General features: G+C 43.2%; 1 protein-coding gene and 1 pseudogene across 1 annotated transcript; one reads left to right on the plus strand and one right to left on the minus strand.

Moving 5' to 3' along the window:
- The first annotated feature begins 2629 nt into the window (after window positions 1-2629).
- COL6A1 (collagen type VI alpha 1 chain) lies at window positions 2630-64243 on the plus strand. The gene is made up of 35 exons (XM_056536524.1): window positions 2630-2899; window positions 9944-10073; window positions 13059-13259; window positions 13358-13517; window positions 14118-14240; window positions 25102-25122; window positions 25230-25250; window positions 25352-25396; window positions 25479-25532; window positions 29393-29437; window positions 29536-29562; window positions 29982-30008; window positions 31943-31987; window positions 32490-32543; window positions 34638-34700; window positions 34920-34982; window positions 36511-36564; window positions 36645-36680; window positions 39606-39668; window positions 41525-41587; window positions 51191-51253; window positions 53973-54035; window positions 55431-55481; window positions 55970-56005; window positions 56113-56175; window positions 56734-56799; window positions 56964-56999; window positions 57349-57385; window positions 59357-59365; window positions 59712-59845; window positions 60504-60613; window positions 60852-61035; window positions 61113-61287; window positions 61381-61410; window positions 61557-64243. The coding sequence occupies exons 1-35, from the start codon at window positions 2722-2724 to the stop codon at window positions 62165-62167; spliced, it is 3141 nt and encodes a 1046-aa protein (XP_056392499.1). The 5' UTR covers window positions 2630-2721; the 3' UTR covers window positions 62168-64243.
- A 58660-nt stretch (window positions 64244-122903) lies between these two features.
- On the minus strand, window positions 122904-124085 carry LOC130285198 (cAMP-responsive element-binding protein-like 2; annotated as a pseudogene).
- Window positions 124086-144179: the final 20094 nt, after the last annotated feature.

The following is a 144179-nucleotide window of genomic DNA, read 5'->3' on the forward strand; positions in this document are numbered from 1 at the left end:
AATATAAAGCAGTTCTTTAATGCAAGTCATATAGCTAGTCTTATGTCTGCTATTTTAAATTGACAACAGATGAAATATTCTCTCCCAATAGGACCAGAATCTCAATATTCCTTACTAGAAGCATACACGTGAATAGTGTACTAATATCTATATTAAAAAGCTTTCCCACAAGTCTTTGTTGTGACCAAAAAAAAAAGACAGCAAACCCAGATTTTTAAATGCAATTTATGAATACAAAGCCAGAAATGGGTTTGAAGAGAGAAAAATTCACAGTCTTTCCTTTATACATGTCCTCCATTCATGATCTGCATTGGCACTTAAATTAAAAACCTGAACACAGCCTTAAAGGGGTATTCTGCGGCTAGACTTGTTATCCCTAGCCAAAGAATAGGGGATAAGGCTTCTTTCACACTAGCAAATTACTCCGTTTAGCAAGTTCTGTCACTAGTTCTGTCCTAAAATCAGCTGTCACCGGCAGTGACCAAATCCTATACGTCCGTTAGAAAATCCCATTATAGTCTATGGGATTTTTCTAATATCCGTATTAATCCATTATAGTCCGTTATTGATAATGGACGTTATTTTGTGACGGAAAATAGTACGGAAGAAAATAGTTCATGAACTATTTTCTTCCGTACTATCTTCCATCACAAAATAACGTCCGTTATCAATAACGGACTATAATGGATTAAAACAGATATTAGAAAAATCCCATAGACTATAATGGGATTTTCTAACGGACGTATAGGATTTGGTTACTGCCGGTGATAGCTGATTTTAGGATGGAACTAGTGACAGAACTTGCTAAACGGAGTAATTTGCTAGTGTGAAACAAGCAAAACATGTCTGATGCATCAGATGACTGGGGTGTCGCGCCGGAGATCCCCAGCAGCCGGACCCCCGCAATCAGACATGTTATTCCCTATCCCATATGGAAAACATGTCTAACCACAGAGTACACCTTTAAGCCTGCAAAGTTGTCTTCTATAGAACCTGTGTCATATTATAATATATATATATTATAAATATATATAATAGACTGGCGCACCTGCCGGACAGTAAACCAGTATTATTAACTCTGCCTCCATCCATTACTATAGGATATTAATATTTTATATTTACATCTGTTTAAACAATTTTTTTTTTTTTTTTTTTTAAAGAAACAAAAATAGCTAGTGGGGATAAAGTGGTGGTCTTCACAAAGAATTGGTCACTGTTTTTGGTTACGTTTAATGATTATTTATCTTCTAAATTGAAAGTTTCTCCTCTTTATGAACTAATGTGTATAAATGTTTAGCTAGACCTACACCCTGTAGCACATGAGAATATACATAATTTCTGTGTGAAGTATGACGCGGCACACTACGATTTTTTAAGGTATGGTTTAGTATACAGCCTAAAAAACAGCTTAATGCCTTAGTACATCCACTACCTCTAATAATAATTTGATTATTAATTATAATGTATCTGTATTCATGACTTATATTAACGTGTCATGTGAATATGCCTTTAATTATTACAGTGCAATTCCTAAATCCAACAGTAATAATATGATCCCTTGCCTTCACCCTTCTTTCCCCTAATTTTTCTAAAAAAGCTTTGAACCCCTCATTGCATCAGCAGCCACCCCCCCCCCTCTGCTCTTTTCCCTAATCCTTCAGAAAATACTCTGCACTCCTCATAGCATCAGCAGCCAACCCCTCATGCTCTTCTCCCCAATTCTTCAAAAAAAAAAAAAAAAATGCTCTTCACCTCTCATAGCATCGGCAGCCCCCCCTGCTCTTCTCCCTAATTCTTCAGAAAATGCTCTGCACCCCTCATAGTATCAGCAGCCACCCCCCTTGCGATTCTCCTTAATTCTTAAAAAATAAAAATGCTCTGCGCCCCTCATAGCATCAGCAGCCACCCCCCTTGCTCTTCTCCTTAATTCTTAAAAAAAAAAGAAGCTCTGCACCCCTCATAGCATCAGCAGCCACCCCCCTGCTCTTCTCCCTAATTCTTCAGAAAATGCTCTGCACCCCTCATAGCATCAGCAGCCCTCCCTACTCTTCTCTCCCTAATTCTTCAGAAAATGCTCTTCACCCCTCATAGCATCAGCAGCCCCCCTGCTCTTCTCCCTAATCCTTTAAAAAAAATGCTCTGCCCCTCTCATAGCATCAGCAGCCACCCCCCTACTCTTCTCTCCTTAATTCTTCAGAAAATGCTCTTCACCCCTCATAGCATCAGCAGCCCCCCTGCTCTTCTAATCCTTAAAAAAATATGCTCTGCACCCCTCATAGCATCAGCAGCCACCCCCCTGCTCTTCTCCCTCATTCTTCAGAAAATGCTCTGCACCCCTCATAGCATTAGCAGCCCCCCCTTGCTCTTCTCCCTAATCCTTCAAAAAATGCTCTGCACCCCTCATAGCATCAGCAGCTCCCCCCCTCTTATATCTAATTTTTCAGAAAAAATGCTCTGCACCCCTCATACAATCAGCAGCCCCTCTCTGCACTGTACAATTCCCCTGTCAGTGTCACAAGGACAACTTGCCAAACTGACCCTCCTTTTCACAAGCACCATCCTCTCCCAAAGTTTCTCCCCTCCCTGTGAATGTGAGCACTGCCCCTCTCTGGGTAGAGTTGTGTGTGAGCTCTGCATTCCCAGCAGCGCAGCACTCAGCAGCATTGTCAGGCTCTAAGCTGAACTTCCAACTCCCATCCTGCCTGGGATATAGGGGGTACCATGAAGATGCTGAGGGGAGACCTCCCTCTGACCCTGCTGCACCTCTACCTTCTACTAGGAGGTGGCACAGCACAGCAGGGTCAGGGCCAGGGCCCCATTAAGGACCCTTCCCTGCCTGGCACTGGACCTGGTACCGAGATCGTCTTCCCCCCTCCAGACAGAAAATCTTCCTATCAAGGTAACGTTACATGATGCTTGGCTTTCAAACTTAACATCCTTGCCCCAGACACATTCAGTCATTTAAGGGTTAAGTGTTTGCGGCACCATATCCTTCCTATAGCCGCCATATGGTGGGGATCTCAGGTTTTTGGGGAATACAAAGCACAGGCTAGTTCGGAAGAGTCTGACATATATATATATATATATATATATATATATATATATACACGTATATATATATATATATATGTATAATGCATTTCTCTCTGCTTCAACAATCAAGTTGACGATGCCTCTACTACTTGAGTTATAACTTTATTCATTTTATTTTAAGACAAATAAGTAAACGTTTTTACGTGAATCTACCCTACAAGAATCTAAATTATTTGCTGACAACATTACTTTATTTCAGTGTTCTCCAATCTAAGGACCTCCAGCTGTTGCAAAACTACAACTCCCAGCATGCCCGGACAGCCGTTGGCTGTCCGGGCATGCTGGGAGTTGTAGTTTTGCAACAGCTGGAGGTCCACAGTTTGGAGACCACTACCGTATATAATCATGTGATGCATTGCTGTTACCTATAGATCATCTATAGGTAACATACCCCACCCACATCTGTAAAGCTGGATTTTGGAGATGGAAGATAATATGGGAGGAGCCACAACAATAGAGGTTTCGGCAGAAGAGTGGGAGGAGTCACCAAAAAAAGACACAATGGCCAAATATTAGCCAAGTTTCTATTGATATAAATATAAACCGTATAGATTTGGGTATTGAAAAATAAACAGAAACATGATATAACAGTCCACAGGAATAGTTGCCGTTTTTGCAACTTTTACATTCAAGGAGGTGGATGTAGAAATTAAAGGGGTACTCCAGTGGAAAACTTTTTTTTTTTTTTTTTTTTTTTTTTTTAAATCAACTGGTGCCGGAAAGTTAAACAGATTTGTAAATTACTTCTATTAAAAAAATCTTAATCCTTCCAGGACTTAATAGCTGCTGAATACTACAGAGGAAATGATTTTCTTTTTGGAACACAGTGCTCTTTGCTGACATCACAAGCACATTGCTCTCTGCTGACATCTCTGTCCATTTTTAGGAACTGTCCAGAGCAGCATATGTTTGCTATGGGGATTTTCTCCTTCTCTGGACAGTTCTTAAAATGGACAGAGATGTCAGCAGAGAGCACTGTGTTCCAAATAGAAAAAAAAATTCTTCTGTAAGGATTAAGATTTTTTAATAGAAGTAATTTACAAATCTGTTTAACTTTCTGGCACCAGTTGGCTTATTTAAAAAAAAAATAAAAAAAAAGTTTTCCACCGGAGTACCCCTTTAACTTGTGTTCTCTTAGACTCCATTTACATTATTTTTAGCAAGTCCAAAACCCAGAAAACTGTGCAAATCTTTCCACTATTCACTGTGTGCATTTTACGTGATTTTATGTAGTTTTACTGTATGTGTTGTAGGCAATCCTAGAGGCAATCCTAAATCAGATTTGGGATAAGTCCGATGTGCTAAATCATGGCATAAAAACAGCAGTATGTGTCAATGGCTTTGGCTTATGCCATATCTGCAGATTTGAACTTTTTTCACCTTTTTTGAAAAGTGTCGAGAAGAGTGGGTAGGGTTACTAGGCGGAGTCAGGCCACTCACTGCTTGACAGATTAATCATTGTGAGGGGCATAAAATAGTGCAAAACGAAGCAAAAATCAGCATGTGTTCAGAGAACATGTGTAATCTTTTTGGACTTTTGAACTTTTTAGACACTTATCCCCAATCCACAGATAGGGGATGTGTCTGACTGCAGGGGATCCAACTGCTCGGACTGCCCGCAATCTCCTGTATGGGGCTCCGGCTACTCACGCATCCTTGGCGCACTCAGACCCCCACATTCCTGGACGAACACAAGTGATGGCCCACTCAGCCAATCAACAGCTAAGGCGGAACATCGCTGTGGCTGGTGATCGGCTGAGTGGGCCGTCACCTGCGTTTGTTCAGGAAGGTGGTGCTCCTCTGCTCTGAGGACATGTAAGTAGCCAGGGTCCTGTACAGGTGAGCCCCCTGCGTTCAGACACTTATTTCCTATACATGGATTGGGGATAAGTGTCTGAAAAGTTTAGTTCCCTGGACTAACCCTTAAAGGGGTACTCCGCCCCTAGACATCTTATCCCCTATCCAAAGGATAGGGGATAAGATGTCAGATCGCCAGGGTCCCACTGCTGGGGACCCCGGGGATCGCTGCTGCAGCACCCCGCTATCATTACTGCGCAGAGCGAGTTCGCTCTGCACGTAATGACGGGCAATACAGGGGCCGGAGCATCGTTACGTCATGGCTCTGCCCCTCGTGACGTCATGGCCCACCCCCCTCAATACAAGTCTATGGGAAGACCATTAAGGGGACAGGCCGTGATTTCATGAGGGGCGGAGCCATGACATCACGCTGCTCCGGCCCCTGTATCGCCCTGTCATTACGCACAGAACGAACTCGCTCTGTGCAGTAATGATGGTGGGGTGCCGCAGCCGCGATCCCCGGGGTCCCCAGCAGCGGGACTGCGGCAATCTAACATCTTATCCCCTATCCTTTGCATAGGGGATAAGATGCCAGGGGCATTTACTTCATATCTACTGGCTCCAGAAAGTTGAACAGATTTGTAAATGACTTCTATTAACAAATTCTTAATCCTACCAATACTTATCAGCTGCTGAAGTTGAGTTGATCTTTTCAGTATCACCACATTGCTCTCTGCTGACACATCTGTCTGTCTCATGAACTGTCCAGAGCAGGAGAAGTTAGCTATGGGGATTTGCTGCTACTCTGGACAGTTCCTGAGACAGACAGAGGTGTCAGCAGAGAGCACTGTGGTCAGACAGAAAAGAACAATTCAACTTCAGCTGTAAAGTACTGGTAGAATTACAATATTTTTTAATTGAAATAATTTACAAATCTATTCAACTTTCTGGAGCCAGTTGATATGAAGAAAAAAGTTTTTTCGTGGAATACACCTTTAAATTCAATATGAAATCTAACAAGTCTCCTCCAATATGTTTCAAACAGAATATATTGCAACAAATAAATATTATTATTTAATAACTTAATATTATTTAATAGTTTTTATCTAGATATCTAGAAGTCATCTGGTGGAAACACCAGCAGGAAACTCAAAACTTAACCTGGTTGACATACACTACTTTATTTTTTACATTTGGAAGTACAATGAAGCAATTACATTGGTCTATACTCATATTGGTCACTAACAGAATGTATTGATATTGTAAAGGGGTACTCCTTTTTTGCAAATCAACTGGTGCCAGAGTGTTAAACAGATTTGTAAGTTTTAAAAGCCTAGAACATCTTAATCCTTCCTCTACTTATCAACTGCTGTATGCTCCACAGGAAGTTGAGTTGTTCTTTTCTGTCTGACCACAGTGCTCTCTGCTGACACCTCTGTCCATGTCAGGAACTGTCCAGAGCAGGATAGGTTTGCTATTGAGATTTGCTTCTACTCTGTATAGTTCCTGACATGGACAGAGGTGTCAGCAGAGAGCACTGTGGTTGGACGGAAAAGAACAACTCAACTTCCTCTATACAGCAGCTGATAAGTACTGGAAGGATTAAGATTTTTTAATAGAAGTAATTTACAAATCTGTTTACCTTTCTGGAGCCAGTTGATATGATTTTTTTCCCACCAGAGTACCCCTTTGATGCTTTGCTGCATTTTAATTTTTTTGCATATGTTCTTTTTTTCTGTTAAATGCATACATTTCTCATTGTTTAATCATGTCCAATGTGACATAACTAAAGCTACAACTTACATAGATATCTCCAGCTACCACACAGAGGCCCTGTTACCTTTATACATGTCTTTTTTAAATAAATCTTATTATGATTGTTTCTGTTTGATCTGTTCCATAAAGTAAGCTTATGGGAGTTTTCTGGGCTTAAACGATTGATGGCCTATGCACAGGATAGGCCATCCATGGCTGTCTGTTGTGTGAATGGGAGCTGAGCTGAGTAGCCTGGTGCCCCCACTAAACAATATTTGGTTCATGGCCCCATTTCTTGTGTAGTGCAGGCCCCGCAAATTTCCTGTACAGTTTATCGGCGGGGGGGATGGGCGTGTCATCAACCCACCGATGGCCTATCCACTGGCTCCTGGGCCCTAATGCAAAATCTGTAACAGGGCCAACCAGCTACCATCTGCCATTTAAAATACTGTGGTATCCTTACATGACCTTTGAGCCCCTAGACACCAGGGCCCATGTAGGACTGCTACCTCTGTGCTCACTATAGCTATGCCACCTTAAACTACAGCAATACATAGTGAGATAATACTAACCATGCCTTAACTTACACTGCCAGCCATTTCTACATCTAGACAGCCAACCATTTCTATTCGTGTTAAACATTCAGAGAGGCGGCGAATCCCTGAAGTGACACACCTCCTCCCCACCCTGCCATTCGTGGAAGTGGCGGAACCACTGAAGTAATGGCTTCAAAACACCAGTCCCTTTCTTCTCCCTTTAAAATAGTCATGCCTATAAGTGTGCCTGGCCACACTTTAACAATACCCCAAATAATAGAGACAGCCATAGGACCCCGGTAGCAGTGAGTTACAGTGGAACTATCCCTTTTTCACATTCTACTCTGTACGTGTATGTGATCTACCAGATTAATGTGTTGCCAACCCAAGACTGGCATTAAAACAACACATTCTCTGATGTGTTTTGACCCTGTGATGTCTTTGAGTAAAGCAAATATATTATTTCCTAGACCTTGCTGAACTAGTTAGTATGATAGTGACCCCACACCCTGTGATCCAGTGATGTAATGCCTGATCTCTCACTGAGTAGCAGTATGTTGGGAACTTCACGTTGGTCCATTATGTCGTTTTCTTATCTGGTGTCTTACCTATTTGATGCTCTACTTTTCAATTTAGACCTTGTTGTGGCATCCTGATGATCTAGTAGTGTGGTCTCCAACACATACATTTTAGACTTAATCTTCTGTCCATTCCTGGTGAGCCATTGGTCATTAATGGGGAATTAGAGCTTCCCTCTGATATATACAATATACATGCATAAGTATTGTGCCTCTAGAAGCTCAGCCAGAGTAAATGACCTGACAAGGGGGGCTATAAATTGAGCATCGCTGGTGCACTAAGGTGCATTTTTTGAGGATTGCATTGTGATCCAATGGACATCACTGAGGAACCAGTGATTATGTGAACATACTTAATTACCCAATGGCCATTCCCAATTATCTAATATTTTTGTAGATAAACATGGTAATTTGCTTTTAATTCCTGGCAGTCTAATGGTTGTCTATACATTTCTAGGGACAGAATAGCCTTTTCTTACAACACAGTGGTTTAAAGAGTACCTGTCACCAAATAAAACTTTTAATATAGTTTTCCTTGTGTAATTAGCAGACACTTTCCCATTCACTTGCTTTTAAAATTATCAACATGAATATGTTTAAAATGTGATAGAAAAAATGGCCACTAGGTGGCTCTGTTCTGTCTCCTGCCACAATTGATACAGTGAGTTTGGTCTCCTCCTGGACTGGCAGGAGTCCAAATTCAGGAAGTGCTTCTCTGCACTGAGCTTGATTGACAGCTGCACAGAAAGTGAAAGCTCCACAGATTCTCAAAGAACGCTGCACAGACTGAAACCTGCAGGAGAGCCCTAACTGATAGCAACACAGACTGAAACATGCACAGAGCCTGAGGTCTTCTATTCATCACAATGCTGCAACAATGTGAGGGCAGAAGTTGTCCTCCTGCAGGCTTCAGTGATGTCATGCCTGCTGGGGAACGCCCATTTTCTCCTGCTGGGGAATGCCCACTTTCTGTGAGCAGGAAGAAAGGTAAGATACAGAGCTTTTTAAAGCAGTTGGAGAGGTGTTAGGAGCAGTTGGGGAACATAGCCTTAGTTAGTTTAAAACTGTTTATTTGGTGACAGGTACTTTTTAACGTGCCATTTTTAGCATCCCTTAAAAAATTTATTTTTATCCTTTGTAAACTAATAAAATGTATACATTAACTGTAAACACTAACACAGTGTGAACTTAGCCTTAGTTGCTTTAATTCCTTACACAATAGCCCAGTGCCCACCAACAAAGCACATAGTGATGCAGTTTCTTCTTTCATGGAGTTTGTATGTTTTTCACTTGTTGTGTGCTTTCTTTCAGTAAAACAGACTCAACTACATTCTCTGTACAGCTCTGGGGACCATGCTTTTACTATATAATAAGATCGTACATAAATACATAGGGTTAAAGGAGAAGTATCGCTCATGACAACCTATCCCCTATATAAAGGAGAGGGGATAAGTGTCTGATCGCAGAGGGTCCGATTGCTGGGACCTCCCATGATCTCCTGCACGAGACCACAGCTCTCCCCGGGAATGGTGGAATGTCAACCCTCCCACACACCCATGTATCCACCACTCCATGTATCCACCCCTCCATGTATCTCTACGGGAAAGCTGGAGATACAGCGACAGGCCACTTTCCCAGGGAGAGCCAGGATCCTGTGCAGGAGATCACAGGGGGTCCCAGTGGTTGGACCCCCCCCCCCCATCTCCCCCTGCAATCTATAACTTATCCCCTATCCTTTACACTAACACCTTTACACATATCAAAAATAACAAAAATATTATTTTGGCCAACAGCTATCTTTCCTGATCCCTCCTGCTCATTTGGTGCAGCTGAGCATTTATGTTTTTACAATGGAGAGATGTGCAGTAAGTTGCTTCCAGGCTGCTTTTGCAGCAGGTTATATTCCATAAGTAATTGGCATTTGAAATCCAATATGGCGGATCCTTTTTTACCCTTGACCCTATTTGTTGGGAGAGAGTTGGGAGGACCCCTTACACATTAGACATTCAGCCAGTGCGGTAGGAAATTGGCAGCTTTAGCCAATTTTTGTCTAATGTGTATATGTGAGAGATTATGGTATGGTAGAGTCATTTCCTGTCTGACTATATTTCTGATATTACATCTAGTAAATGAAACTATACAATTTGGTTGTAATGCTTGTATATCGTTTCACTTATCTTTCAGATTGTCCTGTGGATATTTTCTTCGTGCTGGACACATCAGAAAGTGTTGCTCTTCGAGTGAAACCATTCAAGACTCTTGTGACTCAAGTCAAAGATTTTACAAAAAAGTTTATAGATAAACTCACGACAAGGTAACATCTATGGGTTTGTGTAATTCTTTATGCCATACACTAAAAAAGATGTTCATATTGATAAAGAAAGCAACAAATTATCAATGCAGAGACAATGGCCCTCATTTACTATTGCAAACCCGACATGTTTTGTCGGATTGTGCTCCAGATTCTGTCGCATTGCGCCAGAAATTCTGTCTGTGCCAGATTGTGTGCCAGAATTTGTGCCAGAATTGAAAAACACCCGACTTACTCTCCATTTTGCTAAGAAAACCCGAAAAGGGGCATGGCCGATGGGAAAAGGGGGCGTAGGCTCAGAAAAGGGGCGTGTTCCCGACATTTTCACAAAAACCCCAAATATTTACTAAGGTTTCCATATGAAATGTGGTGGATTTGAGCTGAGGAAAACCCTACAGATCAGAGCATGTGTAAAAAAAGCAAAGTATAGGGAAAGTGGAAAATGTAGGGAAACCTTAGTGCCGTGGAATGCCGTGGAAAATAAATTGTAGGGAATTTAAACCCACAAAGAAACCTACACAACACTCTTAGTAAATAAGGGCCAATGTTTAGCCAAAAAATTTATTTTGCAGCATTTTCATTGGATTTTTTAGGGATTATGTCACTTCATAGAGTTTTAAAGGGGTACTCCGCCCTTAGACATCTTATCCCCTATCCAAAGGATAGGGGATAAGATGTCAGATCGCCCGAGTCACGCTGCTGGGGACCCCGGGGATCGCTGCTGCAGCACCCTGCTATCATTACTGTGCAGAGCGAGATCGCTCTGCACGTAATGACGGGCAATATAGGGGCCGGAGCATCGTTACGTCATGGCTCCACCCCTCGTGACGTCACGGCCCGCCCCCGTCAATACAAGTCTATGGGAAGGGGGCGTGGCGGTCGTTACGCCCCCTGCCATAGACTTGCATTAAGGGGACAGGCCGTGATGTCATGAGGGGTGGAGCCATGACGTCACGCTGCCCTGTATCGCCCGTCATTACGCACAGAGCGAACTCGCTCTGTGCAGTAATGATGGCGGGGTGCCGCAGCGGCGATCCCCGGGGTCCCCAGCAGCGGGACCGCGGCTATGTAACATCTTATCCCCTATCCTTTGGATAGGGGATAAGATGCCAGGGGCGGAGAACCCCTTTAAGGGGAACTTTATTATTCCTCTAACACCTAGTCTTGCCCTTTTTAACTGTTATACTCTACCCTTGCCACTTTGAAAAAAAATGGATGGTGCTTCATGTGAAAAATTCATATTAGTTACTGTCATGAACTATAGCAGAAGTCTACACTAGCTCGCAAAATAAGACTAAATAATTATTTTCATACTTAGATCAATATTCATTTTCCTTTTTTTTCTATAATGGAAAAAAAATACTCACTGGTTTCGTTCTCCTCAGTTCTTGATAATTCACCAGATTGGAATTTATCTCTTGGTGAGGTGGTGGGCGAGAGAAAAGTTTTTTTGATTCTCAATGAATCTGGTTGTTGAAGAAATAGTCTCAAAAGTATAACCTTGACAGTATAGGAATTTTGGCTACCCAGTCATGACAGTTTGTGACAATTTAGCTTTTTCTTTGTTTTAGTTAATTAAAATTAGGGTGGGTTCACACAATATAACATTTTTGGCATGTATCTAAGTTTAAAGGGTTATCCAGGAAAAAACTTTATATATATATATATATATATATATATATATATCAACTGGCTCCAGAAAGTTAAACAGATTTGTAAATTACTTCTATTAAAAAATCTTAATCCTTTCAGTACTTATGAGCTTCTGAAGTTAAGGTTATTCTTTTCTGTCTAAGACCTCTCTGATGACACGTGTCTCGGGAAACGCCCAGTTTAGAAGCAAATTCCCATAGCAAACATCTTCTAAACTGGGCATTTCCCGAGGCACGTGTCATCAGAGAGGTCTTAGACAGAAAAGAACAACCTTAACTTCAGAAGCTCATAAGTACTGAAAGGATTAAGATTTTTAAATAGAAGTAATTTACAAATCTGTTTAACTTTCTGGAGCCAGTTGATATATATATAAAAAAGTTTTTTCCTGGAATACCCCTTTAAGCTCTGATTTTCTGTGATAATTGGCAAATATAAGTAAATACATCCCAAATTTTATGCATCAAGCCTAAGTTTTCAATAGTTGAATGTTATTTAAACTTCACATTTTCTCTGATAATGTTTTACTGTAAAAACCTGTTTGAAGATACAGGTTAGGTTTTCATATAGTATTTGGTCAGTATTTTTAGCCAAAGCCAGAAATGGGTCCGAAACACACCAAAAAGTGCAATTCACTAAAGTGTTTCTCTGTAGGTTTCTCTCCTCTTTTTAGCACATTACAGAACCCTCATAAATATATAAAAGCCCCCCCCCCCCCAATAGAAATTTACTGTATCCACCTTTTTCTATTACATTTTTTTTTAAATACATTTGGCATCGCTGTCAAAACTATTCAAATATAATACTTATGATCCTGCATGGTGATCGGCGTAAACTTTAAAAAAATATATATATATGCCAAAATTGCAGATTTTTGGTCACTTGATATGTTGCAAAAAAAAAAAAAGGATAAAAAGTGATCAGAAAGTCCCATCAAAACAAAGACGATACAAAAATGATAAAAACTACAGATCACAGAGCAAATAAAATAGACCTGATACAGCCCCATATATGAAAAAAATACCATTTAATGCAGGTTTCCTCACAGATTACAGCTGGTTACTGGAGGTTCAAAAGAAGGACTTCTTGTTATTTACTTCTATAAAGGGATTGTCTAAAGTATAAAACCCATTTATTGTCCGGACGAAATACCCAGAGAGAGAGAAAGAGATGGAAATGCTAGTCACTTAGCTCTCCAGATTATTCTCTATTTAAGTCAGAATACCCTAGAAGGATGTTTAAAAATTGGCCTTCTAGTGAATATATAACTCGTAACTTTCTAGAGTCCCATTAGAAGCATTAAGTTGTGTTGACATTTGGCTTACACTGTCATTTTAGGTATTACCGATGTGACCGCGACCTGGTATGGAATGCAGGAGCTCTACACTACAGTGATGAAGTCATCCTTATAAGCCCTCTGCTCAATCTAGACAAAGACCGAGATACCTTGAAAAGTAGAGTTGACAAAGTTGAGTACATTGGCAAAGGTACTCACACAGACTGTGCCATCAAAAGAGGCATTGAAGAGATCTTGATCGGGTATGTAGGATTGCACATTTTATAGCTAATAGTTTATATCTACTGGATCTATCTATCTACCTATCTATCTTCTTTCCTAACTTGTCCCCACCTTACAGAGGATCCCACCAGAGGGAAAACAAATATCTCGTTGTGGTGACAGATGGTCATCCTTTGGAAGGCTACAAGGAGCCATGTGGGGGTTTGGAAGATGCTGCCAATGAAGCCAGACACCTTGGAATTAAAGTCTTCTCAGTTGCTATCTCACCAAACCACCTGGTAAGAAGGAGTCTCTAAGTTGCAATCTAGATTTCAGGGCTGTTCACATCTCTACCACAGCAATACTCTGGGAGACATGTTGAAATTGTCCTAAATATATGCTGTGGTATACCCACAGACTTCCATTATGCCAACATAGTGAAAAGTATATTACTATGCATTTCCTTTTCTCCCGTGTACGATTGTTCTGAACACACCACCTTTCTGTACTACAAAATAATGATTATAGAACATATATGTTTTTCCCCCATAAAAGTGCATTGGTGTAATATGGGGTGTAATAATAACTTAAAATGTATTTTAAATTTATAAAAAAATGTCTTGCTGGTTTCACAGTTTATCCATAATTTTACATATTAACAAAAAAATATATACATTTAAAACACATTCAAACATAATACAAATGTATACTACAAAAAAAAGGTATATGATAAAAAGTGGCCTTGTTTTGGTACATACATTTGTGATATACCACAAACGTATATGTGTATGAAACAGATGGGAACCCTTATACAAAAAGTGAATGCGTTCAGATATCCATGATGTGCAACTTCCTTACAGAGAATCGGTGGCTAATATTTTCTCTTTTCTGATATGCAGGAGCCACGTCTGAGTGTCATTGCCTCTGATCCAAGCTACAGGAAGAACTTCACAGCCACTAGTGCTGCTGGCTTGTCTGAAGTGGATCTAGAAAACACAATTGATACCATTATTGACACCATTGTAAGTAATTGCACAAGAGGCATCTCAAGCTGCATTTTTGTTGTTGTTGCATGCTACTTTTGTGACAAAGGCTAAGGATCTTCTTATACCAACTTCATGATTTCAGTACTGTCGAGCCATGACAGCAATGTAACATACATGTCCAAATGGATATGGACATTGACCAATGAACCTTTTGACTTTATCAGGGTTTGCCAATGTATTGGTATTTTTGAAGGCAAGATAGCTCAGCAGTTGTTGTCTGACAGAAAGATAGACAGAGCCCATTAAAGAGGTTGCCCCAAAATGGATATTAATTATTTACAGGTTAGGTGATAAATATCAGATCATTAGGGCCCCTGATCCTTCTTCTGTAAGTGGTGTACAAACATTCAGGATGAATAGACTTGGAATCCCCGATCTAGTAAACAATGGTGGTCCTAGGAATGGACTCCGTAGCACTAATAGACTTTTTCCCAATCCTTTTGATAGGTGGTAAATGTCTATTGAAGGACAACTCTTAATTGTCCTACATTGGTCTAAATTGGTTAGTACTGTCATATGATTGGTCTGTCATTCATTTCATTAGGGATTACTTTTAGTGTAATACTTTAAACAGGAGAAGTTAAAAAAATTGCTGATACATGATTAAATTCATATACTACATTCCAAAGTAGTATTTTTTTTTCACTCTATAGAGGTGTTTGTGGTTCTATGGGGCAAGTAAAATATACACTGCTCAAAAAAAAATAAAGGGAACACTTAACCAACACAATGTAACTCCAAGTCAATCCCACTTCTGTGAAATCACACTGTCCACTCAGGAAGCAACACTGGTTGACAATCAATTTCACATGCTGTTGTGCAAATGGAACAGACAACAGGTGTAAATTATAGGCAATTAGCAAGACACCCCCAATAAAGGAGTGGTTCTGCAGGTGGTGACCACAGACCACTTCTCAGTTCCTATGCTTCCTGGCTGATGTTTTGGTCACTTTTGAATGCTGGCGGTGCTTTCACTCTAATGATAGCATGAGACGGTGTCTACAACCCACACAAGGGGCTCAGATAGTGCAGCTCATCCAGGATGACACATCAATGCGAGCTGTGGCAAGAAGGTTTGCTGTGTCTGACAGCATAGTGTCCAGATCATGGAGGAGCTATCAGGAGACAGGCCAGCACATCAGGAGACATGGAGGAGGCCGTAGGAGGGCAACAACCCAGCAGCAGGACTGCTACCTCTGCCTTTGTGCAAGGAGGAGCAGGAGTAGCACTGCCAGAGCCCTGCAAAATGACCTCCAGCAGGCCACAAATGTGCATGTGTCCACTCAAATAGTCAGAAACAGACTCCATTAGGGTGGTTTGAGGACCCGATGTCCCCAGGGGTGTGTTGTGCTTACAGCCCAACACCGTGCAGGACGTTTGGCATTTGCCAGAGAACACCAAGATTGGCAAATTCGCCACTGGCGCCCTGTGCTCTTCACAGATGAAAGCAGGTTCACACTGAGCACATGTGACAGACATGAAAGAGTCTGGAGATGCCAAGGAGAACATTCTGCTGCCTGCAACATCCTCCAGCATGACCGGTTTGGCGGTGAGTCAGTAATGGTGTGGGGTGGCATTTCTTTGGGGGGCCGCACAGCCCTCCATGTGCTGGCCAGAGGTAGCCTGACTGCGATTAGGTACCGAGATCATATCCTCAGACCCATAGGCGTGCGCAGCCTATTGCATTAGGGTGTGCACCCTAAAGCACAAACTCACGCCGCACGTGTATATGTCCGCCATTACCGGCGGGTCCCTGGCTGCGATCAACAGCCGGGACCTGCCGCACATGATCCAGGCATCGCTTCGATGCCCGTGGTTATGCTTAGGACATAAATGTACGTCCTGGTGCGTCAAGTACCACGTCATCAGGACGTACATTTACGTCCTTCATCGTTAAGGGGTTAAATGGAACTTAATAAAAGGTATATTTTATCATATGGAAGGTCCCTATTCAAATCAGTGCCTATAAGGTATATAGGTTGGTTTTTAGCTAGCTAGGTCAGTTGGTAGCTAGGTGGATTGGTAGTTGATAGCTAGGTAGATAGCATGTAGGCAAAGTCAGATCACAAGTGTTACTTCACACTTTGTATGTTTAGTTCACAAATAGAGCAACTGATAGAGTCACTTCATACAATCATAGATGCATAGTCTCTAGTATTATTCAAAGTGCATATATAATTAGATGTTACTGTTTCACATTTTGTGTAAACTGCGCATTCATAATCATAAGGTGCATAACTTTGCCTTGATGTCAGGACCCTTGTATAGTTGCACAAAGTCCTGTGTATTACTCCGGGTCCCTATATTAGCACCAGGTAATGTATTCACTGTTCACTTCCCAACACTGCGCTATTGCATTAGTGCCCGTCACTGGTGGCCCGTGAAACGATATTAGAAGAATACACGCTATAACGTGATCCCTGATTAATTGAAGCATGTAGGATCACCTATGGCAATGTGAACGGAGCCCAAATACTTGAAACCAGCTACCACTACCTAGGAAACAGCGAAGTGCAATGGCATAGTGTTATACAATCTGCAGCCAATGCATAACAAAGGAAGCTGTGTACATATGTGGATTAGGATATGGAGTGACGGGCACTAGTGCAATAGCGCAGTGTTGGGACATCTGCAATAAAGTGAACAGTGAATACATAACCTGGTGCTAATATAGGGACCCCATGTAATACACAGGACTTCGTGCAATTATACAAGAAGGGTCCTGACATCAAGGCAAAGTTATGCATCTTATGTTTATGAATTTACACAAAAAAAAAACAGTAACACCAAATTATATATGCACTTTGAATAACACTAGAGCAGTGGTCTTCAACCTACGGACCTCCAGATGTTGCAAAACTACAACTCCCAGCATGCCCTGACAAGCCCGGGCTTGCTAGGAGTTGTAGTTTTGCAACATCTGGAGGTCCGCAGGTTGGAGACCACTGCACTAGAGGCTCTGCATCTATGATTGTATGAAGTGCACTCCATCAGTTGCTCTATTTGTGAACTAAACATACAAAGGACATTAACTCACATATAATTGGACTGCAAAATAAAGAGCAGTAATAAAAATTCATAGAAGTAACTGCATAATAGCGCGTCTATGTGAAAAGGGTCCAGTAGAGCAGTGTTTCCCAACCAGAGTGCCTCCAGGTGTTGCAAAACTACAACTCCCAGCATGCCTGGACAGCCAAAGGCTGTCCAGGCATGCTGGGAGTTGTAGTTTTGCAACATCTGGAGGCACCCTCGTTGGGAAAAACTGCAGTAGAGTAAGTGTGAAGTAACACTGTGTATTGTGACTAAAAGCTCTCCCCCCCCCCCCCCCCCCCCCCCCCCACCGGGTCACCACCCCACACGATTCCCCATCCCAAAGTACCAAAGAAAATAACAAAAAAAAACTCACCTAGTCCCACGCAGCGATCTCCTGAAGAGCCGGGCTGCGTTCTCTCTTCTCCACAGTGCAGGCGCTGATGATTGACATCATCGGCGCCTGCGTCTGGGAAGGGGTCATGGCCTTCTCTGAACTGTGTGCGCACGCAGTTCAGAAGCTCCGGCAGTGAGTGACCAGCTATAAATGCCTCCCTGGGTTAAATAGACCCAGGGAGCATATAATACAGCAAAGTCTGCGGGCAGAACAGGGGAGGATTACCCCATGATCTGTTCCCCTGCATGATTTTCTGGGGGGATGTGTCCCCCCGATTCCTGCGCTCCCTGGATATCCCGAATGTGACAGGAGCCTGGGCTTGATTAGGGTGTGCCCAGGCACACCCGGCACACCCCGTGCGCACGCCTATGCTCAGACCCCTTGTGAGACCATATGCTGGTGCGCTTGGCCCTGGGTTCCTCCTGATGCAAGACAATGCTAGACCTCATGTGGCTGGAGTGTGTCAGCAATTCCTGCAAGAGGAAGGCATTGATGCTATGGACTGGCCTGCCTGTTCCCCAGACCGGAATCTGATTGAGCAAATCTGGGACATCATGTTTCGCTTCATCCACCAACACCACGTTGCACAGACTGCCCAGGAGTTGGCAGATGCTTCAGTCCAGGTCTGGGAGGACATCCCTCAGGAGACCATCTGCCACCTCATCAGGAGCATCCCCAGGCGTTGTAGGGAATTCATACGGGCACGTGGAGGCCACACACACTACTTGTTTTAAGGACATTACATAAAGTTGGATCAGCCTGTAGTGTGGTTTTCCACTGTGATTTTGAGTGTGACTCCATATCCAGACCTCCATGGGTTGATAAATTTGATTTCCATTGATAATTTTTGTGTGATTTTGTTGTCAGCACATTCAACTATGTAAAGACGAAAGTATTTTATATGATTAGTTCATTCATTCAGATCTAGGATGTGTTATCTTAGTGTTCCCTTTATTTTTTGAACAGAGTAGTTTGTTTCTTATGATGGAAAACAAAGAGTTTCTGTTTAGCTTCTCTTTAGCTAGTGGTGAATATGGGCCAGGACAAATTAGAGTAATCAGGTCTATGGATACAGTGTATACACTTTATCGTGGTATTTGGTAATATGTATAGAAACTTTTCTGGCAATATTAAGAATTCATTCAGACTATGATGCCATATCACTAGAATGAGCAAATATTTGAAAAATTCGATTAGGCTGATTCGCAGAATTTTCTAAAAAAAAATGTTGTTCGGTACGAATTTTTTTGCAGCGAATCTGAATTAAAACGGCAATTTCTGGCCTACGGAGAGCCTCAATAGGGGTGTAGAACACTTTGCCTTGCTTTAACATGCATAGGGTATAGGGTTAGTGAAATTATACTGTTATTCAGTATGACATGCGGATTAGAGGCATCGCTGTTAGAATCACTGTCGCAGAGCGGCACAATGACAGAGCCTGGAGGTGGCATCAGTATGAGGAGACCATAAAGTGGCTGAATGAGACAGCGTGGAGGTTGCGACAGCATGAGGAGACCATATGGTGGCAGAATGACCCAGCCTGGAATTGGCAACAGCCTGACGAGACCATAGGGCCTCACAATTGAAAAGATTGAAGATATTTTTTAACATTTAAATTGAAATAGATGAACCTAAAAAGTTTTATTTAATGTGCAAGCAGCATAAGGAGACCACATGGCGGTACAGTGAAACAGTCTGGAAGTGGCGGAAGCATGAGGAGACCATATAGTGGCTGAATGACACAGCCTGTAGTTGGCAGCAGCATCAGGAGACCACATAGTGGCTGAATGACACAGCCTGGAGTTTGCGGCAGCAAGAGCAGACCATATAGTGGCTGAATGACATCCTGGAGTTGGCGGCAGCATGAGGAGACCATATAGTGGCTGATTGACACAGCCTCGAGGTGGCAGAAGCATGAGGAGACCATATAGTTGCAGAATGAGACAGCCTTGAGGTGCAGCAGCATGAGAAGAACATATGGTGGCCGAATGAGACAGCCTGGAGTTGGCATCAGCATGAGGAGAATATTTGGTGGCAGTATGAGACAGCCTGGAGGTGGCACCAGCAGCATCAGGAGTCCTTAAAGTGACCTGGTGACATAGTGGGGCGGTGGGTGGCAATATCAGTACCCGGTGACGAAGGTGGGTGAAAAAAGGAGAACTTAGCATCAGATGTGTGGCATCAGGGGGGTGGCAGAATCAGAATAGTAGCTGGGGCAGGTAAGCAGAAGAAAACGGTCTCTTTTGTAAGTGTTCCCAGGGTTTTTAGGTGGAAATAGGGAGAGGTTCCTGTGTGGGGCCGCCCTTTTTAAGACGAGTAACACTTTCCTCGAAGAGGTAGAAGGGAACAACGTATTGTCCATTGTAGCAGGTGGGGGTAAAATATTCCCCTGTAAGGCCCTACTCTCGCCCTATTAATTCCCTTTTTGGTAAGTGTTACTCGCCCTTAAAAGGGAAGCCCCACACAGGAAACTCTCCCTATTTCCACCTAAAAACCCTGTGATATGGCAGTGTTTGTAGGTGTAAATAGGGAGAGGTTCCTGTGTGGGGCTGCCCTTTTTAGGGCAAGTAACACTTACCAAGAAGGGAATTAATAATGCGAGAGTAGGGCCTTACAGGGGCAGTTTTTACCCCCACCAGTTACAATGGACCATACGTTGTTCCGTTTCACCTGTCAGAGGTCTTTGCATGACATCAATACTTGGTGGTGTAGGTGGCAGATGGTGTTTTTTGCACACCTTTCCTTTTGTTTGATTTCAAAAACATTTTGGGTACATATATTTTATCCTAAGAAAAGTTAAGTTTTAGCTAATGCATAACCTCAATACTTACTTGTGGTCTGATGCCGAGTAATGTCTGTAACTGGGGAGCAGCACCTTAAATATATTTGTGAAGTGTTGGTGGGGTACCATTGGTGTCAATCTACTCTGATGCATCAGGCATTGGTGGGTGGAAATCCTGGCTGATCCATGCCAGATTCATCTTCATTTTCAAAAGGTCAGTCTCTCCACATTTTTGGTGAATAGACGAGTTCTCCTTGGGGTTACTATGGTCTCCGCCGCACTAAACACCCGCTGATGGCACACTACTGGCCAGGCAGGATAGCTTTTCCAGGGCAAACTCTGCTAGTTGCTGCCACAAATCAAGTTTGGCTGCCCAGAAGTCCAGTGGATCTTCAAGATGTGTTGGCATGGTCATGTCAAGGTATGCCACCACCTGCTGGTTCAGGTCCTGCTCCGGGTCTACCTGCTGCTGATGAGTTGCTTCACTATGCATGTGAAGAAAGCTACTCATCAGCGACTGTAGACTCAGGCTGCTGCTGATGGAGCTGGTACTGCTCCTGCCACCCCACCCCTCCCCAGCAGCCATGGCAGTGGAAGGTAAGCACATAGGGCCCCCCCGAGTCAGACCTGCAAGAGGATGGCGCAGATAGGCATCAGCCAACTGACAATGTGGAATGTCTCTGTAGTAAGTCAGTTTGTCCTCCCGCTCAATGGATGTAAAAAAGGCCCCTATTTTGTGCCGGAAGCAATGATCCAATAAGGTGGAGAGCCTAAAGTTATCCCGCTGCCGAATGGTGACAATTAGACGGTCACTATGCAAGCAAGTGAGCATGTATCATGCCATTTGTGCAAGTGACTCGGAGGGACTACCACGATGTGTCTGGGTCCTCTGTCTCGCCTTCCTCATAACCCTCTACCTCCCCTAGCTGCTCCTGCTCCTACACTCCTGTCAGATGACTAAAAACCACCCATCTCGTGAAACCTAAACTGTGCTTCACTGTGCCCCTCCTCCTCCTCCAGTTCAGCCCCCACAGGGCTCATGTGGCAGTGAGATGTAGGCACCACGTCTCCAGTGCTCTTACCAGCCATCATTTCCAACACGTGTTGTAGTAAGTGAAGCAGTGGAATGACATCATTCATCCCGTAATCCTGGTGACTGACTAATAATGTGGCTTCCTCAAAGGGCCTGAGCAAATGGCAGGTGTCACGTATGAGCTGCCACTGGTTGACATTGAAGTTACATAGAGTAGTCCCCCCCATCCACTTGGATCATCAAGAAATCGGTGATGGCTTTTCTCTGTTCGTATAGTTGGTCCAACATATGGATGGTGGAATTCCAACGTGTGGAAACTGCGCAAATCATACTATGTTGGGGGATACTATTCGTACACTGCAGCTCAAGGAGGGTGTGTTTTGCGGAGTACAAGTGGCTGAAGTGCATGCAAAGTTTCCTTCCCATTGTTAAAATGTCTTGCAGATGGGGAGAACACTTCAGGAATTGCTTGACAACCAAATTGAACAGGTGTGCCATGCAGGGCACATGTCTCAGGCTTCCTTGTCGCAGTGCAAACAAAATGTTCTTCCCATTGTCGGTCATTATGGTTCCCATTTCCAGTTTTTGTGGAGTAAGCCATGATTCGATTTCTTGATCAATTACTTTTAGCAGTTTCTCCTCTGTGTGACTCCGTTCGCTAAGGCAAACCATGTGAAGAACAGCATGACACTGCCGTGCCCTGCACACATGGTATGCTGGAGGGGCACTGAGACTTGTCCGTGCAGTGGAGGCTGAGGACACGGTGAAGGAGGAGGAGGCGGAGTCGCACACTGTCACAGGACCAATGGCCTGAAAGCGTGGAGGCGGAAGCAGCCTGACCTGTCCAAGTTGCTGTTGTGGCTGTGTATGAACCACATTTACCCAGTCGGCCATAAAGGACATGTATTGTTCCTGACCGTAGTTACAGCTCCACACGTCGGCGCTGCGGTGCACTTTGGTACACACCGACAGGCTCAAGGACAGGCCCACCTTCTGTTCCGCAAAATTGTGCAGGGCTGGTACTGCTTGGGACTCTCCACCTTTGCTCGGCACAAGCCATCAGTTCTCTGAAAGGTGCAGAGTCCACCACTTGAAAAGGGAGGGACTGCAGCACCAGCAACTTGAACAGGAGCACAATCAGCTTCTGCACCGTTGGATGAGTGGGCGCATACTGTTGTCTCTTGAACATGGCTTCGCCGATGGATTGCTAGTGGAATGACTGACTCAAAGTAGGAGGAAAAAGAGGATCTGGAGCGACAGAAGATTGGTATGACACACAGCTCCCTTCGGCTGAGGTGGTGGAGCCTTGGCTGGCTGAAACAGGGAGCAGCATGCCACTGGGTGATGGAGCAGGCAGGACCACCACATCGGAGCCACGGTTCTCACAGGCAGCTTTATGGTGACGCTGCATATGTTGACGCAGGGCCATGGTGCCAACATTCGGACCCTGAACATGCTTCACCTTCTGCCGACACATCTTGATTACAGCTTGATGAAAAACTGCCACACCAACGAGTAGCTGATTTTCCACACTGATTGACTATTACTGCCGCCAACTCCAGGAACCCCTGTTCCACTACACCCTGGGAAGGTAGGCTGCCGCAAAGCAGGATGTCTACCCCAGGCACATTTGGCTCCAGACTTTCCACTTCTGCCACCATGCTGACTGCTAACCATGCTACCACCTTGCTGGGTCATCTGCTGCCTCATGGGCAACCTGCAACTCTGTCCTCCTGATGATGATGATGAAGCCCCTTCTGCACCAAGCTCCCAAGTGCGATCAGCTTCAGCATCATCGAGTTGTTTCTGCACGTCACTTATGTCCTCCTCAAGTTCCTCAACAGTGTCTGCTTCAGGAGCCTGAACACTCGTAACACCACCTCCCACCCCACTCTCCTTATCACTACTTGCCTGCCTAGCGGACGAAGCAGTGGATGTCTCCTCCACTTCTTGGCGGGGCAGTAGCTGCTGACTGTCCTCTAGATTGTTCTCACTAAATAGTGGAGCTGAGCCCACAGCATAAGATACTTTTGTGGGGGAGGGAACAGCATAGGACAGAGGCAAACGGAGGACAGTGACTCCTCCCGAGCCATGCCAACTGAGGGTTGTGTCTGAGAAACACACCGACTGTTGACTGGGGGTGTCAGATGTCACTTTTCATCAAGTGGATAACCATGTTAACCAATCAATGACAGCAGATGGGTTGCTGCTCGAGACACGACCATTAGCTGATACCAGGAGCTCTGGCCTCTCGCTGCGACTCCTGCTGCCGCTCACCCCTAGTCTGCCACGACCTCTGCCTCATGAATTTAGGCCTCTGCCACTTATTGTAAATGTCCTCTGCGTGACATACTTAGTGCGTATATGAGGGGAGTACAATATGCTCCACTATGCTTATAACAGTATTTGTCTACATCACAGCAGGTGTGTACTTTTGGCTGGCCTTTCACAGTATCTAGGCCCTTAAGACTTTAACAGAAACAAAATGGTACACCACTTAGATGAACGTATGTGGTATGCCCTTATGTGTTGAGGACAATGCGCTCCAGTACGCTTAAAACAGTATTTGTCTACAACACCAGCAGGTGTGTACTTTTGCCTGGCCTTTTACAGTATCTAGGCCCTTAAAACTTTAACAGGAACAAAATGGTGCACCACTTAGATGTACATATGTTGTATGCCCTTATGTGTTGAGGACAATGCGCTCCAGTACGCTTAAAACAGTATTTGTCTACAACACCAGCAGGTGTGTACTTTTGCCTGGCCTTTCACGTTCTCTAGGCCCTTAAGACTTTAACAGGAACAAAAGGGTATTCCACTTAGATGTACTCACAGATTACACTTAATAGAGGACAATATGCTTTTAGTGCTCTGCTCACCCTAACTGGCTAGCTACTATTAGCTTTTCAGTTTTTGTACACACCAGTGCTGCAGCACACAGTTGCTGTGTACTACACCCCAAATTGCACTCTCTCTCTCAATGTCACTCCTTTCCCTATCAGTGCTTCTAAGCTGGATTTGGGCTTTAGGTGAATCGCTGCTGTAAAAAAGCTTTTCTGTGCATCACTTCTCTCCGTCCCTCTCTGCAATAGAATGCTGATGTAACTGGGAGGTGAATCGCTGCTGTAAAAATGCTTTTCTGTGCAACACACACTGCTGTCTGTCCCTCTATCACTGTAATAGAATGCTGATGTGACTGGCCGCAAGATGGCTACCGATTATATAGAGCTGCGACATCAGGGGTGGCTGGCTGCTGATATGCTGCATGTGATTCAGGGTCATCCTGCCGACCCTTGTTCCCGCCTTGCCAGGATTCCTTGCCCCATGTCCTCTTATGTGGATCCGCCATTTTAGATGCCCAGCTCCTGAAGCCTGGACCGCACTAAATGTTGTTTAATGAAGTGATTTGCGTGAATCGCTGAAATATTCGCATTAATTATGAATCAAATATTTTCTTAAATTCATAACCAATTCGGATTTGTCAGATACGATTTGCTCATTCCTACATATAACTATAGAATGTTATGAACAGAACGTTGTTTCAGTGGTTTCAGGTTTGTAACTATTCTAATTTTTGTTTGTTTGTTTGTTTCAGAAAGCTAATGGTGAACAAGGGGTGAGTATTCCTGATATCTTTAATGTTGTCCATACAAAATCAATACTATACAATGCTGTATTATTATTTTACTAATAACTCTCCCTTTCTCTTTTTTTTAATTGCAGTGCTGCTCCTATGAGTGTCAGGTAAGAATTGTCTCTTATATGAGATTTGGATGCATGAAATGCATATAACCTAAAGACATAATTCTAAATGCCTTGACTAATTTGTCCTTGTTTTTCCTTAGCCTGCTCGTGGAGAGATAGGTTCCCCTGGTCCCCCTGGTTATGAGGTCAGTGGTATTACAAGGTGAGTACAATATTTAAAACATAGTAACATTTTTCTAACTTTTAACGGTTTTCGTGTTACCGTAGGGAGAAACCGGTAGAACTGGACTTCCAGGAGATCGTGGACCTCCAGGAGACTCTGTAAGTAAATCTTGTCCTAAATAATTTCTTTACATCAGAGGGAGAGAGAAAAAGGCCTCTTTCTCCACTTCTTTGGCTAACGACACCCCCTCCCCCCTCACAAACACGCCTCATCATTCATTCTAAAAACTGTTAAAAATAATGTCTTGAGAAATGAGAGTGTCAGTTACTGTGAGATCAGGTGACATGCTGCCCATAGAACTCTATGGAGAGGGGATGAGGAGTGGCTAGAGAGATACTGAAGCACAGAGGGACATTGTGAAAGCTTGTTTAAGTCTTATATCTCTAACCACTAACCATTGCTTCAATCACTGTGTACAGTGCTCAGTACTGCTTAAAGGAAAACTGTCAGATATTTGCTCTCGCACTATCCACAGAAACTGATGGATAGTGCGGCATGACGCTGATTCCAACGAGCCCTACCATGCCCGGATCCGCCCGGTCTTTCACCCGCAATTGTATTTTTATTCTATGTGGAAATAACTGGCACGGGCGGGGCTTCTGCGCTTAACTGGCACTGACGTCAGCACCGCTTATGAATATTCATCCCCCTTCCCTCCGGAAGAGAGGGAGAACTGGAGGGAGAGGGGATGAATATTCATAAGCGGCACTGATGTCAGTGCCAGTTAGCTGCAGAAGCTTCGACCGTACCAGTTATAACAAGATTTCCACATAGATTAAAACTACAATTGCGGGCGCACGGCCGGGCGGATCCGGGCAAGGTAGGGCTCATTGGAATCAGCGTCTCCTGCACTATCCATCAGTATAAATAGTGCATGAGCAAATATTTGACAGTTTTCCTTTAATAAAGTCCTTCATGTGGAATCTGCTACTACAGGTGTACTTTACAAACAAAGGGGAACATCATAATCTCATCTGTGTTTTTGCTGTGTATGGAAGACATTATAACAGCTAGTCTACATCACTAGCTCTTGAACAGCTAAAAAAAACTAAAGATGTAACCTGAGAGGTGTAAACTAGTAAATAAGATGCACCTATTAATTATTGAACACCTCAGATAAAATCAGTTAAATATGGCTTTATTTTATCTAAAAAAAATAAGTAGACTTATTCATCCCAAACTTTTATATATATATATATATATATATATATATATATATATATATATATATATATATATATTTATTAATTTTTTTGTTACTATAGTGTGCTTTTATACTCAACTCTTGACTTAGGAAAACTACAAGTTATGGTTCTCACAGTTCTCTGCACTTATATATGTTTGTTAAACTTTACTTCAGGTTATGGTGCACAGTGAAAAAAAAAAGTAGAGGAATTCAGTATTAGGCTATGTTCCCACAGAGAAATGTCTGCACATAAAATTTCTTGGTGGACATTCCACTGATGGAGCGAGTGGGCATCTCTGGCATGTTCTAGGACCGATCGGAAATGCACTGTCTCATAGACGGAATGCATTCCCGAGCGGAATCTGCAGAAACATTGAACAGGTTCAACGTTTTTATGGATGCCAGAATTAGGATTCAGATGTTGCTGCTGTGGAAATTCTGCAAAATGCCAATGAAATACATGGGACTCTGTTGCAGCAGCATGTTGCCCATGCAGAATATTTGTGCAGAATTCCGTACGGACATTCTGCCGTGTGAACATAGCCTTATTTTGTCTTTTACATTTGACAACATTTGCTTACGTGTTAATACTATTGCACTAGAGTAAAGGCTGCAAACACATTAACTTTCTAAACAGTCTTCATTAATACTTTCTACCTTTCTAAAATTTTGTAGAGTTCACCCAAGCTGAATCTACTAAGGGCCTGAAAGCACAACAGCTTCTGGCTGTGTGGGCCCTCTCTATTCTGCTCTCTCTTTTTTTTTGATTGGAAATATTAGCAGGAAGAGGAGGCATTGTACTGGCAGATCAGAGAGTAGAGAGGATGAGAAGCACCAAATTTCCATCAGTGTTCAGTGAGACAGGAACGCACAGACATTTAGAGTGGCAGCACAGTTTTCAGCATACATGTCTGTCAGCACAAGGGAAATACGTTCACTCATAAGCTATAGAAGGGGAAATTAGTACAGGAATAAGGCGACACTTGTATGTGGGTGATAGTACAGGGAAGATGCAAACTTGTGAAAAAAGTGTGAAACTAGGAGCAGGTTGCAAACTCTATATCAGGAATGGAGATTGCAGACTGAAAGTTAGTGTAACATTTTATAACTTATGCTAACCACTAACCTACTTTATAGGGATTTACACTGTCAATGTATAGTAAGCTTAGCCTCTCACTTTGACATTACGAGAACTCATAATCTGTTTAGGGTGTGTTGTTTCTGATATTAAAACTATATGCAAAGGTACACTTCAACACTTCATAGAAAATAGTACACACTTAGTTAAAGCCAAAAACAAATGCCCAGATTTTTTCATGAAACCAAGAATGTGATTTTTTTTCCCCATGACAACCAATCACAGTTCAGCTTTCTTAATGAGTAAAATGGTAAAATGAAAGCTGGGATTTGATTGGTTTCTGTGGGCAAAGGGAAGATTGCTAAATCTGGGTCAATGGGGAGATTGATCAGCAATCTGATTGGTTGCTATTGGAAACTGCACCACACTCTACAGAGGTTTTGATAAATCCCCACCAATGTTTCACCTGTAGCAAGAACCTGGTAGTATACAAATAATTGCTGAACACAACTCTGCTGCTTTTCTATATATTAGTCTTGTTTAGCCATTATGCTTCTTACTTAAAAACATGATTTAACAGAATAACTAAATAATGGCATCCAAGTAATATCCAACAATTTCCTCATTGGCTAGATCAGCCACAATTTTTTAGGTACTGATGCCTTCCTCCAAGCATGTATTATGCTGGCATTAGTGCATTTACACATCTTCAGACAGCCTAAAAGTTAAAGAATGGAAAATGTAGAACTAAATGCAATGAGGCATGGCTTCTCCTAGGAAACTTGCTTAATATTTTGAAAGTCAACAGTCTTGGGTTTGTCATGGTTCCTATGAATGAATCAGCATTTCCCCAAAAAAATTTCAAATTTTTTTTCCCTTATGAATATGATCATTTCATTTCTTCCATGGTTGGATTTACCTTTTAGATTAGTATAAGGCATGTCTAGTAGAAAGACACACCCATCCATTAAATATTTAACTAGACCTAAATGGCTGACTGTCTGTTTCACGTGACTTATACATATATACATATACTTATACACATACATATTTCACTTATACTCATACTTGCTTGCACTGTATACTCAGTGTGACGGGACACTGCTCTTAAGAATCACTACGACATTATATCATGCCTCCTATTTATTCCTAGAACTTTTTATCTTGGCAGTCGGCCAGTGGTTTACGAGAAAGCGCTTTTCACTTCTTGTAAACTTTCTATCTTGTAAAATGTTCATCAGATTTCCTTTCTGTTTCTGGTTTGTGTAAATTGCCTCTGTTAACAATTGGAAACATTAAATTGTCCAACCATGAATTAAGATTAATCTCAAATTTCAGTATTAAGTTATACTTCAGCTCATTGGCCTTAGATGATCACATGACCTCAGAGACACAGGAGCATTTGCCCACACATGGTTATTTAATCGGCCTTATGGGACCATTGAAACGGGTTACTGCACATTTTTACAGCAGGATTGTTTTAGAGAACAGTTAAGTATAATTATCACTGGAATTCTATTTTTACACAATATACGCTTTAATTATTAGATATATGAGGCATACATGACATATTTAAGATCCACTTATGAAAATTGACTTACCAGTTGCTCAGTTTTCAATATAAGATACATTTTCTGGCACTCTGTCTTGCAGTTTTCCATGTGTTCATTTCTAATAATGTCTAACTTTTGCAGGGTCGTCCCGGTGACATTGGACCTGTAGGATACCAGGGAATGAAGGTAGGTTGATGAGATTTACATGTCACATATCATCACTGACCTGCTTGATGTTCACACTGTCCTTGATCTTTAATTGTTTTCTCTTTTTTCTATATTAGGGTGACCAAGGAGGAAAAGGAGAAAAGGTAATGATAAATAAAATGATGGGAGACCTGAAAAGAGACAGTAACATAGGTGCCCTATAGCAAAGATAAAGTTAAGCCTCTATCAGAATATGCTTGACATCTCCACCTGCTTTTTCATGATAAAGCATATTTTCCACTTCCATTTTTTGATAACACTGTGAAGATAATGTCCCTGTGCAGGTTCTCATCCCCTATTACTCTTGGGATAAGGCCAACCTAAAATGGGTCCCTTCTCTACAGGGACACCAAATCAGCCCCATGGACTGCCTCTATGGTATTTGTGTCCATGTATTGGTGAGAACCATGGGCAGTTGTAAAATTAGAATTGGGGAGGCCACCTTAGTGACTTAATAATTGACTGGCTATACTCTTTTACCATGTAATCTGTTTTGCTACAACACTCTGCTTTTCTATTACAGGGTGGCAGAGGAGCAAAGGGGGCAAAGGTGAGTATTTGACATTTTTTACTGTCAGCTCATAAGTAGAAGCCACAATACTCTGCTGGATCTGTCATACTCTGGACAATAGAGTCACTCTGTGGACACCAGTGACTTACCATGGTCCATCTGGCCCACAAAGAGGCTTTTGACAGATGCTGACAGAACTATGAATAAAGTCCAAAACTGTCTAATTTAAAAACTTCATATTAATTTACAGTATGATCAGGAACATATTTTTCATTATCTTCCATATGTGCTTCCTATAATTGGCTTGGTGCTTTCTCATTCCTTCTACACCATAATTATTGTGATATCTGTAAACAGTAATTAGATCAGTCTTTTACTCTCGCTGCTTACTTGGAGAGATGAAGTTACTTCATTTATGAAAACTGGAAGAGACTGGAGGCCCGGCACTTGCTAGACTAGGATATGCAGGCATATGTCAGGGGTCGGACAAGGCGATCCTGAGTATAAATTAGTAGCAGCGGTGCAAAGTCCAAACAGAGCATAACCAGTAACGAAAAGAAAAGGACATGGGACTGCACTCACCATCCAAGGATTCTTTATTTTTTGGCGAAGTCACAGGCGAGCATCAGGCGGAGGCAGGGGCTCGGAGCCCCTGCCTCCCCCTGATGCTCGCCTGTGACTTTGCTACTCAATAAAGAATCCTTAGATGGTGATTACAGTCCCGTGTCCTTTTCTTTTCGTTATTGTTACTCCATTTATGGTGACACATATTACCTCCTCATGAAAACCATAGTATAGCATATGATTTTTTTTCCAGCCCAAAGACACTGCCCAGTAATCTCCAATATTGTAGGTCTGGGAACTTTAGCCAATACCTCTATATATTCATCAACAATTTTAGAACTGCATTTATAGTCTTCAGAACAGCTGCCTATTGTAGTTTCCAGCTATGATGCAATAACTTAAGTATAGTCTGCATATTACATTTATAACAAAAAAGCCTTTGTACCAATACACCTTTAACAGCTGCTGGCCAAACATTTATTTGACTAAAAGTATTCTCTTCTGATCCCGTCATGCACATAAATGTTCGACGTGGCTAAAAGTTGTGTTGTAAAAGGGGAGAGGGGAGATAAGCCGCTTCCAGACACTCTTGTGGTGGCTTATCTTCCTGAGAACAATAGCTGGGCAGTTTAGATCCAGCATGCCTGACCCTTCTCTCCCTCAACATTATCTTTTAGGAAAGTGTTAGAAGGCCTCCATACACATTAGCGAGTTGGCCGGTCTCAATGTATTCCGCAAAGAAAAACTTTTCTCCTGTATGGGTGCTATGGACAATACCTTTTTTTAGAAGAATTTTTAAATCATCAATTGGCTTAATGCTGGATCCCCAGTGGTGAGCAATCTGAAAGGGATAGCAATTGCCTACAGTGCCACAGGGGAAATTAAGACTGACATAGTGTCCATTAATATCAATAGGTTTCCATTTAATGCTTGGACAGACTCCAGAGCCGGACACTCACTGAAGCTGTTCTCCATTCTTGCCATTTGGTGGAAGCCTAAAATGAGAGTTTATTCGATTTTTACTCAGAAGTCCCTATCCCTAACAGGGTATTTCAAAATAGGTTTTCTAAGTCAGAAATTCCCTATAAAGGGGAACGCCAGGGCTCCAGCATACACATTAATGGGGGAGGTGTGATGTGATGTCACAAGGGGGTGTGGTCATGACCTCGCAACCTCTGCCAAAGGAACCTGGCTTTTGTTTAGAATGCCAGGTGCTGCAAGAGATTGCGGGGGGCCCCAGAAACGGGACCTCCGCGATAAGACATCGTATCCCCTATTCTTTGCGTAGGGGATAAGAAGTCTAGCAGCGGAGTACCCCTTTAAGAACCTTACTCATTCCACCTGTATTTCCTGTACTTTTACATGTGCTCAAATGTATTTGTGCTTATTTCTTATTTTTTTATTTACAGGGTGAAAAGGGCAAAAAAGGAATTGATGGAATTGATGGACAAAAGGTAAGATGTAATTATTTATATGACATACAAGGACTTACAAGTAAAAGCTCTATTTCTGTCCCCATCAATAATTTACTTGGTGTAGAATGTTTACAGTGGTTTTACATTGGTAACAACTACAAGGTAGATTAATATTAGCTGGAATAGTAATAGTTGGAAAACAACTATTTATTTCTTTTTGACAGATCTTTCCTGGGTAAACTGGAGCACATTGGGGGAGATTTATCAAAAACTGTGCAGAGGAAGAGTGGTGCAGTTGCCCATAGCAACCAGATTGCTTCTTTCATTTCTAAAGAGACCTGAGAAAAATGAAAGAAGCAATCTGATTGGTTGCTATGGGCAACAGCACCACTCTGCCTCTATACAGGTTTTGATAAATCTCCCCCATTATCTTTCTGTAGTAAATTATCTTTTGCACTTTATGTTAGCAAATCTTTTTGTTCGAAATCTTCTCCAAATTATTTGTTTTGGAACATATTTGACATATCTTTATTTCTAATAGGGAGATGATGGAGAGCATGGATTCCCTGGTTGCAAAGGATCACCTGGTTTTGAGGTAAATACAAAAAATGTGCAACTGTTTAATCTCCCTCTTGCTAAAGCTTATTACTCTTAGTATGTATGGTGTGAGAACCCATATTTTTCCCATTTTTAAGTTATCAGTATGCACTCCTCTAGTTATTATCCTGTTGAGTCCTTGATAGAATTGCATAAGTATATAGCCAGCAGCCAATCTAAAGAGTCAGAACTTCTTCTTAAGAGAATTTATGTAGCTGTTTGGTTATTGTCAGGCAGTAGGAGAATACTCATCAATGAATAAACACACACACACACACACACACACACACATATATATATATATATATAAATATATATATATATATGTATATATATATATATATATATATATATATATTGCGCAAAAAAAGAAAGGGAACACTTAAACTGTCAGCGTAGTGTCCAGAGCATGGAGGTGCTACCAGGAAAAAGGCCAATACATCAGGAGACGCGGAGGAGGCCGTAGGAGGGCAATAACCCAGCAGCAGGACCGCTACCTCCGCCTTTGTGCGAGGATGAGCAGGAGGAGCACTGCCAGAGCCCTGCAAAATGACCTTCAGCAGGCCACAAATGTGCATGTGTCCACTCAAACAGTCAGAAACAGACTCCATGAGGGTGGTATGAGGGCCCGACATCCACAGGTGGGGGTTGTGCTTACAGCCCAACACCGTGCAGGATGTTTGGCATTTGTCAGAGAACACCAAGATTGGCAAATTCGCCACTGGTGCTCTGTGCTCTTCACAGATGAAAGCAGGTTCACACTGAGCACATGTGACAGACATGACAAAGTCTGGAGACGCCGTGGAGAACGTTCTGCTGCCTGCAACATCCTCCAGCATGACCAGTTTGGCGGTGGGCCGCACAGCCCTCCATGTGCTTGCAAGAGGTAGCCTGACTGCCATTAGGTACTGAGATTATATCTTTAGACCCCTTGTGAGACCATATGCTGGTGCGGTTGGCCCTGGGTTCCTTCAAATGCAAGACAATGCTAGACCTCATGTGGCTGGAGTGTGTCAGCAGTGTGTTGCCACGTTGCACCACACACTGTCCAGGAGTTGGCGGATGCTTTAGTCCAGGTCTGGGAGGACATCCCTCAGGAGACCATCCGCCACCTCATCAGGAGCATGCCCAGGAATTGTAGGGAGGTCATACAGGCTTGTGGAGGCCACACACACTACTGAGCCTCATTTTGACTTGTTTTAAGGACATTACATCAAAGTTGGATCAACCTGTAGTGTGGTTTCCCACTTTGATTTTGAGTGTGACTCCATATCCAGACCTCCATGGGTTGATAAATTTGATTTCTATTGATCATTTTTGTGTGATTTTGTTGTCAGCACAATCAACTATGTAAAGATGAATGTATTTCATACGATTAGTTCATTCATTCAGATCTAGGATGTGTTATCTTAGTGTTTCTTTTTTTTTTTGAGCAGTGTATATATATATATATATATATATATATATATATATATACTTCATAGACTATCAAGACCTACAATACCCATCAGGTTTATTTGTTATGCCAAACACTCTATTAGACATCATTTTTCCATTTGATAAAGTAAGCACTAACACTGTGGATACTAAGCATTCCTTGGCCATACACATTAGATCATTGAAAATTAATTGATACTTAGAAATGTAGGCCAAACCTACTGATTTTATAGGGATTGACTAACCAGATAATGTGTAATGAATCAGGTAGCTGTATGCTCCCTTTTTTTTCTTAGAGAAATAAGCTGCTGTCAGAGTAGTTTTTCAAGGGCTTTCTTCCCTCTCTTATTGAGGACATGTGCATGAGTACAGCATGCATGAGTTTTGGGGATAGTGAGTGGCAGCTGTTGGGTAAACATACGTTTTATGTATAATGCAAAAATGAGATAGAGTGGCGCTCACAGATGTCTGCAGGGAATCTTTCATTGAAGGGAAGATACAGTGGGGTAGCAGCAAGCTGGAGCATTCCACAAGAGAGAGCAACACAGTGTTTCACCGGCGGCTTCTTCCGGCTCTATCTATCTAAGTTTTATGTATATGGCCAGTTAAAGGAACTTAAGTTTGTAAAATGAATATCTGTGTGTTCTCATCATAGGGAGAATCTGGACCTCCTGGGCCCAAAGGAGACCCTGGCTCATACGGAGCAAAAGGAGGAAAGGTAAGTCTATTTATTGTTCTGGTAAAGGGTGATTTATTTATTAATTAATGTTTTTTTAAGCAATGAGAGGGCAAAAAGAACACAACACATCATGCGTAATAACCCAACACAATACTTGCAATGATCACATCACTAATCAGTCAAATAAAATGTCACATATACTATTCACATAATGCTTAAGGTATCTTTCTTGTTTATCTCTTTAATTTATCTCTCTAGGGTGAACCTGGACGGCCTGGCACTGCAGGAAAACCGGGTAATGCTGGTATTATAGGGGACAAGGTAAGATTTCGAATGATCTTGGACTGTAATATTAAATTAAGGTTAAACATATAGATAGATGTGCAATGACTTATTTGCTGCTAGTATAGTGGACAGCAAGATGTGTCGACATTGGAGTTTATTTATGATAAAAAATGCATTAGAAAAGTAAGTTAAATGGTTTGAAGGAAATCTGTCATCAGAGTCATACTCACTAACCTGTTGGTACAGGTAGTGCAGGTGATACTGATTATAACAAAACTTACTTACGCCCAATCCGTGGTCCCGTTCATCTGTTATCTTCTTTTACCAGGGGGCCGGCTTGGTGCATGGCACGACCACACTGACGTCACTGCTGCTGCTTCTCTGCTAGGTCCCACTATGAGCAGGCCTGGGGGAGCGTGCTCCTTTAGCTCTGCTTGTGCACCAAGCCAGCCGCTGGATTACAGAAGATAATGGTGGAACGAGACCATGGATCGGGGGTACTTAAGTATCATTATAATTAGTGTCAGCCGCACTACCTGCCTGTACCAACAGGTTATTACGGCTGACACTAATTATAATGATGATACACTGATGATAGTTTCCCTTTCCAAAAACGATACCTAGTTTTTGTTAAAAACGTTTGACTCTCATGTTGACTTGACATGATATGTGTCTAGTTTAACCGAATTTCTAATGCCATATGAACCATTTTTCGTCCACTAATAAAGTCTCCATTGTCCTCTTGAAAGATGAAACATTTGAAAACATCTCACAAGCTTTCAGTCAATATAAATATGATGTCATCTGCAATTCATATGATGTCATGATGCCTATGCACCCATGGTGATTGAAGTACAGTTATTTTTTTTAATGCAAAAGACATAAAACTATTTACATTATTTCCTCAAACCTACCATATAGCACAGTAAATCATTTTCACCTGACATGATAAAAAATAAATGAACCTTTCATAAATTTTTGATTATAACCCAATGGGATAGTCATTTAAGATTTTGTGACTATTTATAGTACGTAAGTTTATACATTGTAGACAATTTTAGAACTATTAATTGAAGGTTGTTTCATTGACGGACACATCCAATCTATCCTAAACCCAAATATTTACAGTCTCCTGTGGTAAATCCATAGTACTGACTACTCTTAAGCTAAAGTTTTTGATATGCTGTTCATTTTTTATATTAAAACTTTGCTAGTGTAAAACATGCAATCCTATTAACAAAGTGAAAACTCAAAGTTAACTTTTTAATTTTATTTTCAAAATGTATTGTGTACATTACTTAGGCTAACAGGTCAGAGTACATCTGACACCGCTGGAGCACGACAGATTCCATTGATTTGAATGGGGTCCCTTGGGTGTTGACTATTTTAGAGAAGTTAAGTGGAAAAAAACAGACTAGACATTAGTTTTTTTTTAGTCTGCTCAACTCCCATTCTTTCAATGGACTGACCAACAGAGCTCCCTTTAGTGGAACATGCCGATAGTGAGCCCTTATTACCTACTTCTTTGGAATGTACTTGTTTATTCTGATCATTTATCTTACAGGGAGATCCTGGAGCAAATGGCGCACCTGGTGAAAAAGGTGAATCTGGTGATGAGGTAAGTAACCAAAATAATGTGATCATACATAAAGAAATCCCTACTAGATCTATAGTTTAACTTTTACTTGGTCTCTACAGGGTGATGCTGGACCTGATGGGCCTCCAGGTGAACGGGTGAGATACCATAAATCTACTGAGTAATATTAAGTAGATCAGAGACAGTATTTTTTTGGGTATATTGTAGTGCTAGATGCTGTAGTTACCTATCACATATTTAGTATTTTACTGATGCTTGGTTATGGTCTGGAACTCTACACTATAACCATGGCCAAGACCGAGTTTCTTCCACTTGATAAACATTTTTAAGTTTTTTATTAAATGACAGCAGCAGTGATCAAGAAAGTACAGAATATTTTATAACATTAGGCTTCATTCACACTATGGAATTTTGAAATTTTAAATTGAAAATATTTTGGTGCAGCAGCCTTCCATTTTGTTCAATGGGATTCTGCTGCAATGTGCACACTTTTCTGCCATGAAAATTCACATTCACAAATTTAACCATTCGGTGGACATATATGCGGACGGCATTGCTGTCAATAGTGACGGTGCATGTTTCGTAGTGTAAACGTAACCTACATTATACTGAGAAACATTTATTTGCTGCAATAAAATACCCCTTTAACACAATCTTTCAAAAACTGGAAAGAAATAACAAAAATATTGGGCTTAGTTACAATACCAAAGAAAAACCCTAACATTGGACACCAAAAAAAATGTAGTAGAATACGATCCTCAAGATCTGGATCCTCAAGGCAAGATTCTATGTAATCTGAAGTCGTCCTATATTCAGCATGCCAAAGAAGTGTGACCAAACTCCTTACCCGTACACAACGAGTTACCCCTATGCCGTTTCACACAGAGTGTGCTTCTTCAGGGGCTTGTTGTATACGTGTAAGGAGTTTGGTCACATTTCTTTGGCATGTTGCATATGGGACCACTTCAGATTATATAGGATCTTGCCTTGAGGATCCAGAGATAAGTACATACCGGGGATAACCTGGTCTTACCCTGAGGATCCTGTCTTAGATATTCCCACATGTGGCATTCTATGTGCATTTTGTATGCTCAGGGTGTCTCCTTTCCTGGATTTTCCACTTGAATATGTATTTCCATTTGTATATGTGCTGCTTATATTTGCACTTTATGCCCTTATACAGTTGGTTTACAATGTGATGGATACCTATGTGCAATTTAATATGAACTAGCCTTATACTGTTCCTTTTATTGTGTTGTGGAAACTCTTAGCAGTGAGTTTTTAGTCTGATTGGTGTTGCTCCTTTTAAATTTATCTTCATTATGTATTGTTACCCCTATGCCGTTTCACACGTGTCACTTATTCTACTACATGTGTTTCGGTGTCCATTGTTTGGGTTTTCAAAAAATGCAAAGAGACACAACTTCTGCCACACAAATTTTTGTTAAATAGGCTGCTGTTTTAACAACCTATGTCTAGTAATATGTAGTAATGCCTATTAATACTTTGTAGTAAATGGCAGACACCATAGACATTAGGCCATGCCCACCAGCTTTAGGAGAGCTGAAAATTATAAATGAAACCTTCAGAGCATAAATCTACTGAAAAATGCCATATACAAGTTATATAATGAACAGAAATAGTGCACAACAAGGCAGCTCATGCTTAATAGTCACCTGAAAGGACATAAAAGTTATAATGCTACAGTATAAAGCATCCAGTCCTTTTCATATCATTCAGGGTGTCAACTCATACCAGAATTAAAGGACATCTGCAGCGGTACAAACACTTATCCCCTATCCTCAAGATAGGGGATAAGTGTTTGATCGCGGGGGTCCGAACGCTGGGGCCCCCGGCGATCTCCTGTACGGGGCCGTGGCTCTCCCGTGCAGGGGGTGTGCCAGCCGCAGCATGACGTTGCGGCCGGCACGCCTCCTCCATACATCTCTATGGGAGAGGCGGGGAGGCAGCATTCGTGCCTCCCCGCATCCCCCATAGAACTGTATGGGGACGGGGAGGAGACGGGGCGTCACCGTCGACCTCTAGGTCGACGCTACGTCACCATGGGCGCTAATGCCGGCGCCCTGTTAGGGAGATCGAGGGGGGTCCCAGCGGTCGGACCCCCGCGATCAAACACTTATCCCCTATTCTGTGGATAGGGGATAAGTGTAATTCCGCTGCAGTTGTCCTTTAACATTAAACTGCGGGTGGATAAGGGGAAAATGTGTTTCTCTAAGGCATGGTTCACACTACAGAATTTCCATCCGTAAATTTTGGTGCAGCAGAATCCCATTGATGGCAATGGGATTCCACTGCACAGTGTACACTGCAACATTTTTGAGGCGGATATATTCTTAAAGAATTCAGGTCATTGTCAATGTATAGTGAAATTATTCTCCACAGGAAAGCATACAAAATATTAATTCCAGCCTGCAGGATGAGCTCTTCCTGTACATGCTACAAAATCAGAAACTGTTGGGGTGTCCTTTCCTCTCCCTATGCCTTGTTTTATGTAAAGTACTTTGCCAACAACCTGCTATTTAACTGGGAAGGTATAATAGAGCTAATAAACTGTACGTGGAATATCTCCATGCATAAATTCCAGAGACTGCGGGACCGCACAGGAAAGCGCTGTCTCATAGATGGCTGTGCAATCCGTACAGAGTCCACAGAAGGAATGAACAGGTTCATTATTTCTGTGGACACAGAATCCGGAATTTCCATGCCGGAAGCATCTGGCATGGAAATTCTGCTGTGTCCAAAGGGCAGCTGAATCCCGTTGAATTCAGCAGGACTCTGCTGCAGCGGAATTTCCTTGCAGAATTCCAAGCAGAATTCCGCACGGAAATTCCGATGTGTGAACATAGCCTTACCGTTGGCGCACATGTTCGGTATCACAGAGCTGGACATGCTGCAGGCTGCACAAAATAATGGGCCTCTTAGGTATTCCTGAGTCATTTATAGTAAACTTTTTATTAGATTCTCTTGTATGATAACAGTTGTTTGTGCGTATATAAACTATACATGAAATGATTCACACTGTTTTCTTCTTTTCTTTATAGGGGGGTCAAGGAGAACGTGGTCCTCCTGGGTTATCTGGTGCACGAGGAGCCAGAGGAGATAAGGTAGATATTTAGGAAAATGTTTTAAGCAACATGCAAAAGAATTTTGTTATACATTGTGCTGAAACTATAGATTATATGGCATGTGCCAAATGTATTGTATGTTTTAGACACCAATACCTACTGGCAGCTTTAAAAATGTTAAAAAAAAAGGAACATGGCTAAGAGAAGCATACATTTTTTTTAGGAAAGTGGTGAATATGTATCTCAGCAATAACTAAATGCGGACAGTTAAAGGGGTACTCCGGTGCTTACACATCTTATCCCCTATCCAAAGGATAGGGGATGCGATGCCTGATCGCGGGGGTCCCGTAGCTGGGGACGCCCGTGATCATGCACGCGGCACCCCGTTTGTAATCAGTCACATGCCGCCGGCCCTGCGGTCGACCGCAATCAGACCCGGAGCGAACACGCTCTGGGGACTGATTACAAACGGGGTGCCGCATGCATGATAACGGGGGTCCCCAGCTGTGGGACCCCCGCGATCAGGCATCTTATCCCCTATCCTTCGGATAGGGGATAAGATGTGTAAGCACCGGAGAACCCCTTTAAAGAAGTAGTGCGGCGAAAAATAACTTATCCCCTATAAGTTATAGCTCACGGGGGGGGGGGGGGGGGGGGTTTGCTCCTGAACGGGGCCCTGGCAGTCGGCCATTCAGACCCTGCAGAAAGCCGCAGCCGACACACCCCCTCCATGTGTATCTCTGTGGTATACATGGGGGGGCGTGTCTGCCAGCGCTCCATGCAGGGGTCGGCTTGCCCTCTTCCAGCATACTGCCGGGGCCCTGTTCAGGAGATCGCGGGGCATCCCAGCGCTCGGACCCACCGCAATCTATAACTTATCCTCTATCCTTTGGATAGGGTAAGTTATTTTTCACTACAGAACTCCTTTAAGTTAATAGTCAGTAGAAGAGAAGTTATAGGGGAAATTTATCAAAACTTGGGCAAAGAAAAAGTTGCCCACTTGCTCATAGCAACCAATCAGATCACGTGTGTTATTTTGCAGATGCCCATTTATAAAAATAAAAGAAGCAATCTGGCTGCTATGGGCAATTGTTCAACTGTTTCTCTCCACAGGTTTTGATAAATATTTTTTCCTATGTGTTTATATTGTGTTTTAATTTATTTTGCATTTTTAAAACTTCCCTGGGCGTCGCCATATTGAAGACGCACATTCCCTTCTTGCAGTTTCTGTACAGACTGTGCAGCAGAGTGTACAATGAATTAATGGGGGTTAAATGGGTTATCCAGCAATAGATAACCCAAAAACAGCTTCACGTCTATCCCTAGGTTGTATGTGGTATTACAACTTGGCTCCATTTACTTTATTGAAACAGAGCTGCAGAACCACACCCAAACTGGAGACAGACAGAGAGTGGTTCTTGAAAGAAATTAGCTCTGTTTTTCTATTCCTGGATAACTTCTTTAATGGTCAGAAAGTCTCAATAGACTACTACAGTTTCCAGGCAGAGATAGAGTAAAGCACCTACCTCAAAGACCATGGAGTGTCTGGGGAAATTACATAAATATGTATTGATCTATCTATCTATCTATCCATATATTCATATATGTTGTTACTGCCCTGCCTACCCAGGCCTTCGACAGCCTTTTATCATTCAATCCCACACGCTAATTATATGTGATAACACTGTTAAATATGTCCCAGTCTATACAGCAAAGCTGAAAACTGCTCCTGGCCTAAAAATATGTACTGCTTATTTAAGGTTTTTAGCAATAATTAATGCATTTCACATGAGTTTGAAGCTACAGTTTTACTATTTTATTATACATCTGTTATATTTAATTGTATTTTTAGTTGTATATTTAATCACTTACTGTTTTTTCACCTCTGTTTCTAGGGAGATCCAGGCCAAGCAGGAGACCAAGGTCGAGATGGACCTGTTGGTCCACCCGGTGATCCAGTAAGAATCGATGATTTCTAGTGTTATGATTTTTCTTAAATCTGAATCTGTTGTAGAGCCTACTTTACAGTATTTCCAAACTGTACAGTGGGATGCTCATATGTATTTGTTCTCAGGAATAGCTTTAAACTGCACCTGTAATAAAAAAAAAAAAACTTTGGACATGTTACAGAGATATGTCAAAAGTTTTGATCTGTTGGGGTCTCAGTGCTGACAACAATCATAACAACAAGTGAGAAGCATGCAATGAAAACATTTGACATGTCGCTGTGACATGTATGTATGTATGTGAATTTCTTTTTTTTAAATGATAGGTTCACTTAAAGGGGGACTCCGCCCATAGACATCTTATCCCCTATCCAAAGGATGGCGATAAGATGTCTGATTGCGGCGGTCCCGCCGTTGGGAACCCCCGCGCTCTCGGCTGAGGCACCCAAGACATCCGGTGGATGACTGGTGTTTCGAGGAAGAGGCTTGTGACATCACGGCCATGCCCCCACAGTGCAAGTCAATGGGAGGAAGTGTGACATCCATCACGCCTCTTCCCATAGACTTGCATTGAGTTGGCGCGGCCGTGACGTCACGAGCCTTCGGCGATGCACCCAACACTCTAAACAAACGCCGGACCCCCGCAATCAGACATCTTATGCCCTGTCCTATGGATAAGGGATAAGATATCTAGGGGCGGAGTGCCCCTTTAAAACATGAAGCAGTTTATTTCTAATTAGTACATGGATTACCTACTGGAAAAAACCCAGTCTGGGTAAGAAATAGGATTACTTGCATCCACAATTGCTTACCATTGTTGAACAAATATTCGCTCAGTCCCTGATTTCCACTTCTTCATCCCTCATCTAATCAACACACAAAATAACGACTCAGTCCATTTCATTCCATTTCCTGTGTGTATGGGAGCATTAAAGGGCTACTCCACTGCTCAGTGTTTGGAGCCGGTGCCAGGAGCTTGTGACGTCATAGCCCCACCCCCTCATGACATCACGTCCCACCCCCTCAATGCAAGTCTTTGGGAGGGGGCATGACAGCCATCACCCCTCCCATAGATTCGGATTGAGGGGGCAGGGCGTGACATTGTGAGGGGGCGGGGCTATGACATCACAAGCTCCTGGCGCCGACTCCAGCGTTTGGAACAGTTTGTAAGGGGAGATCAACAGGGTCGCGATGAGCAATGCAAAAGCAGTGGTGAGGGATTGGGGAAAAGTAAATAAAAATAAATGCTACACTGGACAATTCCTTTAAGATGTGTATGTCTTGATTTGTTGACCCATAATACAGGGATACTATCAGCAGAAGTTTATTGGCTATTGCTGTTTTGGACAGATATTTGTGAATAAATATTTGATGGGCCAGTAAGCATGGTATTTATCAGTAGGTCCATACAGGGACCATGGTCAGTTTGCTGTTAATCTTGTCTCAAATCTTAAAAGGCTATGAATAAGAACATACATAACACTTAAATCAATGTACTGGGTTCTCTATATAGACTTTTTATATCTGGATACAATTACCGTAAGCTTTTTAATTTCCGAGAGTACTTGCTGTTTCTGTCTCTTTCCTGTTTTGCTACATTTGTGCCGCCAAATTTCTAGGCTTGTCCCTGCATACATGAATTGCATGACTTAAGAGAAACATGACTTAAGTGCTGAACATTTTTATTTTTTGCTTAACCCCATATGGCTATATACATCGGCAGTTGTATGAGGAAGACTGAAAGGGGTTCAAGATGTGCATACATGGCTGGTGCCTGCTGCTATCTGCAGCTAACACCTGCCTCTGATAACCAACAACAGCGATCACACTAATGCCAGTCTGCCAACTACCTAAATGCTGCAGAATAAATAGTGATTGTGATATTTAGGGGACTGTCTGAAAGTTGTGTCATATCGCCACGGAGTGCTGATCGGTTACCGTGGCTTACATGTTAACTGATCAGCACCCCATGATTGCATTGTAGTTTATTCTACTAATGCAGTCTGCCTCTGTCATGCATTGCCAGTAGAGTGCTGGTTTCACAGCTCAATGCTATATCACTGCATTAAGCTGTATAAGCAATCAAATGATTGCTTATAAATGTCCCATAGCAGAAATCTCATGCACGTTATATCGCATACAAAACATTTATAAATAAATAAATAAAACAAATGCTACAATTGACGATATTTGGTCACATCACATCCCAGAAAAAAATTGTAATAAAATGTAATAAAAAATGTCTACCCCAAAATTGGGCCAAACCAATAAAAACTTTAGGTAATTTAAATTGGGTATGCTTGTAATCACACTGAACCACAGAATAAAGATAACATGTCAGTTTAACCATAAAGTGTGCTGTGCAAAATTGTTTTTTATTTACACCAAACAAAAATATTTTTTTCCGATTTTACTATACATTAAATGGTCAATTGAAGCTCCCTCTAATAGTACAGGGTGGGCCATTTATATGGATACACCTTAATAAAATGGGAATGGTTGGTGATATTTGCTTCCTGTTTGTGGCACATTAGTATATGTGGGGGGGGGGGAAACTTTTCAAGATGGGTGTTGACCATGGCGGCCATTTTGAAGTCGGCCATTTTTAATACAACTTTTATTTTTTCAATAGGAAGAGGGTCATGTGACCCTGTAGATTCAAGAAACCAGAATATTGTCTTTTTACTTTGTAGGGAATTTAGAACTCTGTCAGATGATAAAAAGTTGGACCTAAATAGACATACAGGGTGATTTATTAAACTCCTACACCTGCTTTTTAGGTGTAAAAAAGGCACACATTTTTGCACACAAAAATATGTGCAACTTTGTGCCATTCTACATCCGTGGCAACTGTTTTTAAGGGGAATGGCCTAATATAAACTCCTAATTCATTACACACCAGAAAACTGAGGTATATTGTAACTGAAATGTTTACCAGCTCGGAGCTGGTGTAAATTTCAGAGTGCTACATGTGGGACAGCGGCAACAATGTCTGATTTATTAAAAGCCCAGAACTTTACTAAGCTTACTAAAGACAGGCCTGTAAAACACCAGTTCTAGTAAATCACCCCACAGCGTTAAAAGAGGGACATTCACATTAATTCATAAGTTTAAAGATAAAAAAAAGCAATATAATTTTTTTTCTCAAAAACACAAATAAAAAAAAATAGAACTTCCATTTTACAACACTTTTCATTTTCTTGGGCCTTTCATACCTGGTGTTGTAAAGAAAGCTAGCCCTTTGCAATATATTAACAGTTTTTTATATGCGTACAGTGGAACACTACTGTAACATGTGGATATGTCTTTAGGAATACTTTGCCTACTACCTTATTTCCATCCAAATATTTTTTTTTCTATTTTATGTGATGGTTATTTTATTTGACCATTGGCAGAAAAAAATTAAACAAAATGTAGTAGCAAAGATGGAGGAGAAATTAGGCAAAAAATATGTCAGACGTGGCTGAAGACTGTTCTGAGTAAAGAATTGGAGGTTTTCCATTATAATAACAAAGAGGGTATGTGTTTTCTATCCAAGTGGAACTGGAGACATATACTGTTTATGTATTATTCTGATTCTACTCTTACTTCAACTCAGCTCCATTTATGCTGCTGTTTTTGCCACTGTAAACCCTTTTTCTTGTAACAGTCTTAGAGAAAAGGCGTACAATCAAACTGTAGTGGGTTAAAGGGGAATTTAGCAAATAAAATTTTTGAGAGAGACCTGGTGGGGGCGAGTCTCCAGGGTGTTGGGAGACAGGTACGTCTGGCACTGGAAACATATAAAGCTGTAATTGACTTTTCTATCTTAATAGAACACTATTTACGCAATGGATAGGGGTGATTAGCACTATTTTATGGGCACTGCACTATCTATGGGAAACTATGTGAGCTACTTTGGTGTTAGCTTTTTGGTATTAGCATTACAGTATTACTGATATTGCTTAGTTCTGGTTGGGGCGACTTACTCTGTTATAATTTACTTATGTAGAGAAAAAAGCAAAGGCGCTCCATAGTGGAGTATCACTGATATAATGATGAGCCGGGGGTGGGGGAGGGGTGTGCAGCCGCTTACCGCTACTGGTTGGGTACCTGCATACACAACAATGGATAACATGTGTTATGGCACAATGTCCCGTCTGCAGCCTTCCTAATGCGTGAAATGGAACAGATCTGAGTAGAAGCTTCAAGGAATCACAGGATTAAACTTAGCACTGACCGGGATAGAAGGAACAGGAGTCGTAGTACTTCAAATAGGTGACTTTATTCTGACTAAGATGCAATGCGTTTCGCTGCACATGCGTAGCTTTTTCAGGCATGCGCAGCTTCTTCAAGCAAAACACGTTGCATCTTGGTCTGAATAAAGTCACCTATTTGAAGTGCCGCGACTTCTGTTCCTTCTATTCCGGTCAGCGCCAAGTTTAATCCCGTGATTCCTTAAAGCTTCTACTCAGATAATTTACTTATGGGACAGGAACATCAAACTGAATGTTAAAGGGTACCTCTGATTTGAAAAAGGTGCACAGCTCCAGGCACTGTTCCTTTCATTTTAACTTTTAACCACTAAAATAAGCGATATACAAAATTACCAGAAGTCCCATAGACTTGTACTAAATATAATTTGCATAATCCCCATTGAAATCAGCAACAATTCTATGCACAATTTAGGTGCAGAAATGCATTGATGCAGCATTTCGCTGCACTCTTGGGGTCCTTTCAGCTTGTTTGCATGTTTTTCAAAAAGGGAGTGCCAGGATTAGAATGGAGAACTAGCATTGGGGTAGGCACCAGGGGTGATAATGAGGGTTATGCCGGGTGCAGTACGTCATGTAGCAGAATGGTACTAACTCGTTGTTGATCTTTTGACCCACAAACTTTTTACTAGTGAAGCTGTTTCCACGTAAAAAGCATAGGAATGCAGGAATGACACTTTTAATGCTATTATTCTGTGAATCAACTTACTAAACTCCTTTTGCAATTTTCAGTGAAAATACAGTTACTTTGGTACAGCTTTGTTAGATACAGATTTGGTCACTGTCCCTTTATTTAATGCTTCTTTAGCGTTGTTGATACATTTAGGAAACTTGATGTACTCTACATGAAGTGTCTACTTAAAAGTGTGCAGTAGACAATCTCAATTTTTCAATCCAATAGTTTGAAACTGCTGAAGGAGGAACTTCACCATTTGGTTTACTCTGGTGCAAGGTGCAAAATAGGAATCCACTTTACTCACTCTTTATTGTTAATCTGACATGACACACATGAAAATGACATCCAGAGAAGTCCAGCTGGTTTGACAGATAAACAGCACTGACCCATTCATTTGGCTCAGAATAAAGATCAGTGTCAGAGGGGCCTATGTGCAACTTTTCTTGACAAGACCTTAAAGGGGTACTCCGATGAAAACCTTTTTTTTTTTTTTTTTTTTTTTTAAATCAATTGGTGCCGGAACAAATTTGTAAATTACTTCTATTTAAGAATCTAAATCCTTCCCGTACTTATCAGCTGCTTTATGACACAAAGGTATTTTCTTTTTACATTTCTTTTCTGTCTGACCACAGTGCTCTCGGCTGACACCTCTGTCCATGTAAGGAACTGTCCAGAGCAGGAGAGGTTTGCTATGGGGATTTGCTCCTACTTTGTACAGTTCCTGAGACAGACAGAGGTGTCAGCAGAGAGCACTGTGGTCAGACAGAAAAGAAATTCAAAAAGAAAAGAACTTCCTGTGGAGCATACAGCAGCTCATGAGCATTAAAAGGACTAAGATTTTTAAATAGAAGTAATTTAAAAATCAGTTTAACATTCTGGCACCAGTTGATTAAAAAAAATGTACCCCTTTAATTCTCCCTCTTGGGGCTGAAATTTAGTAGAACATATTCTCATAGCATAGACTGGAACAGAGATCAGGAACAGCAACAAAATTGTAGACTAGACAAGTGAATATATGACTATCATTAGCAAACATAGGACCACTATACTTTGTCCCCTCAGGAAAGTAGCTGAGGGACACAAATGTGGTTCTGGCTAGGCCGATTGCCAGACTCCTCTTGTTTTCCCAGCATTGGCTGGGCTGAGAGATATGTGGCTCTAGCAAAGGTCAGAACTAGGTAGAACAGGGCTAGGGACTTTCTCTTGCAATTATTGGTTAGGAAATGACATGTGACCAAATTACTATTCAGCTGTGTAGATTAGATTCATCAATTTGAGCAATATTAACCCTCTGCGCTCTGTAAGACCTTGGTGTAAGCATGAAATAAAGTGCAAATGTCTCCAGTACCTGAAATACACAATATATATATCCCACAAACGTTTATACTCTTTAGACAACTCTTTAGTAGGTTTCAGATCGAACACCACAGCTTCTTAATGATAAAATAAATGGTTTAAGGGCTCATTTTTGAACGGGGCCTAAATTAGTTTAAATTTCACAAAAGGATACCAAGATGGTGCACACTGCACAATAAGTTTGGCACTACTTATAGCAAACTTCCCTTATGCAACCTCATCATCACAACTGTACATGAACGCCACTATTTTACCAGTATATTGGTGCTAGTCCGGGATACATTTAGTACATGTTGTATAACAAGATTATCATTTGCACCATTTTTCTAAAGTATGATAAAAGTTCACCAAGATTTTTTTTTTTTTACAAAAGTGGAGAACACTTACGACATGTCAGAGCAGTAATTTATCAAATGCTCTGCTACATTTTAAGAAATATGTCACAAACATTAAAAAGAGGTTTTCTGGGATTTTAACACTGGTGGCAGGAGCCCAAAAGCACATCTGCCTACACGGGTTCCAAAGCACATCTGCCCCATAAGAAACCAGTATTAGAATTGGCACTGGGGCCCCTGTTGCAGATTTTGAATCAGTGCCCAGAAGCTCCAAGTTACGCCTCTGACTGGTGGCCTAGCTTTAGGCTGGGCCTTCAATATCAGTTTAACTCCAGACATCTCCAATGATAAGTTGACTGAGAAAAACCAAACACTCAGGCAAGATCTTTTCTGTACCTATTGTAGCGGGTGTTATTGGGATTAAGCTACATGCAGTATCAGGCAGAGCTGTTAGTACATGTATGGGGCAGGGCCTGGTAAAGAAGAATCTGCAGCACTAACCCATATGCCATAGTCTATTAAATTATCTCGGACGCTGGGGGAAGTGACGTCAGCGACGTACATGCGCCATGCACTGCCACAGAGCAGGTATAAATAGTTATGCTATCTGACCAGGTAAACTTTTTGTTCCTCATTCTTATGTGTATATAAGGTCTGGAGGTCTGGGATGTAGCCACTCCCGGTCAATGGTCAAAACACGCGTTGGAGTGGCGACATCCTGGCTCCTGCACTATACTCCCTTTTGTGGACTTGTGGGTATTACATGCTGCTACACAGTTGTTCTTGTTTCATATTCACAATTGTTAGCATACGGCACTTTACTTGTCTGCACTTATATGCACCTACGTTACCATATACGCATTTTATTGCACTTTGTATTAGTATAGGATGAATAGTAACCCAGGATTACCATCTTGCGTCATGCAGGTTGTCCGGTGATGCCGCAATTTTTTTAATGTTGTTTCCTCCTCTCTCTTAAGTGATTTGGTTTTAATGTATACCAATAAAATTCTTTGTTTTTACATTGTTGGTTTTGTAGTCAGTTGGGAGTTCACCTTATACCATAGGCGTTATCACTATCTAAGGGGTATTACAGTAGTTTTTTACATACTACATACTTACACCTTTCATCTATTGCTTTCATCTTTTCTGTTTGCTAATTGTAAATGATGTGATGGTGGGGGGTGCCAGGAGCAGGACCACCTGCTTTTATCATTAACATATATTTCTCTAAATGTTTCTTCTGCCCTAGATATGTGACATAACTGATTCAGGGGGAGAAATTTTTCTAGAATCAGTAATGAGTAGGGCAATTTTTTTTTCTATACTCTGGATGTCATGAACTAAGTGAAGAACATGGTGTGGACACACAAATTGCTGTTATAAACATATTAAAATGGTGCCTAGAAGATTGATGACTACTTGATGAAGTACATAGTATACTCTGGGATGCCACACAGCGGTTATGCAGTTTGGATGGGAAACCAAATGTTAACATTACATACTAAATGTGAAAAGAAAATACTTAAAACTAACATGAAAAAGAACCTGGGCATATAAGTGGATAATAAGCTTAAGTGCAGCAACCAGTGTCAGGCAGCTGCTGCCAAGTCAAATTAGATGATAGCATACATCAAATCAGACCACATATAGAGTATTGTGTACAGTACTATATGCTAATGTATAGGTAACATATAGGGCCTCATGTACCATTAGGTAAAATTCATTTAACTCTATTTATTAATGTCCTAGTTTTTCCCCATCTTCACCATTTTCAGCTATTTTTCCCAAAACTGGCCATGGTTTAATTGTTTTTCTCAATATAAGTGATCTATGAAATGGTTCACATTGTTTCTGGCATATTTTCAGGTTGTGATTTTTCACCTTTATCACAGAGGTTAAATTCATGAAAACCACCAACATTTCATGACATGGATAAACACATTCATGCATATGAGGGAAATAAATAAAAATTCACTATAAAAAGTGGGGGAAAAAGGGGAAACATAGTGCACACTGACCATAGAGTTGTAGCAGATTGAGAATTGGAAAACCTTAGGCTACTTTGACACTACCTTTTCGCCCTGTCGAGAACAGCCGTTAAGTTCTGTTTTTTTTTTTTTTTACATTAACGGTCGTTATCTGGACGGGGCACAACGGGCAACAACAGGTCCCAATGGATTCCTTTATAGTCATTGGGGTTTGTCGGGTGCCGTTGTTTTGTAGCAGAATAGCGGGAGAAAAAGACGGTGCTTACTGTATTTTTCTCCAGCTATTCTCCCCGTCGTTCTCTGATGGCTGTCACACTGCTGTGTCCTAATGGCAGTGTGAAAGGGGCATTAATGAACAAAAAGGGGGGACTATAGTAGCCAGAAAGATGATCAAATTAGAGGTAAATTCTTTTGGTGCTAGAAGATTTGAGGAGACCTAATCCCTCTGTATAAATGTATTAGAGGTGAATACAAAGAGTTAATGATTTAAGTGTTCTGAATTTCTTCATTGGAAGATCTTTTGGAAGTCCCTAGTACTAGATGTCTTTTAGATGAGTCATTGTTCCTTGGATTTTTTGTATTTTCCATATATGGATTTTTATATGTTTTTTTCAGAAATGTGACTATTGCATTTGTATACATTCTGATATGGATAGCACAGTCGGGGTGTTTATCTATCTCAAGCAATGCTTACAAAACTTCACAAAGTACTTTCATGTCTATCAAGGACACTGATTTTTCTGTATAACTATTTATAACGTTTTCTTTTTACTATGGATTTCACTAACATTGCCCTTTTGATCTTTTATGTGCTGCTCCTAGAGTGTTCTGTCAAACTTTAGATAAGCTTAGAGAATCATAAGAATTTCCTATCCTAATCTTATCAATTTGACTTGTGGTTTTCCTTTTTACCAGAGTCATATTACACTCTCTACAATAGTTCTGTTCTTTAAATTTAATGATAGTGTCTTTTCTAATAACATTTGTGCATTATTGCTTTGTAGGGTGAAGCAGGGCCACAAGGACCAAAAGGATACAGAGGGGATGAAGGAGCTAGCGGTCCTGAGGTATGTATAGTGCAGAATGTTCACATGGCACAACAATAGTTAGTCAATTAACAGTGTGATGACTTAATCATGAACATGATTAACATATAACTGTGTTGTAGGGTAGTTATCTGATATATATGTTTATTGTATAAAAAAAATAAAAATAACACCCTGATATAATCAGTGTCACCAATCAGAGAATTAACTTTGCAGGATCCTAATGCTTATACCAAGGGATCGCCTGTAAATTATAAAGATTGCTGTGTATACTTTATTATATAAATTAAAGTTTTTAGAAACTATAGTTTACCCTGCTACTTTAGAGCGATTAAAATAGTCACATGATTTGATCTATTTGAAACTGTTTATCTTAGTCATATCCTTGACTGTGTCAAAATGAATAGAAAATATGTTAAAAGTTTAAACTCTTCTAAATTATTGTTCCCGGTTAACTTTTTGTCATGCCGTCGCTTTGTTTGTCTGTCATTTTTCCAGATTTAAAGGAAATCTCTTACTTAGAAAATGCAATTCAATTTGCAGGAGGAGAGCATATTTAAAAGAAGAAAAACTACCACAAGAGGACATAGTTTTAAATTAGAGGGGCAAAGGATTAAAAGTAATATCAGGAAGTATTACTTTACTGAGAGAGTAGTGGATGCATGGAATAGCCTTCCTGCAGAAGTGGTTGCTGCAAATACAGTGAAGGAGTTTAAACATGCATGGGATATGCATAAGGCTATCCTTCATATAAGATAGGGTCAGGGACTATTCATAGTATTCAGATTATTGGGCAGACTAGATGGGCCAAATGGTTCTTATCTGCCGACACATTCTATGTTTCTATGTTATAAAGAAGAAGGAACTGGGCAGATTAATATATATAGTTTTATGGAACGTGTTCCAGGATAACTTATTTTAGTAAATCTCTGCTCATTCTGGGCTAAATAGTCAAGTGGTTACCCCTATCAGTGACAGCTATCTGTATTTAAGTATACATACATAACAATATCAAAACAACGACAAATAAATATGCCCTGAATGATGACGTTACTCCAATGTCCTCAGAATCATATGAATAATACATTGAATAAATTGGGCTAGTAGCTCAAGAAATACTACACTATAAAGGGCATTATCACCAGAGGATTATCACCAGAGATAATCATGTGTACACTTTAGATGTTGAAACATTTTAAAAACTCAATGGTAAAATGGTAAGCCATCATCTAAGCTTAGTATTTAAGGGTCGACTTCAACAAGGCTTTTATACCAGTTTTAAAAAAAAAGCACAATTTTGTGCAAACATTTCTTTCAAACGTTTTCCTTTTGAATTGCTCTTGACACTTTTTTTAGTGGGTGTGGCTTAAAGAGAGGGGGATGAGGCCTCCCATGGTCCAGCAGATTTAGTATGATTTATGCCAGAAATTGGTTTAAGTCAAGCAAAAAATCTACTCTTGTTCAACAGCTGTGAAAAATAGGCCCAAAAAACATTTCACTTCTTAATAAATTTTACATATTGCATCCTCAGCAGAGCACCAGAATTTGCGCCAGAATTGAATAAAACCCGATCAACTCTCCATTTTACTGAGAAAACCCAAAGGTGGCCAAGATGTTGGAAAAGGGTGTGTGTCCCCAATATTTTCACCAAAACTTATTTAGTAAGGTTTCCACAGAAAATGTGGTGGATTTGAGTTGAGGAAAACCCCACAGATCAGAGCATGTGTGAAAAAAAAGCAAAACTTAGGGAAAAGTGTAAAATGTAGGGAAACCTTAGTAAAATAATGTGGAAAAAAATTGTAGGGAATTAAAACCCACAAAGAAAACTACACAACGCTCCTAGTAAATCACGGCCAGTGTGTGCAGTAAGGTTTGGAAACTGGATCACATGTCAGCGCACATTGACATTGTGAAATATGCTGCTTATGTGGTATGTGTGACCCTACCATTAAAAAGCCTTGGTCACTTGTTTTATGGCCCCCTATATAAGGGTAGCATAAACTCAAGAGAGAGAAGCTAAATACAACAATGCATTACTTACACTGTGTAAAACAGCTTGTGCTTGTCTTATCTTTGTCCTCCTCATTATGAGTGCGCACTCAGTAGCCCTTGATGCTTTTAAGGTGCCACTCCCACCAGCCACTCATTGACAGCTTTCTGCCTTTACTTTGCAGACAATTGTCGCTTAGCGGCTGGTGGACAGAGGGCGCGGCATGGCACTGCTCTCAGTGACCTAAATATTAGAAGAATGGCTGTATTGCCTGTCATCACTATGTTCTGTACTATATACTAGCAAAATTATGTTGTGACCATTCCCTATGGAATTCACAGCTTGCATTACTTTGAACACCATCTTCGCCCACAAAATGTCTACCATGTGCAGACACGGTTTACACTTTGAAGAAAATATTAGAAACGTATGGTTCCTGCATTGTATTGTGCTGAAAAATAGAAGCAACTAGACCCAGTTTTGTAATAACAATGACTCGATGCCATATGTAGTGGTATGTTACCTGCTGTGTCTCCCCCATCTTGTGATTGGAGCCAGGATTCTAGGGACATTTGTCCAGAATGAGACTTCATGAGCTGCTTCTGATTCCCACTGGACTCTCCAGCATGTGTATTAAACTACAATCATCTGCAGCTGTTTCCTGTGTTTCCTCTGTTTTCCATTAGCTATAAATCCTGTTTTTTCCTTTCATTTCTTCTTATTTTTGGCTTTATGATTTTATTGCTTAAGGGGGCTAAAGGACCAAGAGGACCAAAAGGATTACCCGGAGAGCAAGGAGTGGCAGGCGAGAGGGTAAGAGGAAATGGTTAATTTTACAAGTAAGAGCTGTGTTGTTTGATTACTATTAACCAATATTGTACCTAAAAATAGCGAAAAATAATATAATATGGAAAGTGTTTAATACAAATTAATAAGGATTCTATTACTTTTAGCATAACTATGTTCATGTTTAAACATGAAAAATGATACATTGTTTGGCTCCCAAGCTTTACGTTCTGCAGATGGTGTTTCCTCTTTTACTTGGTGGTTCAGCTTTCTTCATTGCCACACACCCATACTAATCTCTAGCCAAGTGAAGCTGCAATCTCTGTCTAGTTGCAAGAGATAGTAATAAAGATGTTATCCAGCACTTAGGCAGACAGCTGAGTAAGGCTTCTACGCTGAAACGAGTCCCTCCTGTACCGTGTTATGGCTTAATAAATCTTAAAGGGGTTATCCACCATAAGGTGATTTTAGTACGTACCTGTCAGACAGTAATGGACATGCTTAGGAAGAGTCTGCTCTTGTCTTGTGGCTAAATGGCTATGTTGTGAGATTACCATAATACTGTAGCTTTTTGTGAACTAGTATTTCCTGTTTGAGTTTTCTTCCTTGCCTACAAATCCCATAATTCAATTTTCCTCCCAACCACACATCAGCCACCCCCCCCCCCCTTTTAAAAATAAATTAGCTGAATCCATTTAAAAAACCTGTGGTTTTTCAATCAGGGTGCCTACATATGTTGCATTAGTTGCAGATTGATCTCTCTCCCACCAAGCGATCCCTCCACCCATTGAAGCAGACAGGCTTTCTGTCATCAGCTGACTGGTGAGGTCAGGTTTTGGCTCCATTGTACCCTGGGAAAAATCTGAAAAAAATCACAGAAGAATTGTGAGAAAACCATCACACACAGGTACAGACACTATATTATGAACTACACTAACTTTACAGCCCCTGTAGCATAGTCAAATAAAAAAAAATCCTGGAATACGCCAAATTGGTAAGTGCTGGGTACCATCTTTATTACTAGATACTTGACCCTACATCGTGCACCACTGCGGATTTCACGGAAGTGCCAACATACCTCCTACGTTAACTTAGTTGCAAGAGATGGCTCCATTCTAAGTCTAAGGTGCCATCTCCTGTGGCTGGATGGAGATTTTGGCTTCACCTGGCTACATCTAGAGATTGTTAGTGGGGTAAAAATAGCCAGCCAATCAATTTTTTACATCTTTAATAGTCTTTTACTCTTTTATTATTCAGTGTGGCCCAACATGATATTTTGTTGTTAAAAGTATCTTACAACCTGCGAAAGGGTGGGGACCTCTGACCATGATCATTGCTCCATGGCGAGTCCTCATCTGGGCTAATAATGCATTTTTGGGCTAAATTATATTATTATTATACACTAATAGATTTTGTCCATAGGGTGAAGATGGCCTCCCAGGAAATGGAACAGATGGTTTCCCAGGTTTTCAGGTAAGTTTATCTCTCCCATTTCTCTGGATGGATGATTCCATAGCCCCAAGATAAATCTAAAGGACAGAAAATTTCTGCAGTGGATGTCAATGCAAATCCATAGCACATCGTCAGCAGAATATACATGTGTAACATTCATATTTTTTATGCATTTTTCCCTGCTACGAAAAAGGAATGGAGGTTAAGATGAAGAAGCCCACAGTACAAATCTGCAACAAATTGTAATTCACATGGTGCAGATTTGAAAATCATCAGAACTCTCAATGTTATTGGCTGTGGATATTACCTGTTCTGTGGATAAAAAAAAATTACGTTTTCCATTCTAACTAGGCCACCAGAGTACGCTGGCAGTCAGCTAGTCTTACTCCCAACTTTGAACACCTTATAGACCAATTTTAAGACAAGAACTTGACATTGATTTGTATAAAGGAACAATGTAATGTATGAAATAAAGAGATTCTTTAATAATGATATAATATCTTTTCTAGGGATACCCTGGAGCTCGAGGAGATCGTGGCACAAATGTAAGCTAATGCATTTAGTTGTCACTCTATGCTCGTGTTTTATATTTGAAGGTTGTTCTGGGTAACCAAGCCTTTAATACCCAAACACTTGGTTACATCTCTTGTAGGGAACAAAGGGGTATCCTGGACCTAAAGGAGATGAGGGAGATCCTGGTGATCCTGGTGATGATGTGAGTATGAAGACATATCAATTTATAACTCTACAATGGTGTCTGTTTAGAACTTATTTAGAAGCATTGTAATCTTGTTCCAATTAAAATATATATTTTTATATTTCCAATTTATAAAGAATAATATCTAGTTGTCACTGCCAACCCACAGTATTTGCATCATGGTGTTCCAATTTGGTTGATGTTATAATGGTCCCCTGAGAAGAAGGTGATCACAAAGTGTCCCCTCTGATGCGACCTCCTCTGGTGTCCCCATTCAGATCAATAGGTTGTCTGTGTTATGCAGGACAGGTCAGGTCCTCCAGAACCAAACACTTTCTTTTGGTTGCTGATTTCCATTATGGCTGTGAGCTGAGGACACTGGGTAGAAGACACTGTCTACTAACTCATAATTCACTAATATGGTATAGTAAACAGATTTTATAAACTTGATAATGTTCCCGCTGTTGTCAATTCCCAATATACAACACAAAGGGAGAAAGCAAATAAGCATTTGTCCTGAATTGAATGTATTATTTTACCATAACAATGAATACATTTTTTATTTCCTTATTTCAGAATCTTGTACCAGGTGCAGTAGGTCCCAAGGGAGCAAAAGGGTACAGAGGCCCAGAGGGACCACCGGTAAGCTACAATTATTTGTGTGTGTTTATTTTCCTTGATGGAAATTTCTTTCTTCTCAAACTTTTCAATGTTGTTGAGCTCTTTTTGACATCTACTGCTGTAAATATTTTCATAAGGTTGATGTTGCTTCTATTTTCCTTATTTTCAAATCTCTTTCATTGTAGGGACCTCCTGGACCTCTAGGACCACCAGGCCCAGATGTAAGTCATGGTTTACTCTTTCATTCTTGCTGCTATGTCTTTTATCTATGTTTCTCTGGTCAATGATTTATCCAGTACAGATTGTGTGACTACTGGCTGCGGTAACCATACTTCCAGTAACTTGCAACAGCCACCCTGACTTGGCATGCATACTTTGTTATGCCAGCAACACTGTGCCAGTTGTTGGCATTAGGAGACTCCATACAAAAAATGGTAAAACGTATGAAACATATATTCCAGTGACTAATGCTGCATCTAAATTCAGAGGCTGGAAGTGATCCAGGGGTAGAGATTTTTTACTGGATGCCTGCTTTATACATTTACTCACATTTTATTGTTATATCCGCAGGAGTGTGAAATTCTGGACATCATCATGAAAATGTGCTGTAAGTATTAAATGTTCTTTAAGTGCATGTCCTAATCTTAAATCTCAAATAAAAAATCATGTGAATTATTATTGAAAAAATAGTGTCTCGAGAATGGTGGTTATGTCTCCTAAAGCAATGGTATATACTTTATGTATGCTGTCTTAGCCTACTGTTAGCAAATTTAAAGGAGTACTATCGTGCAGGACAATTTATCCCCTATCCAAATGAGCCAGCAGTTGGATCCCCTGGGATCTCCTGCACGGCACCCCGGGAATGGGGTATATCGACCACCGCGGCTGACATGCCCCCTTCATGTAATGCTATGGGAGAGCCGGAGATACAGCATTTGGTTATCTCCAGCTCTCCCATAGAGATACATGGAGGGGACGTGTCAGCCGCTGCTTTGTGTGGGGATCAACACTGCCTGTTTCCTTGGAGAGTTATATGTGTTCTATAATATTTTCTGCTGCCAATGCAAATTAGGCATGTAGTAGTCCAACCTAGGAAAGTCCTGGCCTTAGCCAATGACATGATTATATGAGTTGCTTTTGTGTTATGTAATTGGCTACAGAAGCTGCATGTCGAATATATATATATATATATATATATATATATATATATATATATATATATAGCAAGTACTTGTTCTGGTCTCATGGATGCCTTATTTGCAGCACAGAATAGATCTAAGCACCAAACACTCTCATAGACCATGATGATATAAAAATGTTTTTAAATTCTCAAGCCTTAAAGGGGTACTCTGCTGTAAACATCTTATCCCCTATCCAAAGGATAGGGGGATAAGATGTTAGATAACGGGGGTCCCGTCACTGGGGACCCCCGCAATCTCTGCTGCGCCACCCCTGTCATTTGGTGCGCAGAGCAAACTCTAATCTGTGCCTGACGACTGACGATGCCGGCTGCCAACGCCCCTTCCAATTACGTCTATGGGAGGAGGCATGACAGCTATATACTAGCCGTCATGCCCCCCCCCCCCCCATAGACATGAATGGAGGGGGCGTGGCATGATGTCACGAACACGGAATAGGGGATAAGAAGTTTACGGCGGAGAACCCCTTTGATGATGTCTGTAAAAATAATTTTTTTCTCCTTGTGGCATTAGTTTGGTGAGGGTAAACAGCCGGGCTGCTTCCCTTCTTACAGGGCAGCTCAGTTTCTTATATACAATGCTACATCCCTGCTGCTCTCATAGTGTGTGAACCAGAAGTTACCTTTACAATTTTGTAATATGAAATCCACTTATGGATTTGTATTCAGCAGGTAACTTGACCTGGTATGAAGGGGAGCAGGACAGCCATTTACTCTCACCCTACTAATGCCAGGAGGGGAATTTATATATATATATTTTCTGGAGGGCCACTTTATATAAATATATTCTGCATTGTGGGATACAGTATAATGTATTATAGTTTGCGCCCATTCTTATCAGGAGTTAAAGTGATTTCCAGACGTTAAGCAAGGAGTAGTGTACTGGGAGACTTACCAACTTACCAATAATAGTTCTTATGTTCTTTGGCTTTTAACTTTGGTATCTCCGGGTCATATTTAAGTGACTGATATCGAGTGTGCCAAAACCAGCGGTCAGTATTAATCTGCCAAATAAAAGTAGCAATCAAAAAACTCTGACTAGAGGCACACAAAGCATATTGCTAAACTCTAAAATTGTAACAGGATGATAGATGTCATAATCAAAATGACATTGGACATATTTAGTTAAAAGCAATATTAGGGTTCTTTGACTTTACATAATGTTCCTCAGATGTCCGTTCTTTCTCTCTGATGTTGTGTGTTTTCAGTGAGAACTGTCTTTCAGAAGTAGACAGAGTCATGCTCCTTATGTAGCTGTGCTTACTTCATGTCTATGTGATGGCAGGACTGTTTATTTTCATCTGGATCTTTGATGTTGAAGTTGTTTATGACAAGAAGCTGCTTTTCATTGTCTCTGACCTTTATGTCTTTCTTTTGCAGCTTGCTGTGGTAAGTACACATTGGTGTCTGATTCCACCCCTATTTTTTATTACTTTCCTTATAAATCAATACTTTCCTTATAATGTTCCCAAATGTGGGTGCTGTAGATATATCATAATAACATTCAAACATTCTGACTACATATGCATGATTCCTCCTTCTGACTCAATATGTTAGTCTGCTCTTCTCTTATGACATTGTACATAATGAAGAAAGATATCCCCGTTCCCTAATGGAATTCACACCTGCTGTCCATTCTCTAGCAGAGGGTCACTTTTGCTCGCTTTCCATCTTTCACTTATCACAGTTTAGCGTTTTAATAATGTTCATTTTGCTGTCCAAATGTCTCCCCCAGAATGCACGTGCGGTCCCATCGATGTCCTCTTCGTTGTTGACAGTTCTGAGAGTATTGGAAGCTCTAATTTCCAGATAGCCAAGGAATTTATTATAAAGGTCATTGATCGACTGGCAAGAGATGAACATGTCAAGGTGCACAGAATTTCAATTTCATACAAACTTTATTATTTGTCCAGATTTAGAAAAATAAGTCCTGTTTTACTTTGTAGAAGCAGCGCTACTTCTGTTTATTAGCTGCATCTGGTATTGTTGCTCATATTTATTAATTTAAAATCTATAGTCAATGGACAATAGTGACCATCTTCCTGGGAAAAAAAGACAGACTCCTTTTTCTAATACCTAGACAATATGTCTCATTTGGCACATAATCTGTTCTTGTGTGAGAGATTTCTTTCCAAATTTAAAGGGGATCCCATGACCATGAGCTCACAGGTGCTTTAACCACTGACTACAGCCTAGTGTGGAGAGCTTTGCAGTGCTCTTGCAATGCTTCTAAAAATAATACCATGTGCATAAAACCTGTCTCAAATTCAATTTGTGAGCTTTTTTAAGTCCTTTAACCTAAAATCACTGTGATAATTGGCCGACTCCTTGTCAAAGTGTTTATTTTCATTTGACATTCATTTTATCTACCTATGCAGTATTTCCGTGCTTTCAATATAAAATACTAGACCAGCAAAGTTTCCATATTTTCACTATTACCTATTTTACAGTCTTTAATTTCATGTGTTTATTACATACTTTTCCATAGCTGACAGTGTCAATATCCTCTTTGTTTCTTTCATTACAGTTTGACAGTGGGGAATCCCGTGTGGGTGTGGTACAGTACAGTCATGGAAATACTCAAGAAGCCGTAGCCATGGGAGACCCTAACATTAACACCATTGGCCAGCTAAAGGAGTGAGTAACACTCATTATAAATAAACTTCATACAGTCCATATGAAGCAATGAAACTTAAAATATTTACATAGCATACTACACAAAATACAATGGTAGTAAAGTGCAATACTGTTAATGATGAACCTATGTACTAAATCTCAGTTTTTTTAACCTCCTATGACAACAGAAAACATGGTTAGATGCCTTTTACTCTCCTATAAGCATTTCTGCTAAAACTAAACAACTTATTTTCTGTAGGGCAATAAAGAACTTGGGATGGATAGCAGGAGGCACATGGACAGGTGAAGCGCTTGCTTTTACGAAGGATAACCTACTGAAACGTTTTGCATCTGATAAAAGAGTGGCCCTAGTGTTGACAGACGGTCACTCTGATATCCTCAGAGACAAAACACCACTCAATACCCTGTGTGAGGTTACTCCGGTAAGGAGCCATCTGTGTTCTCTATACTTTTCACATTTTATCTTAGGCACTGTGTTCAAATCTTGTACATTCAACAGGTGGTTTCTCTTGGAGTAGGAGACATCTTCCAGTCTCCTCCAAACCCTGACCAACTGGGTGATATTGCATGCGGTGGAACAACATACTCAAAGGGTCTGTCTTTACAAAGGACAAGTTACACAGAGCTGCTAGAAGATGGTTTCCTACAGAATGTGACTGCCCATATATGCAAAGGTAATACAAAACAGCCAAACAGTAAGCCATTAGACAAAAACACTCATAGAAGATGTCCCTAATATGGTAACATTTTATTTGTTCTTATTACAGAAAAGAAGTGTCCAGATTACACTTGTGCAAGTAAGTAAATTTATATTTAATGTACTTATAGAGAATTCGCACAGAATGACAGAAGTGTCACGAGTATGCACTCTCTATGTGTGGTCAGCACAGCCCACCCTATCATGATCAAGCCCTGATTGAAAAATGTCCTTTTTTTCCCATAGTCAAATTTGAGGTTCCTGCTGACATCACTCTACTTGTGGATAGTTCTACCAGTGTTGGAAGCCGAAACTTTGAAATGAGCAAAGGCTTTGTACGACGTATTGCACAGCGTTTCCTAGAGGCAGAGATGCCAGCATTTGACTCTGTACGCCTTTCAGTGGTGCAGTACAGTGGTCCTAATGAACAACAAGTTGAAGTACAGTTCTTGTCCAACTATACAGAGGTTGTGAGTGCAATAGATAAGATGAAGTTCATCAACGGCGCCACAGATGTAGGAGCAGCATTGCGTGCCGTGACAGAACTTTTCCGTGAAGATGCAGCACTTGGATCAAGCAAGAAGCTACTGTTGTTCTCAGATGGCAATACCCAAGCAGAGGACAATTTATTAAAGGCTGTGCAAGACGCAAGAGCTGCAGGAATTGAAATCTCTGTTTTGTCAGTAGGAAGTCGGCCCCATGAGGATAATTTACGAGTACTGCTAACTGGTGCTCCTGCAGATTCTAAAGTTGCCTTCAATGAGAGGAACCTGTTCCGAGTCCCTGATTACTCCTCTCTACTTCGTGGTGTCTTCTTCAAGACCGTGAGCCGCAGGGTATCTTTGAAACCCCAGTAAATTTAATGCCCAACTTTACGTGACACAATCGGCCTGAATTTTCACTCGGCCATATGCACTGTGATCTCTAAAAATGATGAATGGGTACAAATTAACATTCAAGATTGTAATCCTATACCATCTATCACAGACTCTCGTACCTTTTATAGAAAATTCATTTCAGAACAGATAAAACATTTTCATGGCACTTTCAAATAATCTTAATATTTTAGATTAATCTTGCACCATAGACATGAAATAAAACACCCACAAATTTTAATACTCCAGAGAAATGGAATCTCAGGTGTTAACAGAATAATTATAAAAATGTAAAATATTTTGAATGTGTCTATTTCCATTCTAATCTTTTAAAAGGTATGAGAGGTGTGCAACAGGGGTTTTGTGTCAAGTATTTCTGCACTCATATGTGTGCAGTACATCCAAATGTTCACATGATCATAATATGGCCGCATTTTAGCATCCACATTACAGCTCTAACACTTAGATCCTATATGATTTCACAGAACAAATTTAGATGACTATAAGGTTCTGTGATAAACTAAATTCAGCTTATAAGGGCTGTGGGTGTTTTGGGTCTAGCAGCCATTGTGGGGAAGTTAAAATTCAGCTATATTATTATAGGCATCGGAAACAGGCCATTGATAAAGTCTCTGCAGATTAAGCAGAATTAGAGGCCAATCCTAAAAATAGACACAATTTTTCTCTTATTCAAAATTTTTGCAGGTTAGTAGATTACCAATTAAAAAAAAATGAGGACTGAAAATTTAAACACTGCTTTAAATAGATAGGACCACTATAATCTGTGATTGTATGATGTATCACAAAGAGTGCCTTTAACCAAAAAGAAGGAAGCAATATGTAAAAATATATTGGTGGCTATGCACCCAGCAAATCATAGGCTAAGCCTTTGATGCTTAAGGCTGGGTTCACATATAGTATTGTGAACAGTATTGTTAACCAAAACCAGGAGTGGATCCATTATAGTTTTTCTCTATTGGTTCCACTTCTGATTTTGGACAAAATGATGACCAACATACTGTGTGTGAACCCAGCCTTAGTGTTTCCTAAATGCTACATTCTTAAGACCTTCTTTGTGCATAGATGATCATGATTTATGATCCATTTTGAAAGAAAGAGTATGTAGGTGATAGGATTGTTAGACAAGGTAATGAAAGGTTGTAGAGATGCACAGCAGTAATGACACTAGGTTAAACTTTCACTGATAGTGAAGGCATTTTATTTTTACATTGAAAAAAAATTAAATCTTATCTACTTTATTGCCTGAATTCTATATTAGACCAATGAAGATTGGGCCACGTGTTTATTTAATTTCATATTCTACATCCCTATAATCTTTACAATTCTCTTGAGTGTAATTTTCTTCTTAACATCAAAACTTTTTCCATTACTCCAAATCTAGAGGACATAACTTGGCTCACCTGAGCCCCAATGAAAAATATATAATGGGACTCCCAACCATCATGTCCTATTTTTAGTACAGATGTAGTCTTAAGTGTCAGATTTCCCATTAGGCCCCCTTAGGCACTAGGGCCCTGGCATAACAGCAAACAATACACCCCCTATAGTTATGCCCCTGCACTCATTACAATGGTAATAGTGTCTCTTGGGTTAGAAGAAACTCATATGAAAATAATATAGGGAAATATCCAATACTAAAATTTAAAAAGAAGGTGAAAATATGAATTTTGCTCCAATAAACTGCCATACTTTGTAAATGTTTCCTTAATTTTAATTTTGCAAAAACAAGCAGAGCAAAATAAGTGTTACAGGGACCAGAACATCTTATCTTCCGCCTAAGAGGGAATTGCAGAACTCTTATTTGTTCTCAGTGCAGTCTTAAGTTTATCTTTGAGTCTGATACAAATACCCTGAAGGAGAAGGGTTAACATATTTTTTCATGTTGGTGCTATATTCAGGGAAATGAAGAACATGATATCTCATGACCATTGTTCTGTTGGTTGTGACGCTTGCTGTGGGGTTATTGTACTACACAGTGCTGTTCCAATACCCCTTTATGTTTCAGTCTCTGCCCACTTTGGTCTCTGAATAAAGGGTTTTACAACCATTGTGTCTCAGTTGTGAGTTATTGGATGTAGGTATTTACTAATGAACATGCAAATACTGATGGCCGCTAATATACATTCTGTCTAAAATAGCTAGAATGGGTTCACATGCTAAACAGAAAGATAGATTGTCACCAGGGATATTACCAATAGTGGACTGGGGTGCTCTTGGCCCACTTGAGAAATAGCTATGCTAAACAGACCATGTAAACGTCTACTTTAATTTCATCCCAAATCAGTTTCTTCTCATTATATACCCAGGACATTTATATAATTTAATACACAATTTGTGACTCAAACCATAAGTAACATCTCTGATAGCTAATGGGATTTTCTTTTGCTGGACTTATGGGGCTCTTTATTGTGACAGAGCCTGGGCCTACAGTAATACCCACTGATATGCTAGGGTAACCTATTCTATACATTGACACATTACTTATATATTCAGTTTATTCTTAAAACATATCTCTATAATCCGATACTTGTACTTGTCTGTCTATAATTCTCAGCTCTCAACAGGTTCTAAATACAGCCTCGCCCCTGTTTGAGCCCTACGCTCCTCATCCACTAATGCTGTATTCTCCAACCAGTTGTAATTTTGCAACAGCTGGAAGCATGATGGTTGGGAAATGCTGCATTAAAGGTTTACTACATTGACCTGACTTTATCTCTACAGCCACAGCCGGCTCTCCATGGCTAACTACCTTCCAGCTGATGGTATACTCAGTCACTACTGCTTCGGCTGCAGCCTTTAAGAAACACTGTAAGACACTACCCTCCATAATCAGACTGTCCTAACCCAAGGTTATTTACAGTCACCTGGTACCTCACTATTTGCTCAGTTTCACTTTTTCCAGTTTCCCTTGGTGAAGAAGCAAAACCGGTACCACGTCAAAGACTTGTTCATAACCTTTTTCACCCCTCTTTACATTACATTAGATTACAGTATGTATCTCAGCCTCCAATCTGCCATCAGTCTTTAGCACACATTCTGCATAAGGACAATTGTGCATTGTCAAGGTAAACAGACCAGCCCACCACCTCCAATTTCTGCCAGTCAGAGCCCTTGTAGACCCATTTCATGGAAATGCTCTTTGGCAGATCCAGTGGAACGTAGAGCCTTGAATAGGGTTCTGTACACTAACTAGTTTCAAACCTGGTTGGATTTGCAGGCTTACGTCAATGTTCATAATGATCCGCTCCCTCTACAGTTTAGACCGCATAGGCTGACAGCAGTCAGTCAGCAGCTGAGCTGCAAAGCATAAAGCCTATTTTTCTTGCATATCAGGAGAACGGCTAAGCAGAATAAGGTAAATGATTCTGTAAAGTAGTTTATGCTGCCCTCTAACTCTCACCCAGTAAGGCTGGTACTGACCCATAGTATTTAAAAAAAATCAAAAACAGCAAAGAGAAATCAACGATAAGACATCACCTGGGGGATCAAGGACTAACGCAGGAAGTTAAATTTAAAATGGGAGATAGTGAAACTTCAAAATTTAGTTGTTATAGCATGATGAAAATGTACCTGTCATTCCAGGTAACTTTTCAGAATAAGCTTTAAGCTTCAGTGTGTATACTTAAAGGGGTATTCCAGGAAAAAACTTTTTTATACATATCAACTGGCTCCAGAAAGTTAAACAGATTTGTAAATTACTTCTATTAAAAAATCTTAATCCTTTCAGTACTTATGAGCTTCTGAAGTTAAGGTTGTTCTTTTCTGTCTAAATCCTCTCTGATGACACCTGTCTCGGGAAATGCCCAGTTTAGAAGCAAATCCCCATAGCAAACCTCTTCTAAACTGGGCGTTTCCCGAGACAGGTGTCATAAGAGAGTATTTACACAGAAAAGAACAACCTTAACTTCAGAAGCTCATAAGTACTGAAAGGATTAAGATGTTTTAATAGAAGTAACTTACAAATCTGTTTAACTTTCTGGAGCCAGTTGATATATATAAAAAAGTTTTTTCCTGGAATACCCCTTTAAGAAGTAGCACTATTGCTGGGCATTATTTAGCTTGTGTCTGGCATTTTTACCACATGTCTGCTCTTTTGGTTCTATCTCTAATTTTCAGGTGCTATTGAGCTAGTTGGTGAATACTAGTTGCTATGATGTCTTCCATACATTGCACACACACACATACACACACACACACACAAAGAGATCCTGCTCCCCTATTTCCTTTAAGCACACTCTTTGAAGCAGAAGCAGCATAAAAGACAACATAGAGCAGTATTGATCACTATCAGCTGCTAATCAGGCACTGAGGTGAAATATAATACTAGAAACAATAGCACTTAGATAAGGAAAGGAAAGAACAGGGAGCACATACCGTGTAAGTCCATGCAAGTGCAGCTTTATTCTTCAAACAGGTAAACAGTATTCAGGACAGGGCGCAGGGGTGCAATGGGGGGAACTTCGGGCTACAGTCTGTGTCACGCTATTCTACACTTCATCAGGCCCCACCACCACCCATCAGGGGGACCTGATGAAGCACAGAATAGCGTGACACGGACTGTAGCCCCAAGTTCCCCCCATTGCACCCGTCTGTCCTATCCTGAATACCATTTACCTGTTTGAAGAATAAAGCTGCACTTGCATGGACTTACATGGTATGTACTCCGTTCTTTCCTTTCCTTATCTAAGTGCAATTGTGGATTGACTACCATTAGCATGAGCACTATCGTATCCGAGCATACAGGATAGCCTAGGTGCATTGAAGCAGACTGGCTAGTGAAGTTGATTACAGCCATACGTGCATGATCAGTGATGCCGGTTCCATCTCTTGCATGCATTGTATAATACTAGAAACTCTTGCAGTCTTTCTGGATCGAGGGTTTTTCCATTTTTGCATTTTTGTTTTTTCCTCCTTGCCTTTAAAAAATCATAACTCTTTCAATTTTGCACCTAAAAATCCATATAATGGTTTATTTTTTGCGCCCCCAATGCTACTTTGTAATGACGTCAGTCATTTTGCCCAAAAATCTACGGCGAAACAGCAAAAAAAATAAATCGCTGTTTTGTAACTTTTGGGGGCTTCCATTTCTACGCAGTAAATTTTTCAGTAAAAATGACACCTTATCTTTATTCTGTAGGTCCATACAATTAAAATGATATCCTACTTATATAGGTTTGATTTTGTCGTACTTCTGGAAAAAATCATAACTACATTCTGAAAAATTAATACGTTTAAAATTGTCATCATCTGACCCCTATAACTTTTTTATTTTTCCGCGTATGGGGCAGTATGAGGGCTAATTTTTTGCGCCGTGATCTGAAGTTTTTAGCGGTACCATTTTTGCATTCATAGGACTTATTGTTCGAATTGATCGATTTAATCTTTTTATTCATTATTGCATGATATAAAAAGTGACCAAAAATGCATTTTGGACTTTGGAAATTTTTTGCGCGTACGCCATTGACCGTGCGGTTTAATTAACGATATATTTTTATAATTCGGACATTTCCACACGCAGTGATACCATATATGTTTATTTTTATTTATATTGTGTTTTTTTAATGGGAAAAGGGGGGTGATTCCAACCAAATAGGGAAGGTGTTAAATGATCTTTATTAACTTTTTTTTTCACTTTTTTTTTGCAGTGTTATAGCTCCCATAGGGACCTATAACACTGCACACACTGATCTTTCACATTGATCACTGGTTTCCTATGAGAAACCAGTGATCAATGTGAAAGATCAGTGTGTGCAGTGTTATAGGTCCCTATGGGAGCTATAACACTGCAAAAAAAAAGTGGAAAAAAAAGTGATTAAAGATCATTTAACACCTTCCCTATTTGGTTGGAATCACCCCCCTTTTCCCATAAAAAAAACACAATATAAATAAAAATAAACATATATGGTATCACTGCGTGTGGAAATGTCCGAATTATAAAAATATATCGTTAATTAAACCGCACGGTCAATGGCGTACGCGCAAAAAAATTCCATCGATGATTCTGCCGCTTGACTGCTCATGTCTGGATCTCAGGCACTGAGCAGTCATTCGGCGATCGGACAGCGAGGAGGCAGGTAGGGACCCTCCTTCTGTCCTGTAAGCTGTTCGGGATACCGTGATTTCGCTGCGGCTATCCCGAACAGCTCACTGAGCTAACCGGCATGCTTTCACTTTAGACGTGGCGTTCAACTTTGAACGCCGCGTCTAAAGGGTTAATAGCGCGCGGCACCACGATCAATGCCGCGCGCTATTAGCCACGGGTCCCGGCCGTTGTTAGAGGCTGGGCCCGACCCGCTATGATGCGGGGTCACGCCGTGGCCCCACGTTATAGTTCGGGAGCGGACTCATGACGTATCGGTATGTCATGTGTCCTTAAGCAGTTAAATGTGTGATGAGTGAAGTAGAAAAGTAACCTGAAAAGAGGAGTAAGAGGCATTTCCTCTCATAGAATACAACTTTTCTTATATTCTCTTGAACTTTTAATTAATACCAATATCGGTAGTACATGTTAATACTAGAAATAATCTGACCTTCTAAAATATACTTTTGAAAGGATTCCCTCAAATTGGTTGTCAAATTTGATTCACTGGGCTTGGTGCAGAGAGTTTTAGCTCAACGAATGTGATAGCTTTCAATGAGATGACGCATGCGAGCGTACATGCATGCTGACATCTCACAGCTATATTTCTGCCTACCCTCTTGGTATCATGACCTGGTATTTACTACTAATTTTCACATTAGCTGTTGCTAACAAAGACTTCTCCATGGTTAATGACCTGGGTATACCCTGAGGGAAAGACCACACTTACTTTGGGTCAAAGGTTAAGAAATCCATTAGACTATGCTCCCTTGTTTAGTCTTACACGGTGTGGGTGACAGAGTGGGTCCACATCTTCAATAGCCCATTGCTACAGTATTGTACTGTAAAAGTTCATGCTATGCACTCCCGGTGCTTCTTAGCCTGTACCATACTCCCTGCTAGACATTTTAATGTACATGAATGTCTAATATGAGGATGTGGTTGAAACTATGTTTTTATACTACGGTTTATTTAGATTTAGTATACATATTATATGTATGAAGAAAATCATCAGGGTCCAATTGGTCACTTACTTAACAGAACTTCAGCAGTTTTAGTTTTTGGCCAGTTTGAGACAATAATTGCTTTCCTTCAACAACATATGGCTTATATTACAAACAAATTACATGAGGACAGGAAGTTTAATAATAACAGTTAAAATGAAACACTAAAATTTAACAACGTCCATCATATGCCAAGAGAACAAGCAAACAGTAGTTTATCATCTTTCCAAGCTTATACTTTCCCTACTTGTCTTAGAAACACTAATTACAAATGACATTAAAGGGCATCTGTCAGCTGGAATTCACTAAGAGATAGTTGTTAGGACAAGGAGACACATAGCACCTTTCATATATTTGTCAATGATTCCATAATGTAGAAAAATGCTGTGCAAGGTGTCAAAGAGGAATTTCTAAGCCCTTGAAGTGCTGAGGGCTGAAACACCTCCTCGCTCACCCTCCCATCCCTGTCCTTGCTTGATTGATAGTCAGCTGGAAACCGAGCCCTGTTTCTTTCTTGTACACTGGTGCACAAGCACTTCAGGGGCTTGGGAATGCCTCTTTGACTCTGCAGCAGAAAATAGAAGCATTTTTCTACTGTTACCTATGGCAGGCCAAAGTGTGGCCCTGAGCTCACTCAGAACCCTTTTCCCTGCCTACTTGCGTAAAACCCCTGCTAAACAGCAGATTCACAACTGGACTTTGGTCCCTGCGCTAAATAAGGTGCAGGGTCGACACAAGTTAAAATAAAAAACAGAACTGTAAGGAGATCAGGAAAACAGGTCAGGATGCAAAGGGTAACAGACAAGAGCAAACAAACAGGGAACCAAAGTAATAAATAACGGCAGGAATACAAAGTAGTAACAAAAAAGTAGTTTCAAGAAAATATAACATTATAATATAATATAAGTATAAGGATCAAAGTAATAAGGCAGATATGAGAGTAATGACAAACAGGTTACTAGGAGATATAGCAACTGGTTTACCAGGAATGAAGGTGAGTGAACAGGTAACTGGCTCAGAAAGTGGCTCAGAAGCTGGTGTAGGAAGGAGGAGTTTGGGTTCATGGAAAACAGAATTTATCATAGGGATGGGCTGCACCTCATGGGGAGGGTGCAGCTGTGCTTGGGGAGAAGATGGCCAGAAGGGTGGAGGAGTGTTTAAACTAGGGACTGGGGAGAGGGAATCTACAACATAGAGGGGAAAAACAGTGTAGACAGAGAGCTGGGGATAGGTAATAAAACTAGGGGTAGAGCGGCAGGAGGGGTTAGATCAGTCATAAGTGATCAGAGGAAAGAAAATAGAAAAGAAAACTTTAAGTGCATGTATACTAATGCCAGAAGGCTCAATAATAAGATGGAGGAACTGGAACTATTAATGTTGGAGGAAGATTATGATGTAGTGGAGATACGTGAGACATGGCTGGATGTGAGCTATGACTGTCCTGTTCAAGAATGAACATATACATAAGAAAGGGGGAGGGGTTTGCTTATACGTAAAATCCTGTCTTAGGCCCTTTCTGTGCAAGAACATATGTGAGGAAAATGATCATGCGGATTCTCTGTGGGTGGAAATAAGGGGTAATAACAAGAAATTACTGATAGGGGTCTGTTATAAGTCGCCAAGTATAATAGAATCAGCAGAAAATCTACTAATAAAACAAATAGATGGAGCAGCAAAGAAGGTGGAAGTCATTAATTTGGGGGACTTCAACTACCCTGACATAGATTGGGAAGATAAAACCTGTAGGTCCAGCAAGGGGCACTTCTGGACCTTATACAAACCAAAAGGCCAGACATAGTATCCAAACTAGGGGTAGGAGGTCATCTTGATAATAATGATACAACATAATAACTTTTCAACTATCCTATAAGAGGAAGTCTACTAGTGGGGCTACAAAAACATTAAACATCAGGAAGGCCAATTTTAACCAACTAAGAGAAGACTTTAGTGGCACAGATTTGGACCATGCCCTCAGTAATAAAAGTACACAAGCGAAATGGGACATTTTTTAGAGCATCCAAAATAGATTTTGTGAACAACATATACCCTACGGAAATAAGCGGGATAGAAATAAGAGAAAACCAATTTGGTTAACCAAAACAGTTAGGAATGCAATAAATGATAAGAGAAAATACAGAATACTAAAACCAGACGTTGGTGGGGAAACATGAAAAAGATTATAAGGAGAGGAATTAAGTCTGTAAAAATAAGAAATAAAACTAGCAAAAATTGCAACAGACAGAATGATTTCCATAGAAAAAGAACCCCAACATATTCTTCACCTACACAAATAATAAGAAACTTAAAACTGAAAATGTTGACCCCTTGAGAAATAATCTGGGTGTAATGGTGGAGGAGGATAAGGAAAAGGCCAATCTACTAAATGCCTTCTTCTCTACTGTATTTACACACGGAAAATCCAATGTTAGATAACGGGTAAAGGACAAAGTAAACTTCCCAGCAAATCTCACCTGTTTAACCCAACAAAAAGTGCACACTGCCGCTGGTCTCCGCCAAAAACGTCTGTTACCGCTCGCTTTTTTTTCCCCTTGCCATGCCGTTAGTGTGACGGAGCCTAACGGGAGGCATAACGGGCACAGAGGATCCCATTCACTTGAATGGAATTCTCTGACGTTATTGCGGCCGTTATTCCAAGGGAGAAAAAGACAGCACAAGCACTAACGGCAGTGTGAAAGGAGCCTTAGAAACATAAAAACAAACAAATCACTGGGCCCAGATGGAATCCATGCCAGAGTTTTGTAGGAACTAAGTACTGTGTTAGACAGACCCTTATTCCTTTTATTTAAAGATTCTATAATAAAAAAGGGGTTGTTCCACCGGACTGGCAGATGTGGTACCAATATTCAAAAGGGGTCAAAAATGGATCCTGTCAACTATCAGTTGTGGGTAAAATTTTGAGGGTTTTCTGAGATATGCTATTCGGGAATATCTTAATGAAAATGCTGACTCAGTCCTAACATGGGTTTATGCGGGATCAGTCCTGTCAGACTAATCTGAACAGCTTCTATAAGGAGGTTAGTTATAGATTGGTCCGGGGTGAAGCTGTTGTATAACTTGACAGTTACTAGTGGGGTACCATAGGGGTCAGTACTCGGTCCACTTCTTTGCAATATGTTTATTAATGTACTTGTAGAGTGATTTCAGAGTAGAATGTCTATATTTGCAGATGACTCTAAACTGGGTAGTGTAATCACCACAGAGGACGATAATCTATAATGTATGTATGATATTACAGAGGGATCTGGAGAAGCTGGAGGCTTGAGCACAGACATGGCAAATTACGTTTAGCGTGGATAAATGTAGGGTTATGCACTTGGGCCATAAAAACAACATGTAAAATGATGTGCTAAATAATAAGGCATTAAGTAAAACTCCTACCGAAAAGGACTTGGGGGTACTGGTGGACAGTGAACTCAAATAGTGTTTAGTGTCAAGCAACTGCAACCAAAGCTGACAGAGTCATGGGTTGTATCAAGAGGGGCATAGAGGCTCGTGACAGGGACATTGCTTTGCCTTTGTATAAATCACCAGTCAGACCACATATGGAGTATTGTGTCCATTTTTGGGCCCCTGTACATAAAAAGGACATGGTGGAGCTGGAGAGCGTGCAAAGGAGGGCAACAAAGATAATTAAATGGTATGGGCGGATAACAGGACCAAGACAGATTATCAAGTTTGGGGTTATTTAGTTTGGAGAAAAGACATTTTAGGGGCAATCTGATTACATTGTACAAATATATGAATGGACAGTACAGTGATCTATCTAATGAACTTTGTATACCTAGGCCGGCAACCATGACTAGTTGGCATTCTCTATGCCTAGAGGAAAGAAGGTTTCACCATCATTACAGACAGAGATTACACTATTTACTGTAAGAGCAGTGAGACTGTGGAACTCTCTGTCCCATGATGTTGTGATGTCTGACTCAATTAACTATTTCAGGGCAGGGGGGGGGGGTCTGGATGTTTTTGTGGAAAAGTATAACAGGTAATGGGTTCTAGACCTATGTGGATAGAATTTTGATCCAGGGATTTTTCTGATCGCCATATTGGGGTCAGGAAGTAATTTTTCCTCTCTCATGGGGCAATTTGCATCAGCCTTAAAGGGGGGGTTTGCCTTCCTCTGGATCGACACAGTAGGGTCTTAGGTTGAACTCGATGGACTCTTGACTTTTTTTTCAACCTTATAAACTATGTAACTGAATTCAGGACAATATTCAGATGAGAATGCACAGTTAGATGATCGCAAAACACCAACACAGAAATACAAGGCACCAGGCTAGGGGCAAATCAGTAAGCAATGGATCAGGACCTATACCAAAGTGGAGTACAAAACACAAGGGGCCAGGATACAGGTTCAGGATACAGGTTCGGGTTATACATAGCAAGTAGTACAGACTGATCAAAAGACAGGCAGGACTAGGCAAAAAATTTGAAAAATGAGTCAGAACTACAAGATCATGCCAATTTAAGTCAGAACCAAAACAAATAGAACTAAAATTTAACCCCTTAAGGACCATTTTTGCATTTTAATTTTTTCCACATCACCTTCTAAAAATCATAACGCTTTCAATTTTGCACCTAAAAATCCATATGATGGCTTATTTTTTGCACCACCAATTCTACTTTGCAGTGACATTAGTCATTTTACCAAAAAATCCATGGCAAAACGGAAAAAAAATCATTGTGTGACAAAATTGAAGAAAAAATTTCATTTTGTAACTTTTGGGGGCTTCCGTTTCTACGCAATGCATTGTTTGGTCAAAATTACACCTTATCTTTATTCTGTAGGTCCATAATAAATTTGATGTAGCCCATTATGTTAGACAGTTTTCTTTACCTCGTGTAACCTCAAGCCTGGTGCAATCCTAATGTCTGCAATCACAATCACAGTGTCTGAATAAGAGACATGGGTTCTACAAAGGGGGTGTTGTTTCAGGAAATGAGTCATGGCTTTAGATGCAAATTTTAAAGGGTACTCTGGTGGAAAACTATTATTATTTAAAAAAAAAAAATTTTTTACACAGTTTTTAAAAAGAAAGTTGAACAGATTTGTAAATTACAATCGTCCTGTATAATGTATAGCTGTGGGTGGCCGGCCGCTCTTCTCTGGTCCCACTGTATTATGAGTATATACCGTATATATACCTATTATTCATATTTCCCTGGAACAATCTGGCCAGTCACAGCTCTCTGTGGGAAAAATGAATAAGTGATGCGAATTATATTCACATCACTGGCTGCCCGAAGTATAGTGCAGTGATGAGAGCGCTGGAGAAAGCCGCTCCATCTCTGCAATAGATAGGACAATCGCATTGGGTGTCAGGAGTGACACCCGGGGCGATCTGTCTATTAGTACAGGTACTACAGCTCCCACCATGGAACAGTCTGTTCCATGCTGGTAGTAGTAGTACTATCTAAAAAATTTAAAAAATAGAGGGGAAAAAGTGAAACACACAAACTTTATTAAACACATAAAATACATTACCAATAAAAAAATAAATAAAAAATGAATTCTAAAAAACATATTATTTTTTGTATTTAAATGGCCCCTTTCTACATTTTTATTATTGTCGGCTACATTTTTAGGTCCTTGCCCGCCCATATGCCTGAAAAAATAAAATAAATGGGGCTAAAAAAGTAAAGTGAAAATAAAAAAAAATATGATTTACAATGAAAACTAGAAAAATTTTTTATATGAAATACACTCCTCATTCATTGTTAATATTGAGCGCTGAATTTTCTGGTCCCTGCCCACTCCCGAGAATTAAAAGACAAAAAAAAAAAATATTAATGTAAATTTTTTAACAGGGATCAATTTATGCGGGCGGGCAGGGACCTAAAAATGTAGCCAATAATAATAAAAATTTTGAAAGACACCATTTAAATGTAAAAAATAATATATTTTTTATAATTAATTTTTTTTCATTAGTAATGTATTTTAACCCCTTAAGGACTCAGCATTTTTCCGTTTTTGCATTTTCATATTTTTCCTCATCACCTTCTAAAAATCATAACGCTTTCAATTTTCAAAAATGACACCTTATCTTTATTTTGTAGGTCCATACGGTTAAAATGATACCCTACTTATATGGGTTTGATTTTTTCGTACTTCTGAAAAAAATCATAACTACATGCAGGAAAATGTATACGTTTAAAATTGTCATTTTCTGACCCCTATAACTTTTTTATTTGTCCGCGGACGGGCCGGCATGAGGGCTCATTTTTTGCGTCGTATTCTGAAGTTTTTATTGGTACAATTTTGCATTAATCAGACTTTTTATCGCTTTTATTCATTTTTTTATGATATAAAAAGTGACCAAAAATACGCTATTTTGGACTTTTGAATTTTTTTGCACGTAAGCCATTGACTGTGCGGTTTAATTAATTATAGATTTTTATAGTTCTGACATTTACGCATCTGGTGATACTACATATGTTTATTTTTATTTACACAGTTTTTTTTTTTTATGGGAAAAAGGTGGTGATTCAAACTTTTATTAGGGAAGGGGTTAAATGACTTTTATTAACTTTTTTTTTTTCACTTTTTTTTGCAGTGTTGTAGCTCCCATAGGGGGCTATAACACTGCACAAACTGATCTTTTACCCTGATCCCTGCAAAGCCATAGCTTTGCATGGATCAGTGTAATAGGGGCTTGATTGCTCAAGGCTCAGGCTTGGAGCAATCAAATGCTGATCGGACGTGACAGAGCAAGGTAATTGGGCCTCCGCTCGCGTCCTAGCTGATCGGGACATCGCGATTTTATCGCGATAGTCCAGGACAGCCTGACTGAGCTGCCGGGAAGCTTTTACTTTCATTTTCAACGCGGCGATCAACTTTGATCGCCTCGTCTGAAGGGTTAATAGCGCACGGCACAATGATCTGTGCCGCTCGCTATTAGCCCAGGGTCCCGGCTATGAATAGCAGCCAGGACCGACCTGGTGTGATGCGGGGTCACGGCGTGACCCATTTTAAACACCGGGACTGGGCGCAGAGCGTACAGGTACACCCTGCGTCCTTAAGAGGTTAATGTTGTGTTTAATAAAGTATGTGTGTTTCACATTTTTTCTAACATTTTTTAATTTTTTAGGTAGTACTATTACTCCCAGCATGGAACAGACTGTTCCATGATGGGAGCTGTAGTACCTGTACTAATAGACAGATTGCCCCGGGTGTCACTCCTGATCTATTCATTATACAGGACGATCGCATCTGTCTATTAATGCAGGTAGTACAGCTCCCAGCATGGAGCAGAGTGTGCTCCATGTTGGGAGCAGTAGTACCTGCAGTTTAGGACAGATCACAGCGGGTGTCACTAGATGCGAGAAAGCCGCCCACATCTACTCATTATACAGGACGATCGCAGCAGGTGTCAGGAGTGACACCCGCTGTGATCTGTCTATTAGCACAGATACTACTAGTCCCATCATGGAACAGTCTGTTCCATGCTGGGAGTAGTAGTGCTGCCTAAAAAAATGGAGAAAAAAAATGGAGAAAAAAAAGTGAAACACACACACTTTATTAAACACATTATTTAAATACAAACATTTTTTTTTTATTTTTTTTTAAGTTTCAAACCTTTTCTTAAAGGGGTACTCCAGTGGAAAACTGGTGCCAGAAAGTTAAACAGATTTGTAAATGACTTCTATTAAAAAATCTTTACCCTTCCAGTACATTTTAGCAGCTGTATGCTACAGAGGAAATTCTTTTCTTTTTTTATTTCTTTTTTGTCTTGTCCACAGTGCTCTCTTCTGACACCTGATGCCCGTATCAGGAACTGTCCAGAGCAGGAGAAAATCCCCATTGCAACCTATGCTGCTCTAGACAGAGGTGTCAGCAGAGATCACTGTGGTCAGACAGATAGGACATTTTAAAAGAAAAGAACTTCCTGTGGCGCATACAGCAGCTGATAAGTACTGGAAGGGTTAAGATTTTTAAATAGAAGTAATGTACAAATCTGTATAACTTTCTGGCACCAGTTGATTAAAAAAATGTTTTCCAGTGGAGTATCCCTTTAAAATAAAAAATAAAATTCTATTATTGTGTTTCTACAGGTCTTATGCAGATCTATGTATGATAACAGACAACAAATCCTGTATAGTCTACATTAAGTTGGTCAGGAAAAAATAGGGGAGATATGTAAGAGAGTTTATTGTCTGTTAGCATGCATACTTTTTATCATGCATGTCTTTTGCAAAGTAGCTTCATGTGTGATCTTAGATACATTGTGACAATAAATAGAATTGCACAAATGGAAATATCTTTACATCCTAATTGTGGGGTTCTTATCACAAAACAACAAATTCCAGTAGGGGGCGTGGACAAAGTAGCTGTCCTTGTACCATCAGTGCTAAGATTTAATAAACAGATATATTCTGTGCCAGCACTATCTCATTGGCTGTGCACATGACCAGCAATACATATACATTGCCACTCACTTACATAACAGTTTCTGTGGTGCCATATGAAAACAGTGTAGCGTGTCATAAAAAGTTCATAAGTGGAGCAAGGACTCCTGTCAATAATCTATCTCCCCTGCTTTACTAATTGAACAGTAGGTCAGCAATGTTTTAAACATCCATGGCTTACTGTAAGTACATTTGCTGGGCTGGGAGCTCTGTGGCAATCTATGTCACTGCTGAAAGTGCTAAGAGTGTTGTTAGAAAACCTGTTAACAGCGTCCCTTATCCTGTTTTAAAGGCACTTCACACTAATAACGTAAGCATCACAGATAGTACATAAGGAGCATGGATCCCTGTCAATGATAGATGTCCCTGCTCCTTGCAAAGTGTGCTATGCTGTTAGCTGGCTACATGTGCACAGCTGACATCCTGCTGCAGTGACAGGGATTAAAGGAGTACTCCAGCACGCACTTTTTACCTTTTATCCTGTCCGGGCTGCAAAATAAAAGAAAACACACTTTCTCTTACCTGCCAACGAGCCCCCGGAGTTCCAGTACACTCCGGTACAGGTGTTCGGTCCCCGGGCTGTATTCTTCTTACTTCCTGTTAGCCCGGCACGTCACACGGAGCTTCAGCCTATCACCGGCCACAGCGATGTCCCGCCTCGGCCAGTGATAGGCTGAAGCTCCGTGTGACGTGCCGGGCTAACAGGAAGTAAGAAGAATACAGCTCGGGGTCCGAACACCTGTATCGGAGTGTATCGGAGCTCCGGGGGCTCGTTGGCAGGTAAGAGAAAGTGTGTTTTCTTTTATTTTGCAGCCCGGAGGGGATAAAAGGAAAAAAGTGCGTGCCGGAGTACTCCTTTAATAGCAACCTTGACTTTTAAGGTATTTCACTGAGGGTGGGTGCTGGTTATGAAGTGTGGATATCTTCAGCTGGGGCCTGATGAAGGCCCTCAAGTCTGTCAGAGTCATCTGGCAAAGATACATGCCAGAGGTATGGTCTAATAGTTTGATTTTCAGTTTTACACTTGACAGGCTATATTTCTTTGGAATTCTGAATGTTTTATATTTCCCTTCCCACCCCTTAAAGCATTGGAGTCAGACTTGTGATTTATTTTGAAATATCTGGAAACCAGTGATTTTAATTGTGTCATAATTTGTCACAATCTTTATTTGTTCTTTGGCATAATTTGATTATAATAAACCATTTCTTAATTCTTTTGCTCAGGTTTTGAAGTTGTAAAAAGTAGAACAGATCCATCTTAATATGAGAAACTGTCCTTTTGGAATAAGCACTTATAGTGTCCAGAATATAATTCACAATAAACATCCATTTGATTTTCTTTATTTCATTTAGTCCAAGTTTGATATCTATGGTATTTGTCATTTTGAGTTAATTTTATATTGAGTTAATTCTTCTTTTAGTTCTCTACATACCCATGTGGTTTAAATTAAATAGTTAAATTGTAGGCTCTTAAAGGGGTCCTCCCCTGCCCCATCGTTTGGAACATTTTTTTCTGAATGCTTGGAGCAGATGGCAGGGGTCATGATATCATGGCCACGACCCTCATGACATCACACCACACCCTCTCAATGCAAGTCAATGGGAGGGGGCGTGGCGACTGCCATGCCCGGTCCCATAGACTTGCATTGAGGTGCATTGAGGTGACATCACGACCCCCGCCGTCAACATCCAGCATTCTAAATAAATGCTGAGTGCTGCACAGAGATTGCAGGGGTCCCAGCTGCGGGACCCCCACGATCCTTTGGATAGGGGATAAGATGTCTAGGGACGGAGTACCCCTTTAAAGTAAATATGACATTGTCAACACTATACCTCTTCCCATGATACTAGGAAAATGTTCTTGATGCTTGGCCTACAGGCTGCATCCATTGTCATTCCTTATATTGTCAACAAAAAGTGGGCATCAAAAGTTTAAAAAAAAAGGTGCATATTAGAATAAACTTGGGGGCCTGTATGATGAACCTTCTTCTGATCAGATAAGATTGGTGTCTCTGACAAGAAAAAAAAAGCTGCTGCTATAGGGCTCTTGGGGAGAGGGGGGGTCCTGCCCTGTTTGGTGCGATTTCTTTTTCTGTTGGTAAGAAACTGTGCAGAGCTCCTCTCTCCAGGGAACACATTTGTTAGCAAATAAATGGATGCTAAAATTGACCATTGTGTTATGGAAAGCAAGGGTAAATGAACACCATGACTGTTCTGTCTTAGGTGGCCATAAAAGGAGGCTCATTCCAATATTTACTATGGGGCCACCTTTCTTCCATGTACACCACTGGTCATGTCTCACACTTTTGTAAAAAATCTCCATCGCACAGGTCACCAGAATTTAGCATGATCTAGACTAGCATTTTCCAGTTCTTTCAACATTTGCATGAAGTCTCTGGTGTATGTCGGGAGGTTGTACCCATAATCATGAAATTTGGGAGGTTGAACACATAATCATGTACCGTAATTCTTTATGTAGGCAACCTGATTTGGTGTCTGATTAAGAGAAAATCCTTCTCTCTTTTAGTTATGACCTCTTCTTTCCAGTCCTCATCCATACTTTATTCATACTCCTTGAGAAAATGGGTAGGTGAATCTCCCCCATAAGATTTCATAATCATCTGAGGTTTGCAATTTAAAGGGATATTGTCTGTAGTTATTGCAGGTCATTCCAAAATCTATTTTGTAAATGAATACACATATATCTTGCTAGTGATGAGTGATCCAAACCCGTAGAACCCCAATTCGGTCTGCACTTTGCTAAAAGTTTGGTTTAACATAACTTGCTAAAATAGCATCACCCACATGGAAGAAAAGAGAAAGATGGATCACATGTCCTCAGGTTACTCATAATTCCTTTCAAACAGCTCTCCTAGACAATTAGGAGACAGTATGTGGGTGATTTCAAAATCACTATTAAATCCTATGCAAATACCTTCTTCAGCCATTTTAGAAATAGCAGGTGTTAGGTGAAGATCTCTGTGAGGAACAATAAACAGTGAACAGCACATACAGAAGTAGGACCACACATATACTGTATCATAATTGTAGTAAAGCAACAGAGAGAGTTCTGTATCTCTCCTGTCAGTGCAAAATCTGTTTAAAGGAAATCTGTCACCGACCGGTAGTACAGGTGACACTGATGACAACGGTACTTACCTTGTCCCGATCCGTACAGTCATTCTTCAGTAATCTTTTGTGGGTTCTTCAGCTCTGGGCCTGGCTTGGGGGCATTGGCTGAGCTTATTGACATCACCACTGCTGTTCTCAAGCAGCTTGGCCCAGCGGTGACGTCACTAAGCTCCTCCCATGCCCTCCAGAGCGGAAGAATCCGGAGAAGATTACCAAAGAACGACTGCACGGACCAGGACAAGGTAAGTACCGTTGTCATCAGTGTCACCTGCGTTACCTGTCAGTACCGACAGGTTAGTGCAGGTGACAATAGTGAGAGATTTCCTTTAATTTTGAACTTGTTGGGAAAAAGCCATGCATGGGGGTATCACTTTTCTGCACTTTCTAGGATGCCAATTCTGCTCCTCTATAGAGATCCAAAGGCCTGCATTATAATTAATGGTAGGCTATCCAATGTTTTTCCACTCTCTATGGGTATACGTCAAGGGTGCCCCCTATCCCCCATGTTAATGAGTTCAGTGAAGTTGCAGGTCTTAAAGTGAACTGGGCCAAATTTTTGTTGCTCCCGGTGATAGACGGGACTTTCCCAAGAGTCTCTAATATAACTATTAGACCACGTTGAAATATCTCGGAGTCGATATCTCTGCCAAGAAAAACTCATTCATAAAGAGTTTGCTTTTTAAGGTTAAAAATAAAATTGAAATATGGGGTAAGATATTATTGGAATAAGCGGAGAGGGTAGCAATACAAAAAATGGTTTTCTTACCACAGATTTTGTATGTTATCAGAGTCTCCCCCATGTGGATTCTGGGCAACTAGTTTAAAGGACTAGAAGCCCTTCTAAATAAACTAATATGGGGGCGAGGGAGAGTACAAATAAAATATAGAAACATGACCCTCTTAGACGGTGAAGAGGGATGGGAGTTGCCGCATTTCTATAACTATTTTTTAGCTGCTAAGGCACAAGATATTAAGAATGGGAAGAACAACCCTATACTAAACTATATGAAATATGAAGAGATAATAGAAGTCTTGGAAGCGCACCCAGGGAGGCACATAGGGAAGTATTTGTCCTTTTTTGGGTTGTATTATAAGGTGTGGAAGAAAATTAACCCATTAAGAACCAGGGGGTTTTCCGTTCGGTCCATAACTTTTGCACCTATTTTACCCTAAAATTTTGCACCTATTTTACCCAAAAATCTACAGAGAAACGGAAAAAAAATCAGTGTGCGACAAAATTGAAGAAAAAACACAATTTTGTAAATTTTGGAAGCTTCCGTTTCTACGCAGTACTTTTTTTGGTACAAATTATACCTTCTCTTTATTCTGTAGGTCCATACGATTAAAATTATACCCTACTTATATAGGTTTGATTTTGTTGTACTTCTGGAAAAAATCGTAACTAAATGCAGTAAAATGTATATGTTTAAAATTGTCATCTTCTGACCTCTATAACTTTTTAATTTTTCCACGCATGGGGCTGAAGGGCTAATTTTTTGGGGACTTTTTGATCGCTTTTTATAATTTTTTTTTCATGATATAAAAAGTGACCAAAAATAAGCTATTTTGGACTTTGGAATTTTTTTGCGCGTACGCCATTGACCGGTTTAATTAACAATATATTTTAATCATTTGGACATGTTTATTTTTATTATTATTCACACCGGTTTTTTTTTATGGGAAAAGGGGGGAGATTCAGACTTTTATTAGGGGAGGGAGCAGACTCAGGGCGTACAGGTACTCCCTTGGTCCTTAAGTGGTTAAAGAATCTTGTAAAGTGGTAAATAGTCTTGAGTTTACCCCAATATGGGGAAACTCAAACCTTTTGGAATTTAACAAAGGGATAGACTCAGGGTTTGGGGCACAGTTGGGGATTAAATATATTGGTCAAATTAGCAGAAACGGGGAGTTAATCACGTTTAATATCCTTATGACTGAATTTCACATAGACACTGGAATTTTTTGGGGTATTTACAATTAAGAGAGGCTTTTAGGAACATGTCTATTAATAATGCACTTTTTATTACGTCACATTATTTAACCTCCTTTGTAGCCGCTTCGCAAGGGCGAACTAAATCATTAAGAAGGATATATAGAGGCTTAATTAAAGAATCAAGTGCTGCGGTTCAAGAAATGGTTAAAAAGAAATGGGCAAAAGTAAATGTGAGACTTGAGGAGCGAATGTGGGAGAATATTTGGGGGGGTGCTAAGAATTGCTCCTCTAATAAAAAATTTACATTTTTACAACTAAGGATTATACATCAACTGTGCTACTCCCCGGTATCTTTGTGGAAGATAAAATGAAGAAATGATCATTTTGTCCAAAATGTGGACAAAGTAGAGCCAATTTTGTCCATCTTGTATCGACATGTTTGAAAGGGGCTGGCTTTTGGGCACACATTAGAGAACTCCTTGAAAATAAATTAAACTATAAGGGTGCGTGGGATTTAAATTCTGTTGTACTTGGGGATGACTCGGAGATGGGAACTCTGAAAAAATGAATACCAAAACTGACTATTCTGGCTAAATACCTTATTGTCTGTGTATGGTTTGTGCCGAGGGCACCCACTATCGGCGAGTGGAAGGAGTTAGTTAATAAAATAAAATAAATTGAAAGGGTGAGAATCGGAAGTTCTAAGAAAAGGAGGAAACAGTTTGAGCTTACTTGGGGATTGTGGTAGGAGGTAGGGTTTCCCCCGACCCCCCCTCCAAGCAGGCACATGTGGGTGGGGGGAGCTTTGGGTGGGGTGGGGATATATATTTATGCAGATGATGTTATTGTTTGAAATCTTTGTTTTGATGCTTGACAATTAAAAAAAAAAGTAAGAAAAAAAAGTACAAGGATTGGAAAAAAATTAATGAATAAAAAATTGGTCAATACCAGAACTTTTTGCCAGAGTCCAACAAATCGGAAGAACCAAACTTTTGAAAAGTTCAATCATCTCTACTCTTGAAGTGGGGCAAAATATGATTTTTGGCAAAATGTTAGATCTCCCTTTGAATTGTAGGTTAACCTTTTTTAGACCCAAGACCCAACCCCTGATAGAGACATTTCCATTGCTTCTTCATGTATTTCTTTATCCCTAATTCCCCTCTAGTAGCTCATCCACAATTCTGCCAGCCTTTTTTTCCATACCTGGAAAAAGATAATAGAGTATTTACCTTTTGAGTAGTTTTTACCTATTTAAATGTACTTGACTTATTGTAATAGAGATGGTTAAGCTACTTATCTGGTATATGGTGATGTTTTTCCAGTTACTTTATTTTTTTTTTTAAGTGTATATCAAGATGGGAGTAGGAAAGATGGGTGTTATAGCATATCTGTGGCTGCTATGTGGGCACAGTGGCTGTCTTTGAGGTACAGGCCAATATGGGTATGCGTGGTCAGAAAATGTGAAGGCAAAGCTCATATAATTTACTATGGTGCGTTTACATTCCCTGAGACCTGTTTCCAAACCAGTGTGCCACCAGCTGTTGCAAAACTACAATTCCCAGCCTTGGGCTGTCCCGGCATGTTGGGAGTTTTGGGTAGTTTTGCAACAGCTGTAGGCACACTGGTAGCAAAACACTGCCCTAGACATATGGTAAGTTCTCAAAAGTAGATGAGTATTATATAGTGATATCGGCTTTTTACTGTATGAGATGCAGTATTTTACAGTCCAGAATCTAACTGCAATGTCTGGGAGTATATAGCTCCACTCCAGCCACTCTGATGCACCTGTGCAGTGGACCCGCTGTCACCGCCCCGGCTTCAAGCAACAAGGTCCACACAGAAAACGGATGTCCAGCACTAGGTAATCAGGAATAAATTCTTGCGCTTTATTGGGATATCACAGGGTAAAAACAGGTAGAAGGAAACCTCTGACGCATTTCACGCAGTGTTGCGCTTAGTCATAGAGTGGTTTCATTATCAACACAACATGTTAAAATGCACATGGAATTTAGTCACATGACAAAATTAAAACAGACAGCTGGAAAACAAAGTCCGGATTTAATCCCGGCAATATTTAGTATACATTTATAGATATGGTTCCTATGCATGGTATACATATGTTTTACAAATACTGTATTTCACATATAGCAGAGTGCAAAAAAGATGTTCAATATACAGTGATAAGATCTAGTCTCTGATTGAGCCCCTGTGGATGGATCGTTTTCAGTGCGAACATCCAAAACGTCTCCCTATTGAACAGGTGTCTCCTCATATCTCCACCCTAGGGTTTTCTATAAATTTTTTCTATACCTTTGACACTGAGGGAATCTGTGTTCCCCCCATGAACTTCACTGAAGTGCCGGGTTAGGGCTGACACCCCCACCTTGAGACCTTTCATGTCCGAAATATGCCTCCTAATACGGACCTCGAGTTGGTTGCTAGTGGATCCCACCTACTGTAGATGGCATTGTGTACAGGATTGTTAAATCATAATTTTTTTTATGTTTGATGAGGAATATTTCCTTCAGACCAGGGGAGCTTCGATGGGGGCTAAGTGCTCATCGTCTTTCGCAAAAATCTTCATGATATTCTGGGCAATACAATTTATTTTCCCTCCGAATAATCCTTTTTTTTGATTGCATCCAATGGATAGGGTGTTTCATAGACGACCTGCTTATCATTTGGAAGGGTACAAGGCAACAATTTGATTCATTCGTACAGTATATTAATGAGAACAATTTAAATCTAAAGTTCACCTCACATTTTGATACAGAAATAATTAATTTCCTTGACGTAACACTGACTAGTGAAGGTAAAATCATTTTCAGTCCATACCACAAGGAAACAGCTACAAACTCTATATTAATGGCCATGTCATGTCATCCCAAGCATGTTACACAAAACATCCCAAATGGAGAATTAAGCAGGCTACAAAGGAACTGTACAGAGAATAACACATTTATGCAAGAGGTGGAACAACTAAATAAGAGACTAACAGAAAATAATTTATGTAATGCAATGCAAAAAGTGAGTGAGAAGGACAGAAATAGTCTAATCAGAGGAAAAAAGAAGGAGCCAGCAGACAGTGTAAGCATTGTAGGTAAAATTAGGAGAAAAACAGCATTTGTTACTGCATATAGTGCTCAATTTGCTGCTATTAAAAAAATCCTTCTGAAATATTTACCAATATTACAGGTGGATACTTTTTTAAGGGAAGTAATCGCATCGGGTGTGCACATAGTCCCTAGAAGAGGACCGGCATTAGGATTGGTGCTCTCACCTAGTACAGTGGTCCCTCAACATACGATGGTAATCCGTTCCAAATGGACCATCGTTTGTTGAAACCATCGTATGTTGAGGGATCCGTGCAATGTAAAGTATAGGACAGTGGTCTGCAACCTGCGGACCTTCAGATGTTGTAAAACTACAACACCCAGCATGCCCGGACAGCCAACGGCTGTCCTGGCATGCTGGGAGTTGTAGTTTTCCAACATCTGGAGGTCCGCAGGTTGAAGACCACTGGTATTGGAGGTTATACTCACATGTCCCCGCCGCTCTGGACCGTCACTGCTGCCCTTGATGTCGCCCTCCATCGCTGTCGCCGCGTCCCCGGGGTGTCCCCGACGCTCCGGCAAGGCCTCTGCTTCCCCGGCATCCTCGCTCTCCATCGCCGCCATCATGTCGCTACGCACGCCGCTCCTATTGCATGACGGGACAGAGTGCGCAGCGACGTGAGGACAACGATGGAGAGCGCCGACGATGCAGGGGATCCCGAAGAGGACGCGCCAGAGCCCCGAGGAAAGGTAAATGATCATCAGCGGACCACACGGGGCACCGTAAACGGCTATCCGGTGGCAGCTGAAGCAGTCTGCACTGCTGGATAGCGTTTATGCGATGGCCCCGACATACAAAAGCCATTGCATGTTGAAATTATCTGATATCGGGACCATCGTAGGTCGGGGGGGGGGGGGGGGTCAATGTACTTATAGCAGCAAAAGGAGCTCTAGACAGGAAAGTGCATCTTGGCTAAATACATAGGAAATGTAAGATGTGTACATACTGTACAAGATGTATAACATGCAAATTTATGGAGAAAACAGACCATTTTATGTCATATAGTACAAATATGACATATTCCAATAAAAGCTACATAAATTGCAGCACTGTGTATGTAGTCTACTTGGCATCCTGTAAACAATGCCGTCTACAGTAGGTGGGCTCCACTAGTAACCAACTCAAGGTCCATATTAGGAGGCATATTTCAGACACGAAAGGTCTCAAGGTGGGGGTTTCAGCCCTAACCCGACACTTCAGTGAAGTTCATGGGGGGAACACAGATTCCTTCAGTGTCAAAGGTATAGAAAAAAATCTATAGAAAATCAAGGGGTGGGGATATGAGGAGACACCTGTTGAATAGGGAGATGTTTTGGATGTTCACACTCAAAATGATTCATCCACAGGGGCTCAACCAGAGACTAGACAACCCAACTCACTGTATATTCAATCTGTTTTTCACTCTGCTATATGTGAAATATTTGTAAAACATATGTATACCATGCATTGGAACCATATCTATAAATGCATACTAAATATTGCCGGGATTAAATCCGGACATTGTTTTTCAGCTGTCTGTTTTAATTTTGTCATGTGACAAAATTCCATGTGTATTTTAACATGTTGTGTTGATAACGAAACCACTATATGACTAAGCGCAACACTGCGGGAAACGCGTCAGGGGTTTCCTTGTATCTGTTTTTATCCTGTGATATCCCAATTAAGCGCAAGAGTTTATACCTGATTACCTAGTGCTGGACATTCATTTTCTGTGAGTATCTAACTGCAGTATGAAGACTTTAAGAAGGAGGAAAGGGTTAATAATAGAAATGGTGTTTTACGTCATGAAGTGCTTTTAAAATATCCTGTTGGTTCAGCGCCTGGAATATGTCTGCAGAGAATATACGGAAGTGTGATTGAAGGGGAATGGCAAATGGAATTTGCTGGATAGCTCAACAATGTAAAGAGGAGGAAAAAAGATGTAAGTATGGAAGAGGCACAACAAAACAAAATGTTTATATTACAGAGAGTTTAGCCGATTTACCTAGTCTAATATTTTTCTTGATTTAAAACAAAGACTTGCTGGGTGTGGTTAGAATTATGGTGCAAAGTAAATGAGACATTTTATTACGCATAGTGCACCAAAAAAATAGGAAATTTCCCCTCATTTGAAGAGAGGGCAAGGCTTTTCAGGAAAGGTGTATGATACTGGACGAAAGGTGCATGGCTTAAATGGGATTATCACATTGTGATAAATCTTGTGCATTTGAAGACTGTCTATCTAAATTCACTGTCATATCCTGGGTATTGAGAGTGCAGACCTTAATCTTGTCCCAACCCTACCTGCTTGGATGATCCGCTTTAAACGGTGGTCCCTAACTGGGCGACAATCCCTACACTGGCTAAATGCATGGGGGATCAGTTAAGTTGGTGAAACCAGGACAGAAACACACTGATAGAAAGGTACTAAATCAGCAGGCAAAAGGGAAAACCAGGGACAAGCCAGAAAGTCAAAACCTAGATGGGGTGCAGTGCAAAATCAGAACCAGCACCAGAGTCAGGACAAGCAAGGGGGAAACCAGGGGCAAAGTGTAGCAGGCAAGCGTATCATCAGGAACACTCAAGGTGGGAAAAAATCTCAATCATGGGTGACTCCACTAAGTTATCTGTTTAAATGTAAGTATGAGCATATGCCGGCGCTTTCACCTACTGATAGGCGGGTCAGGAGCATTATACAGAGATGGATGGTCCTGTAACATGCAGGGCCATTGCCAGGACAACGAGAAACATTGCTGACCACTAAAAACAGAGACGGCACTGGAGCCAGGCTAGGTTAGATCAGTACATTTACACTGTATTAGACATTATTAGTATTTTCTTCCCAATGTTCTTTACCTTATTTCTTTTATGCAGCATGTGGTTTATCTTGAATTTATCTTCAAGATAGAAAAGAGAGAGTAGGTAGAAATGTTAACTAACTCCTTTCCCGTGCCATTTGGTTAATAATACAGAAAATTGGCTGTGGTCAAATCAGACCCCTTATACTGGACACCCTTTATAAGGTATATTATGTGTGATTTTTTTTTTTTTTAAATCAACTGGTGCCAGAAAGTTATACAGATTTGGAAAATTACTTCTATTTAAAACCTGTATTCCTTCAAGTACTTATCAGCTGCTGTATGCTTCAGAGGAAGTTGTACAGTCCTTTTCCGTCTCACCACAGTGTTCTCTGCTGACACCTCTGCCCATGTCAGGAGAGGTTTGCTATGAGGATTTGCTTATACTCTAGACAGTTTCTGACATGGACAGAAGTGTCAGCAGAGATCAATGTGGTCAGACTAAAAAGAACTGTACAACTTCCTCTGGAGCAAACAGCAGCTGACAAGTACAGAAATGATTAAGATTTCTCTTTTAGAAGTAATTTACAAATCTGTTCAACTTTATGGCACCAGTTGATAAAAAAAAATTGTTTTCCACTGAAGTACCCCTTTAAGGCATTCATATACTGAACAAAGAGATATAAACAGAACACATTTTCCCAGAAATGTAAAATAATCCGAATTTAGTAAGAAAAACAATCTTTTGGCTGAAAAATCTCAGTCAGGCAGCAGAACACCTGCTTTACAACCCTTACTTCGGAAATGCGTGTTCCTCTGAAAGTCCATCTCTCTTTAGTATTTCTAGTTCCAGGCAGATTCAATATCCTATATTCCCAATGCAAATCCCCAAGTAGCATGTTCCTAATTTATATCAGGCACAGCTGTGGATGACCTCACTTCATTATGATTCAGGAAAAGGACCATTCCCTTGTGTTGTACAGTAAATGCAAACAAATGAAGAGAATATTGTACGTTCGCATATCACACTTGCGTTGGACACTGAACACTTGTACTGATTTGAATGGATTTAAACCTTATATACCAGCCAATGAACAGTTCTCATACAGACAAAAAGGAAATATCACAATTGGGCTCAAAATGGTTTATAGGTTACTTGAAAATGAGAGTGCTGTACTCGGGTCTCTTCGGCTCTGCCATAGAAATGAATGGAGCACATGCTGTCTACCACACACGCTACTCACCGAGAGCCGAGGTACCATTCCAGAGATGGTGGATGAGTCCCGGTGGTCGGACTCCCCATGATCAGCTACTAATTCCCTATCCTGTTAGTTTTCACCGTACAATCACGTGCATGGGGGATCAGTTAAGTCGGACAGGACAACACAGCAACACACGGACAGAAATTTACTAAATCAGCAGACAAAAGAGAAAACCAGGGACAAACCAGAGTCAAAACCTAGAGGGGGCGCAATACAAAATCAGAACCAGCAACACGACAAGCAAGGGTGAAACCAGGAGCAAGGAGAATTGTCAGCAGGGGCGTTGGGGGTGCTGACAGGACTATAGCCCCGGGTTTAATGCCAATAGCCTCGGGGGTCTCTCATGGGGCTAAATATATATATTTTTTTTTCTTGGGCCACCTAGGCTGGCCCTGCCGCCCTGCTCACTGTTTTAAAGTGTCGATGGCACAATAGCGCAGCGGCCACTTTAAAACAGTGAGCCTGCTGACTAGCCCGGGTCTGACGGGGGACGTTGCGCAAGTGACATTCCTCTGCAGACCCGCGCAGGAGGACGTCAGTGACGTCACTCATCAGGCTGCCGCTGGAGATAAGCTTGGTGAGTGTGTCTCTGTGTTTGGGTGTCTGTGTAGGTGTCTGTGTGTGTGTCTGTTTGAGTGTGGGGGGTTAGATGGGAACTATGCTACAGCTGAAGGCACCCTGGTTGGGAAGCACTCACCTACTGTCATACTGGGCTACCTAACTTATCTACATACATGCCTACCTAACTGTCAAGCCACATACCCAACTATCTACCTACTTACCTAAAAAAAACTGGCTACTTAACTACCTGGCTAGTTACCTACCTACATACCTGACTACTTGGCTACCTACATGCCCATTTTTACGGACACGAGCGGGACAACAATGGGGCATTTTTTACAGTATGGAGGCCTATAGATGGGAAGATTGTGTAGAGGAGGGCCCTGGAAAATGCAGAGTCTAACATGTTAGCCCTGAAGATGCCAAAGTGATGAAGTTTTGGCTGGAAGAAACCGTTATATTAGTCTGATCCGAATGGAGAAGAAAAGGAAAGAGGACACCGCTGATCAGAAAATACACCATCTGTAAGACCGTAGATGTAATTTTATGTCTAAGTTCACACATGCATATTTTCTGCTGCAGATTTGCTTTAGTAAATTTTGCTACAGCAAATCTCCAACAGAAAATATGCAGGTGTACCCTTAATCACTTATGGAGTCAAACTCCAAGGTTTCCGTGTTCATATCAAGGCTGAAGATTTATTGCACCATGTATGGTGCAATAGATCTTCAGCCCTGATTTGAACACCGAAAACTTGGAGTTGTGCTGTTACTTTCTTGCTGTTGTCTTTCTGTACTGTGTACAGCTGGTTTCTACCTATATATATATGTTTCTGTATATAACCACTTAGATGGTATACAGAGCCTGTGTACAGCTGGTATCTACACCTATGTGGTCCTGTATATAATCACTTACATGGTATACAGATCTCGTGTACAGCTGGTATCTACCTCTGTATGGTGAATGTATTATTCAGTAACAAATATAGTGTTACTATCAGAGTACCCGTCGCTGCCTGGTTTTTCCTACCTTATCCTTGTGGGGGAGGGAAAGCAACAAAGGAGGAAGCTTTTGTCCTCATATCCCGTCCTTAAATTCTGACCCCATATCTCCTCCTCATATCCTGACCCCAAATCCCCTCCTCATATTCCGACCTCATATCCCGTCCTCATATTTTGTCCTCATATCTCGACCTCATATCCTGTCCTCATATCATGACCTCATATCCAGTCCCTATATCCCGACATCATTTCCTGTCCTTATATCCCGTCCACTTATTCTGTCCTCATATCCCGACCTCATATCTAATCCCCATATCTAATCCTCAATTCTAATCCCCATATTCTGTCCCCATATCCCGTCCTCATATCCCGTCCTCATATCCCGTCCTCATATCCCATCCCCATATCCCGTCCTCATATCCCATCCCCATATCCCGTCCCCATATCCCGTCCTCATATCCCATTCCCATATCGCGTCCTCATGTCCCGTCCCCATTTCTAATCCGCAATTCTAATCCTCATATCCTGTCCTCAGGTGGGGCTGCGTTGTGGTAAAGATATTGTAAGATGAAAATAAAGGGGTATGGCTTAAAGGGTGGGCATGTCTTTGCAAGATAGGTATGGCATGCGGGGAGGGTGTGGCATGCCAGTGACTGACGCATTCACCAGGAGATGCAGAGCGGAGCTTGTGGAGTAAGGCACCAGAAGTCCTATATACTTGCATGGGACTTGAAATAAAAACCATATCCTTCACATATGGGGGTAGGTTAGGGGTTAATTTAACTATTATATATTTTAATTTGACATATAAGTAACATGTGACCAAGTATTATCGAAATATCTCGAAATATCTCGGAAGTTATGCTGGAACATACATTCCCCATAGATTTGCATTGGCCTTTAACCCCTTAACGACCAAGGAAGTATATTTACGCGGTAACCCCGCGTCATATCGGGTCGGTCCCGGCATGTATCTGAAGCGGTGACCCGGGGCTAATAGCACGCGGCAGCGATCGCGGTGCCGTGCGCTATTAACACTTTAGACGCGGCATTCAAAGTTGAAAGCCGCGTCTAAAACGAAAGTGAAAGCTGGAACACAAGCGGAGGTCCTCTTACCTGCCTCCGCCGTGTCCCTTCGGCGATTGATTGCTCCAAGCCTGAGATGCAGGCTTGAGCAATCGACCACCGATAACGCTGATCACTGCAAAGCTATGGCTTTGCAGTGAACAGTGCTGGCAATCAGTGTGTGCAGTGCTATAGGTCCCTATGGGAGCTATAACACTGCAAAAAAAAGTGTAAAAAAAAGTTAATAAATGTGATTTAACCCTTTCCTTAAGAAAAGTTCAAATCACCCCCCTTTTCCCATAAAAAAAACAACATGTAAATAAAAATAAATATAAACATATGTGGTATCGTCGCGTGCGTAATTGTCCAAAATATATAATTAATTAAACCACACGGTCAATGGCGTACGCGCCAAAAAATTCCAAAGTCCAAAATAACGTATTTTTGGTTGCTTTTATATAATGAAAAAATTTATAAAAAGCGATCAAAAAGTCCGATCAATACAAAAATTGTATTTCTAAAAACATCAGATCATGGCGCAAAAAATGAGCCCTCATGCTACCCCATACGCAGAAAAATAAAAAAGTTAAAGGGTTCAGAAGATGACAATTTTAAAAGTATAAATTTCCGTTCATGTAGTTATGATTTTTTACAGAAGTACGACAGAATCAAACTGATATAAGTAGGGTATCATTTTAATCGTATGGACCTACAGAATAAAGATCAGGTGTCATTTTTACTGAAAAATGTACTGCATAGAAATGGAAGCCCCCAAAAGTTACAAAATGGCATTTTTTCTTCAATTTCGTCGCACAATGATTTTTTTTTTTCGTTTCTCTGTAGATTTTTGGGTAAAATGACTGATGTCACTGCAAAGTAGAATTAGTAGCACAAAGAATAAGCCATCATATGGATTTTTAGGTTCAAAATTGAAAGGGTTATGATTTTTAAAAGGTGAGGAGGAAAAAACGAAAGTGCAAAAATCGAAAAACCCTCAGTCCTTAAGGGGTTAAACAAAAACCCTGACCCTCGCAAATGAGGGTAGATTAGGGTTAAATTAACTATTCTATATTTTTTGTGGACATATAAGTAGCATGTGACCTTGCATTATCGAAATATCTCCAGCTGTTTGGAAGTTATGCAGTAACATATATTTCCCATTGACTTGTATGGGACTTTAAATAAAAACCCTGAATCTCACAAATGGAGGTGAGTAAGGGTTAAATTACCAATCCTATGTTTGTAGTTCACATAAAAGGAAAATGTGCACCAAGTTTCATGTTAATATGTTCAGCCGTGATGCTGGAACATACATACATGCATACACACATACATACATACATACACATACATACACACACACATACATACACACACATACATACACCTCAGCATCTGTCAATCACTGCCATGCTGAATAGAGACTTTGTTAATAAGACTGTTGCTGTTATTGGATGTACCGCAAATACCTCAGTAAAGTTTCACACAAGTTCAAGTTCATCTTTGCTGTGGACATTCAGTCATTTATGCACGCACCTATCGTTTCTGGGAAGGGTGGCAATAGGCCGAAGATTTACCTCAGCGTATTAACCCTCACCGTGGCGTCACAAGTGACAAGGGTTAAATTAACCCCTCATATACCAACACAGCAACACCCCATGTACACAACACCCCAAGGCAGTTACCACATTGCGAATGGACATTATTGTCTATTCTACACAGCACTTTAGATGAGAAACATCTCATAAAAGTCGCAGAGCCTGAGACAAATGTATCAAAAGTCGCACATTTATTATCACGGACTTCCCACCAAACAGAAAGTATACTTCACTGCTCCAAAAAATAAAGGGAACACTAAGATAACACTACCTAGATCTAAATGAACTAATCATATGAAATACGATTACCTAGTTTTTACATAGTTGAATGTGCTGACAACAAAATCATTTAAAATTATCAAAATGATCAATGGAAATCACATTTATCAATCCATGGAGGTCTGGATATGTATCCACACTCAAAATCTAAGTGGAAAACCCTGGGTTAGTCTAAGTTCAAAAGGAGGATCATCCATGTGGTAATCGGCCAGAATCGTAGGCTCGGTTCAGATGATGGAAATTCAATACAGAATTCCAGATAGGAAATTGGGATGGAGATTCTGTTGCAGCAGAGTCATCTTTAATTCAATGTGCTGCTCAGTGCACATGCTGGAATTGCCATGCCAGATGTTTCCTGTACGGAAATTCCTTTGTCCGTGTCTGCACAGACTGAACGTGGTCATTCTTTGTGTGGAAGCCTCACGGAATGCATTACTGTCTATGGGACATCGGAATATTCTGCCAGTGCACGCACTGTACGGAATGTGCGCTTAGAGGTTCTCCATGTGAACATTCTGTCGGGAGAACATAACCTTAGGCACAGTCATTATTCAGCAGCATAGTGTCCTGGAATTGAAAAGGGGGAGATTGATGACAACATGTGTGGAGGAGGAGTGGTGCAGTGACCATAGCAACCAATCAGATTGCTTTTTTAATTTTTTGCAGGTCTCAACTAAATTTGAAAAAAATTAAAGAAGGAATCAGATTGGTTGCTATAGTAATCTACACCATTCTTCCACTACACATGTTTTCAAAATTCTGAGACTAAATTGCACCATGCGCAAATTCATATGCTTTCTTCGAATCAGCTGCAAAAGTGAAAGTGGAGCACTAAAATATAGAAAACCAAAACAAACAAAAAATTTGCATCAGACATCTACAAGCATAACAAAAATGACCAGAAAATTTTAAAAATTTGCGATCATTGGGATCAAACTGTATTATTTTAGAATTTTATATACAGTATTATCAGAAGGGATGAGCGAATCAAACCTGACAAATCCGAATTCATTATGAATTTCAGGAAAAATTAGATTTGCAACAAATGCGAATATCGCCATCGCTTCATCAAACTCCATTTAGTGTGGCCCAGGCTCCAAGGCATCTAAAATGGTGGATCCACATGTGAGGACATGGGGTAAGGAATCCTGGGAAGGCGGGAACAAGAGTAGGAGGGATTGCCCTGAATCACATGCAGCATGCAGCCTATCAGCAGCCAGCCACCCCTGTGATGTCACAGCCCTATATAGTCATTAGCCTTCTTTAAGCCAGTCACTTCAGCCTTTTATTGCAGAGAGAGAGAGAGAGAGAGAGAGAGAGAGAGAGAGAGGGACAGATAGTAGTGTGTGTTGCACAGAAAAGCATTTTTACAGCAGCGAATCACCTCCCATTAACTACAGCGTTCTATTACAGAGAGGGACAAAGAGCATTTGTTGCACAGAAAAGCTTTTTTACAGCAGCGATTCACCTCAAGCCCAAATCCAGCCTAGAAGCACTGATAGGGAAGGGAGTGAGATTGAGAGAGAAAGTACAATTTTTGGTGTAGTACACAGCGACTGTGTGCTGCAGCACTGGTGTGTACTGCTGGTGTTGCACACAAATACTGTTTTAAGCATATTGGAGCACATTGTCCTCCCCTCATAAGTGCATACCACATACGTACATCTCAGTGTATACTATTTTGTTCCTGTTAAAGTCTTAAGGGCCTAGATACTGTGAAAGGCCAGCCAAAAGCACACATCTGCTGGTGTTGTAGACAAATACTGTTTAAAGCATACTGGAGCGTATTGTCCTCCCCTCATAAGTGCATACCACATACATACATCTAAGAAGTGTACTACTTTGTTCCCTGTAAAGCCTTAAGGGCCTAGATACAGTGAAAGGCCAGCCAAAAGCACACACCTGCTGGTGTTGTAGACAAATACTGTTTTAAGCATACTGGAGCGCATTGTCCTCCCCTCATAAGTGCGTACCACATATGTACATCTCAGTATTGTACTATTTTGCTCCTGTTAAAGTCTTAAGGGCCTAGATACCGTGAAAGGCCAGGCAAAAGTACAGATCTGCTGGTGTTGTAGACAAATACTGTTTTAAGCGTACTGGAGCGCATTGTCCTCAGAGTTCCCCTCACTCAAATTTATGGAGGGCTGTAGCTCTGATGAGGCAAGTGATGTGATTGCCTCAGGTGAGCTGTTGCAAGGGGGCGCAGGGGGGGGGGGGGTCCAGCACATATTACACTGAGGCATTGATTGGACACCAGGGTGCCAGGACACCCTGGTGGGAAATATGGCGCTAACAATTTTAGATTTTTCTGCACAGGCCTGCGCACCTGTGAGTCACAGGTGTGCAGACCAGGCAGGAGGAAAGTCTGTGTGCAGTGCTGGGATGGGTGATGCATAGTGTTGGGCGCGAATATTCGCATTTCTAATTTTTATCGCGAATATCGCAAATTCGTGATTATTGCACATATATTCACTATATATTTGAAATTATGAATATTCACTTTTTTCCACATATGCGCATATGTGAATATTCACATGTGAATATTCGCATATGCACATATTCGCATATGAGAATATTCGCATATTCCTTCTTTTCACTTGTGGGCCAATTAAAATGATGCAAATACACTTGTCAGAGGTTATCAACAACATCCCTAGCAACCAATAATAAAGTTGCCCACTCCCTCACTGTTTTCTTCCTCGAATACGCGAATATGCGAATATTCACATATGCGAATATAATGAAAATGCGAAATTTGCGAATGTGGGGGAACATACTGCCAACCTAATGAAAGGGAACTATACTGCCAACCTAATGTGGGGGAACTATACTGCCAACCTAATGTGGGGGAACTATACTGCCAGCCTAATGTGGGGGAACTATACTGCCAACCTAATGTGGGGGAACTATACTGCCAGCCTAATGTGGGGGAACATACTGCCAACCTAATGTGGGGGAACTATACCGCTAACCTAATGTGGGGGAACTATACTGCCAACCTAATGTGGGGGAACTATACTGCCAACCTAATGTGGGGGAACTATACTGCCAACCTAATGTGGGGGAACTATACTGCCAACCTAATGTGGGGGATCTATACTGCCAACCTAATGTGGGGAGAACTATCCTGCCAACCTAATGTGGGGGGAACTATACTGGCAACCTAATGTGGGGAACTATACTGCCAACCTAATGTGGGGGAACATACTGTCAACCTAATGTGGGGGAACTATACTGCCAAACTAATGTGGGGGGGGGGACTGTGCTGCCAACTTAATATGGGGGGGAACTATGCTGTGTACTTAAAGGGGTAGTCCACTGCCCTAGTGTTCGGAACATTTTCAGCAGGCCAGGGGCGGGCGAGGCGGGGGAAGGGGGTGACAACAGCTGGAGGCACAAAATGGGTCGGGTCACCGGCGGATCCACAGATGTTTCCGGCACGGAAATTCCAATTTCTCCACAGGTGTCCATGCACTTCGTTCTTGCAAAGGGGGGAGTTGAGCTGATCTGCACTAAATGGTGTCACCTTGTGACCCCCAAATTACCAAGGCCACAAATTCATCCTGTATGGAATTGTTAAGTTTCACATGTTGTAGTCACAGCCACTTGTGGTTTTCAGCTCAATCTCATTTACTCACATTAGCTGAGCAGCACAATTCAGGGGGCGCAACATAGTGATCTTTGATCACGCAATCTGGGGGCCCCATTTTTCATTTTTGCCCAGGGCATCCCTTAGTCTAAAACTGGCCCTGCCCACAAGTCCTGGTCTGACCGTAGGTCTGATGACTCAAACTGACAGCTGTCCATCAGACTCACAATCAGGCTTGGACTTGATGGTAGAAATATGTTGGCATGTTAGATGAGTATGAACGCGAACTTACAGCTGGTCGATCAAATAGTCACATGCCTTACTGTACACATACTCCCTTGGCACCAAACACACACTTTTATAGACAGTTTTATAGATGTACTCTAGCCCCACCAATTGAGGTATTGAGTACTGTTCAATTAAAGGGGTTCTCCACCATAAGGTGATTTTAGTACGTACCTGGCAGACAGTAATGGACATGCTTAGGAAGAATTTGTGCTTGTTTTGTGGCTAAATGGCTATGTTGTGAGATTACCATAATGCTGTGGCTAGCTTTTTGTGAACTGGTATTTCCTGCTGGACTTTTCTTTTTGACTACAAATCCCATAATTCCATTTTCCTCCCTCCCACACATCAGCCACACCCATTGAAACATAAATGAGCTGCATTCATTCAAAAGACCTGTGGTTTTCAATCAGGATGCCTTCTACTGTTGCATTAGTTGCAGATTGATCTCTCTCCCACCAAGCGATCGCTCCACCCATTGAAGCTGACTAGTGAGTCAGGTCTCGGCCGCATTGCAAGCTGGGAAAAATCTGAGACAAAAGTCATTTTGTATGCTGTTAAAAATAAATATTGGGGTGAAAATCACATAGGAATTATGAGAAAACCGTTACACACAGGTACAAACACTTTATTATGAACTACACTAACTTTACAGCCCCTGTAGCATAGTCAAATAAAAAAAATTACTGGAATACCCCTTTAATGTATAACAGTAGAAAGCAGTCCAAACAAAGTGACTAGGTAACACTGTTCAGGCTATTGAAATAAATAGCACCCGCTGCTGTACTCCCCAGTATACATTGACATTCCATTCTTGCTGTCTGTTAAAGATCCCTTTAACAGACAGCAAAAGTGCTGTGTTAACATAGCCTGAGTTACGTGGAAAAAAATCTTTAAACAATTTATTCTATATCCGACCAGATTTATACATATTTTTCAGTGTGTTTCAGTAGGATTTTTGAAATTATTTCTTTTTTCATATGCAACTCATCCAAAGGCCGGTATATTTAGTAAAACACACTACCACTATGAAACCAACCTAAAAATATCAGTAAGCAAAACTCTACTAGTAATCATAGGAAACCCTGCTCTGGGAAATTCCGCTGAAAGACTTGGGGGGGGGGTGTTATATTAAAACTGGTGCAAACAGTGGTGTCTAAATTACAAAAGTTTATTCATTGTGGGAAAGCATCTGGAGAACTTTCCACAGAAATTTGTTGCTAAATTTTATTAATTAAATTTCAATTTTGCTGCTGATATTTAAGGTACATTTCAACATTCCTAAAATATTCAGTAAATACACAATTACAGCCAGCTAATTGTGTATATATGCATAGTAAAAAGACTGATATATTCACTGAGGTTAGAAGGTTATTATCTACATTCCTGGTGGTCTAGGGTAATAAGGTTTTTATGTCTCTATCCCTGGAAGTTTAGGTAGTGAAAGGGTTAATATTTGCATGCCTGGTGGTCTATGACAATAAAGCTATCATTGTCATTCTCCCTGGTGATTTAGGCAGTGAAGGGGTTAATGTCAATATTCCTAGTGATCTAGGGAAGTGAACTAGTTTATGACAGAATCCCTGGTGGTCTAGGGCAGTGAATGGGTAATGTCAGTATAGCTGATAATCCAGTGCACTCAAGGGTAATTGTCAGTGTACCTATCTAAGACAGTATGTTTTATGATCCCAGGTGGGGAGCAGTGGAAGGGTTAAAGCTGCACATAAGGGTCTTGGTTACTCATCTATACAGGCTTTAGATTTGTCCTGGTTGAAGCTTCCTGTCTTCTCCGTGCACTGATCATAGAGATGAGTGCAGGGAGGGAATAGAGAGGACTGTGCAGCTGTAACTGTATCCTCTCTAAGATCGGGCAGAGCAGTTTAGGAGCACTCTTCCTGATTGTTAATAGAAGAGTCAGTGCAAGTGTAGGATCCTCTAGGGCCCTCTGGCTTAGGGGCTGGGTCACAACTGTAATAGCAGGAATCCTTTTAGCAACGAATCTCGGTAACACAAAGACTTTATTAGCACTACCTATTGATTTTAACAATCAAGCTATAGCTGCACTCCAAAGGACCATATTGGGTTTCCAAAGGACCATATTGGGTTGCACAGTATACAATCCACTAAACAGCAACTGTTGCTGTTATTACTAAAAGTAGCACTAGAAAAAAATTCAGTGTAGTGCAGGCCTTAAGCTGCATTCCCACTTTGGGATCTGTGGGGCTACATTGTATAATTGGGACGTCCGCTGACTGCAAAGTGCAGGGGCAGAGTGAGGATAATTGGTGTGGGAAAGCCTGGAACACGTGTAGACATGGGCCATCACTACCCTGAGCATCCCTACTTATTCTACCTTTTCCCTACTTCTTCTCTAGATTTACACCCCCTGGTTCCCTGTTTTCTTCCACTCCTTCCCAGTCTTCTGCCTGGCATGGAGAAATTGCTTACTCTCACTCCTTTTTGGTATTTAGGTTATATTTATGCATTGGTTAAAGGGGTATTCTGGCCTTAGGCATCTTATTCCCTATCCAAAGGATAGAGGATAAGATATCTTGTCGCAGGGGTCCCGCCGCTGTGACCCCCGCAATCTCTTTGCAGCCACTGGCATTCTGTGCTGGGCGCTGCTCTCAAGACCGAGACATAACATCCCGCCCACACCCCCTCGTGATGTCACCCCATGCCCTCTCCATTCATGTCTATGTGTCTCGTGACATCACGTCTCAGGAGCAGTGCACGGCTCAGAATGCCGGGGGCTGCACCGAGATCACAGGGGTTCCAGCAGCGGGACCCCTGCGATCAAACATCTTATTTCCTATCCTTTGGATAGGGGATAAGATGTCTAAGGCTTTAAGTCACATATGGCTGGGAAAGTCTATCCCTATTAATGGTCTCTGTTCCGGACTTCTCCCTGTAAGAAAGATAGTCCATATTTACTAATTGATCCTGTGGAAAAAAAGCAATAGAGCTGTACAAAGACAGGTTCAGTCCTACTCAAGGTTTTGAAGTGTCACAGCAGCATACGATGATGGCCTGTTAGTCAGCAGGATGCCTGTTTTGGCATCTCTCACCTAGTGCGGTGAGTTGGCATCTGACGTCACGTCTGCCCGCTCTGCGTTTATACAGCGTGAGGCGCCGCGCCTCCCGTGACGCGATCTGGGAGGCGCGGCCCGGCTCTTCCTCTCCGCGCTGTCACAAAAACAGCACGCAGGGGGGGGGGGGGTGACGAGTATCAATAAACTATCGCGGTCATCTGGCAGACAAGCTCCGACAAAATACTAACGCTGGCCAATAATTAAGAAATAGGTGCGTCTGAGGTATTACCAACATATATCCTCAGTATTGATCACTACATGTTAATCTAATATATGGTGTTCTTTTTCTCTCATACATATGACCGATGTCTACTATATCATACTTGCTTAATATTTCTTAATTATTGGCCAGCGTTAGTATTTTGTCAGAGCTTGTCTGCCAGATGACCGCGATAGTTTATTGACACTCGTTACCTCGCCCGCGTGCTGTTTGTTGTGACAGCGCGGAGAGGCAGAGCCGGGCCGCGCCTCCCAGATCGCGTCACGGGAGGCGCGGCACCTCGCGCTTTATAAAGGCAGAGCGGGCGGACATGATGTCAGACGCCAAATCACCGCACTAGGTGAGAGATGCTTATACAGGCGTCCTGCTGACTAGCAGGACAGCGTCGTATGCTGCTGTGACACTTCAAAACCGTGAGTAGGACTGGACCTGTCTTTGGACAGCTCTAGTGCTTTTTTTCACAGGATCAATTAGTAAATATGGACTATCTTTCTTACAGGGAGAAGACCGGAACAGAGACCATTAATAGGGATAGACTCCCCCCCCCCCCTTTTCCTTTGCAGGAACTTGGCATGCTTCTCCCTTTGCAGGAGTAAACTAGGGAGAGCATTTTTTCATGCAGAGTCTCTGGTTTAATTGAATTGAATGTCACAGTATACATGACTAAGCCACAACTGTTGGCATAAATGTTGACGTTTTGAATCATAGTGAATATTGTACAGTTTTAACTACTGGTCAATTGTGTTGGATATTTATTTGATGCCCTGAGGACGCCAGTGAACACAAACTGGCAGAAATGCGTTGGCATTGCATGATAGTCCTACTTGTTGTGGTTTCTATTATACATAACCCCAAGTGGGTGGCAGCCCTGGGCTGGCTGGGCCCTGCAGAACCCAGAGTTGCCTAGTTTGTTTTCTATTGACCATATGAATTGACATGTTGATTATTTTATTAGATAGAATTAAATGCTACGTTTTAATATATACATCTTTCTTTCGTGCCCATCCTGGACATGAGGTCCATTTTCTTTGATATAATTTAGAGGCTGGATGATTAATGCATCGAGATTCCAATCTTACCCTCCAAAAGACTAAGAAATCCCTCACTCTTAGAAAAGTGGGAGACAGAGGCCACAGCAACGTCGTTTAAATTTATGACCTTTCTCTTAGAAGCAGAAAAAAACAACCTTGAATAGATTTCAGCGAAGCTGCAAGAACAAAAGGAGATAGTCCTTCGTTTTAAAACTGATCCAGTATTTAAGAATCGTGAAATACAACTACAAAACCAGATAGAAAAATATCAGTACCAGTTAAAACAATGCAAACATTCCCAATTCATTAGGGATCTAGCTGATTTTAAAGAAAATAAAGCGTATAGCGTCCTGGAGAGAAATACCCATCCTAGGGACACTGACACAGATCTAACGTCATCAGATACTGACCTCTCTGAAGGTAGCTCCCAACCACAGAGAGGGGGCTATAATCGCTATACAGCTAGAGGTAAACGAGGAAAAGGGAGAGGAAATTATAGAGGGAACTATAGAGGTACATATAATAACTCTACAACATCATGCAATATGAATGGACCTCCACCCTCATCCTCTTCCTCATCCTCTTTTTTAGAGATGAGTCATCAGGACCAACAATCACGAGATCCCTATCAGCTACGGCAGCCTCCCCTTCGCAGACCCCAATATCGTCACTAAATCCGCCCCAACAGACCCACATAGTTAATTTATCCAGTGTAGTGTTAACGGAGGCACAACGGAGTGTCCTCCTAAAAGGACTCTCGTTTGTTCCCACTGTCAACCATGACCCCTTTGAGTGGACAAAAGATCTAAATCTATTTACCAGACGCCTTAAATGGCATACATTTTTCTAATTAAAGGAGAAACGTGAAAGTATGGAGCATGGGTGGACAGAGGAAGAACTGCAAGTGGCTAGACAGCTTGTGGGCCTGCTGGAGGAGGGAGAGCATCCTGAGGGCTTGGGCCCAATCACCAATTTAAAACGTAAAAGTAAAATCTTTCCCCCAATTAATGACACATCGTGTATCGATGTTTTTTTGAGACTAGTCATGAGAGATATTAAGGAACTCTCTGATACTTCAAGAGAAACTTCTGCTTTAAGAGATAACTTAACAAATTGCGAGAGAAGGGCTTTGTCCCAACTCAGGAGTAATGACCAATTGATTATAAAAACCTCTGATAAAGGGGGGAATATCGTTCTGATGGATAAACCAAAATACATCAGGATGGTAAGAAAATTACTCGATGATCAGGAAACATATGAGATACTCCCCGCAGACCCTACTAAGAACTATTGCAGGGAGCTAATGTCGATCCTACAGACTGCCTTGAGCAAGAAACTCATTGATCAAAAAGAATTTGATTTCTTAGCCCCCTCCACGGCCACGATCCCCACGTTCTAGGCCCTACCCAAAATACATAAAGGCCTAACTCCATTAAAGGGCCGTCCCATTGTCTCCGGGGTTGGTAGTATGGCGCAGAACGTGGGGATCTACGTGGATAAAATTCTGCGACAATTTGTATTTTGTTTACCCTCGTATCTTAGAGACACGATGGATCTCTTAAAACGGATAGAGGGAATTACAATGACTGAAGGAACTATACTAGCAAGTATAGATGTTGAAGCCCTTTACTCGTATATACGCCATTCAGTAGGGCTATAGGCCGTAGAATATTTTTTGAACACTAGGGGCTCCCAGTACCATGATCATAATCTTTTTGTTTTACAACTATTGAACTTTGTGCTGACAAGGAATTACTTTTTGTTCCAAGGCCGTTTCTACCACCAGCTCAGGGGGACCGCGATGGGGAGCCCTTGTGCCCCCAGTTACGTGAATCTTACCCTGAGCTGGTGGGAGGCGACCACCTTGTTCAGCGATGAAAGAGAACATTTCAGTGACCCAGCCATGATTTGGCTGCGGTTCATTGATGACATTTTTGTTTTATGGAATGGTACTGAGGATGAGTTCGGCCAACTAGTGAGAGAGATCAACAAGAATAATCTGGGTTTGTTTTTCACCTATGAAACCCAGTCTAAAGAACTGGCTTTTCTTGACATCAAAATACTGATAGATAGTGATCTCTCCCTACAAAGCACCATATACCGCAAACCAACGTCGACGAACAGCTTCCTGAGGTGGGAGAGCTGCCACCCGCCCCCCCTTGAAAGGGGGATTCCGAAGGGGCAGTTTCTCCACCTCAGGAGGAACTGTTTGAGACAAGCGGATTTCCAGTCTGAGGCTAAAGTGATGACAAAACGCTTCCAAGAGAGAGGCTATCCTCATTACATCCTCAAGAAAGCACTTACTAAGGCAACCACCAGGACACGTGGTGACCTTTTAATACCTAAACCCAGGAATCTAACAGGGCGCCAACCAGCTAGAATTATTGGAATGTTCGATAAACTAGCTACTCCCATCAGAAACATAATTTTACATCATTGGGATATTCTAAAAATGGACCCGGATTTAAGTGATATAGTAGGGGAGAAACCCAAGATTACATACAGATGTGGGAAAAGTCTAGGAGACCTTCTAGTCCAGAGTCACCTGAGTACCAATGACTCTAGTAGACAAACTTGGCTGGGAAGATCAAGATGTTACCAATGTGGCCATTGTCGGGCTTGTCAATTTATTAAAAAGACCACTCAGATACCATCTTCTTCTCTGAATATTAATCAGTTCATAAATTGCTCGACCCCTGGAGTAGTGTATGTTGCCACATGTACCTGCCCACTATTATATGCGGGCAAGACTATTCACCCATTGAAGAAAAGAGTCCTAGAGCATATGGGGGACATAAGGAACCAAAGAGAGACCCCAGTAGCCCTCCATATGAACATGGTACATAGTGGTGACCCGAAGGCTATACATTTCACGGGAATTGAGAAGATTATCCCGTCAGAGAGGGGGGGCAATCTGGACAGATTGCTCCAACAAAAAGAATGTCGTTGGATTTATAGGTTAAACTCCACATCCCCACATGGGTTAAATGAGCAATTACATTTTGCTAGCTTTCTTTGAGGTGGCAATGACCTGGGGAGTGTGGATAGGTAGCCAGGGACAGCCGTAGACGGGCTGAAGAGGAGTTATCCACTCCCCAAGCTAGGGCTACTTAGAATTTAATAGGAGGTTCCCGTGCGGGACCACCCTTTTTAGGACGGCCACCCCGCCTAGGTATAGGGTTGTTACTGTAGGGCCAACCAGGGGTATGATAGGCTCCTTAGGGCCCTGCTATTGTCCCTCCCTGTTACGCCGAGCGCTCCGGGTTCCCGCTCCTCCCCGGAGCGCTCGCTTCACCTCCTCCGCTGCAGCGCCCCGGTCACGTCCTCTGACCCGGGGCGCTGCGATCCTGCTGCTAGCCGGGATGCGATTCGCGATGCGGGTAGCGCCCGCTCGCGATGCGCACCCCGGCTCTCCTACCTGACTCGCTCCCCGTCTGTTCTGTCCCGGCGCGCGCGGCCCCGCTCCCTAGGGCGCGCGCGCGCCGGGTCTCTGCGATTTAAAGGGCCACTGCGCCGCTGATTGGCGCAGTGGTTCCAATTAGAGTTATCACCTGTGCACTCCCTATATTACCTCACTTCCCTTGCACTCCCTTGCCGGATCTTGTTGCCTTAGTGCCAGTGAAAGCGTTCCTTGTGTGTCCCTTGCCAGTGTTTCCAGACCTTCTGCCGTTGCCCCTGACTACGATCCTTGCTGCCTGCCCCGACCTTCTGCTACGTCCGACCTTGCTTCTGCCTACTCCCTTGTACCGCGCCTATCTTCAGCAGCCAGAGAGGTGAGCCGTTGCTAGTGGATACGACCTGGTCACTACCGCCGCAGCAAGACCATCCCGCTTTGCGGCGGGCTCTGGTGAAAACCAGTAGTGGCTTAGAACCGGTTCACTAGCACGGTCCACGCCAATCCCTCTCTGGCACAGAGGGTCCACTACCTGCCAGCCGGCATCGTGACAGTAGATCCGGCCATGGATCCCGCTGAAATTCCTCTGCCAGTTGTCGCTGACCTCACCACGGTGGTCGCCCAGCAGTCACAACAGATTGCGCAACAAGGCCAACAGCTGTCTCAACTGACCGTTATGCTACAACAGTTGCTACCACAGCTTCAGCAGTCATCTCCTCCGCCAGCTCCTGCACCTCCTCCGCAGCGAGTGGCCGCTCCTGGGATACGCTTATCCTTGCCGGATAAGTTTGATGGGGACTCTAAGTTTTGCCGTGGCTTCCTTTCCCAATGTTCCCTGCATCTGGAGATGATGTCGGACCTGTTTCCCACTGAAAGGTCTAAGGTGGCTTTCGTAGTCAGTCTTCTGTCCGGAAAAGCCCTGTCATGGGCCACACCGCTCTGGGACCGCAATGACCCCGTCACTGCCTCAGTACACTCCTTCTTCTCGGAAATCCGAAGTGTCTTTGAGGAACCTGCCCGAGCCTCTTCTGCTGAGACTGCCCTGTTGAACCTGGTCCAGGGTAATTCTTCCGTTGGCGAGTATGCCGTACAATTCCGTACACTTGCTTCAGAATTGTCCTGGAATAATGAGGCCCTCTGCGCGACCTTCAAAAAAGGCCTATCCAGCAACATTAAAGATGTTCTGGCCGCACGAGAAATTCCTGCTAATCTACATGAACTTATTCACCTAGCCACTCGCATTGACATGCGTTTTTCTGAAAGGCGTCAGGAACTCCGCCAAGATATGGACTCTGTTCGCACGAGGCGATTCGTCTCCTCGGCTCCTCTCTCCTCTGGTCCCCTGCAATCTGTTCCTGTGCCTCCCGCCGTGGAGGCTATGCAGGTCGACCGGTCTCGCCTGACACCTCAAGAGAGGACACGACGCCGTATGGAGAACCTCTGCCTGTACTGTGCTAGTACCGAACACTTCCTGAGGGATTGTCCTATCCGTCCTCCCCGCCTGGAAAGACGTACGCTGACTCCGCACAAAGGTGAGACAGTCCTTGATGTCTACTCTGCTTCTCCACGTCTTACTGTGCCTGTGCGGATGTCTGCTTCTGCCTTCTCCTTCTCTACAGTGGCCTTCTTGGACTCTGGTTCTGCAGGAAATTTTATTTTGGCCTCTCTCGTCAACAGGTTCAACATCCCAGTGACCAGTCTCGCCAGACCCCTCTACATCAATTGTGTAAATAATGAAAGATTGGACTGTACCATACGTTTCCGCACGGAGCCCCTTCTTATGAGCATCGGATCTCATCATGAGAGGATTGAACTTTTGGTCCTCCCCAATTGCACCTCGGAGATTCTCCTTGGACTTCCCTGGCTTCAACTTCATTCCCCAACCCTGGATTGGTCCACTGGGGAGATCAAGAGTTGGGGGTCCTCTTGTTCCAAGAACTGTCTAAAACCGGTTCCCAGTAACCCTTGCCGTAACTCTGTGGTTCCTCCAGTAACCGGTCTCCCCAAGGCCTATATGGACTTCGCGGATGTTTTCTGCAAAAAACAAGCTGAGACTCTACCTCCTCACAGGCCTTATGATTGCCCTATCGACCTCCTCCCGGGTACTACTCCACCCCGGGGCAGAATTTATCCTCTCTCTGCCCCAGAGACTCTTGCCATGTCCGAATACGTCCAGGAGAATCTAAAAAGGGGCTTTATCCGTAAATCCTCCTCTCCTGCCGGAGCCGGATTTTTCTTTGTCTCCAAAAAAGATGGCTCCCTACGTCCTTGCATTGACTACCGCGGTCTTAATAAAATCACGGTTAAGAACCGCTACCCCTTACCCCTCATCTCTGAACTCTTTGATCGCCTCCAAGGTGCCCACATCTTCACTAAATTGGACTTAAGAGGCGCCTATAACCTCATCCGCATCAGAGAGGGGGACGAGTGGAAAACGGCATTTAACACCAGAGATGGACACTTTGAGTATCTGGTCATGCCCTTTGGACTGTGCAATGCCCCTGCCGTCTTCCAAGACTTTGTCAATGAAATTTTTCGTGATCTATTATACTCCTGTGTTGTGGTATATCTGGACGATATCCTAATTTTTTCTGCCAATCTAGAGGAACACCGCCGGCATGTCCGTATGGTTCTTCAGAGACTTCGTGACAACCAACTCTATGCCAAAATTGAGAAATGTCTGTTTGAATGCCAATCTCTTCCGTTTCTAGGATATTTGGTCTCTGGCCAGGGACTACAGATGGATCCAGACAAACTCTCTGCCGTCTTAAATTGGCCACGCCCCTCCGGACTCCGTGCTATCCAACGCTTTTTGGGGTTCGCCAATTATTACAGGCAATTTATTCCACATTTTTCTACCATTGTGGCTCCTATCGTGGCTTTAACCAAGAAAAATGCTGATCCCAAGTCCTGGCCTCCTCAAGCAGAAGACTCCTTTAAACAACTCAAGTCTGCCTTTTCTTCGGCTCCCGTGCTCTCCAGACCTGACCCTTCCAAACCCTTCCTATTGGAGGTTGATGCCTCCTCAGTAGGAGCTGGAGCTGTTCTTCTACAAAAAAATCCTTCCGGGCATGCTGTCACTTGTGGTTTTTTCTCTAGGACCTTCTCTCCAGCGGAGAGGAACTACTCCATCGGGGATCGAGAACTTCTAGCCATTAAATTAGCACTTGAGGAATGGAGGCATCTGCTGGAGGGATCAAGATTTCCTGTTATTATCTACACCGACCACAAGAACCTCTCCTACCTCCAGTCGGCCCAACGGCTGAATCCTCGCCAGGCCCGGTGGTCTCTGTTCTTTGCCCGATTTAATTTTGAGATTCACTTTCGTCCTGCCGATAAGAACATTAGAGCCGATGCTCTCTCTCGTTCCTCGGATGCCTCAGAAGTTGATCTCCCTCCGCAACACATCATTCCACCTGACTGCCTGATCTCCACTTCTCCTGCCTCCATCAGACAGACTCCTCCAGGAAAGACCTTTGTTTCTCCACGCCAACGCCTCGGAATCCTCAAATGGGGTCACTCCTCCCATCTCGCAGGTCATGCGGGCATCAAGAAATCTGTGCAACTCATCTCCCGCTTCTATTGGTGGCCAACTCTGGAGACGGATGTTGGGGACTTTGTGCGAGCCTGCACTATCTGTGCCCGGGATAAGACTCCTCGCCAGAAGCCCGCTGGTTTTCTTCATCCTCTGCCTGTCCCCGAACAGCCTTGGTCTCTGATTGGTATGGATTTTATTACTGATTTACCCCCTTCCCGTGGCAACACCGTTATTTGGGTGGTCGTTGATCGATTCTCCAAAATGGCACATTTCATTCCTCTTCCTGGTCTTCCTTCTGCGCCTCAGTTGGCTAAACAATTTTTTGTACACATTTTTCGTCTTCACGGGTTGCCTACGCAGATTGTCTCGGATAGAGGGGTCCAATTCGTATCTAAATTCTGGAGAGCTCTCTGTAAACAACTCAAGATTAAATTAAATTTTTCCTCTGCATATCATCCCCAGTCCAATGGACAAGTAGAAAGAATTAACCAGATCCTGGGTGATTATTTGCGACATTTTGTTTCCTCCCGCCAGGATGACTGGGCAGATCTCCTTCCATGGGCCGAATTCTCGTATAACTTCAGGGTCTCTGAATCTTCCTCCAAATCCCCATTTTTCGTGGTGTACGGCCGTCACCCTCTTCCCCCCCTCCCTACCCCCTTGCCCTCTGGTCTGCCCGCTGTGGATGAAATTTCTCGTGACCTTTCCATTATATGGAGAGAGACCCAAAATTCTCTCTTACAGGCTTCTTCACGCATGAAGAGGTTCGCGGATAAGAAAAGAAGAGCTCCTCCCGTTTTTTCCCCTGGAGACAAGGTATGGCTCTCCGCTAAATATGTCCGCTTCCGTGTCCCTAGCTACAAGTTGGGACCACGCTATCTTGGTCCTTTCAAAATTCTGTGTCAAATTAATCCTGTCTCTTATAAACTTCTTCTTCCTCCTTCTCTTCGTATCCCTAATGCCTTTCACGTCTCTCTTCTCAAACCACTCATCCTCAACCGTTTTTCTCCCAAATCTGTTCCTCCCACTCCTGTTTCCGGCTCCTCGGACGTCTTCTCGGTCAAGGAGATTTTGGCTGCCAAAAAGGTCAGAGGAAAAAATTTTTTTTTAGTAGACTGGGAGGGTTGTGGTCCTGAAGAGAGATCCTGGGAACCTGAGGACAACATCCTTGACAAGAGTCTGCTCCTCAGGTTCTCAGGCTCCAAGAAGAGGGGGAGACCCAAGGGGGGGGGTACTGTTACGCCGAGCGCTCCGGGTTCCCGCTCCTCCCCGGAGCGCTCGCTTCACCTCCTCCGCTGCAGCGCCCCGGTCACGTCCTCTGACCCGGGGCGCTGCGATCCTGCTGCTAGCCGGGATGCGATTCGCGATGCGGGTAGCGCCCGCTCGCGATGCGCACCCCGGCTCTCCTACCTGACTCGCTCCCCGTCTGTTCTGTCCCGGCGCGCGCGGCCCCGCTCCCTAGGGCGCGCGCGCGCCGGGTCTCTGCGATTTAAAGGGCCACTGCGCCGCTGATTGGCGCAGTGGTTCCAATTAGAGTTATCACCTGTGCACTCCCTATATTACCTCACTTCCCTTGCACTCCCTTGCCGGATCTTGTTGCCTTAGTGCCAGTGAAAGCGTTCCTTGTGTGTCCCTTGCCAGTGTTTCCAGACCTTCTGCCGTTGCCCCTGACTACGATCCTTGCTGCCTGCCCCGACCTTCTGCTACGTCCGACCTTGCTTCTGCCTACTCCCTTGTACCGCGCCTATCTTCAGCAGCCAGAGAGGTGAGCCGTTGCTAGTGGATACGACCTGGTCACTACCGCCGCAGCAAGACCATCCCGCTTTGCGGCGGGCTCTGGTGAAAACCAGTAGTGGCTTAGAACCGGTTCACTAGCACGGTCCACGCCAATCCCTCTCTGGCACAGAGGGTCCACTACCTGCCAGCCGGCATCGTGACACTCCCGTATCCCTATAGGGCCCCCCCCCCCCCCCCCCGCTACCAATTGCCACCTCATAGAAACCTCCTGTTTGTTATTAATATGATTATAATATTCCACACTAGCCCTTGGAGTCCTGTTCCCTATTTATATAATCTCTATATGTGCCGCGTGTCCTATGGTATATCATTAGGTGCGTATGAGGTATTACCAACATATATCCTCAGTATTGATCACTACATGTTAATCTAATATATCCCTCTAGAGGACATGAAAAAGTTCACCAATGGGATCTACTATCCATTGGTGTTCTTTTTCTCTCATACATATGACCGATGTCTACTATATCATACTTGCTTAATATTTCTTAACCCCTTCCCGACCTATGACATACCTGTACGTCATGAGTGGCAAGGTGTTCCCGACCCATGACATACAGGTACGCCATGAACATTTTTGCCGCTACTCGCGGCATCCCGCAGCGCCTGGTAAGATGGTGGCTATCACTGATAGCCAGCCATCTTTCCATGCAACCACGGGGGGTTTCATCCCCCCCCCCCAGCGATCGCTGCTATCAGCTAGTCAAAGCTCTGCTAAGTGTCCCTTACCCGTCCCCCGGCGTCACTTACCCGGCCATGCGGTGTCCCGAGCAGTCCCGGCGCGAGCGGCGTCCTCCAGGCGGTCCCGGAGGTGGTGCGTCCCGGCGATGAGTTTCCGGCAGCAGGGAAGCATCTTCATTGGCAGCAGTGAGATCGCCGTAAAGCGATCTCACCGCTGCCTCTGGGAGTTTCAAAACTGCAACTCCCAGCATGCCCAGACAGCCTTTGGCTTTCTGTGCATGCTGGGAGTTGCAGTTTTGCAACATCTGGAGGTCCACAGTTTGGAGACCACTGTATAATGGTCTCCAATCTGTGCTCTTCCAGATGTTGCAAAACTACAAATCTCAGCATGCTCAGTCTGTCCAGGCATGCTGGGAGTTGTAGTTCTGTAACATCTGGAAGAGCACAGATTGGAGACCATTATACAGTGGTCTCCAAACTGTGGACCTCCAGATGTTGCAAAACTACAACTCCCAGCATACCAGACTGCCCAAGCATGCTGGAAGTTGTAGTTCGGCAACATCTGATCCTTCAGATATTGCCGAACTACAACTTCCAGCATGCCTGGGCATGCTGGGAGTTGTAGTTTTGCAACAACTGGAGGCACACTAGTTGGGAAACATTGTCCGTTTCCTACCTCAGTGCCTCCAGCTGTTGCAATTGTTGCAAAACTATAACTCCCAGCATGCACTGACAGACCATGCATGCTGGGAGTTGTAGTTTTGCAACAGCTGGAGGCACACTGGTTTGGAAACACTACGTTTGGTTGCAAAACACTTGAAAGTTTATTACTTAACTTAGTGTTTCCAAACCATTGTGCCTCCAGCTGCTGCAAAAATACAACTCCCAGCATGCACGGACAGCCAAAGGGCATGCTCGGAGTTTGCAACAGCTGGATGTTTGCCCCCTCCCCCCAATGTGAATGTACAGGGTACACTCACATGGGCGGAGGTTTACAGTGAGTGCTGCAAGTTTGAGATGGCGCAAAACTTGCTGTGAACCTTGCTGTGAACCTCTGCCTATGTGACTGTACCCTAAAAACACTACACTACACTAACACTAACCTAAAATAAAAAGTAAAATACACTACATATACACATACCCCTACACAGCCCCCCTCCCCCCAAAAAATTAAAAACGTCTGGTACGCTACTGTTTCCAAAACGGAGCCTCCAGCTGTTGCAAAATAACAACTCCCAGTATTACCGGACAGCCATTGACTGTCCAGGCATGCTGGGAGTTTTGCAACAGCTGGAGGCACCCTGTTTGGGAATCATTGGCATAGAATACCCCTATGTCCACCCCTATGCAAATCCCTAATTCAGGCCTCAAATGCACATGGCGCTCTCTCACTTTGGAGCCCTGTCGTATTTCAGGGCAACAGTTTTGGGACACATATGGGGTATCTCTGTACTCGGGAGAAATTGCCTTACAAATTTTGGGGGGCTTTTTCTTCTTTAACCCCTTATGAAAAGGTGAAGTTGGGGTCTACACCACCATGTTAGTGTAAAAAAAAATTTTTTTTACACTGACATGCTGGTGTTGCCCTATACTTTTCATTTTCACAAGAGGTAAAAGGGAAAAAAGACCCTCAAAATTTGTAATGCAATTTCTCCCGAGTACGGAGATACCCCATATGTGGGCGCAAAGTGCTCTGGGGGCGCACAACAAGGCCCAGAAGGGAGAGTGCACCATGTACATTTGAGGTGATTTGCACAGAGGTGGCTGATTGTTACAGCAGTTCTGACAAACGCAAAACAATAAATATCCATATGTGACCCCATTTTGGAAACTACACCCCTCATGGAATTTAATAAGGGGTGCAGTGAGAATTTACACCCCACTGGCGTATGACAGATTTTTGGAACAGTGGTCTGTGAAAATGAAAAATAAAATTTTTCATTTGCACAGTCCACTGTTTCAAATATCTGTCAAACGCCAGTGGGGTGTAAATGCTCACTGCACCCCTTATTAAATTCCATGAGGGGTGTAGTTTCCAAAATGGGGTCACATGTGGGGGGGTCCACTGTTCTGGCACCATAGGGGCTTCCTAAATGGGACATGCCCCCCAAAAACCCTTTCAGAAAAACTCACTCTCCAAAATCCCATTGTCGCTCCTTCCCTTCTGAGCCCTCTACTGCGCCCGCCGAACACTTGACATATGCATATGAGGTATTTCCTTACTCGAGAGAAATTGGGTTACAAATTTTAGGGTGATTTCTCTCCTTTTACCGCTTGTAAAAATTCAAAAATTGGGTCTACAAGAACATGCGAGTGTACAAAATGAAGATTTAGAATTTTCTCCTTCACTTTGCTGCTATTCCTGTGAAACACCTAAAGGGTTAAAACACTTACTGAATGTCATTTTGAATACTATGGGGGGTGCAGTTTTTATAATGGGGTCATTTATGCGGTTTTTTTAATATGAAGACCCTTGAAATCCACTTCCAACCTGAACTGGTCCCTGAAAAAGTACGATTTTGAAAACTTGTCAATTTTTTTATGCAAACATAAAGTAGACATATTGTATATGTGAATCAATATGTAATTTATTTGGAATATCCATTTTCCTTACAAGCAGAGACTTTCAAAGTTAGAAAAATGCTAAATTTTCATGAAATTTTTAGATTTTTTACCAAGAAAGGATGCAAATATCAGTGAAATTTTACCAATAACATAAAGTAGAATATGTCACGAAAAAACAATCTCGGAATCAGAATGATAAGTAAAAGCATTCCAGAGTTATTAATGTTTAAAGTGACAGTGGTCAGATTTTCAAAAAATGCCCAGGTCCTGAAGGTGAAAAAGGGCTGGGTCATGAAGGGGTTAATTATTGGCCAGCGTTAGTATTTTGTCGGAGCTTGTCTGCCAGATGACCGCGATAGTTTATTGACACTCCTTACCCCGCCCGCGTGCTGTTTGTTGTGACAGCGCGGAGAGGCAGAGCCGGGCCGCGCCTCCCAGATCGCGTCACGGGAGGCGCGGCGCCTCGCGCTGTATAAAGGCAGAGCAGGCGGACGTGACGTCAGACGCCAACTCACCGCACTAGAATATGGACTATCTTTCTTACAGGGAGAAGACCGGAACAGAGAACATTAATAGGGATAGACTCCCCCCCCCCCCCCTTTTTCTTTGCAGGAACTTGGCATGCTTCTCCCTTTGCAGAAGTAAACTAGGGAGATCATTTTTTCTTGCAGAGTCTCTGGTTTAATTGAATTGAATGTCACAGTATACATGACTAAGCCACAACTGTTGGCATAAATGTTGACGTTTTGAATCATAGTGAATATTGTACAGTTTTAACTACTGGTCAATTGTGTTGGATATTTATTTGATGCCCTGAGGACGCCAGTGAACACAAACTGGTAGAAACGCGTTGGCATTGCATGATAGTCCTACTTGTTGTGGTTTCTATTATACATAACCCCAAGTGGGTGGCAGCCCTGGGCTGGCTGGGCCCTGCAGAACCCAGAGTTGCCTAGTTTGCTTTCTATTGACCATATGAATTGATATGTTGATTATTTTATTAGATAGAATTAAACGCTACGTTTTAATATATACATCTTTCTTTTTTGCCCATCCTGGACATGAGGTCCATTTTCTTTGATATAATTTAGAGGCTGGATGATAAATGCATTGGGATCTGCGTGAGCCTCTCTTAAAAAAAAATTCACGTCTTGATTTTTCTACTTAGGAATGCTGAAAAACAAAATAATGTGGTGGGATTGCAGCACAACTGCTGAATTTTATTGTTTTTATGGTAAAAATAAAAAATAAAACAATGTGTGTCTGCACAATGTGAATATACAGTACCTTTGCTTTTTTGTAAATTAAATATTTTTTTAAATATTCTAATTAATTATCTTTTTGTGTACAATGTATTTTTTTCTTTTGCAGTCATATTTAAAGTTATAAGTGAACAACATGGCACAAAATGCCAAATACTGTTTAGGTACACCTTTTAATTTTCTTTCAAACCCAAAGCAAACTGTTTTGCTGAGCGCTCAGGGCCCCCTGCTGGCCGCGGAGCACTCACAGCATGTGTCTCCAGGCAGGGCCGCCGTTAGGGCGGGGCTTCCTAGGCAGTTGTCTAGGGCCCCCATCCAAAAGGGGGCCCCTGAAAAGCTTTAGGGCATTACTAACAATACTGCATTTTGAGCAAAATCGTGATAAAATCGCGGCATTTTTGCCCCGATTTTGCGCAAAATGCAGTATTCAGGGCATAAGGCACTAACACTCCTCCCCCTGTCCTTAGCATTCTGGAGGAGCGCTGCTTGCACTCCACTAATCTGATGTCACCACGCTCAGACAGCGCTTCACTAGTAAATCCCCTCACATCCTCATCATATTTAGTGGAGGAATGAACGCTGCTTGCGTTCCACTACTCGGGGCCCCTGGCGATCGCTGCCAGCACTTTTTTTTCCCTCCTACTATGTGCGGCCCTGCAGGGCTGAGGAGGCCAGGGGCTGCTGGGAGCTCCTACTGACGTGACCCTGGCGCAGAAGCAAGGCAGCCTCAGCCAACCCGATCTCCAGCAATCACCTCCTGGGGGTAAGGAGAGGCTTTGGGTTGGGGATATGTATTCTATATGTGTGTATATGATTTTTTATGTGTACATGTATTATGTGTGCATGATAGATGTATGTGTATGTATGATGTGTGTATGAGTGTTAGATGTCTATGTATATATGTATGTATTATGTGTGTATGTATGAGGTTTGTTACAGTGTGTCACCCTAGTAGTACGGAGATTACATGAGGAGGAGGTTTGTTACAGCGTGTCACCCTAGTAGTAAGGTGATTACATGAGGAGGAGGTTTGTTACAGTGTGTCACCCTAGTAGTAAGGTGATTACATGAGGAGGAGGTTTGTTACAGTGTGTCACCCCAGTAGTAAGGTTGGAGTCGAGGGGCGAAAAAATTTGTTTTTGCCTACGGTGGCAAAAATTGTGGGGGGGGGGGGGGGGGCAGGGGCAAAAAATTTGCTTGCCCAGGGTCCAATCAAAATTAAAGATGGCCCTTGCAGTATTGGTAGTATAAGTATCAGTGGCGGATCCGGGGGGGGGGGGGGGGAAGGTTTGGATGACGGATGGATTAATTTCCCCCATCACTATTAAGGACATCCCTGTGTCCCAAAAGATCTTTTCGGGGCACAAGGTTGCCCACATTAACTCTCTGCGGCACTGCATTAACTTTAAAAACACAGGGGCTCACGCCAGAGATAGCGCACGCCGGAACGTCACTGACATCCCGTGCAAGCGCCCATAGTAACGGAGGCGCAGAGCATCGAGCAGGAGGACGCTCGCTGGCCAGCATGGTAAGTCACCAGCGGCATGTCATCTTCAGTGCTCAGACCACTGCTCCTCTGGTCCCGGGACCTACTGCTATGGCCTATAAGCCAGGAGGAGCGGTGGTCGGAGCACTGAAGCAGGGCAATACATAGACATACAGCCTCCAGCCATACACTGTATATGGTTGTAGGCTGTATGTCTGTGGGGGAACATACTGTCAACCTAATTTGGGGGAACTATACTGCAAACTGAACGTGGGGGGACTATACTGCCAACCTAATGTGGGGGAACTATAATGCCAACCTAATTTGGGGGGACTATACTGACAACCTAATGTGGGGAAACATACTGCCAACCTAATGTGGGGGAACTATACTGCCAACCTAATGTGGGGGAACATACTGCCAGCCTAACATACTGCCAGAACTATACTGCCAGCCTAATGTGGGGGAACATACTGCCAACCTAATGAAAGGGAACTATACTGCCAACCTAATGTGGGGGAACTATACTGCCAACCTAATGTGGGGGAACTATAGTGCCAACCTAATGTGGGTGAAACAATACTGCCAACCTAATGTGGGGGAACTATACTGCCAACCTAATGTGGGGGAACATACTGCCAACCTAATGTGGGGGAACTATACTGCCAGCCTAATGTGGGGGAACATACTGCCAACCTAATGAAAGGGAACTATACTGCCTACCTAATGTGGGGGAACTATACTGCCAACCTAATGTGGGGGAACTATACTGCCAACCAATGTGGGGGAAACAATACTGCCAACCTAATGTGGGGGAACTATACTGCCAACCTAATGTGGGGGAACTATACTGCAAGCCTAATGTGGGGGAACATACTGCCAACCTAATGTGGGGGAACTATACTGCCAACCTAATGTGGGGGAACATACTGCCAACCTAATGTGGGGGGACTATACTGCCAACCTAATGTGGGGGAACTATACTGCCAACCTAATGTGGGGGAACTATACTGCCAACCTAATGTGGGGGAACTATACTGCCAACCTAATGTGGGGGAACTATACTGCCAACCTAATGTGGGGGAACTATACTGCCAACCTAATGTGGGGGAACTATACTGCCAACCTAATGTGGGGGGGAACTATACTGCCAACCTAATGTGGGGAGAACTATACAGCCAACCTAATGTGGGGAGAACTATACTGCCAACCTAATGTGGGGGAAATATACTGCCAACCTAATGTGGGGGAACATACTGTCAACCTAATGTGGGGGAACTATATTGCCAAACTAATGTGGGGGGGGGGAACTGTGCTGCCAACTTAATATGGGGGGGGGGGGAACTATGCTGCATACTTAAAGAGGTAGTCCACTGCCACAGTGTTCGGAACATTTTCAGCAGGCCAGGGGCGGGCGAGGCGGGGGAAGGGGGTGGCAACAGCTGGAGGCACAAAATGGGTCGGGTCACCGGCGGATCCACAGATGTTTCCGGCACGGAAATTCCATTTTCTGTGTCCGCACAGAATGCATGGCTGTCTTTGAGATGCTGCATTCCTGTGCAGTCCTAGTGCTGGCATATTATGTCGGTGTCCTGCAGTTTGCGGAATATCTGCATGGAAATTCTACATTCTGTCTGTGAACTTAGCCTTATAGTATATGTGGATGCTATTACTGATAGGTAGCATTGAAAAGATCACTGTTTATCTGTGTGCGGTGACTATTACTGTATAGAGAACAAGGTTACAATATAAGGTTAGGGCTACATGGCAAAAATGAGTTGCACAGTCAAAGATCGCCATGTTGTTCTCCTTGAATGGTGCTGAATCTCAGTTAATATAAGTAAATGTGGTCACACACAGAGAAATCCAGCACAAATCAGTTCTTGCTCTTAGGGGGGTTTATTAAACCCATAAAACAGCATCATAAAATGTATGGCTTTCTGTGACCCTGTGTTTTCCTGTCACCATACATTTTATGATGCCGTTTTGTGCTGGATTTCTCTAAGTGTTTCCTTACAAGTTGCTGTTGCTCCACAGGTGTCTGTGCACTTCGCTCTTGCAAAAGGGGGGAGCTTAGCTGATCTGCACTAAATGGTGTCACATTGTGACCCCCAAATTACCACAGCCACAAATTCATCTTGGATGGAATTATTACGTTTCTCATGTTGTAGTCACAGCCATTTGTGGTTTTCAGCTCAATCTCATTTACTCACATTAGCCGAGATGCAGCACAATTCAGGGGGCACAACATAGTGATCTTTGATCACACAATCTGGGGCGTCCAAGACGCTATCCTCGTATGGCTCCGGTTCTTCAGCATCATCCGCAACCCTTCTCTGGGCCTCCCGCCGTGGAAGCCATGCAAGTGGTACCGGTCTCGCCTGACCTCTCAAGAACGGAGTCGTCGCAGAAACGAGAATTAATGTCTGTACTGCGCCAGTATCGAGCACTTCCTCAGAGTCTGTCCTCTCCATCCTCCGCGTTCGGGAAACGCTCGCACCTAGTAAATGTGGGAGAGGCGTTGCTAGGTGTGGATTCTTCCTCTCCACATCTTACGCTATCAGTGCAGATTTCCGTGCCTGCCAAGTCTACCTTCACTGCCACAGCCTTCTTGGACTCTCGATCTACCGGCAATTTCATCCATGCCTCCTTGATTGACAAGTACCAAATTCCCATGGTTCGTCTACCCACGCATTTCTTCATTTCCACAGTCAATGGAGAGAGACTCACTACTACAGTGCAGTACCGCACTTCACCACTTCAGATGGACATTGGCATCCTGCATACTGAGAAGTTGGAGTTCTATGTTCTTCCTTTTTGCTCCACTGAACTCCTCCTAGGTCTGCCTTGGCTTCAGCGCCATTGTCCAGTCCTGGATTGGTCCTCCGGAGAGATCCAGAGTTGGGGTCCCTCCTGCTTCAGCCGCTGTCTCAAGACAGTTCCTGTCAAGCAAAATCCCGTTGCTTCTCCTCCACCTGGTCTGCCTGAGGCTTATCACAGCTTCGCTGATGTCTTCTCAAGAAGCAAGCTGAGGTTCTTCCGCCTCACAGACCCTATGATTGTCCCATTGACTTAATGCCAGGGTCAACTCCTCCACGGTGTAGAATCTACCCACTCTCTCCACCTGAGACTCTCGCCATGTCTGAATACATCCGTGAGAACCTACAAAGAGGTTTCATAAGGAAGACTTCCTCTCCCGCTAGAGCCGGGTTCTTCTTTGTCACCAAAAATGACGGCTCCCTTCGTTCTTGCATTGACTACAGAGGACTTAACAAGATCACGGTCAAGAAACGTTACCCTCTTCCCTTGATCTATGAGCTCTTTGACCGTCTCCGTGTGGCCAGAATCTTTACCAAGTTGGATCTTCATGGAGCTTACAACTTGATCTGTATTAGAGAGGGAGACGAGTGGAAGACCGCCTTCAACACCCGAGATGGACATTTTGAATACCTGGTGATGCCCTTCGGTCTCTGTAATGCTCCTGCCGTGTTACAGGAATTTGTCAATGATATCTTCAGGGACCTCCTCTACACCTGCGTGGTGGTTTACCTCGATGACATCCTCATCTTCTCTTCCAACCTTGACCAACACCGGATACATGTCTGTCAAGTCCTTTCCCGCCTCAGGAGGAACCGCCTCTACGCTAAGATCGAGAAGTGCCAGTTTGAGCGGACCAGTCTGCCTTTCCTGGGGTACATTATTTCTGCCCAAGGCTTACAGATGGACCCGGCCAAACTCTCTGCGGCTCTGGACTGGCCGCGCCCCTCTGGGCTACGTTCCATACAAAAGTTCTTGGGTTTTGCCAATTATTATAGGCAATTCATCCCACATTTCTCCACACTGGTGTCTCCCATTGTAGCCTTGACCAAGAAAGGGGCTAGTCGTGGCCTCCTCAGGCAGAAGAAGCCTTCTAGTACTTGAAAGCCGCCTTTGCCTCCGCCCCAATTCTCACCAGACCTGACCCTTCTAAGCCATTCTCCTTGGAGGTGGATGCCTCCTCTGTAGAGCTGGAGCCGTGCTCACTCAGAAGTCGCCCAGAGGCAAGACCGTAACTTGCGGCTTTTTCTCCAAGACTTTCTCTCCAGCCAAAAGGAACTATTCGATCAGAGACAGAGAGTTGTTGGCCATAAAATTGGCACTTGAAGAATGGAGGCATCTTCTAGAGGGCTCCATCCATCCTGTGTGCATCTTCACGGATCACAAGAATCTTGCTTTCCTCCAGTCCGCCCAAAGGCTTAATCCACGCCAAGCCCGCTGGTCCCTGTTCTTTGCACGTTTTAACTTTGTGATCCACTTCCGCTCTGCTAGCAAGAACATCAGGGCTGATGCCCTCTCCTGCTCTTCTGATGTTGTAGGTAACGAGACTACTCTCCAGCATATCATTCCGCCTGAGCGTCTGATTGCCGTTGCTCCGGTGGATCTTCGCTCATTTCCTCCTGGCAAAACTTATGTGCCTCCTCGCTTTCGCCTTCAAGTCCTCAAGTGGGATCACGTTTCCTTGTTTGCAGGTCCCCCAGGGGCCCAGAAGACACTCCAGCTTGTTTCCCAAAGATATTGGTGGCCCTCGATGGAGAGGGATGTCTCGGACTACATCCAAGTTTGCACTGTCTGCGCACCGGACGAGTCGCCTCGTCAGAAGGCAGCTGGGTTGCTCCTACCTCTTCCTGTCCCTGAGACTCCATGGTCTCACATAGCCATGGATTTTGTGACCAACCTTCCTCTTTCCCGTGGTATGACGGTCATTTGGGTCGCAGTAGACTGATTCTCCAAAATGGCACACTTTATACCTGTCTGGACTACCATCTGCACCAGTGTTGGCAAAACAATTTTTCTTATACATTTTTCGCCTCCACAGTCTTCCCAAGCATATTGTTTCAGACTGTGGGGTGCAGTTTGTCTCTAAATTCTGGAGTGCTCTCTGTGGACAGCTCAAGGTGAAGCTGGATTTCTCATCCTCTCATCACCCCCAATCCAACGGCCAATTGGAACGTGTGAATCAAATCCTGGGGGATTATCTTCGCCATTTTGTATCCTCGCGCCACGATGACTGGGCTGATCTGCTTCCTTGGGCAGAGTTCTCCTATAATTACAGAAATTCTTCTGCCTCGAACAAGTCTCCATTTTTTGTGGTTTACGGTCGCCATCCTCTACCACCTCTGCCGTTGTCTTCCACTTCTCCTGCTCCAGCAGTTGATGAGCTTGTCCGGGACTTCTCTTGTATTTGGCGGGAGACTCGCAGCGCTCTACTTAAAGCATCTGCCCGCATGAAGCCCCAAGCGGACATAAGACGCAGAGTTCCTCCGGAGTTTTCCCCTGGTGACAAGGTGTGGCTCTCGGTCAAGTACATCCGATTTAGGGTCCCAAGTTACAAGCTGGGTCCTCGCTACTTGGGACCCTACAAGATTAAGAAGAGGATTAACTCAGTGGCTTATCAGCTCCATCTCCCCTCCACTCTCAGAATTTTCAACTCATTTCATGTCTCCCTAATCAAACCTCCTGTCTTTTTTTTTTTTTTTCAAAGTTTTCATCAGTTTATTGCATTAAAAAAAGTGTGCACAGTTTCCTTCTATACTTTAGTCCCATTTAGGATGCGCTGTCCCTTTAAAAACAAGTCGCAGTCAGACCTCTCCAACGGATGCCAACGCGCGCCCTATGGAATGATGCACGATAAAATGCCTGCAGGTATATTAAATTAAAGGGGGAGGGTGGAACCACTTTGAGTGGAGTTCCCCTTTAAAGCAGGGAGTGGAATGTCACATTTTGCGCAGTGTCAGGATATGAGTCTTCTGGTCGGCGTGGTGTCGCGGCCGCCGTTCATGGCATCCCTATACTGGCACTCGTGTACGTGTGTGGCCGCGATGTAGCAGAGCTGTACAGGACAACGTCACGCAGTACGGAGAGTTGCAGCGCACAGTCACTCGGTGCACGTTCTATCTCAGCGGCACTGCAGCCTCCTAGAGCATTATATAGAAGCGGAGAATACAAGGTATGGGGGACTATGAGCCTACGAGGGGGAGCGCGCGCACTCTGTTCTCCTCCACTACGGACAGAGAGGTGACGCGTGGTCACAAACACAAGAGAGAGTGACGCGGGGGAAGCTTCCCCGGGTAACTTCCATGTCTGTCTGACGTTATGACCCCTGTAATAGATTCTTAGCTGGCAGATGCCTGGTCCTCCATGTTAGCCGTCTGCACGTGGTTGTGTTCCACCAAAACACCATAATGCACCCACCGCTCCCGCTCATTTCTCGGGAGGATCCATCTTTCCCGGTCTCTGCTGTTTGCTGGAGTTGGGGAAGGATTTGGCGAGTTCCTCTCCGGTGAGAAGCGCTCGGATTTCTGACGGGATTTTACCTTGATCCATCGCTTTACCCCACTGCTTGTACATCTCCAGCTCCTCGCGCAGGGCACAGATTGCGCGCTACCGGCTGGACACCAGCTCCTCCAGGTATTGGTAGCGCAGCTTCTTGCGCGCTCTGCACTCCCGCGCGCTCTGCCGGCTCCGCTCCAGTTTGGCCTTCAGGTCGATCTTGGCCGGTTTCCGTCCTCTCTTTCCTGGTTTCTTCACTTTCCCTTCAGTCACCTTGTTGTCCTCCATGTTGCTGACGCTCTGTGTGCAGTAATAGATAATATAGGAGGCCGGGTGTGATGTAGTCGGGGCTCGGGTGTAGTCGCAGCCGCCGTTTAGGAAGAGCCCCGTTTGTTTACCCAAACCTCCTGTCTTTAACCGGTTCTCCCCGAAGGTCACCACTCCTAGCCCCGTGGCCAGAACTTCTGACATCTTTACGGTCAAAGAAATCTTGGCATCTAAGTTTATCCGGGGGAGAAGATTTTTCTTCATCGACTGGGAAGGCTGTGGTCCTGAGGAGAGGTCTTGGGAGCCGGAGGAGAACATCCTGGACCACAGCATCATCCTCAAATTCTTGGGTAACAAAAAGAGGGGGAGACCAAAGGGGGGGGTACTGTTTCGCTGAGCGCTCCGGGCCCCCTGCTGGCCGCGAAGCGCTCACAGCATGTGTCTCCAGGCAGCGCTCCTGAGTCTCAGCGTGTGCGTCCCCGCTCTCTAGGGCACGCATGCTCCGGGACTCTTAGATTTAAAGAACCAGTGATTGGTGCCTGGCCCAAAGTGGTTATTAAGGGTTAAGGTTTGTGAGAGGCAGTTTGGACTTAATTAGGCCTGCACCTGTGCACTGACTATAAGTACCTTCCCCTCCCACAGCCTTCTGCCGGATCTTTGTTGCCTTTTGTGCCATTGTGAAAGCGTTCCTGTGTATTTCTTGCCTGTTGCCGACCCATTGCTACCGACTACCACCTGTGAACCGTTGCTGCCTGCCCTGACCATTTGCTCCATCTGATTTCGCCTTTTCCTGATCCTCTTGTACCTTGCCTTATCTCAGCGGCTAGAGAGGTTGAGTCGCTACTGGGTGGAACGACCTGGGGGTTACCTGCCACAGCAAGTCCATCCCGCTTTGCGGCGGGCTCTGGTGAAAACCAGTAATCCCTTAGATTCCGTTGCCCTGGTACGGCCCACGTCATCACCTCTCTGGCACGGCGGATCCACCACCAGCCTCCGCTACCAGCTACCAGCCCGGATCCTGACACAAACATTTGGCCACAATTAAATCACCTTTATATTTGTGGTCGTGGCTCGAAGAGCCGTGAATGAATAACCTAAGGAGAAAACATGATTAGGATGACTTACCGACCTAACCTTGAATTCCTATGGAACCTGGAACATAAGAAGAAGTAAGGAAACAGCGGTTGAAGTATGCCCAAAGTACCGCGACCGTGGGTACGCCTATAGAGGGCAAAAGTCAGAAATAGGGTGCAACTTGATTTTATTTAGTTTACAGAGCCAGTATCTTAAATACATTTGCCATTTCCATTGAAGGGTCGGGCACATAACGGTCAAAGCAAGCAGAACTCCAACAACCCAGCTTCTTGATCATGTGAGCTGGAACGTTGTGTCTAGAAGCAGCCGAGGCCGTGCTAATTCTGAATGAGTGCCCTGTGATGCCTGCAGAGTCTTTACCCAACATGGTGATGAGTGACCGGACATGTTTGATGAACTGTGATGACGTTAAAGCCTGGCCACCAAGAGGTAGAAGAGGACCGTCCGCCACTCGCCCCAACAACATGGCCAGTAAGGCCGATAGGGCAGCTACCGGGATGTGACGTGGGAAAGTAGCGGACGGACACTCCCCACCTGCAGGTTTTGGTGGCCAGCAGAGAGAGGGTGAAACCTGAGCCACTAGGCGACAGCTGGCCCGGGGTCAGGCCCGGTGATCTGTGCCCGAGACGCGTGAACTCACCGGGCCTGAGAAAGCCATAGAAAGCGAGGTGAATGGCCGCTTTGATGACCGTACTTAGGTGGTAACCTAAAGGGTGAGTGTCTAGCAGGGTGCACATGGCCCTGAAGAGGTCCCCGGTGACCGGTGCGCAGGAAGGTGACCTGTGAAGTGAAGAAAGTGACACACCTCTGAGAGCAGCCTTGATGGGACGTGCGGAAAGCAGTGACGGTGCATTAGGGTGCAACAAGGACCTGTGGTGCTGAAGACCCGTGAGGTGCAGCTTGATGGTATTGTGGGACAAGTGTAAGGAGGAGTGGCAAAAACCAATGAACGCTAGGGAAGAATGCACCGAGATTGTGGCAGGCAGACCTAAGTTGTTCATGAAGGTAGTGAAAGACGCCAGAGCAGAATCATAACCCCGAATCGTGCTGGGTGCTAAGGAACCTCGGTTTAGAGCGATAGCCACTGCTGAGTAGGTGGCTAGGCCGTCAGTTGCTGGAGCGGGTGGACCGTTCGATCTGCTCCTGGTAGTACCTGAAAGAACAGCCTCAGGTTAGCTCGGGACAATGCGTCAGCTGCAACATTTAACCTGCCCTCAATATGTTCGACTGAGAAGTGGAAGTTGTGCTCGAGTGCTAGAAACACGAACTTCCTGACGAAGCGCATGATGTGGGGGGACTTAGAGCACCCTTTGTTTAGTATATCGACCATGGCCGTGTTGTCACATATGAAGCGAACAGTCGTGTTACTCCAAGACCGTCCCCACACTGCAGCGGCCGCTACAATGGGATATATCTCGAACAGTGCAGAGGTTTCTTTGAAACCGGGAATGTTGCCGATCTCTGGAGGCCAAGGACCTGCCAGCCACTGATTCTTGTGTATAGCTGCGAACCCGAGTGCAGAAGCATTGGACCGCACAATGGAGGACAGTTCTGATGCTCCAGGAGTAAAGAAAGACACCCCATTCCATTTGTCTAAAAACTGGTCCCACATAAGTAGATCTGCCATGGCTTCATTGTCAATGTGAATAGTCTGCCTCTGGCCAGAGACTGAGGGGAGAAGGTCCAGGAGCCTGGAAATGAATGCTCTCCCCTGAGGGATAATCCTCATGGCGAAAGCCATCATTCCCAGGAGGCTTTGAAGCTCGACCCTGGAGACCGTACGACACCTGGAGAGGCTGTGTAGTCGCTCCCGGATTCTGGCCAGTTTGTCCTGTAGTAGTCTCGCTTGCATGTTCCCCGTATCCAGGATGATACCCAAGAAGACAAGCTGGGTGGAGGGACCCTCTGTTTTGTGTGAAGCGACAGGGATGCCAATCTCTTTGAACAAAGCCAGCAGTGAGGAAAGGTTACTTGGAGTATGTTTGGGGTGTTCAAGCAGCAAGAAATCGTCCAAGTAATGTATGGTGTGTTGGCAGTTGGTGACGTTTTGGAGTGCCAAGTGAAGGGCTGTGGCCAACTGATCGAAAAGCCACGGGCTACTCTTTGCGCCAAAAGTGAGTTTGGTGGTGAAGTAATATTTGTTTAGCCATTTAATGCCATGCCACTGCCAGAGGTCTGGCCTAATAGGGAGTAATTTAAAAGCATCGGTTATGTCTGCTTTTGACAACCAGGTGTTCCTCCCTAACTGCAGGATGATTTGTATGGCCTGGTCAATGGATGAATACTTCATTGAGAATTCCTTTGACAGAATTAAAGCATTGATGCTGGGTATGACAGACAAATAAGGAGCGGAGAGATCGTATATTAACCTCTTTTTATTATTGAACTTTCCGGTAGCGAGCCCCAGCGGGCAGACTCTCCAAGTGCAGAAAGGAGGCGTGTCAAAAGGACCGATCATGAATCCTTTTTCCAGCTCTGACATGATCAGACTGGACACCGCCTCTGTGTCAGCAAGGGCTGACACCAAATTGTGACATTCATAAGTACACTGTGGGAGGGCGACCAAGCCTGTGTGGAATCCGTCACAGAACCCAGCCACCAACCAACTGACCCAGTTGGGATCAGGGTGACAGGCGAGGACCCCGGCCAGGACCTGCACCTGGACCACGCCTAGTCACGCCTGAGAGCCCTTCTGGGAGCAGATTGAGCTGGAGTGAGCTCTGTAACAGGTGAGACATATGTGTAGGAGTCTGCAGTTGCTGTATTGACAGGAGGAGAGATTGAAGTTGTTGCAGGCCTGCCAAAGCCTGTCTAGAGCGCCTGTGTTCCTCTGAGGAGCAGAGGCGTGGGAGCTGGGGCCCCTGCTGGAGCTAGACTCCCCTAGGTCGCTGCTCCTAGGACACCAGTTGGCTGAGTGGGAGGTGAGTCCGCACACAGCGCAGGACGGAGCTTTCATGCCTGCGAAGTGATCGCAATAGAGCTCCGTATCAACAACCCCCCAAGTTAGTTATATAGTTAAATTCTGCGTAAGCTGCCGCTGCTTTGGCCGAGAAGGATTTGTGGTAATCATAAAACGTAGTGCCCCCGTATTTATGAGCCATCTGGATAACTCTGTGCAGATACAGGTCTAACTCGACCCTGCGGCTAGGGCTGACCGAGCAGATGACGTCCCTAAAAGAGGCCGAATGCAAGGACGAATTCGGTGACGTCCAAGGACCTGTTGAGCCTGGCGTCCTTGCTTTGAATGTCACCGCCAGCTCACCACAGGCGACAGCCTTGGTGTCCTTGATGTCTGTCGTAGTGATTAGGACGGAGGCAAGGTTGACATCCTTGCCCTCTAGGATCTCTTTTTTTTTTTTTATGGGTGCCGAGATGAGATGCGCTGGGGTGATGTTGGGTGGGAGTTGTGGCGTACCTGTAGGCGTAGCCTGTGAGGTAGAAGCCGTGGGAGCTGCCGTAGTGGGAGCAGATTTGCTACTCTTGGAGGTGTCCATAAGGTCCAGTCTGGCCTGGAAGCCAGCGACTGACACTAGGACGTCTGCCATCATAGTATGAAGCTGGGACAGCGAGGCGCTTGACGCCTGAGCCTGGAAAGCTTCCTGACTGCCCCTGGGGGCTTGGTCGGCAGTGAGCAGGTTATACAGTTCGCCCTTCCTGGCAGAGGCTGGGAAGGGGATGTCTCTTCGCCTTAACGCCTCCTCAAGGGTGCCGGTGGGGAAAAGAAAAATGACTGATGAATTTGCAACTAACTCAACTTCACCTAGCTACTAGACACAGGAACTGACCTGCTGCTGTCCTGAGCTGTAGGGACAACGCGACAGCCTTGGCGGCATGACCTGATACAGCTGTGAATATTATATGAGACAATTAGCGTGGTGTACTGAGTAACAACTAGAGGGTGTGGGTGGCAAAGAGAGTAATTACTGTAGTGACTATGTGTATGCCGTTTGCGCTGAAGAAGAGTCAGAAACGGCACACGCAGAGGACTCCGCTGAAGACGTGTCAGACAAAAGGTGATCCTCCGCCTAGTTTAATGACATGTTGCGCTGAATGAGTCAGGTACAACATGAGTGCCATGCCCCGACTGAAGCAGAGTCAGATCGAGAGCCGAGTGGCAGGTGTGTGTGAGGACGCGCGTGGCTGTGACGGAATGTCAGTAGCAGCGTCATGCATGACATCGGGGAGTATACCCGTGGATGTCAGAAACGTGGATCACGGGACGTGAGTTTGTGGGTTTGCACGTGTGTATGTGTATATAATATGTATTCCCCCCCCCCCCTCCTTTTTTTTTTTTTTTTGTACCTCGAGCTGCAAGCTGAGAGGAAAACGTTTAGAAGGGAACCTAATCACCGACCACCAACTAGACAAACCTGAGGGGGGAAAGAAATCACAGAAATGACATTTTGGAAGCATAGTAGATAGTGCGGTCTCCAGTAGCAACCGTGAAAATGGAAATTACGAGTGGTACAGTGTGAGTACGCAATTCTCTCCCTGCCTTGAGCTGAAGGGAGCTGTCACGATGCCGGCTGGCAGGTAGTGGATCCTCTGTGCCAGAGAGGGATTGGCGTGGACCGTGCTAGTGGACCGGTTCTAAGCCACTACTGGTTTTCACCAGAGCCCGCCGCAAAGCGGGATGGTCTTGCTGCGGCGGTAGTGACCAGGTCGTATCCACTAGCAACGGCTCACCTCTCTGGCTGCTGAAGATAGGCGCGGTACAAGGGAGTAGGCAAAAGCAAGGTCGGACGTAGCAGAAGGTCGGGGCAGGCAGCAAGGATCGTAGTCAGGGGCAACGGCAGAAGGTCTGGAAACACAGGCAAGGAACACACAAGGAACGCTTTCACTGGCACTAAGGCAACAAGATCCGGCAAGGGAGTGCAGGGGAAGTGAGGTGACATAGGGAAGTGCACAGGTGAACACACTAATTGGAACCACTGCGCCAATCAGCGGCGCAGTGGCCCTTTAAATCGCAGAGACCCGGCGCGCGCGCGCCCTAGGGAGCGGGGCCGCGCGCGCCGGGACAGAACAGACGGAGAGCGAGTCAGGTAGGGGAGCCGGGGTGCGCATCGCGAGCGGGAGCTACCCGCATCGCGAATCGCATCCCGGCTGGCAGCGGAATCGCAGCGCCCCGGGTCAGAGGACGTGACCGGAGCGCTGCCGCGGGGAGAGTGAAGCGAGCGCTCCGGGGAGGAGCGGGGACCCGGAGCGCTCGGCGTAACAGTACCCCCCCCCTTGGGTCTCCCCCTCTTCTTAGAGCCTGAGAACCTGAGGAGCAGACTTTTGTCAAGGATGTTGTCCTCAGGTTCCCAGGATCTCTCTTCAGGACCACAACCCTCCCAGTCCACTAAAAAAATTTTTTTCCCTCTGACCTTTTTGGTAGCTAAAATTTCTTTGACCGAGAAGATGTCCGAGGAGCCGGAAACAGGAGTGGGAGGAACAGATTTGGGAGAAAAACGGTTGAGGATGAGTGGTTTGAGAAGAGAGACGTGAAAGGCATTAGGGATACGAAGAGAGGGAGGAAGAAGAAGTTTATAAGAGACAGGATTAATTTGACACAAAATTTTGAAAGGACCAAGATAGCGTGGTCCCAACTTGTAGCTAGGGACACGGAAGCGGACATATTTAGCGGAGAGCCATACCTTGTCTCCAGGGGAAAAAACGGGGGGAGCTCTTCTTTTCATATCCGCGAACTTCTTCATGCGTGATGAAGCCTGTAAGAGAGAATTTTGGGTCTCTCTCCATATGATGGAAAGGTCACGAGAAATTTCATCCACAGCGGGCAGACCAGAGGGCAAGGGAGTAGGGAGGGGGGGAAGAGGGTGACGGCCGTACACCACGAAAAATGGGGATTTGGAGGAAGATTCAGAGACCCTGAAGTTATACGAGAATTCGGCCCATGGGAGGAGATCTGCCCAGTCATCCTGGCGGGAGGAAACAAAATGTCGCAAATAATCACCCAAGATCTGGTTAATCCTTTCTACTTGTCCATTGGACTGGGGATGATATGCAGAAGAAAAATTTAATTTAATCTTGAGTTGTTTACAGAGAGCCCTCCAGAATTTAGACACGAATTGGACGCCTCTATCCGAGACAATCTGCGTAGGCAACCCGTGAAGACGAAAAATGTGTACAAAAAATTGTTTAGCCAACTGAGGCGCAGAAGGAAGACCAGGAAGAGGGATGAAATGTGCCATTTTGGAGAATCGATCAACGACCACCCAAATAACAGTGTTGCCACGGGAAGGGGGTAAATCAGTAATAAAATCCATACCAATCAGAGACCAAGGCTGTTCGGGGACAGGCAGAGGATGAAGAAAACCAGCGGGCTTCTGGCGAGGAGTCTTATCCCGGGCACAGATAGTGCAGGCTCGCACAAAGTCCACAACATCCGTCTCCAGAGTCGGCCACCAATAGAAGCGGGAGATGAGTTGCACAGATTTCTTGATACCCGCATGACCTGCGAGATGGGAGGAGTGACCCCATTTGAGGATTCCGAGGCGTTGGCGAGGAGAAACAAAGGTCTTTCCAGGAGGAGTCTGCCTGATGGAGGCAGGAGAAGTGGAGATCAGGCAGTCAGGTGGAATGATGTGTTGCGGAGAGAGTTCAACTTCTGAGGCATCCGAGGAACGAGAGAGAGCATCGGCCCTAATGTTCTTATCGGCAGGACGAAAGTGAATCTCAAAATTAAATCGGGCAAAGAACAGAGACCACCGGGCCTGGCGAGGATTCAGCCGTTGGGCAGACTGGAGGTAGGAGAGGTTCTTGTGGTCGGTGTAGATAATAACAGGAGAACTTGATCCCTCCAGCAGATGCCTCCATTCCTCAAGTGCTAATTTAATGGCTAGAAGCTCTCGATCCCCGATGGAGTAGTTCCTCTCCGCTGGAGAGAAGGTCCTAGAGAAAAAACCACAAGTGACAGCATGCCCGGAAGAATTTTTTTGTAGAAGAACAGCTCCAGCTCCCACTGAGGAGGCATCAACCTCCAATAGGAAGGGTTTGGAAGGGTCAGGTCTGGAGAGGACGGGAGCCGAAGAAAAGGCAGACTTGAGTCGTTTAAAGGCGTCTTCTGCTTGAGGAGGCCAGGACTTGGGATCAGCATTTTTTTTGGTTAAAGCCACGATAGGAGCCACAATGGTAGAAAAATGTGGAATAAATTGCCTGTAATAATTGGCGAACCCCAAAAAGCGTTGGATAGCACGGAGTCCGGAGGGGCGTGGCCAATCTAAGACGGCAGAGAGTTTGTCTGGATCCATCTGTAGTCCCTGGCCAGAGACCAAATATCCTAGAAAAGGAAGAGATTGGCATTCAAACAGACATTTCTCAATTTTGGCATAGAGTTGGTTGTCACGAAGTCTCTGAAGAACCATACGGACATGCTGGCGGTGTTCTTCTAGATTGGCAGAAAAAATTAGGATATCGTCCAGATATACAACAACACAGGAGTATAACAGATCACGAAAAATTTCATTGACAAAGTCTTGGAAGACGGCAGGGGCGTTGCACAGTCCAAAGGGCATGACCAGATACTCAAAGTGTCCATCTCTGGTGTTAAATGCCGTTTTCCACTCGTCCCCCTCTCTGATGCGGATGAGGTTATAGGCGCCTCTTAAGTCCAATTTAGTGAAGATGTGGGCACCTTGGAGGCGATCAAAGAGTTCAGAGATGAGGGGTAAGGGGTAGCGGTTCTTAACCGTGATTTTATTAAGACCGCGGTAGTCAATGCAAGGACGTAGGGAGCCATCTTTTTTGGACACAAAGAAAAATCCGGCTCCGGCAGGAGAGGAGGATTTACGGATAAAGCCCTTTTTTAGATTCTCCTGGACGTATTCGGACATGGCAAGAGTCTCTGGGGCAGAGAGAGGATAAATTCTGCCCCGGGGTGGAGTAGTGCCCGGGAGGAGGTCGATAGGGCAATCATAAGGCCTGTGAGGAGGTAGAGTCTCAGCTTGTTTTTTGCAGAAAACATCCGCGAAGTCCATATAGGCCTTAGGGAGACCGGTTACTGGAGGAACCACAGAGTTACGGCAAGGGTTACTGGGAACCGGTTTTAGACAGTTCTTGGAACAAGAGGACCCCCAACTCTTGATCTCCCCAGTGGACCAATCCAGGGTAGGGGAATGAAGTTGAAGCCAGGGAAGTCCAAGGAGAATTTCCGAGGTGCAATTGGGGAGGACCAAAAGTTCAATCCTCTCATGATGAGATCCGATGCTCATAAGAAGGGGCTCCGTGCGGAAACGTATGGTACAGTCCAATCTTTCATTATTTACACAATTGATGTAGAGGGGTCTGGCGAGACTGGTCACCGGGATGTTGAACCTGTTGACGAGAGAGGCCAAAATAAAATTTCCTGCAGATCCAGAGTCCAAGAAGGCCACTGTAGAGAAGGAGAAGGCAGAGGCAGACATCCGCACAGGCACAGTAAGACGTGGAGAAGCAGAGTAGACATCAAGGACTGTCTCACGTTTGTGCGGAGTCAGCGTACGTCTTTCCAGGCGGGGAGGACGGATAGGACAATCTCTCAGGAAGTGTTCGGTACTAGCACAGTACAGGCAGAGGTTCTCCATACGGCGTCGTGTCCTCTCTTGAGGTGTCAGGCGAGACCGGTCGACCTGCATAGCCTCCACGGCGGGAGGCACAGGAACAGATTGCAGGGGACCAGAGGAGAGAGGAGCCGAGGAGAAGAAACGCCTCGTGCGAACAGAGTCCATATCTTGGCGGAGTTCCTGACGCCTTTCGGAAAAACGCATGTCAATGCGAGTGGCTAGGTGAATAAGTTCATGTAGATTAGCAGGAATTTCTCGTGCGGCCAGAACATCTTTAATGTTGCTGGATAGGCCTTTTTTGAAGGTCGCGCAGAGGGCCTCATTATTCCAGGACAATTCTGAAGCAAGAGTACGGAATTGTACGGCATACTCGCCAACGGAAGAATTACCCTGGACCAGGTTCAACAGGGCAGTCTCAGCAGAAGAGGCTCGGGCAGGTTCCTCAAAGACACTTCGGATTTCCGAGAAGAAGGAGTGTACAGAGGCAGTGACGGGGTCATTGCGGTCCCAGAGCGGTGTGGCCCATGACAGGGCTTTTCCGGACAGAAGGCTGACTACGAAAGCCACCTTAGACCTTTCAGTGGGAAACAGGTCCGACATCATCTCCAGATGCAGGGAACATTGGGAAAGAAAGCCACGGCAAAACTTAGAGTCCCCATCAAATTTATCCGGCAAGGATAAGCGTATCCCAGGAGCGGCCACTCGCTGCGGAGGAGGTGCAGGAGCTGGCGGAGGAGATGACTGCTGAAGCTGTGGTAGTAACTGTTGTAGCATAACGGTCAGTTGAGACAGCTGTTGGCCTTGTTGCGCTATCTGTTGTGACTGCTGGGCGACCACCGTGGTGAGGTCAGCGACAACTGGCAGAGGAACTTCAGCGGGATCCATGGCCGGATCTACTGTCACGATGCCGGCTGGCAGGTAGTGGATCCTCTGTGCCAGAGAGGGATTGGCGTGGACCGTGCTAGTGGACCGGTTCTAAGCCACTACTGGTTTTCACCAGAGCCCGCCGCAAAGCGGGATGGTCTTGCTGCGGCGGTAGTGACCAGGTCGTATCCACTAGCAACGGCTCACCTCTCTGGCTGCTGAAGATAGGCGCGGTACAAGGGAGTAGGCAAAAGCAAGGTCGGACGTAGCAGAAGGTCGGGGCAGGCAGCAAGGATCGTAGTCAGGGGCAACGGCAGAAGGTCTGGAAACACAGGCAAGGAACACACAAGGAACGCTTTCACTGGCACTAAGGCAACAAGATCCGGCAAGGGAGTGCAGGGGAAGTGAGGTGACATAGGGAAGTGCACAGGTGAACACACTAATTGGAACCACTGCGCCAATCAGCGGCGCAGTGGCCCTTTAAATCGCAGAGACCCGGCGCGCGCGCGCCCTAGGGAGCGGGGCCGCGCGCGCCGGGACAGAACAGACGGAGAGCGAGTCAGGTAGGGGAGCCGGGGTGCGCATCGCGAGCGGGAGCTACCCGCATCGCGAATCGCATCCCGGCTGGCAGCGGAATCGCAGCGCCCCGGGTCAGAGGACGTGACCGGAGCGCTGCCGCGGGGAGAGTGAAGCGAGCGCTCCGGGGAGGAGCGGGGACCCGGAGCGCTCGGCGTAACAGGAGCCACTGGTGAGGTCTGGTAGCCATGGGAACTGAGCAACAACGTGGAGCATGCATGAGTCGTGGGCCCGTTGCTATGGAGACCATGGAGACCGGTGTTTTGAGTGGGCGTGAAGCCCTGCGCTCACTGAACTCACCGAGGCCATGTGCAGGTGGCCAAGGCGAGAAGTGGCACCCTGGATTTTTTATGTGCTGCTCCAGGAGAGTGCATGCATGCCTTTTCCCTCTTGTTTTATAGTCTTTTACATGCCCTGTCTCCCAGGGGAGACCCCCATATGCAGCAATACCCCAAAACAAAACTCCTCCCCTTTATGTACATTATATATGTATATATCTATTTTTCCCTGGGCCCGGGGCGCATGCCCCGCCCACCGTGACCCCGGAGCCCCGCCCCTCCTGTCTCCCTGTCATGTCTAGGAGGCGCCGGGAGACCGGAGAGGGGAAGGAGCGCGAGGCCCGACGGGACGGATACACCGATCGGCGCCCGTGTTGGCCTCCCCTCGGTGAGTGACGTGAGGCGGCGCCGGGGGAGTGACGCCATCCGCTGGCGCCGCGAAACCCCGCCCCCCCCAGCCACGCCGCCGACCGGAGCCAGCGAGCGGCGTGAGGGAACGGAGCAGCGGGACCAGCACGATGACGTCTCCCCGCCCCGGGCCAGCGGCGCCACCAGGCCGAAGGAGAACCAGGTGGGGGCGGAGCCCTGTTGTTAACCGGGGAAACCCGGACTCCCGGGAGCGGCAGCAAATCCGACGGGAGGGCCCAGGAACGTGGGGGGAGGGCGGCCCTGGCGAGGAGAGCAGTACCCTGCCCCAGAACAACGTAGACAGGGAGCAGTGGGGTTGCATAAACAGGACACATAGAGGCCGGGAACCGGCGCTTACCTGAAAAACCTCGTAGAGGACGGGGGATAGGACCGTCACAGAAACCACCAACTAACTCTCCAGGAACGTGAGACCTAATACAGCAGCCTACAAGAGAACTACTGCCAATGATACACACGCCCCTACCTGTGGGAGAGGTGTAGTTTTATACCCCACGCCACTCCCACAAATGCAGCCAATTAGGCTTTCAACAACTGCACATGATAAAGTTATATAACTTTGCAATGTGAAGTGCAATCTTTGCTGAGCACATACCCTGTTTCTCTCGAGGCAGGAAGTCTAGGAGATCTTATCACACTGATGAGTAGCATCTACCTAGACAACACTTCACACTCCCTTCTCCCCAGCTCAGAGAGCTGACAGCTTCAATGTGCCATGTTTGAGTGTCACTGATTGGCTGGAGGGGAACATACCCCCCTCCCTGCTCCCTCTCACAGAAGCCCATCCCTGCAGCTCACACAGGAAACAAGTCCAGTGTGTGGAGTTTTTTGCTGACTCAACAGGATTTTCAAAGGCTGTTTATGGGGGCTATGGGGGGATTTTATTTTTAAAACAAATAAGCTGGGGTGCCTTGTGGAGTCACAGTGAATATATATATATATATATATATATATATATATATATATATATATATAGATTACACACATGTGAAACCATCCTAAAGGAGAACTGATACAATGCTATCTTCCCTCCCACCATCATATTGCTAAACCTTAGAAGTTAAAAATGAAAAGAAGTAGCATTGCCTCCTATTATAACAGCATGACGTCTCTATTATCACTCACTATGATCAATGTAAGCATGAAATAACAAGCTTATACTGACATGGTGGCAAACGTAACAAACAGTGTCGCTCTGCACAGTAAGAATACCAAAATCATATGTGAAGCATGTTTACATGTACCAACGACTGAAGTACTGACTGCATTACAGGCAACAGGAACAGACGGAAACAATAAGGTTAATCTTCCAAGAAGGGAAAAATAAAGACAACTCAGGATGGGGAGAAGATTAACCTTCATGGAAGCCCCCACATACGTTGCTAGGTTCAGCTTCAAGTCATATCTTGTGGATATAACAGGATCCAGCTGTTGTGACCTCTATGAAAATGAGTCATTGGCGCAATTCTAACATCTGGGCCCTGGTCCAATCTTAAAGAGGAGTGGGAGAGTGAAGAAGGGTGAATGATTAAAGACTTGGGAACAGAGAAGAGAGGGGAAGACTTTGCACACAAGCAAAATAACAGTTCTATCCACTTGATACCATGATACAATATGTTGCTCATGTTCATACAAAAAGTTCTGACTAATTCTTCACCAGAATAAATGAAGTGATTTAGAACTTTAAAAAGTGGCCTTCATATGAGATTCCAATGTCCACAATGTGTGGCTTTGGAGATTAAAGGGGTACTCTGGTGGGAAAAAAAAAATTTTCAAATCAACTGGTGCCAGAAAGTTATTAAGATTTGTAAATTACAGTACTTATCAGCTGCTGTATGCTCCAGAGGAAGTTGTGTAGTTCTTTCCAGTCTGAACACAATGCTGAAACCTCTGTCTATGTCAGAAACTGTCCAGAGTATGACCAAATCCTAAATCCTAATAGAAAACCTCTCCTGCTCTGGGCAGTTCCTGACACGGACAGAGGTGGCAGCAGAGAGCACTGTGTTCAGACTAGAAAGAACAACACGACTTCCTGTGTAGTATTCAGCAGCTGATAATTACTGGAGTTTAAGATTTTTAAACAGAAGAAATCGACAAATTTGTTTAACTTTCTGGCAAAAAAATAAAATTTCCACAGGAGTACCCATTTAACTCTCCCTGTACAATTTTAACATTTAAAGTGTTGCATTCATTTTCATAAATTTTGTAACACCGCTACATATAAGGACTTATCAGTGCATGATACACTGCTCATTAAGAAAGTGCAAGACAATCCTTGTAGCAGAAAATATGCCGTACTCACATATTTTGGCAGAAAAACACCTTGATATATCACATTGGTGCTAATAACAAGAAACACACATCAGGTCCTCCAGAAAAGTTCTGCGTTATCAGGTTACAGCCGTTTCATGTGTCATGCTTTCTCAGACCTGATCCTTCCACCTGCAACGTGTTGAGCATGCCGCATTAAGGCACTGGTCCAGTGCCGAACGTGTAGCAGTTTTAATACATTGATTTTAAAGCGGTATACCCATCTGAATGTATCCCCTATTCACGGGATAGGGGACAACAAGCGGAAGGGGGGGGGTTCAACCACTGGGACCATTACTCCTCCAAAATGAATGAATGTTGTGCGCCGCGCATGCATGGCCAACTGTCCTGTGTATAGCGGAAGACATCATGAGATAGGACTACCCCTTTAAGCATTTCTATAGTAAGGTGCAGCTGGTGTCTTTACTGACCCCGCAGCACCCAGTATTGGTCTTACATTGTTCTGACTTTCCACGTTGCAGAACCTAATCCAAATAATTTTCTCACAATAGACAGAATTCTTTTTTTTCTCTACCGTCAATAGAGGATCTTTGCCCCATATTTTATTATAGCATGTTTTCTTTAGTTTTTGGCCACAAAACACAGAACTTTCTTCACAGACTTTTTCTTTGTCTTTGTTCCCCCAAAAGTATTTTTAGATTTGAAAGACGCCTACTTATAATTAAACATTTAACATATGCCGTGCTGCTCCCATATGTTCACCATAAAACAATTTTTTACTAAACTGCTTGACTTTTACCTGATGATGTGAGTTCTTTAAACAGGGAAAGTAATTTATGACTTGCAATAGACATAATATAGTGTTCTAAGATGCGTGTCACACTACAGGGAAGTAATCTATCCATATACAAGTACACAATACCAGGCAGTGCTCTAGATAAGGTATTATAGATTTTATATTAAACAGTATGTTGTCATGTACATACAAGGAGAAAACATGATATGACATGTTACTGTATCAGCATCAATGTGAATCAGTTCACATGCTGTTTGCAATGAAGTGACTTTTAGACCAATTACAAATCCAGGGTTACTTAGATGTAAGTCTGTATGATGTCATCTCAATGGAGAGACACAGCTGCAGACCATAGATCCAACATCTGGCATTTGATTTACTACAAAGTACTATTACTAAGATTCATACTTTTACGCTTTTATTTTTTATTTAACTTTTTTTTTTTTCAAAGTAACCTGAAGTTGAAATGTTTATCTTTAAATACATTTTTCTTATGTTTAATAATGTAGTGAAACTGGTTTAACTGCATAAAGATGTATCAGTTACTTGTATGTAACTAGAAAGCATGTTTAAAGGGGTACTCCGGCGCTAAGACATCTTATCCCCTATCCAAAGGATAGAGATAAGATGCCTGATCGTGGGGGTCCCGCCGCTGGGAACCCCCGTGATCTTCCACGCCGCACCCGTTAGAATTAGCCTATGGAGCGTGCTCGCTCCGGGTCTTATTACTAGCGATCACGGGGACGGAGCATAGTGACGTGTGATATCACGCTCCGTCCCCTCAATGCAAGCCTATGGAGGAGGCGTGACAGCGGCGGGACCCCCGTGATCAGGCATCTTATCCCCTCTCCTTTGGAGAGGGGATAAGATGTCTTAGTGCCGGAGTACCCCTTTAAGACCCTGCCCCGATTGTGTAAGTTTCAAAACTCTGAATGCATGGTTACCTAACCAAGCATGGTAATGCAATACATTACATGCCTCTCATCTCCACTGCCCCTTGGCTCTCCTTACTCACTCCTTACTTCTGGAGGAATTGGGTTTCACATCCTGGGCAGCAGATAAACTAAAACAAGACACTGACAGCGCTCCGTAGTGTGATACCGCTGTAAACCAGGATTGTTATAATAAAAATGGTGCTTACCACATAAAGTTACACTACACCAAGTGTAACTATGGAAAAAGAGTAGTGGTTTTTGGTGCCTGCAGCCGCTCCACATCCAACCTCAAATATAAAAGCCAAAATTCCTCCAACGTAACAACGGGATTCAGTGGCACTGGACACACAGAGTAGAGGGATCTCAAGTTTAATCACCCATGATGCAGCATGTTTCACAGTAAGACTGCTTTATCAGGCATCTTGCCTGATGAAGCAGTCTTACGGTGAAACGCATTGCATCATGGGTGATTAAACTTGAGATCCCTCTACTTTGTGTGTCCAGCGCCTCTGACTCCCGTTGTTAAGTTGTAGGAATTCTGGCTTTTATGGGCAGCAGATAAGGCAGAGTCAGTGAGCAGAAGTACAACATAGCAGACAGGGATTAATTATCATTTATAACACTACCTTACAACATTAAATTAGAAACAAGTAGGCAGTATTTTTTTTTGAGGGGTGGGCAGGGGGTTACATTTAACCCCTTAACGACGCAGGACGTATATTTACATCCTGCGCCGGCTCCCGCGATTTACATCCTGCGCCGGCACATTGCGTCGGTCCCGGCGCTCATCAACTCTTTAGAAGCGGCGGTCAAAGCTGACCGCCGCTTCTCAAGTGAAAGTGAAACTATCCCAGCTAGTCAGTCGGGCTGTTCGGGACCGCCGCAGTGAACAGCTTACAGGACACCGGGAGGGCCCTTACCTGCCTCCTCGGTGTCTGATCGACGAATGACTGCTCCGTGCCTGAGATCCAGGCAGAAGCAGTCAAGCGCCGATAACACTGATCACAGGCGTGTTAATACAAGCTAGTGATCAGCATGAGAGATCAGTGTGTGCAGTGTTATAGGTCCCTATGGGACCTATAACACTGCAAAGAAAAAGTAAAAAAAAAGTGTTAATAAAGGTCATTTAACCCCTTCCCTAATAAAAGTTTGAATCACCCCCCTTTTTCCCATAAAAAAAATAAAACAGTGTAAATAAAAAAATAAAAAAACATATGTGGTATCACCGCGTGCGTAAATGTCCGAACTATAAAAATATATCATTAATTAAACCGCACGGTCAATGGCATACCGCAAAAAAATTTCAAAGTCCAAAAAGGCGCATTTTTGGTCACTTTTTATACCATTATAAAATGAATAAAAAGTGATCAAAAAGTCCGATCAAAACAAAAATCATACCGATAAAAACTTCAGATCACGGCGCAAAAAATGAGTCCTGTCAGTGGAAAAATAAAAAAGTTATAGGGGTCAGAAGAGGACATTTTTAAACATATAGATTTTCCTGCATGTAGTTATGATTTTTTCCAGAAGTCCGACAAAATCAAACCTATATAAGTAGGGTATCATTTTAACCGTATGGACCTACAGAATAATGATAAGGTGTCATTTTTACCGAAATATGCATGGCGTAGAAACGGATGCCCCCAAAAGTTACAAAATGGCATTTTTTCTTCGATTTTGTCGCACAATGATTTTTTTTCCCCTTTCGCCGTGAATTTTTGGGTAAAATGACTAATGTCACTGCAAAGTAGAATTGGTGACGCAAAAAATAAGTAAAGGAAAAAACGAAAGTGCAAAAACTGAAAAACCCTGAGTGCTTAAGGGGTTAAAGTACAGGGGGGTTACAGAGTAGGACATCATGCAACATGATGCAGTTTATTATTAATGCTTCCAATAAATGTACAGTATATGCACGGACAAGTCCCATCACAGGATTGCACTTTTGAGGACCCTAAACCACTAGCTCTAAGACTTTTTATTTTAAAAACAGGATGATTCTCCATTATTAGATGAACAGTACATGTTCTAATACAATATATCCCATATTAGACTTTATGGTGAATAGAGAACTCATGGTTGAAATCATCTTGTTCTTGAGACACTAAACAGTAGAGCTGTTGCTATCATGTATTGGCATTGATCGAAATACATCTATTACATTTTTATAGTCTGCATTCTCCGATTCTAGTGTTAAAGCTGAGTTTTACTGTAATGGATGCCAAACACAACACTGACCGTGAACTCAGCAGTTCTTCAGTAGTCATCCAGTCCTAACCAGGGAACTGTTTCTCACACAGAGTACATGAGGAAATCATTTATAAGTGGATAAATCCCAACATCTACTCTGTTGTTTCATGGAATAAGGCCCAGACACAAGGCCCAAGAATGTGAATTAAGGAACCTCTGTGTCTCTGTTTCCAGAGTATCTTGGCTAGCTTGGTTAAGTATTGGGTATGCAAATCAGTCAAGTAAAATACTGACATTAACATTAGATGTCCATGCTATGATCTGGTCACAAATTACCGTTTTTATAAGGTCTAGGAGGCTTAGCACTTCAGACTGATCTCTAAATGCAATTGCTGAGACTTTCATTATCAAAAAAGAATTGTTCTACAGAAAGATTGTGGTAAAAAAAAAACACTAGAGGTTTCTATCTACAGCTGACCCCCATCACAATGCAAATAAAGCACTTTTTCAAAGAATCCATTACAATTCATGGTAAGAATGGCTAGAGTATGGCTCCATGTTCATCCGCTGTAACAATACATGTTGGTAACTAGGATGGAGAACTAGACATCACCTATAGCAGTGCCCGTCTGGTAAAACCAATATCACCAGCATTGATATGCTGGCTACCCTGATTAGTCATGATTCAGCCAGCATGAAAGTGATAACAGGTTCCCTTTAAATAAAGCCACACCAAGTGCCGTATACAATAAAAATTTGGCATGGATCCATTTTGCTGGAAAAAAAATCTAAATTGCTTGCAACAACTATAAATAATATAATATGTATATATATATATATATATATATATATATATATATATATATATATAACAAAATAATTTAAAAAAATGGAAATGATGACATGGCGGGTGCATTTCTCTTTACAACACTGCCTTTTCTTTCTATGAACAAGACCGAGAGTAGAATACAGCTAAGTAGCATGCTCTTTCCATATATATAAGGTCAGTTTCTGTTGCTTCCCAGTGTGAACCATGGTTGTGGGGAGCAGTGAGGTGGGAGCCTTGAGGGGACGTAGGGCACTTTTAGGGAATGTAGTTTCCTAGTCTGCGTCGCAGGACTTCCCACTATTCTCAGGAACAGTAGAGGACCAGAGGAACAGTTTACACGTGATTGCTTTTACCTACTGTAGTTTCAGTAGTATTATGTTTGTGTGACATCAGCTCAATTTGGCTAAATACGTAAATACACGACATCCATACTTCCACATTGTATATGTGTGTCAGCGCTACCCGGTGGTCGTTTATACACTTCTAAAACCCAAGTATCTGCAAATATTTACACTGGAAAGAAAATGTGATTTATCATAATAAATAGGGACATCAACATTCTTCTTGCAAGAACTAGATGGGACACTAAACATGAGAGAGAAAGAACCAGATACTATGTCCAAAGCAGATTCGCATATGTGGATAATATATACACAATGGGGGCCACCGATGGGGACAACAGATTTAGAATCTGCGATCATCAGTGTATTCATGAAATGTTTAATGTTGCATTCCATTTGCTGGGATGGAGTCACTTAAGATAGCTGCTATGAGCTCCAAAACTTTTCAGGCTGAGGGTCCAAAATGTGTTGAAGATTAACTTCTTAATACATCTTTAAAGGGGTACCCCGCCCCTAGACATCTTATTCTATATATATATATATATATAAGATGTCTATATAAGATGTTTGATCGCGGGGGTCCTGCCGCTGGGACCCCTGTGATCTCTGCTGTGGCACCTCAGTCATCTGGTGCACGTAAAGAACTTCGCTCCGTTCCGGATGACTAGTGGTGCTGCGCCCCCTCATGTTTTTGCTGCAAAAATCTACATAGTCTTAGCATTCTGCAATTTTGGAAATGTCCAGTGATCCCAAAAATGCTCAAAAGCTGGGAGAAAATGACAAACCCGAAAACACAGAGTGGGTTTGGCATTTCATTATTCCCTATTGAGTCCCTGCCAACATCTGGCTGTGGCATTTTTGCCCCCAAAAAAACCCACTTTGCAGCAGTTGTGACCTTTGCACAAAAAAAAAAAAAAACAAGTGGTAAATGTGCTATAAAGAAACAGTGACCAACTTATTAACATAGTTTGTAAGGTTGAAAAAAGACAAGAGTCCATTGAGTTCATCCTAAAACCCAACTGTGTTGATAAAGAGGAAGGCAAACACCCCCCCCCCCACATGAGGCTGATGCCAATTGCCC

The sequence above is a fragment of the Hyla sarda genome, chromosome 8 (assembly GCF_029499605.1).
Source record: "Hyla sarda isolate aHylSar1 chromosome 8, aHylSar1.hap1, whole genome shotgun sequence".
NCBI classification, from domain to species: Eukaryota; Metazoa; Chordata; class Amphibia; order Anura; family Hylidae; genus Hyla; species Hyla sarda.

Coding starts and splice junctions, on each gene's coding strand:
- COL6A1 (XM_056536524.1), top strand. CDS start 2,722: ATGAAGATGCTGAGGGGAGACCTCCCTCTGACCCTGCTGCACCTCTAC. Junction 36,681..39,605: donor ATGGGCCTCCAGGTGAACGG/GTGAGATACCAT, acceptor TTTTCTTTATAG/GGGGGTCAAGGAGAACGTGG. Junction 41,588..51,190: donor TTGGTCCACCCGGTGATCCA/GTAAGAATCGAT, acceptor ATTGCTTTGTAG/GGTGAAGCAGGGCCACAAGG.